This window comes from Lonchura striata, chromosome 2, assembly GCF_046129695.1.
Source record: "Lonchura striata isolate bLonStr1 chromosome 2, bLonStr1.mat, whole genome shotgun sequence".
Classification (NCBI taxonomy): Eukaryota; Metazoa; Chordata; class Aves; order Passeriformes; family Estrildidae; genus Lonchura; species Lonchura striata.
In genome coordinates, this window is record NC_134604.1 from 69,499,156 (window position 1) to 69,623,108 (window position 123,953).

General features: G+C 39.6%; 2 protein-coding genes across 8 annotated transcripts; one reads left to right on the plus strand and one right to left on the minus strand.

Annotated features, from left to right (window-relative positions):
- Nucleotides 1-21,227: 21,227 nt before the first annotated feature.
- Nucleotides 21,228-32,627, plus strand: GPR12 (G protein-coupled receptor 12). Of its 4 annotated transcripts, none has more exons than XM_021542007.2 (2): nucleotides 21,228-21,394; nucleotides 21,955-32,627. In XM_021542007.2, the coding sequence occupies exon 2, from the start codon at nucleotides 21,967-21,969 to the stop codon at nucleotides 22,969-22,971; it is 1,005 nt and encodes a 334-aa protein (XP_021397682.1). In that variant the 5' UTR covers nucleotides 21,228-21,394; nucleotides 21,955-21,966; the 3' UTR covers nucleotides 22,972-32,627. The 4 variants fall into 4 exon arrangements, with proteins under 4 accessions (XP_021397682.1, XP_021397681.1, XP_021397680.1 ...); XM_021542006.2 differs by having other exon boundaries at nucleotides 21,228-21,377; nucleotides 21,952-32,627; XM_021542005.2 differs by having other exon boundaries at nucleotides 21,228-21,377.
- Nucleotides 32,628-55,023: 22,396 nt separating this feature from the next.
- On the minus strand, nucleotides 55,024-119,277 carry WASF3 (WASP family member 3). Of its 4 annotated transcripts, XM_021542011.3 has the most exons (11): nucleotides 119,175-119,277; nucleotides 100,447-100,537; nucleotides 99,630-99,721; nucleotides 76,450-76,592; nucleotides 70,384-70,518; nucleotides 66,949-67,102; nucleotides 66,403-66,520; nucleotides 62,266-62,441; nucleotides 59,429-59,692; nucleotides 57,163-57,518; nucleotides 55,024-56,452 (listed from the first exon to the last, which is right to left on the minus strand). In XM_021542011.3, the coding sequence occupies exons 4-11, from the start codon at nucleotides 76,580-76,582 to the stop codon at nucleotides 56,295-56,297; spliced, it is 1,494 nt and encodes a 497-aa protein (XP_021397686.1). In that variant the 5' UTR covers nucleotides 76,583-76,592; nucleotides 99,630-99,721; nucleotides 100,447-100,537; nucleotides 119,175-119,277; the 3' UTR covers nucleotides 55,024-56,294. The 4 variants fall into 4 exon arrangements, with proteins under 4 accessions (XP_021397686.1, XP_021397688.1, XP_021397685.1 ...); XM_021542013.3 differs by lacking the exons at nucleotides 62,266-62,441; nucleotides 99,630-99,721 and adding an exon at nucleotides 60,364-60,530; XM_021542010.3 differs by lacking the exon at nucleotides 99,630-99,721.
- Nucleotides 119,278-123,953: the final 4,676 nt, after the last annotated feature.

The window sequence follows — 123,953 nt, forward strand, 5'->3', positions numbered from 1 at the left end:
CTGCTAATGCAAAATCTTACTTTGCACTAAGAGATCATTGGCATATTGCCTGCAGGCACCAGGCTGCTCTGCTGGGCTTAGAAGCTGAGCAGCAAGTTAATGCTTCTGGTAGGACTTGAAAACAAGTTTACTAAGGCTCTTTGGGATTTCTAATGTAAGTTCAATACTCAGAAGAAAAGATCAGGCCTTCAGGTGTTTTACTGTAGTAAGCTGCTGTTGAGTTCTGAGTGCCAAGGTAGTCACATAAGACTTCAGCAATATCTTTGAAATTAGAAAAAGAAATCAAGTTTTGTACAGAGACCGAAAGTCTCATAAATGATCTGAGGTGAAAAATTTCAAAACATTAGGATGGGGACAAGAGTGTGAGATTGAAGGACGTGGGCATCCAAAAAATTAGAAAAGCTGAGGAAACCACCGCAGGGGCTCACTTTCTCACTATAAAATTCAGCAGAACTTGGAGGACTGAAATTTTTAGCTGAAGGATAGAAACACAGTGAGGACCAGAGGTGCAAAAAACCATGAGTGACCTGCTTTGAACATTGAATCCCAAAAAGGAAATCAGCAATACAGAACAGAAACTTCTCCAGTAACAGTAGGTCCTACAATCTTCTTAGCCCACATCTGTTTCCTGCTGTAAGTTTCTGTTTTGTCACTGAAGCATGCCAACTGCCCAAACTATTGTTTTGTGCAGGTACAATCGAGACACAAACAGGGTGTAAACATTTTGGGGTTTTGTCATTTGGTTGCTTCTAAGAATGATTTTCCTGGCTTTGCAAAGAGTTGTCCATGTCCAAACAAGTGGCACACAGAGTAAAAAAGACAGAGCAAGTTTCACACAAAGCAGTATCACATCAGTCCCTCTTGTCTGTCTTGTCCTGTACAGTTTCCTGTACCACGACAGATACCTCACATGCTCCCCGTGCAGTACATTTATGCAGTGGGTTTCTAGCTGCAGTTCTCTGAGACACTGTGTTTTCAATACATGTTTTCAGATACAAACATCACCCTCCTACCGTGGTTAACTTGAATATACCTTAGCAACATGGCCAAAACTGAGAAGCCATACAGGCTTACAGACAAGTTGCCAGGCGGTGACGAGTCACTGTGTGTCAGTGCAGTGGCTATCTGCACTGATGCTGTTAAATGTCTGCAAGGAAAGACTTGTGGCTGTGATTTGCTTCTGCCACAGATTGCATGCACAGTTGCAGCACATCAGCTGATATAGGAGGTCATTTCTTTCCCACTTTCATCCTGCCTGTGCTGCCTGTAATATTTTGATGGCTGATTTGACAGGCCTGTGCAGACACAGGCTGTGGATGGCTGGAAGCTTGTTTCTATAATTTCCCACTTTGCTCCTGTTTGAAGGACAGCCTAGCAGTCTGTACCCACAGGCATGGGTCTGGCAGGCATTGGTTGGCAGAGGGCCCAGGGAAGCACCCATGGAGTGGGAAGAAAACATTGGCTATGATTTAGTGGTTGGGCAGAAGAAGAAGGAAAGAAGAGGGCATAGAGAGAAAAATAATGCAAATGTTTCTCAGTGGAGTGAGGACAACGAGGGTTCATAGAGGATGGAAGATAATAGCTGATAGTATGATTGTGGTTCTGAGGGCATTGACTCAAAACAAAGGAAAAAGGTGTCATGTCAAGCAGGACCCTCGCCTCACTCCCTATAAAAGCATAAAGATATTGGGAAAAGAGAGGGAAACAAAACCTGCTTATTCTCTTTTTAGTTTCTTCTTTTTATCTGAAATACAGAGGAAAAAGTACAATACAATAGGAAATTTTGAAGCACACTGAAAAGAGATTTCAGCAAAGTGCCTTCTCTGAGAACAACCTGTGAATTAACTTCAAGACTGAAGTTCAATAATATTTTACTGTTATACCTCTTTTTACACCAAAGGGTTCTTACAACTACTCAGCATTTCAAATCAGCTCATTTCAATGCTTATAGTATTACCTTGTTACAGTTCCCATTTGAGCCTAGTTAATGTTTGCAATAATAAGAAAATAAATTGTTTCAGTGAGAAAATAGCTACTGCAGATATTTGCTCACACTGTAAAAATGACTGGGTCAAAGAACAACTTCCCCAGAGGGGAAAGAAATTAAGAGATCCAAATAAAACCAGAGAAGTAAACAGAAACATGCATCACATCTCTATCCTGGCAACCAGTATGAGGGTTCAACAAATCTGCACCAAATGGCATCCAGCTCAAGGTCCAGCATTTTGCCTTTATTATTTAGCTTTTTTGATTAAAGCTTTGGAGTTTTTTCACTGTCATGTATTGAGTGATTAGGACATGCCTTCACAAATTAAAGTGTACTGTTTTCTTAAAACTTCTGGGGTTTGATGACTGGCAGGTCACATGTATTTCAACAGAAAAACTGGCACTCTCTTCTTACTCAAGTTGACTACATCAAACAGAATAGACCAAATCAAGCAAAGTCACGTGGGAACAATAAACAGGGAAACACATACACACCAGAATTTGCTGGATTATTTATAAAATATGATGACTTTAAATAGGTGGTTTCTGTAGCAGCTCATGGGTCCTCTGTGTACCTGAGATTCATGTTGTTTCCCTTTATTTTTTTTCATTTTATCTCCTGGGTTTCTTAAAATGTAAGTTGGATATTTCTGCTTGTTTGCATTCCCTCCCCAAACACCAACAAAATCTCTGGAATTGGCACTAGCACTCTGGATGCATAAAGAAGCAACTTTTCAAATTAAGCCATGCACAATTTAATTTCTCTTGGGGTCTTAGTAACCACATTATCTTTCAAACATAAGGTACAAAGTTTCATTTCAAAAAAAAGAAAAAAGGGCTTCAATTTGTACATGTCTGTCTTATTCCCCTACTAAAGACAAGATCTCAAAGCAATAAAGCAACAAAGGTAGAGGCAGCTATTTAGTCATCTGAATTTGTTTATCATCATTGTTTACTATTTATATCCCAGTGGCATTGCATTATACACAGTGCAGTATAGATTAAGACAGTCCTCTGCATCACACATCTTACAGAGAGCACAGTAGCTAAAAGAAAAAGGAAGAGCAGAATGGTCTCAATCTCTTAGCCTTTGGTGTTCATCAGCTTTAAAAGGATGGTATATGTGCTCAGAAATCTTGGTCATGTGTCTACCATGGAAAAAGTGATAGTAAAATATTTAAGTAGCTAGACACTTTTACAGACTTCAATGGAGACATAATTTCAGCACTTCTAGCTTCCCTGTTGTATATGGAAAACTCAGCACATTAGTTATAAATGTGGGCTGCATGTTCATGGGAAACCTAACAGCTGAAAGACAGAGGGAAAATAAGACAGCCACAATTTTTTACTGAATAAACTAGAAAGCACCCTGTATTATGAAGGCTGTTCTCACAAACTTTAGATATACAAGCCATGGTTTCAAATCTTTGAGGTTGCAGGCTTTGCCCCCTGCATTTTTTACTGCTGTCTGAGAGTATAGCAGCAGTCTCATCATTAGCACATCTTTACGTTGTTCTGCAGTATGTCAAGAGTTGCATCCTTAAAATCGCTAGATTTGAAAGTATGAATTGGCAAAATTCTCACCTTTTTCTTTAACTGTTAGAGAATGGCTAAACAAACTACAAGTGTAATCTGAAAAAAACAGACAATAAACACTCAGTTTAGCTGGTTGGTTTCTGGTTTACAGGCTCTTACATTCTCCTCCCACCATTGGGAGGATCAGATATGGTATAGTTAAAAAAGTTATTTGATAAAATAATTCATAGTTCATTTATGGTAGGAATCATTTGTTTCTTACCCTTCAGGAAGTTTCACTTGGTTGCTTAAATGAAAGTGGAACAATTCTTCTGAATATAGGAGACAATTCTTATATTTTTTCATAAACCTCTTTTCTCATCACTTTTCCCTTTTTACCTTTGCTATGTACCACTCTGTCTTGTGGCCTGCTATTTAGTTAAGAGAAGATACATATACTTTGCTCCAGAACACATCACTATGAGGAAAAGCCACATAAACACTAACTGTGCAGAAGAGAGGACTGAAAAAAAAAGCAACTCAGAGTCAAGCAGTGTAATGAATCTCCATAGGAAACATATGTAATTAATTAAACATTGAAAGAGAAGACTAAAAGCTACCAGATGGGTCATCAAGTAACAGTAAAAAACCAATAAAGCAAAAAAAGAGATCCAAGAGGCCAACTCACCAACTCAGTGAGTGAGGGCAGCTTCTCTGATCAGCTAGACCACAGATTACTTTCAATTCTACCCTAATATATCTCAAGAATTTGCAGGATAAAATCTGCTTAAATGTCAGAACCTTCTCAGATTCTGCCTTTCATATGTGAACTGGTTTCTCCCTCACCAACCCACTGTGGCCTTAAATGCCTCCAGACTGAGTTCTATTATGTATTCTAGCTGAGCATACCTAGTAAACAGATACATGAGCCAAACTAATGATCAGGTTTATAAAAACCTGCTGCACTGTCATCTCTTCCCTTCTCACACATACCACCTGTTCTCTAGCTCATCTGTTTTGGGGTGTTTTTTTCCCCATCCATCTGTTACACTTTCCACTATCTTCACTGGTAAGCCCTGTGCTTCATCGTTGTATAGTAAGCGGCACAAAATTATACCTGCCAGCACTGAGATATTAATTAAGTTAGCAGTAGTGGGATGATAACAGAACCCCAGTTCAGTACAATTTTCACCTGAACCAGCTGAACACATTTACCTAAAGGAAACAAAGGCTGCTATTCCAGCATTTTATGAATTCACTATTTTTATTCATGGCACAATTAACCATTTATACCACTACAGACAGTGCTGGACAGTTTTATTTTAACAGCAGTCTGAGCAGTAAAGCTCTGACCTCTTGGTAGGGAACAGCAGACAGGCTTGCTTTTGCTCTGTAGTGGCAACAGCTCCCTGCAATGCTGTAATAAGAATGCTGTGACAACCAGTAATGACACTAGCCAGAAGACATCTGACAAATGCTGCAGTATTGTTGAAGTGAACAAAATATTTAACTCTGCAATTTCTTTACAGAGAAGCCAGGTCAGCTGCTTGCTGAAAGCAGGACCTGGTACAGCTGCACAGGGCTGGAATGAGACAGTAATCTCTTTGGTGTGCAAATAATTGTGTGTAAAGATTGGAGGTTTTGGTTCCTTCTCTAGAAAGCAGAAGACTGTCCCTTGCATGCCCCACCTGATGTATGCTTGCACAGGTATGCATTAAAATATGTCTGCATAAAGTAACCTGCCTTTCTCCATCTCTCCCAGTCAAGAATGTGTGTTTATCACACAGCCAAGTAAGCAAGTGGAGTATTTGTAACCCTCCTCTTTTACCTAAAAGAGCTTTAGCTATGCATTTTTTCAAATTATTTTATACTTCCATGCTACACTTGCAGGGAGGAATTTCTCCTTCCCTGTGTCTGGACATATTTGGTTTATGGAGGAACTAACCATTTCTCTTAACTTTGACCTCAATTCTAAAGCAACCTGACTGTTTAAACAGGGGTTGAAAAAGGCTAATGAGGAAAACACAGCAGCTTTCTAGAACCTGTGTCCATCCAAGCATTTCACTCAGCACTGGCTGTTGTCACAGTCAAGTAAATCCCAGATACTCCCTTACCAGCTCAAGAATGTATCCTACAAAAGATGTATAATCAGGAAAATAACAAACTGCTACATTTAATCTCCCCATCCATGTATTTTGTACATACCCATCCAAGGTATGTACAAAATCCCAACAACCTTAAAGTTAAAAAATACTTACTGCTTTCTGGGTTTGATGTCTAAGACAGCACTTCATCAGGAACCTGCTCAAAATTATATAAACAGAGGGAATAAAACAAAGGGCCTCTAGACCCCAAGGACTGGCTGAATTCTCCCTTACAGCAATTTTGTGATTTATGTTTACATTTTTCATACAGAGCTACTGGCATTTTTGGAAGTTTAGTTTACATCCTGACAGCTCCAGCTGTCAGGTCAGTGCTGACAGACCAAGAGAATCTGAGAGGATCAGGGCCTTCTCTCCAAGTGTTAGTTGTTTCAAAAAGTCTGTAGCCAGTTACAGAGAAATAGAATGCTCCCTTCATGAAGTACTGCAGTACAGAAAATTTCCTCTTAATTAGTGAGGACATACAGATATTTGATTCTTTCTCTTTCCCGTTTGTATCAGAGATTTCTGTTACTTTTCGCATGGCTCTCACTCAAGATTTTCAGACTACTTTCATTCTCATTGTAAAGACAGAAGAGCAGATTGCTCCATAGGAAAATGCACATGAAATAAAATGTGCTTTCCCTGAAGCACACAGCCTGCTCCATGGGGTAAAAGCTAAATGCCTCTGCATTGCCAGTAGATGCCTAATACGAAAGAAAGTACACAAAACAAAAGTAACCTGCTCTACAAAATACTGGCACAGATGCAATATTACTCTGTGCAGGTATCCAAAGTGCAATACTAGAGTCAAATACATATCTGCCTGCTGCTTTGCCTGAGTTACAACAGCAATGCTTTTGTCTCCTCTGTTTTCTTTAATTAGTGTCATATCAATTACTGAGCTGCAGCAAAACTGACATTTCAGGAAACAATGTCTGGCTCTTGCTAATCGGAAGGAGAGCTGTAAATCTCACAAGGAGAGCGGTTTTAATTTGTGCCTATAGGATTCTGATATTGAAATACTGGCCTTAAATATCTGCTCCGTGGGGAGTTGCTGCTGCACATTAATTCTGAACTTACCAATTGCTGAGCTGCAATAAGACCTAAAAAAAGAGTGATGAGTGACATAACACTACATGACATAGCACCAGGAATGCTGCAGAAAACACAGGAGTGCACTTACCCATGAAGCACACCATCCCAATATTCACCCCCTACACACAGCCTGTATTATCCATTTGGAGGAGGAACCAGCTTCAGACAGCCCAGCTTCACCAGAGATCCACTCGTCTACATACACGGAGAGATAGTTACAGGGAACAGCAACACACCCATCAGAGAGATGGGAGGTCACCATCTAATGTGCCACTTCATGCCTTATTTTGTTTCTTTGGCTATAATGACTCATACTGGGACATTTCATTGAGTCATCTTCCATGTAGCCTGTTAAAAAAAAAAAAAAAAAAAAAAAGGTCATATTAACTTAGAAAAGTTTTTGGAAGTGCCTCTCTCCAGCTTAACACACTTTTTGATTATGCACTTTCCTATTGTTTTTGTGAGGTGACATGAGATCATCATGATTCATTCAAGTTGTCTATGTTTCACTACATTTATTGCTGGAAATGGAACTCCAGAATGCAAATAACCTTAAAATTCCACAATCAATGGAAAAACTTCCACACCATATTTAGAAAGTCTCAAATGTCTCTCTGCTGTGGCCCTTCATAGAGGAACTTTTCCCAGGGATGGATTACTGCTTATTTTTTAAGGTGCAGTAAGACCGTTTAAGGGTCTGTTCATTCTTTAGAAGTCTTGGTAATATACATACCATTACTTTTGTGCTTTTAAATAAGCTTGTAAAAATATGTAAAAATTCAGAATTCCCACATTTTACGCAAAATCTTTCTAATACCAAATGGCAGCAAAAATAGATTTGGTAAATGCAAAACTACAAGGAAGTGTCAATTGGATGGAGACAAGCTCTCCTTTTTGCATTAGATAAATATTTATATTCATATAAGCTTCAATTATGATTCATAAATATCTCAAAATTATAAGCATCCTTGTGGCAGCTTCCTGAGGTACAGTAATGCTGTCATGTCTGCTTCAGAGAGGAGGAGCTGAAACACTGAGGTTCACCTCAGAACTTTTAGTTTCTTAATCTGAATTATTAACCTGGGTTCCTCACATCATGAAGTGAAAGAGAAGCAATCACTTTCAGAGTGACTGGTCCTTCCTAAACTAAGCCAGCTGAAATTACACTCAGACATTAACTCACCCTAAACTAGATACATGGAGAAACTGGAGGGCTAGCGGACACAAGACACTAATTTTTTTCCTGTGCATAAGGACTTCATTAACAAAGGAAGTATGCAGTAAAACATGATTTTGACCTCATATTTCTCAAAAGTCAGGCCCACATCTTAACTATTGAGTAACATAAAATAGTGGGCAAGACAATAAAATAAGCATTTGCTAAAAATTTTCTTTGATGGATTTGATGCAATAAGGAAATTACAAGATTAGTATAATCTATTAATAATTCTATAACACAGCTATTACAGATGCAGACCAAAGTAGCTTGTTTGAAAATGCTTGATAGGTATAATGATGTATGAAAAAGTTATTGCATATGAGAATGGTAAATCTAGTGACACAGCTGAATACTACAAACAACTCAAAACTGATGCAGCAAGTCGTCAAACACATAGGTGGATCATGCATTTGTTTTTTTCTTTTGAATCCACTAGGACAGGAAATTAAGCAGTATAGTCAAAAGCCAGTCTGGATTTCTGGAGTAAAGTGTACCAACTAATCAACTAAAAATGCAGATTTAAGGAACCATGTTGTTCATTTACCAAACATAATTTTATTTGGTTTTCTTTACTTTGTTTCTATTCCCTTGAAATATTCCCCTGTCACAAATCTTTCCTGGAGCTTTGGCATGAAATATGTCAGTTTTCAAGTAATACAAGGGCAGGAGAATGCACTAGCATTCAAAGAGAAAGGAGAGAATGAAGCCACAAGAGCATAGTTGAGTTTTAAGTGTGTTACAGTCATCTTATAAAATTCTCATCAGTTTGGCTACTTACACTGCAGTTTTTCCCCAAGATTTCTTTTCCAGAAGAAATGAAGTGTGATACTGTGGGTTGTGTTCAAAGTCAACTGCTATTGCTGATTTCAGTAGAGCTGCTTGGTGTGTAAAGCTAAGTGCAGAATTATGGTCCATCTTGTACAGCTAAATGAAAACAGGTGTTTATAACAGACAGAAAAAGGGTGGCCAAACCATAGGTCTATTTGAACTAGAATTAAATGTATTCCACATTTTGGAAGCTGAGTCACAGCCAAAGTGTTTTGGGTTTTACATAGTGTGATTTTATTTATTTCACTTTTACAATGATTTGACAATAACCAAGGTAATCAATTATGAATTTGAGGCAAAGTTCTGGCTTCTGCTGGACTTGTTTTTGTATGCTGTGGTATAGCTGAGAAATACATGAGGAATATTCCTTCTTTTTCTTTACCAAACTTGGCTGGTTTTCAACATTTGTGTTTATTCTGAAATCAATTCTGATTAACTCACTTCTAATGAGCCTGCTCCTACATCTACAATTTTAAAAGGGAACCAAAGTATTTAAAATAAATGTGTTCTAAACCTTGCTTACTCTGGTAAACAGGGTTCACATAGTGCACAGACAAGGAAATGTCAAAACACTGAAATAAAAGACCAAAGAAGTCAGTCTGCAGAACTGATACAGTTCTACGCCACAGCAGCTACAGAATCAGGAAAAAAGAAAAACAAAGGCATAGCAGAATGTTCCTATGGTTCAGACAAGTGGTGCCAGGCAACTTGTCAATATACTGGCTGTAATATCTCTTGCACTCTTTTTATGTGATGGAAAGGCATACATGAATATTTAGGTCAAATAAATAATACATGTCTCATAAATAGTACAAACCAGTGGGCGTGTCCTTGGAGGTTTCAGTTTAGTAGACAACATTTGTATCTTGAAAACAGATGCAAGCGTGCTTTAACCTTTTATATCAAGATGTGCTGGTTTGGGCTGGGGTAGAGGTAATTTTCTTCACAGTAGCTGGTGCAGTGCTTTGGATTTGTGCTGGAAACAGCAATAACATGGGGATGTTTTGGTTACTGCTGAGCAGGGCTTACACAGGGTCAAGGCCTTTTCTGCCTCTCACCCCACCCCACCAGCGAGTGGGCTGGGGGTGCACATGGAGTTGGGAGGGGACACAGCGGGGACAGCTGACCCTAGCTGACCAACAGGATATTCCAGACCATGTGGTGTCATGCTCAGCATACAAACTAGAGGGGAAGTTGGCTGGAGGCCAACTCAGCTCAGGGACTGGTTGGGCACTGGTCATTGTTTTTTATTCGCATCACTTATCTATAAGGTTTTATTAGTATCTTTTTTTATTATCTTCTTTTTAATTACAAGTTATCAATGTTAATATTATTGTTTTATTTTATCTCAATTATTAAACCATTCTTATCTCAGTCCAGATGTTTTCTCACTTTTACCCTACCAATTGTCTTCTCCACCATCTTTCTGGCAGGGGATTGAGAGACCAAGTGCGGTGCTTAGTTGCCAGCTAGGGTTAAACAACAACACAAGAGCACTGGTGATTTAGTGATTTATATAATGTTCCTCTTTTTTTTTTCTTTTAATATCCATATCCAGAAGGATGCACTTAGCAAAACAAAACAAAAACAAAACAAACAAACAAACAACAAAAACCAACCAAAAATTAAAAAAAAAAGAAAGAAAAAAAAAAAAAGAAAAAAGAAGAAAGAAAAAAAAACAAACAGGAAAATAAAAATCAAGGAAACCTATTCCAGGAATAAATGAAAAGATACTGGGTCAGTTGCTAGATCATTTTCTCTCATAAATAGGTCTCTTACCTACTTTTGTATAGCTACTGAGTAGTCCAGAATTTTCCTCTTTCACTTGCCACAGGTTTGAATTCTGAAATAATGACTAAAATTAAGACTATAAGATTAATCACTTATAGAAGAGTACACAAAAGCATGGCAAATTAGGAATCAAAATGCAGACAGAGAGATGAAACCCTCCAGCAGTCTGAGACCAACAACTGTGTATTCCAGCTTCTCTTATATTATGTATTTATTTTTTCTTTACATCATACCGTACCTTTTCCTATTCATTATCAGCCAGCTACTATCAGGGATGAACATGTGCTCTCTAACTCACTGCTTTGCTTAATAATGCACTTGCTATATCTTCTTGTCTCACTTACTACACTTGTCACATTTCCAAGCACCCATTTCAAGCAGCTAATTACAGTCATAATTGGGGCACTTTCAGACCAGCATACATGCCTCGTGTTTGCCAGATGGTGGATCCAGATCTCCCTGTCTTGTGTGTACTCAGTAAACAGATATAACCACCGCCCAACATTTTGGAAACCTGTTTTAGATCAATGTTGCATCAGTATGTCACTGAGAACTGACTTGGCCTACATCACTAGAAGGTAGTTCTGCTTAACCTGTTTCATACTGAATTTCCCCAAGAGCTCTGACACTAAAAGACTTTTCACAAAATATTACAAAGATTCTAACCCCTAAAAGGTGTAATCTGCACCCCTAAAGGTGCAGCTTGCCTATCTGAATTTTAAGAGTGCTGTGACAGTTAAAGGCAATAACAACTTCAGGGTCCTGTCACTGGATGCACCACTCAGGATCTAACACGTCTGCAGCTCAGAGTTTCACAGTTTTTGTACTCACAGCTTGTCCTGCTCAGCACACAAGTAATAATGTAATGACAGACCAATCTCAAGCTGACAATGTATAGCCATAGAATTAATCAAAAACATCTAAGAAGAGGAAGAAATATTTAAGCTAGAATGCTTGGAGTGTTTCTGCCACAGGAACTTTACAGTTGCAAGGATATAAACTTGGGTATATTTATTTTTTCCATACAATAGCCACCACACAGGATTTCAGAAACTTCTCATGTTGGTCAGCATTTTACTCCTTCATCTGGCCACTTAGCTTCCTTCTGTCCTGTTCCATGTGCCATCCCTCTGCCACACAGCTTTAGGAAGAAAGATGGAAAGAAGAAATTACCAGTCACTGCATCCATAAATGAGGACAGAGTATTGTTATAGCTTCTGGTCAGGCCATTTCTGCAGTGGTTATTGGCACATACAGCAGCTATCCTGGAAACAGCTGAAACCTGAAGGATTACAGCAGCCTTTGTAGCAAGACTGTTAAAAACAGAGCTAATAACAATAAAGATACAAAAAGCAAGGTTAGATTCTTCCATGCTGGGAATGAGTTTGCTACAAAGTTAAGCTATGAGTATGGACAGGCAGTGGAACAAGCATTACTTTAGGTTCAGAAGTGGTGCTTTCCCCAGGGAAGGCTCCCAGGAGAAACGCTTCCAACAATTTTTGTCCCACCCCCCTTTCCTCTCAACCATGTGAAGAAGTGCTGAATTTCCACCCTTGCCAGAGAGAGAAAAATGAGAGAAAAATCATTCTACCAGGCTTGAAATCCCCAAATGCTTTTAGTGGTTGTAATTTCCCCAGTGAGTAATTTTTAGCAGAATGAGCACATAAAATTACACTGTAAACCATCTGACTGAAGGATAGAATCTTCATGATAATCAGGCATCATTCTGGCAACTGTTTCATCTCAGGAATTCCTTGCATATTCATCCCTCTTAAAGGCAAGGGGACAGAGGTCTCTGAATAGATCCTGTATTCAGGAGTTCCTCCTATATTTTATTGCAATAGAAACAGTGGCTGCATATACAGGGCCTGTATTTGCTGTTCCATTGGGGTAATCCAAGGCAGCCCAGTGTTCCCAGTGTACAGCAGCTGTACAGTTGCACTGCTTGCACGATTGCTGTACCAGCCTTGGGTTCCCTACCAGGACTGTGGGAATATTAAATACCAGTCAGGCACTGAACCCAAATATGTACAGGTGACATTGAGTGGTTATAGATTTACAATAATGTAAATGAAATCATGATGAACCACCAGCTCTGCTCATCACACTTTTCCTCCTGGTCCTCAATCTGTCTTTCAAGTACTATTTTTTATTTAATATGACTGCTGTGAAAAATGATGGCTCATATAAATCTTCAGATACTTAATCACATACCTCCTGCATCTATGATCAGGGTAGAAGCCCTATAGACCTGGATTTATAAGGCCACATTTCAATTATCAGCTCTATGGTCACGTATTTTACCATTCCTCTTTCCTTCACAGTTTCTAAATGTCAGATGCATAAAATATCTGACATTTAGGGAAATACCAGCATTATAACAAATATGACAATACACTAATTTTGAGACAATACATGCTAGTAAGCATGTAATATTCAAGATTTAATTTCAACCCTAGTATGCATATTTTAAAATCACCAATTTTAAAATTTAAATTGCTAGTATAAAAACATTAATTATCAGCATGATCACTAAACTAAAAATAGGAGTGACTTATAATTAGCATGCCAGCATATACATGCCATAATAGGAACTGATACTGGTTACAAATAATTGATTTGTGAATAGATATGTTCTCTGTGAACTTCAGAAATCTGTAACTCAGAATCATTGTCATTACAGAAACTGGTCATCTTAGGTGAAAATATGTCTATGGATGAATGATCCAAGAAAATTAATCACTTTTATGGCCACAGAAAGAGGTTGTTCTGGGTCACTGTCCAGATAGTAAAATATTAGAAGCCTGTGATCTAGTTTATAATTCATGATAGGCTATAGTTAGGTCTACAGATATTAAAAAACTCTTTCTTCTCCTGAAACAGAAATTGCTCTAGAGACCTCTACAGCTTTCAGAGTTTAAACACCCAGTCCAATGATTTTGTTAATATATGTCTGTAAATTACAAAATTTTTGAAGAAATTGTTTATTTGTATTTGAGATGGGCATGCCAAAAGAAAATAAACCTAGCTCCTAAAATTTCAGTATTGTTGTATTGTCCAAAAAGTACAATAGCAACTTTATTCTATCACTGTTTAACAGGGGAGTGGGAGTGAATGTAAGATGAGTCAATAGGAAACACAGGCTCTAACTTTTACCACAGCTTTGCCTTCAAAAGGGAATTCTGAAAGCAATCAAAAAGAAGCCCCTGTGTTGATGTTTCATTATCTGTCACTGGGATCATGGTCTGCTGTCTAATGCCCAGTACCAGCAATAATAGCAATAATAGGTTTTTTTCTGTCATAAATTTGGTCTGTATTAGCCAAATGCATAGATGCTGCCTAGACAGTTCAGTAGCAAAAGGTGTCAGAGGAGCAGGAGGATTCTGAAGAGGCTATTTCTTCAAATATCACATAAATTAATTGAAAAATGCAATTATATAAAATAGAATAATATATATATAATATTTTATATAATTATATAAAATATAAAAATACCTCTGTTTTATACAAAATAAGAACACTTTTAGAAACATGATACACAGAAGTAAAATGTAGCATGTATGCCCAGCTACATACATGACACTGAGCATGCACAGCAAAAAGATCAAATAAAACTCAGAAATCATTGAGATTCCTAACATTTAGGACCAAAGTGTATCTTTGAATCAACAAGTCTGACCTCTGTAAGAGCACATCTAATAATTCTTACGTTTGAATTAATCAGTAAAAGCTTAAACAGTCATTTGAAAGGGGATTATGAGGTGGTGACAAAGATGTTTTATAGGACACACATGCCAAGTGTCAAAGGAAGTGATCAATAGGTAGCAGAGGATGACTCCAGAAGCTCATTACAGGTGGTGAACACATCTCAATACTAAATTTAACATTTCTTGAAGAGTATTGAAGTATATATTTCATAGTTGAATATAACATCATATTTGAAATTTCAGAGGCCACAGTCAATGGAAGGTTGTTAAGAGGGGATTAAATTGTTAAAAGCACTGTTCTAAGTAAGTGACTTCTGCAAGCAGCACTTTGGATGGATATCAGCTGGAGAAGGCTCCATTTGTTGAGGTTGGTTAGAATTGTGCTTCAGTGATGGGGGACTGGGCAAGACTTATCACCATGCAGGGCATGAAGAAAGGCAGTGTTCTAGTCTAAAGGACATAACTTGAGTCTGAAAGCAAAGAGACAGGGCTGAGTTAGAGAATAAGAGAATAACCTATGAAAAATAAGTAGGGAGGTGACCACTGACCAAGGTAGGAAATGACTGGGAAAGTCAGATAAAGAGGTGAGACGAGCAATGCCACTCTAGGGAAGTTTCATAACACAACTAAATGTGTTCCCTTTTAATAAAGTAGGGTAAATAGCTTCTGCTCCTGTCCAGAATGCTTTCTTTCACTCATGCATTCCCTAAGGAATGCACACATATACACACACACACACAAGTGTATTTCCTTTTTCTGAAGATGACTGGCTGGGAAAAAAAGTTATTTTTAACTTGCCTTTCTTGTGATGTCTTGACAGAAAACTTAAAAGCAGTTCTGCTACTGCCGCTCTATAGATATGGTCATATGTGATACCCATTGTTAATATTTAAGATTCTGACTAAGAAGTTTATTGTAACTAAAAGAATATTTATATCAAGTAAAAATTAACAGTGATGTTTCCAGCTCCCCAGTTTTCCACATCATTAACTGTGATCACAGATAATTAAGCTTCTGTCTGACCTGTCCTAAATTGCACTTGCATTATTACACTCTTGGATTCCCCAGATGTCTGACACTATTTTTTACAAATAAACAATCAGAAAGGTGCTCTCATTCAGAGTGGAACTGCAAGCTTTTTCTTTCGGTGGATTTTTCCCAGGAAAATAAAACAACCTAACTTCCAATTGATTTCATGGATGGAATGAAGCATCACGCCTATGGATGTGATAATTCTGTGAAAGGCATGTGGGATTTACAAAGAATTTCTGACATTTTCTGCTTTGACACAGAAGAGGAAGTCAAACTCTTCCATTTAGTGGATTTTGCCACCAACCAAGCTCACAGCTAAACCTCTCTCACTGAACGTGCCATGTAAAACAAAACAATAATCAGACGATGAAGCTAATGTTTCTGCAGGAGGAGTGCATGTTGCTGGACAACCCCTGCATCCAACCTCCTCGCGCAGATAACATCTCCCACATCATGCACAGTAACACATCTGACTTCAAAATTCTTTTAATGACATTTGTGAGCTTGATAACATATCTTTAAGTGTTATTACCACAGTTTCCACCAAGGTGCAAGCATGAACATTTAAATAATTTATATGTCTCAATCAATCAATCAATCATCAATCTCAATCAATCATCAACTTTTATCTGTCTCAACAATATTGTCACCCTTCAGACAACTATCTATTATAACTGGACATGCTTTTCAGAATGCTCCCAGAAATACTCTCCATGCTTTTAAGAGCCATGATGCCCATTATCTCCTTATAAAATAGCAGAATAATCAACATGCCTCAAATAATTTTCCACTTTGGGATATTACTTTGCTGGCCAACAGAGCAATCAAATATAGCTGCAAGCCAGCCTTACTACTTAAGCATGGTCAATATAGGGGTTTGTAGCGCTAACTTTTTCCAGGACAACATACACCTTTTAATATCTTTAATATGCTGCTTTGTTTTCTCTTCCCTAATGTCCTCTGTGGTCTTTTGAAGAACTCCAAGTACTTTGTGGGGCTCTAAAGAAGCTCAGTGCTTCTCACTCATTCATCTCATGCTTTATGCCCAATGAGTAAATGAGGACTGTAATGAAAACCATTTTTGTTGAAGTAATAAAAAACTAGCAAAAAGCAGCTTATAAAAGCGTACTTTCTTCAGTTCCAGAGTAATCCACCCATGATAAATCCACCTCCCCCTACCCAAAACAAAACAAAACAAAAAAAAAGAAAAAAAGAGAGAGAGAAGGAAGTTATTTAAAGTACCTAAGAGAAGAAGAAGAACAGTCAGTTGTGTTAAAGGGAGCAGGAAAGAGACACTAGATACCAAGAAAACCATGAGATATATTTGCAGGGAAACATGCCCCCAAGACAGACAATTTTGAGGACTGTAAATACTCAGCCATTTATCAGACATAGGCAAAGAGCCCATCAGGATAGGACAACTCCTCAGAGCAGCCCAGACTACTGAGAACCCAAGGGAAAAGGGTTTGTTTTCAAACATCTCAGACCATCAGAGTACTATGTTCTTTCATCTGAAGAGAACAAACGGTTAGTTATAAGAAATTTCTCCTTGCTGTAATGGCCCACAAAAAGGAAAAAAATTAAATTACTACTAATTCACACTCATTTCTCAGTGCTTTTTAAAACACAGTGGCCTGGACTGTACAAAATTTTCAAATATTGAGTTCATCAGTTCCCTGTCCAGAAGAAATAATTATTTCCCTGCTTCTGATCATGATTCTCCTTTTATCACAGCAGCCCTCTGTCACAGCTCTGCATAAGAAACTTACATACAACCATCTACTTCCCATTCACAATCACTGCTGGCCCATACTTGGTACCCTATAATGTAGGAATGACTAAATAATATTTTTCTTAGAAATACAGTTATGTTTATAGCTGTATATACTAAAAACTAAATTGCCTGAGCAAGCTATGTGACAAAAGCTCCCCCCTCACCCTAAATCCTCTGCTGTCTTCTTTGTTTACCATGATGTCCACTTGTCTTAATAACGTGTCCATTCTTTGTCTGTTCTGTGGGTTATGGAGTAAGTGCAAATCTAGCACAGGCTCTGGAAGCTGGTGTTTTAAGAGGTTGTAAGAAAGCAGGTATTAATTCCCTCCACAAGAATTTTAATGAAAATTGGCACTTCTGTTATAACGGCATATGATAAGACAAGTGCCTTTCAAAAATCTAGTGCATCTATGGAGAAACAAAATATGTCTTCCCATTGTAATAATATCTGTGTGACAAGACTTAGTTTTTATTAAATTGATATAAATTGGCAAGTATTCTTTTATGCTCCATTCTCTTTCTTTCCTTTGGAAATGGGCAAAGACTGATTTGAATAAACCCAAAATATCCTCTATATAACCCCTGCTTTAGTTATGCTCCTAATTGTTTCCAACTTGCCTAGCAATTTGGAACACATAAGTGAAGACTTCAACAGTTAATTCACTTGGGAGGGAAAAAAAGAGAAAGTTAAAATAAAATAAAAAAAAGGTTAAATGGGCTGTGCAGTGCCCAGGGTATGCTGGTTCAAAGATTCTGAAAGATCAGTAATAACTGCACAGTTCTGTGCATGGGAAGAATTTGGTTCATTACATGGTCTGAGTGTCTAAATGACATTCATGTAACACTGAAGATTAAATCAATGTGAAGATGAAATCTCCTGAAAGGAAATTCTAACAAAAGCCATTTCTACAATGCACACAGGCTGCTGTCATATATTTAGGGTTTTCACAGCTTTTGTACAGCAAACCATCACTATCTGCAAGAATTGTTACCAGAATATAAACTTTCTTTTCTTAATTTTATTTAAATTACTGCAAGACTACATATGGGAAAAAGTAAAATCCAAACGAAAAATAATTCCAGGTAATGAGGACTCACACTTAATTAGGTGATCCTTTAAGGTGGTTTTGATTATATGGCTGAAAGACTAGGAGTCAAAACAGAGAGGGTGCTTAGGAAGGAATAAGAGAGGCAGGGGACCCTGTAGGATTTCCTGAAGGGAGGCTTGCTAGATGGTAGGGACCCAGATGAAAAATATGTCAATATGTTATTTCAGGATCATTTTCTATTTGAATGGTACTGTTTAGTTTCTGTGGATAGCTTTATAATTTACTGGCTGGTAACTCAGGATGTATCTCAAAGCCTGATGCTCCTACTGTTCAGACCAGGAAGGCAATGGAGCAGATGATATTTTTCATGCCTCGACTGTATGAAGAGGCTCCCCATCCATGGCACATGGGGTCCTGGAAGCACACTTGCCCCTCAGGACGTGGCTGGGGCATGACCCTGGAGAGGAGATTGAATTGCCAGTTGCAGATACCTGAAGGAAAGAAGGGCATGTCCCTGAATTCACCCAAACCTCCTGGACACAGCAGGTCACTGACTGCCTTAAGAGTGTGAAACTTCCAGACTATGACCAAGACAGATAAGAGCACTAGACTCCACAGGTATATTATTCCACATAGGCATATATATTCCTCAGGATATGCCATTATTATGCAAAGTCATGTTGTGTTACCTGAGCTGGGCCAGAGTATCTTTGTACATCACCATGGCAGTCACAGCGTCAGACACAGATCCTAAGATCCTGGGTCCAAAGCCAGCACAGCCCGACCTCTGCTTCCAGTTCCAGCACTAGGCTGTTCTGTGCTAGCTTGGGGGTCAGCAAACATCTCTATCAGCAGGTTCATGAGAGGCAGAAATAAATAGCAAGATAGTGGTACAAAAGCTCTTTAGCTATGACCTATCACTAATTTTTGCATCTGGTAATCTTCATATTGCCTAAACAGAGATTTTCCTCTAAGTAACAAGTGTTCTGTTTCACCGGGTGAAATCCATGCCAATGCCATTTGCCCTAATGACGACAGTCTACCATCTCAGGAAAAAGTGACAAACTGGCAATATCCTGCAATACAGGATACAAACATTAGCTTGTTTATAATGTGTTATAATTGGAATGGAAATCATTCACAAATTAAATAAGTGGATAAACACAGCTCTCCAAGTCCTAAATTAAAATATTCAATTGAAACGCTTGTCTTAACCATTTGTGAAACAAATGTTAAAACATTTGAAGAAAAGCTTTTGTATTTTTATTGCAACTGTTCTAAATGGAAAAGTGACAGATGATGAAACACACTAAACATATTCAGTCCAGATCACAGGAAAGTATTTGTCACACTGTCACATAAGAAATTACTGGATAAAACTAGAAGACAAAGATCAGCAGCAATTTTTAATACTTGCTATAAAGCAGGAGGGGCACCAGAAATATGAATGAATCATCTTGAGTCATCCAGCAAATTTTCACAAGTTTAGCACAGTGACTGAGGCTGATCTGAATGAAGGAGGGCACCATGCAGACCTGCTGAGTCCATAACTCAACAAGGGAGGAGGAAATCTTCCATCCAGATTCCAATCATTCCCCAGGGCCAGAGTTTCCAGAGGGTTTCAGGTGTATAGTGGTGTAAATGAGGACAAAGCGTGTTTTCCTAAAATTTCCCAGGTTCCTCTGTAGACCAACTTATCCCACTGTTTTGATATGCCCTGGAGGACACACTTCTCTCCACTGACTGTACAGAGGACCTCGGGAGACTATTTTCTGTGCAGAAACCATCAGTATCTGGCATTTAAAGCTGTTTGGTGTGGCTCCTCTGACCCAGCGGCCTATATCCGAGTCCCACTGGCCTGCCTGCACTACTCAATATCTAACACCTTTGTGTAAATATGCTCATGTGTCCCAAATGTCACCATCCAAAGATGGCAGGCACCCCCATGCCCATGCTACCCCAGCAGGCACTCTTTACAGGCAGAAGCTACCTGCTGTAGACCAGACCCTGGGCATCACTCTTTCAAATATTTTATGCCATATTTTCATTTTCATGTGGTTGTAGACCACAGAATCACAGAATGGTTGGGGCTCCAGAGCGCTTCTGGGCGTGGTCTGGTCCAGCCCCACTTCTCAAAGTAGGGTCAGTTAGAGGAGGCCATTCAGGACCTATTGGAACAGAGGTTGTAGCCATGTGGGATTCAGCCTCTTCTCCCAGGGAACAAGGATGAGAGGACATAGTCTTAAGCTGTGCCACAGGAAGCTTAGGCTAGACATGAGGAGGGATTTCTTCAGTGAAAGTGATTTAACATTGGATGGGCTGCTCAGGGAGGTGGTGGAGTCACTGTTCCTGGAGGTGCTTAAGGAAAGACTGGCTTGGGCACTCAGTGCCATGGTCTGGTTGACACGGTGGCGTTCGGTCATGGGTTGAACTCAATGATCTTAGAGGTTTGTCCAACCTAATTGATTCTAGCATTCTATGATTCATTTTCATGTGGTTGTAGACCACAGGATCACAGAAAGATTAGGCTCCAGGGTGCCTCTGGTGATGGTCTGCTTCGGCCCCACATCTCAAAACACTGCCAACTAGAACAGGTCATTCAGGACCACAGAATCACAGAACAGTGACGTAAACAGTAAAATGGTTTGGGTTGGAAGGCATTTTAAAGACTAGTATCAAATCTAGTTTCAAATGCCCTGCCATGGGAAGGGATGCCACCCACTAGATCAGGTCACTCAAGACCCCATGACATGTGGCCTCGAACACTACCAGGGACGGGGATGTCATCAGCTTTTGAGTTACCTCCAGAGGCGGGGACACCACAACCTCTGTGGGCAAACCCGAGCCGCCAGCACCTGACCAGCCCCACAGTACGAGGATAATTGTCATTTAACCATTTCCGGCCGGGCGGGCGTACCTCGGGGCGGAGGCGGAGCGGGCCGGGGGCGCGCCCCTTCCCCTCATCACCGCCTCCCCCGCGCGCACCTGCGCAGGCGCGCGGGCACGAGGCGCGCCCCCGCCTCCTCGCTCCCTCGCTCGCAGCCAGGCGCACGCTCACGCCCTGCGCGCGCGCGCGCGGGGGGCGCGCACCTGCGCTGCGCCCTCAGCTGCCCGCTCCCCCCCACCGCGCGCGCGGCGCCGGCCCCGCTGGCGCCTGGAAGGGAGCGCGGCGACCCCTCCGTGCCTCCTCCTCCTCCTCCATCCATCCTTCCTCCGAGCCGCCGGGGGACAGCACAGGTGATCCGCCGCCGGGGGTGCGTGGGGGATCCGTGCGTGTGTGCGTGTGTGGTGTCCGCGTCCAGTTTATAAGTTCTCAGAGGATATCGCCCTACTCTCCCCCAGCCCGGGCGGGGTTTCCTCTCTGGGGGTCGGTGAAAGATATTCCGCCTCCCCTCCTCCTTCCCCATGCTGTCCGCTCCTCCGTGACCAACGCAGCCCCGCGCTGGGGTCGCGGCTGCAGGGTAGCGGGGTTTGCGCTCCCCGCAGCCAGCCCCCACCCCGAATTGCGGCGCTTGGAGCGGCTTTAGCTGCTCTATGGGCTGCCGCCCGTGCCCGTGCCTCCCTCCCTGCGCAGGTTACCCTAAGCATCACTCAGCCTCCGTGCCTCGGTCCCTCGGAGGATAATCTCGGGCAGTTTTAAGTATCCTTCCCCCTCCCCCGTTTTTGTTTTTATTTTCTATTGTCACATTTATGTAACAAGTGCCTGCCTGCACATCGGGCTGGTGTTGCTGTCTAGGGCGTTGCATGCTCCGGGGGGGCGATGTATCCAGTGCTGTGGCTGAACATTAAAAACGGTGTCTTTCTGTTGAAGAAGACAGGGGTTAAAATGAATGAAGATCTGAAGGTTAATTTGAGCTGGCTGCCTCAGGATCATGTAGAAGCCAGCTCTACAGAGAATGCCTCAGCTGCAGGCTCCTCCCTGGTTCCTGCCGTAGACCCTGAGCCAGAGCTTTTGGTAAACCCCTGGGACATTGTCTTGTGTACTTCAGGGACTCTTATCTCCTGCGAAAATGCCATTGTGGTTCTGATCATTTTCCATAATCCCAGTCTTCGCGCCCCCATGTTCCTCCTGATAGGCAGCCTGGCGCTGGCAGATCTCTTAGCAGGCATTGGATTGATCGTCAATTTTGTTTTTGCCTACCTTCTGCAGTCAGAAGCTACGAAACTGGTTACGATTGGACTGATTGTTGCCTCTTTCTCAGCATCTGTTGGCAGTTTGCTGGCTATCACTGTTGATCGTTACCTCTCCCTGTATTACGCTCTGACTTACAATTCAGAGAGGACTGTCACTTTTACCTATGTCATGCTTATATTGCTCTGGGGAGCGTCTATCTGTATTGGACTGCTGCCTGTAATGGGCTGGAACTGCCTCAGAGATGAATCCACCTGCAGTGTTATCAGACCACTCACTAAAAATAATGCAGCTGTCCTTTCGGTCTCTTTCTTGCTTATGTTTGCCCTCATGCTGCAGCTCTACATTCAGATCTGTAAAATCGTGATGCGCCATGCCCATCAGATTGCCTTGCAACACCATTTCCTGGCCACTTCCCACTATGTGACCACCCGAAAAGGAGTGTCTACTTTGGCCATTATTTTGGGGACTTTTGCTGCTTGTTGGATGCCTTTTACACTCTATTCTTTAATAGCAGATTACACCTATCCTTCTATATACACCTATGCCACCCTCCTGCCAGCTACCTACAATTCCATCATCAATCCTGTAATATATGCTTTTAGAAACCAGGAGATACAGAAAGCACTTTGGCTCGTCTGTTGTGGCTGCATTCCTTCTAACCTGTCTCAGAGGGCAAGATCACCCAGTGATGTCTGATTGGCAGCCACCAGGACACTCCTTAACATGTTACTTTCCAGACATTCTGTCTTTGGTTTAGATGCATTCATTAAATGGTGTGTGATGGGTTCACCTAAAAACCACAGGATGGACTGACCTTTTTGTAAACAGAAAACTCCAGTGACCGAAATCAATCGAGTGGTTTAAGGAAGATTTCCAAAATCAAAATAATCAGTGTTCTTAACAGATTTATAATGTTGCTCAGGGTCTTTTTGTCATATTACCCAGACTTTGCCATGTTTGCCATGATTTTGCATTAAGTTTTCTAATTAAAATTAGATTGAAACACCATACTTCTTTAAAATCGTTTATGTGATTGAGTTTAGTCATACTGCATGTTACAATCTGTTGATTGGATATTTTTTTCCTCTTTAATTTTTTTTAAACAGAAAAAAACTCTCAAAACAAGTCCTGTTACCCCATCTGTATATCATCAGAATACTCTTCAAAATAATGGCCAATTGTACTGATTTATATGGAATTTATTGTAATCATGTCAGTGCAATGAATTTGCTCAAAGTGAGAAAGTACTTGTGCAGCTTTTTATTTTACATCTCAGCATGAACTAAGTTGACAATTGTTTTCAAGAGTTACCTGTTCTCTCATGTGTTCTGGCTGGATGTTAAAGCAAGAGATATGCGTTGCTTTCCTTTCAAAAATCAGACATATGTTTTCACTTGCATGTGGGACATTGGAGCTATGCTGTTGATTTTAAAACTGACAATCTTTGAAATTGATGAAACAATATGGCCTCTTTCAGCTATGCATTTGTAATAGATTGAAAGCTAGGTTTCTCAGACAAGTTTATCTTTTCAGGAGAGTATAAGAAATGTTTCATAAAACAATCTATAGATTGCTTACAGCACATATTTAGCACTACATGAAATGTTTCCCTTACATTTTTTACCAAGTCAATACTATTACCATTTGTTTTCACTGTTCTCCTATGTAATTTTAAATACTGACATTTATAAATTCTCAAAGCATATCTGGTTCATAATTATATGCAGCCAGGGCTGCAAGATGAAACAGTGTTTTCTCCTTTTCTGGCAGTTTCATTCTTTGCACTGTACGCACGTCAGTTCACTTCATTATAGTTCTGGTCTAGAAAGCAGAGCTTCCTCTCATGAATGGTTAAATTTCGAACTGCTTCTAACCTTCCACTGAAGCCACATTAAAATGCGCTAGAAATAAAGCATTGTTTTCTGATTTGAAGACTACTTGATTGTCGGAGAGAAAATCTTCCTGGCACTTGTCTTCATGAAACTTATGATGTACCCTCATGTCAGCGCATGGGAGTTTAGGGTTCTGCTTCCATTAGTGTTGATGGGAGCTCAGAGTGTTCATGCCCTGGCATCAGCAGGAGGTTATACTCCCTTGGATGTCGAAGTCAGCATATTGTATTGTTGCTTCAGTACCTTCCATTAAAAAAAAAAAACAAAACAAAACAAACAAAACATCCAAAACTCAAGTGTAAAACTAGCAATATTTACAGTTCAATGAAAAAATATACCTGTGTAGTATAGATAGTAGAGACAACTGTGCTACTGGTCTGGATTTTTCCAAATGGAATCTGTCCTTTCCATGTGGACGTTTGGATGACTGTAGCTTTTTGTGGCAAAGTTTCTGTGACGTTAAGAATCATATGCTGTACACAAAGCTGAATCTCAAATGTGAGTTGTCTGTAAACAAGGCTCTGTAGAGATTTTTATGAGCAATAATTAATTTTAGTTGCAATGCTGGGTTTAAATTCCATTATTTATTTGGTTCAACCTTCATGATACTTGGTTCTTACTTGATAATCTGATTAGTTTAATAATAATTGCATGGCATGACCCAGTAGAGCTGTGAATTTAAGCTCCCCTGGCTTCCCTGTGATTTACAGATGCTCAGCAAGTTAGACTATGACCTCTGTTCAATGTAAGGTATCGGTGTTCTTTATCTACTTACGAATGTTACTGAAACTAGTCATTGAATTTTCTTACCATTTTTTGCATAAGAAATACTCACTTCATGAATATCCATGATACATATGTGTGCAGTTTTGCAAGTATGCAAACTATTGGGAAACAATAGCAGTAAAAGTCATAGGATGAATAATGTAGAGAGGCTGAATAATGTAGGATGGCACTTTTAAAAGAAAAAAATAACTTAAAGTCATGCAAACTTTGCTTCCCCTGCTTTTTTCCTTGTTTGTTCTTCTTTATCAAATTGCTAAAAGTATGATGAAGATGAGCAGCTATGACTGTGACCAAAACTCAGTCCTGAGGGCAACTGTTGTTTTCCCTTATGCAGATGTGTTCTCATCCTCTTGGATAACCTCACAGGCATTAGTGCTTTTCTCTAGGCAACACCTGTGTGGTAGGGAAGCCAGAGAAAAACAGCACAGAGGGAGATAATGTCATTCCCTCTTCTCTTGTGGTTTCACCTCATGTCCTTGTCATCTTCCTCATTCCACAGACTGCTCAATTCTGCAGAGGCTCTCCAGTGTGCCGGGGGAGCCGACCTCTTCCTTGTGCCAGAGCAGAGAGATTTGTAATTGGAAGCTTCTCTCCTGAGGAGCAGAGCAAGTCAAACGGAGGAAAGAAGGATTAATTATAGCAATCCCACAAAGCTGGCTCACTGGGATGTGATTTGCCCTTGTTTGGGGAATTGTGCATGGTTACCTTCCACCACAAGCAGATGAGAAACATGATTCTGCCTCCAAAGATACTGCTGTGACCTCCAGTAAGGATTTTGCCTCTTCCAGAAATACGTTCCAAAACTGAGACTGTGCAGCATAGTCCAGAAAATCCTATTGAACATAGGTTTGCCTGCAGCTGTCAGGACAAACTTTATCATAGTCTGCAGCACCGGGATGGGTGCTATGTAACACACCTCTGAATGAGCTCTGGGAAATAGGGGCAGTGCTGTGGGTGCAAAGCTGCCTACCTCGCTCACCCACAATAATTGCTTGACAACAGCAACCTTTCAGACCCTGCAGAATTAAGCAACTCTCTGCTCTCCCCTCAGAATGACAGTGGAGGCCCCTGTTCTCTATGGTGGGTGCCAGCATACATCCAAAGACCTCCTGGAACTGGCAGAAATCCAGCCAACCTGTAGTTTCCCGTACTTTGTTGTCCCATCAAACAACAGCCATGCATAAGACCTGGGGGTTAGATTCACCATTCTGTGTGCAGTGGCTTTCATATCTCTATTGTAATGACAAAAGGTGTTTTTTTTCCTTAATATGTCATTTAGTTTAAGGAATTGAAGTTCATATTTATTTATTAACACACTTGACCCAAAGTTAGTAACAGGTTAATTTTTCCTGATGGGAAAAATTTATTGTGGCCAGTCTTTCTCATACATTCATCCTCAAAGCTTAGGAGAGACTTTTTAAATAGTCTTCTTCTTTTTTTTTTTTTCTTTTTTTTTTCTAACCATTTACCCCAATAGTAGTATTTCAGCAATAAGGAGAAATATGGTTTTAGCACAAGAGCAATAAAATCCTCCATGATGTGGATACTATAAACTGCTGAGTAAACTCATAGCAATAGAGAGGAAGCAATATATACTTTAGACAAAAAAAGTAACTTGCATAAGGACTTTTAGTAAGCATAAGTCTTCCTTTGTTAAGCAGATCCTATCAGACCAATGTAAGATATTATTTCTGGTTGATTTGTTTTATAATCATTGAATTCCTGAATAGAATTACACAGCAATAACATTTTACCTTAATTCTTGGATCCTGAATTTGTGCTATTTGCTGGAAGAATTATGTACTGCATTGGGGAGTTTTATTCTTTTCATTGTTTGGCATATAGTTGTACAGCATTCTGTGGATAAATTAATAGTGCTCAAGAGTTCCAGTTATAACTTGATCCTGAGAATACCTGAACTGGTCATGCTCATCAGGGAAACTGATAAATGGTGCTAGCCTGTTCTGAAGACATCTTGGTTATGCTACTAGTGAAGAAAACCCCTACCAATACTCAGGCTCAAAGGACTGATACTGCTTCTGTATCTTCCTACCATGGACACTCAGTGACATAAGCAGCTGCATCCATCCTTTAGTGTTCAGGGACCAGCCTTGAGGCATCTTGGAGTTGTTGAAACTCCTCCATGGACAGCAGTGAACTTTGGCATAGACCAGTGCTCATGCTGTCCCCAAAGAACTATTATTCTCTTGCCTCATTTTTGTAGGGATTTTTTAGCTTTTAAAAACAAAATACATGTGACTTTATTTCCTCAAGTTGATAAGCAACCTGCTATATGACTGGAAGCTGGGTGAAATAATATTGCTACAAATCAAACCCCTAAAGCTACACACTCGTTGCTTTAAAAAAAAAAAAAATAAAGTGATTCTGTAACATTCAGAGAAATGTTTTCAAAATGTTGGCCCTGACTTTTATTAAGAGAAAGTATATAGGGTCTTTTTTTTCTTTGTACAAGAAATAAATAAAAATAAGAATTGGACAGAGCAGTTGCTATTTAAAAACCCAGCAACAATCCTGTCACTTTATCTGAGATACTGAGTGGTTCTAGATTGGCTTAGTGGTAGTTCAGAGATGTTCCATGGAGAAAAATAAGATCTTTCAATCTCTGCATATAGAGAAATAAAAGGAAGGTACTATAAGGGAGTGGTATAATTTATATCTCATGAATAAGCAATAGGTCAGGAAAGATAAATTAGGCATCTGTATCTCCCTTCTCTCTCAGTAAAAGAATGATGGTACTCCCAATAAACTTGAAAGGTCTCCTGACTGGAAATATTTTTTTGGTACAAGAGGAAATTACCTCTTAAAACTGGGTGCTGCTGTCTTATTCAGATCAAGAAAATGCAGTTCTTTTTAATGGATCAGAAATCTGAATGAAGTGCAAGGATATCTACTTTCATATTAAGTGGATGATGAAAGATGAGAGCTGGAAGTCTTTATAGCTTGGTGAATCAGCCAGATTCAATCACTCAGTGCTTGGCGTTGGCTGGGAAGGATGCTTGAATAAATGCACCCCCTGTAAGGAGGGTGTTTAGAACTTACCCCAGGCACACAGAGCCCCCAGGCTGGGGCTGCCCCTCTTCCAGGAGGTGGTGCAGCAGCCCCTTCTCCTTGGGGCTGGCAGTATGGCTGCCCCTCGTGAGTGGCGTTCAGAGAGCAGAGAGGAGGAGATACTATCAGAAGTGAGGTATCCCTTCCTTGAAAATATTGCCCCATATTTTATTCAGATTATTACTTGTCTTGTTAGCACAGTCTTGTGTGGCCCCACTTGAAATCAGAAGAGGGGTTTTGTGGAAAGACTACCAGAAGATTATTTTACAGTAAGTCATTATGTATTTCTGTTCCTTTTGGGGAGCAGCTAAGCCTATAACTTTGTAGTAAATGTTTCTTTGAAAACAGCATGCCTTTTTTTGCTCTAAAAAAGTCCATGCTGTGGTTTATTCACGAAGTTGTTGTGATCTTGTAAGCCCCACAAGAAGAAAGAGTTGCACATTTCACTGTTATAGAAGAGAAAGGAAAAATCCAAACTTGAATGTAGGTTAGATGAAACCATATTGCAGTTAATTAGTGTGTCACTGCTGTGATGCAGACTAATTCAGTGTCCCGTAGAAAGCATGGGGGAGATTTTTTTTTTATTGCATTTTAACTGATGACCATAGGATTACAGTTTGGGTTATTCACCTCCCCACCAGCCCAGCCCCCTGAAGTAAGATGTCTGGTACAGTCCTTTTTGTTTCAAGGCAAACATTGGTTTGCAGTTGGACTCAATGATCCTAAAGTTTTTTTTCAACCTAAATGATTCTTTGATTCTAAGTACCTGCCTCTCATAAGTACAGTGGTGCATTCCTAGGTAAAAGCTGATTTACAAAGTATTTAATAGATTGTTATAACCCTTTCAAACATATCAGCAGCCCTTTTTCATTGAACCACTTCAGTGAGCATTTCTCTTACATAGGAAATGTCTGATTCACCTGTGGGGAGGGAAAGCAAGTGTATTGCTGCTGTTTTCTTTACACTGGTAATAATCTTTTTCCCCTAACCACTTGATCCCAACCATATGATCTACCGTGATGCCCAAGCACAGACCTAGTCCTGGCTTCTCAAGGAAAAAATAATCCAATACCAACTGCACATGCTGAAGACTGCATCCTGCAATGATTTACCTTAGAAAATGGATGGACCTTTCCCTTTTAAGAAATAGATGCCAACAAAATGATTTTTTTTTCTTTTAAGTGTAAACTTATTCTTAAAAGGAAATACATATGTCCAGGTTTAACATACTAGTTACATTACATGCTGAGTAGAGAAACAGTTTCTTAGAGTATTTTAGTATGCTGTTAACTTGATTAAGTATGATGAGCTATCACTTTTAAATAGCATAATTACATACTTAAATATTATATATATACATTTATAATTATTATTATTTTAGTTTCTATATGTATGACATGCCATATATCATGCTCTATACCTTCATTGTGGATGTGGTTAAAGTGTAACTTCTTTGCTCAGCAGTTTCTTATGATCAAAGAAAAATATTTTCCAACGTGTATGAGTCTTGCAAACACTGAAAGATTCAGCAGTAATTGATATTTCAGCAAAGACAGGCAAGAGGTTTTGGAAGTGAAGCATATTCTCATGTCTTTAATTTGGACAAATCCCACTGCCATCTTTGAGATTACAGGAATGTTTTCCATGACCACAAATGGTACAGAATGTAGGAAGGGTACTTGCATGGACCTATGGTACTGACAAGCAGGGGCCTATAAAGCAGTTATTACTTTCCCCACACACTGTTCCCTTTTCTCTCTTGATTTTTTCCATCTTCCATAGGTGCTTTGGTAACAGGACTGCACAGATCATGATTCCACAGTCGTGGGACACAGGCGGACACTTTGCTGGCTGATGCTAACCTGGGGTACCTAAAAAAATTTATGCATTCATTTTTAAAGGGCACACAAAATACATATATGCTTCAGGGGTTTTCTGGGAAAAAGGCATAGGACCTCTAAGATTTAGGGCCAAAGTATAGAGCTCTAATGCATTGATTACTTACGAATTTTACCATAGAAATTTTCCGCTTTCTGATACCAATGTTCACTTAAATTAAACCCATCAAAATTATGAGGAATTGGCTTCCCCTGCTTTCAGGGGAGAGATATTTTATAGTATGCAAATAAAACCAGCATGACCTGGCCCTTCAAAAATTGAAATACCGACATCCAGAAAAGGACAAAAGGGTTGTGTCCCCATGGAGTGTGGGCAGTTGTGCCCCATCCATGAGTTTTTGTGTTGCCATTCTTTGGTTGCCCTCTGAAAATGTAGTTTGTCAGTATATAATCAACACTCAGTCCACCTTGTGGTGCCTCTGTCCCAGAGGGCTCAGGAGAAAAGAGTGCAGAGGTGAGGCTTTTGTGCTGTGTTGGTCACAGGTCACAGCACAAAGGGAGCTCTGCTCTCAGCACAGAGCTTTCTGAAGATGTGATAGAAAACAGAGAGCCTTCTTCAATCACATTCCAGCCAAATCTTTTTTGTATTGCCTTCTCAGTGTAAGCAGAGCCTTTCCTTAGTTCAGGAGGAGGAGGGTGCATGGTTGCTGGGAGTTAGCACGCTCCAGCACACAGCCTATTACACAGCAGCTATCCCAGAGCCAAGCAGCTGAAGGTACAGTAATCTGGTGCTGAACTCAGGCTGGTCCCTCTAGGAAGAAAATGCACTTTTCCAGAATGCAGGAACAGTGTGTGTGATTTGTGCCAAAAGTGTGGAATGAGTATTGCAGCTGAATAGGCAGGTAAATTGCCTGGATTACACATACAGCAAAATAGTCAGGCAGTCTCTAGGGTTACTTGCATGTACTCAAATATATTTTTTGTTGGAGCTGATAGCAGTCCTATATATGTATGGAGAAGGAGAAGAATATGGACTTTCTTGTTGGGCCTCAGCCAGAGCCAACCAAAGGAAATGGACATTTTTGGTTTTGTCATTGTTTCTGGAGAAAGACACATTACACCTCTGTCTGTTTTCATGTCTATAGCTTTTTACTCCTTGGGGGCTAAAGCCCTCCTTTGTTTGGTCTGAGCTTTACTGTCATAGCCAAAATCTACAGAAGTTGATTGTAAATGTGTTTACAAGTGGAATTTCATAGGATAAGTGCTATAAGTGTGCCTCTGAAATAAAGCTGTAAACTCTGTCTTTAATTTCAGGCTGTGAAATTTGGAATACCTGGGCTAGTAGAACCACTTGTAATTTTCTAGACTTACTAACTAGACCACCACAATTTTTGTTGCCAAATGCAACTACAAATAACCTATAGTTTACCATGTTCATGTAATCAAATCTTCAGAGAGAACTTTTCCTAGGAAACATTGTACATTTCAGGTAGACACCTGATACTACTGACTGCAGTGTAGTTCCATGTTGAATTCTAAAAGCTTTAGCAAAAGCATCTGCATGAAGGATAGTTCTCATGCTCTACATCTCACTAGGAGCCAGGTGGATTGAAATCCTGCATGTTGTGCTTTTCATATGAGAATGAGTTACTGGTTTCGTACATAAAGGCCTGTGGCTATTTTTTATACTAATTTAGGTTTTTGGTCTGTTTTTTTTTTTTTTTAACCTTAACTGTGGTTGAAGTTTGAACCATAGCTTGCCAGTGTATGAAGTGATTTTAAAAGGATGTGAAACATCTTTGCCTCAGTTTCCCTTAAGCTTAAAGCTTTGAATTGCAACTACAGAGCTTCTTGTTGTATACAAGATAGTAATTTAATGCACTTTATTTTAAAAAGGCACAAATTATTTTCTTTATAAAATGTTACAATTGCACTATGCTGTAAGAATTGGTTATTAAATAGAAACTGTACAGTTTTGTAGTCAACATTGTGTTTAGTCATAAATGATTGAAACAATTACATGTTTCAGTTAAATGTTAATTTTTTATGTGGTGTGTGTAGCCATAAATAAATCTTCCTTTTTAAAAAAAGAATGGTTAGTTGTTTTATTTCATTAAAGTCCCCATTCTGTTTCAAATAACAAAATTATATCCTTCTACAAATATAAGATTTAAGTGTGTTCCAGTGCAAAGAGATGACAGATGACACTGACTAAACTTGGGGGATTAAATTCACATGCACAAACTTAAGTTGAATTTCTGTAGATCCCCTGCATCTGCAACGCTGCAGAAGGAAATACTAAGTACTACAGACAAAAACTCTGAAAGAAGAGCTAAGAGGAGATCTTGAACACAGAGTTTCAAGAAGCCTTCCATGTCTACCTTTCTTATTCAAGTTAATTTATCTATACTGCACTCCCTTCTGACACACTGCCTTTTATTATCATTGTATACACTCAGTTTTGGGGAATAAAATGCAATATGGATTATAAGAGGTTCTGCATTTGGTCATGCTAAATGGATCTAAATACTTAATACTTGTGTTAGCAGTCATTAACTGGGAGATGTAAAAGTTACTATGGAAGTAAGAAAATGTGTTAACCTAGATTTTTTTTTTAGCAGTTTCGTCCTAATCCTTGAATCAAGTAACTGAAAAGTCAGATGCATGATCACAGTTCTGTATTTCCAATTTGACTGTTTTAGACAGGCTAAAAGAAAACAGTGGACTGTTTCCTTTTCCAAATTAAATTTTTGTATAAAATGTGTAACTTAATTCCTCTGAATTATTTTCTTGCACACCCATCTTATTTTCCAGGCATTTAAATCGATGGAACAAGTTACATCTCTAACCATAGGACTGTCATGCACCATAGCCATTGAAATGTGGCTTCTGAAAGAAATGGGACAGCAACTAACAGAAATCCAGGTAAATGATCAAGAGTGAGGCTGCTTCCTTTATTCTATGTAGGACTACAGTCCTGCATGTCAGATGGGTCCTGGAGGAGATCTTAGGGATGTTTACTTCTACCAGATACAGCTGTCCTCTCCACCTCTCATATCAGCATTAGGCACCACCTGTTTTGTCTTGAGAAGAAGGAACTGGTATCATGGTGCAGGAGTAGAGATCCAGTTTGTTTCTCTGAGGTTAAACTATATCCAAAAGGACTACAGCCCAGTGGTGCCCAGGATGTATTTGCTAAAGGTAACAGAATTATGAATAATGGGTATAAAACTTATGTGGCCAATAATAAATGGCCACTGAATTTATAAGGATGAAACAGTTGAAACCTGTAAGGGTGTGAAATAATTTCCATGCTACAGTAAGCAAAACAAAGTATCGTTGTATGAGGCGCACAAGTGGAAATTAAAAAGTGTAGTTTCAGTGTTCTTTAGTTCACAGATGCTTGACTGCATCGTTCCAGGTGTGCCTGCCTAATCTTAGGTTCATTTAAGTGTCTGTAAGTCATGCCAGAAATGCAGAGTTGAACAGACTTTTGGACACATGCAGCATATCTTACCTTCTAACTAAATTCTTATATATTGTCTTAGTTACAGCAGGATGTCAGAGAGCATCTACTACCTCACCACTGTCCTATACCATGAATCTTTAATGTCCATGCAAAGTGTGAGGCCAGTGCAGTTAATGGAGATTTTACATTCATTGCTGAAAATTTTATAGGATAATTCATCAATCTGACATGTATGACAAAGACAACTCCATTAGCAGATATTTTTTAAATCCTCAATTTTAAAGTTAATTTGAAATTATCTATAATCATACGCATCCAAGTATATTTTTTCTCTAAAATTGCTTTTGAAATTAGCAGCTCAAATCTAATTTTTCTTTTTTTTTTTTTTTTTTTTTTTTAAATTTAAATGTCACCCTCAAAACAGAAATACTGCATGGGATTGGTGCTACTTTGCATTCTTCTAATGTGGATGTGAGCTGAGCAACCCCACTGCTGTACAGCACATTACAGGCAACACTGCATGCAGATCAGCTCTTACCTGAGCACATTCTGCTTGCAAATTTTATTGGGATTTTCTTTCATATCTGCAAAAGCCTTTCATCCCCATATTTTGCACTAATTGTGAAGCTGATGGCCTTTCAATGCAGACATTGCTTATCTGACAACAAAAGATATTTTCATGTAACCAGGACACTGCCTTCCCACCAGTGGCCTAGCAGAGTTGCTTTCACCTTCATTTTTATCATGATGTATGGCATTTAAGTGGCGCTTGACTGAAAGCCTATATAAACACATTTTCTAAGATACATTGAGTTTGCCATCATCATCATTTTGAGCTGTCAAGCTCAAAAACACACGATTTCCAGAACAAGATCAACACATTCCAAATCATTCAGCTTACAAGGGGAATACAGAGGATATGGCAAACTAAAGCGGGAGAGAGCTCTCACAACTCCAGTTTCAGGTATTAAACAGGTCTAAATGGCAGCAGAAGATTCCAAAATCTCAAACTAACCTCAAGATTTCCTTCACTCCCCTGGCTATTCCTACTCTTTCACCTTTCCGTAATGGGTGATAAAGCGGGGGCTGGTTCTTGTTCCCCCCACCTCCCTCTCACAGGGCATCATTTGCTGCAGCCTCCAGCTCCACTTTTGTTTTTTCCAAGAGCTGGAATACCTCAGTGGTACCACTGGTGATGCTGTGAAAGGACATACATGAAAATTACTGTTAATGTAGCAGATCATGTTGCTGCAAGGGCATCAGGCTGGAGAAGGAAGCATTTGCTATTTGCCAGTTTAGCCCAACCAAAAAAACTCCCTGACATCCAAGCAGGTCAGATAGCCCCACTGCTTTCAGTGCTTTTCCCACTGGCCCTGGCCTAGGGGCAGGGACTGTTTGGGTGGAGGGGCTGGTCCCTGCCCGGCCTGCAGACACTCACTTGGCTCTACTGCTCTGCAGACATGGTTGAGTTCCCTGCCTGGCAAGGGAACTGAGCCAGGGCCACACAGCAGCAGCTCATCTCTCCCTTGATACTTTGGATCTTTCTGCAGCCTTGTTTCTCGCTCAGATGGGCTCCAGGATTTATTGTCAATGCTGGATTCCCAATTCCTCCACAGCTTTCTATGGGAACTAATAAAAGATATATGGTTTTTGTTGTTAATTAACCAGCCTATATTAGTGTCCCTGGAGCTCTCTGCACTGAGGTTGGTTTTGATTTGGGTTTTTACCCTCTCCTAGGAAGACGTCACAGAAAAATTGTGTGCTTTCTTCATGTTTGGTCCATTCCATTCATCATGCTTTTTCTGGAAGGTGTTTGCTTGCCTTCCACCCAGCCACAGCTTGTGCACAGCCTTTGCAAAAACAGTCAGCCTTGCCAATAGATGTGTCTGGTGTTAGATTTGCAAACCCCTGTGTCTGCCATCACAGGGTTATTCAGGCTGGCTCCCATTCAGTAGCTGCATGTCAGCTGCGGAATCGCGCTCAGAAGCCGCCCCCTTCCCCAGGAGCAGAAGCAGCAGCGACCTGCCTTTGCTAAAATCAGGTGTTTCTCCTGGCAGAAGGGGCAGCCAAGAGAGTGTTCCTTGGTGTGCTATTTGCTGCTGCTGCTGTGGTCACCACATCCCTGGGGCCTGGGAAGGGTGGGTGTGAGGGTCAGGCAGCAACAGGCATCATTCAGGGAGGCTGATTTCCTTCCCTTGTGATCCCAGGTTGCAAGCAGGTGTAGGAACAGACATTAACCTGTCCAGGATATGTTTGCTGCTCAGCCATCCATGGTGCATCTTCCCTCTAAGATTCACCTGGCTAGCTGTGTGCTGAAGACACCAGTCCTGCCCTGTGGCCATGCAGTGATGCTGTGCTGTAGGAGTGTGTACACTGCAGACCCACAACAGCTTGTTGGCTTCCAGCTCATATCAATTCAATGTATTTCCTTGCCTTACCAAGGAATGTTGTATTCTTCTTCAGAGATGAGATAAAACGTTCCTCCGAGCTCAGTAGTTTCCCTTATTTTCTTCAGTGTTTTTTTGCTTCTCCTTGATTCTATTAGAGGCTGTTTTAGTGAGCAGTCGTTGATCACACACGTCTGTCTCCAGAGATCTAAACAGCAAAATCTCCATAATTTCCACTGCTTCACAAAATGATAGTGTTTCATTAAAGACAAGTTAAAAACAGAACAAAATGCTGCTCTATGTCCCTTTCAATCACCTCACCTTCAGCAGTCATTTGCAAAAAGACTGTTCCATTTTCCTCTGCTTAGAAGTTATTTTTTACACCAGTTAAATGACAGCTTAATCATACGATAAAAGGACTTCCCCAAGCACAGGTCTTCCCCTTGTGTCAAAACATCAGTGGATTCCATGTTTAACATCAGACGCAGCTGCATTGCAGCCGTAGGTAAAGTTTCCCCTGTTAATAGCTTGCATGGTATTCCATCGTTGTGGAGAGCACATCCTCTTGGAAAGCTGCTCAGAGAGCTGCTCCAGCCCCCACAGTGGAAATCAGCAGCAAAAATCCTGAGCAGCAACTAAGTACCTGTAAAAATGTCAGTGTTCCTGGAAAGGTGGGGCCTTGTATAAAATAATTCAGACCTTTTATGATAAAGTAGCATTATTGTTTTGAAAGATACAGAAGGTTTGACAAACACTAAGTGCTTCATAACAGATGGCAACTTGAGCACAAAGAGGTCATATCAAGCATGTGGCACACAAATAATTGCTGCTCTTCCTTCTTGTTTCCCTGTGTTTGCTGTGAGAATGTGGCAGATAAGACTAGTGTTCTCTGCCACTGTGCAATTGTGGGATTAATGTATAAAATAAATTATTACAGTGGATTTAACATTTACTTAAAAGTTCTGAACAATTTCCACTCCTCAACTAGGCTACATCACATTACATCACCTGTATGTCTCCCTCTCAGTAGCTTATATCATCTGGAAAAGTGCACCACCACACAGCAGTTGTAAAGCTTAACATAATATTGCCTTGTTTCAATCTTAGAGTGTAAAACAGGTTGGCATCAGCCTTCTGCTGATGCAGAAGCAAATAGCAGTGTAAAAAAAGAGATGGCAATTTGAAAGGCTTCCAGTAATGGGGCAGGGGAGAGATAGGGATGCTTCACAGATTCTGTAGAGCTTTGGGCACTGTGCCTCCCCTTGCATGCCACAGACATGTCTCCAGTCTGAGCCAGGGAAAACCCAAGGGGAGAGACAGCAACTGAGAGTTTCTGGGCAGTGCATCAGGTTAGAATCTATGAGGCCTAAGGTTTATTTGATCCATTAAAATTTACTAAAAGCCTCATTTCCAAGAGGGTTTTGCCAGATGCATTTCTTTCCTGGTGAAGCTGGAGCCCTAGAGATATTTTGCAACCAGCATCTACTGGTTCAACTGCAGCAGAGGTACAATTTCCTGCAGAAAGGTCACAGGCCATTTACAGCTTTCTGAGTCAAAAGCAGTCTTTAAAACTCCATCTAAAAACCACCTGGCAGCCATTGTCAAGCACTGTAATTGCCCCTGTGTTGTAGCAGCTGACTGTGAGAACCAGAACTCGGAACAAAATCCTGCCCAGGAGAGATTATGGGTTTGTTACTGATAGTAAAAGCAGAGAAAATGTGTAAGTGGAAGAGCAGGATGTTGCTTTTGAGTGCACAGAATCATGGCTGGGATACGGTGTTCCAGAAATAAGTGGGGTAATGAGCTGGTGTTATGTGAGAGCTCATCTTATTTACAGTGAGCATTGTAAAAGAATTCAGGAAACAATGCAGAAACTTTTTGATAGGTCTGCTTTCCTTCTGTTTCACCATGAGGAGAAAGAGAGGTCTGAGTAGCCGGTGAGGTATAGAGATGGTATTTCAGATTACTGTGAGACAAAAAGCTTGGAAACCATCAGGGCAGCTGAGAGGGACACAGCTTGGACCAGCCTGGATAAAAGGATTTTAATGTTGATGCCTGAGTTTTGATATGAAATCAAATTTAGTAGATGGAAGCACTAGGGAGGAACTGATGGGAAGCTCTGACATTTATGTAAAGCATACAGACATCTATCCTTTAACCTACAAAGGCTTTATAATACCTAAATTGTCATCAAGATAACAGAGGTCAGACTGCTCAACAAATTGACATGATCTTGTGCTGATTTGGGTGTTAAGAGGTTTGTTTTATAAACACATATCCCTACAGGTAAGTTAGAGGTTGCACAACAGCCTGTGAGGAGACACTGAGGGAGCTTGGCTGGTTCAGCCTGGAGAAGATCTGGCTTCACAAGAACCCAACAAAGCTTGTGGGGGTGTTATCAAGACAACAGATCCAGGATCTTCACATGGTGCATGCTGAGAGCCTGCAGGCCCAAGTGAAACAGTGAGCAGGAGACTGGATATAAGGCGAAACTACTTCCCCATCCCAACAGGAGGCAGTGGCACAGGTTGGCCAGAGAGGTGGTGCAATCTCTCTTGGAGGTTTTCAAGACTCCTCTGGATAAAACCTTGAGCACCCTGGTCTGACCCTGCTCTGAGACAGAGGTTGGATCAGAGACCTCCTGAGGTTCCTGCCAACCTGAGCTATCCTGTGATTCTTGTGGACAGTGAGACACACCTGTGGGTGTCCATACCATGATCTGGAAGGCGTAGACCTTGACAGAGCATTATCATCAAATCATAGAATGTTAAGGGCTGGAATGGGCCTTAAAGATGATCCAGCCCCAACTCCCTGCCATGGGCAGAGACACCTCCCACTCAGCCAGGTTGCTCAAGGCTTTATCCAACCTGGCCTTGAACACTACCAGGGTTGGGACATTCACAGCTTCTCTGGGCAACCAGTGTCCATCCACCACTCTAATAATGAAAATTTTCTCTCTAATATCTAACCTAAATTTCCCATCTTTCAATTTGTACCTGTTACTATTTGTCTTATTTTTAGGTCATAACAAGGAGGTAGATGGAGACCAAGCCTTGGAAGATACTCCCCAGGAAATGGGGGATCTCCATCTCCTGCCATGTAGATCAGCTACTGAAATGGCTTAAGCCAAGCACAAACTACTGGATTTAGTAGAATAATAAATGACACACAAATTAAAAGAGCCTATAAAATACTGGCCTAGCTCAAAGATCTAGTGGACATTTCTGGGCTTAAACAATGGGAATCAATGACCATGGTCACAGCAGAGGCATTGACACAGCCTCCACAAGTTATATATTGGATCTTCCTCCTATACCTCTTGGTATCTGCTGGCTTGAACAGCAACAAACAACTTCGGTGCTTTCCAAAGAGGAAGGGCAAAGAAAGAATGGGCCCCTGGCCATTTTTTTTTTCACTATGCCCTTCATAATTTTAAGGATTTCCCCTATTATTCATAACATTGGGTGCTTACTGAAGGTAACACATTTTAAAATTTCAGACATTACAAAAAGATCTGCCTTGGGGCATGAGCATTGGAAATAAAATTAATTAAAATTATACCAAGATCTTCATTGGCCCACAGTGGGTTTATGTCATATCAGAGGCAGTATTTAAAAAAAAAAAAGTTAACACCTATGTGTCAGTCTACTCGACAGATAAACCAGAACAACAGAAAGACCAACAGAACAACAGAAAGAGTTACAGCATGAGGCAGCATTAGTATTTGGATTCTGAGTGGGAAACATTTCCTAATACCATTAAAAGCATGTTCTTTGTCCAACCAGACAGCTCACAGTTACTCAATTCCAGCCCAAGTTGTAGACAGATTTCAAGTCTGCAGAGCCATATCATCTGGCAGTAAAAGCAGAACCTTGTGTCTGCAGGGCATCTGGCACAACATGCCTTGGTCCTTACCTTAGAATCACAGATAAACTGTGTTTAATGCAAATAAAAAAATACAACTATCAATCACAATTATGAGTTCACCGTGATTTATTTATCTACTTGAAATAATTTGAGGGTATCAATCTAGTTGGTGGTGACTGATCCATTATTCCTTTGATGTTTGACTCTTATTCACAGACTGGAAAAGGACCAAGAGCACAAAAGTAACTTAAAGACATCCTGTCCCCCGTAGGACTGAGGTACAAGGAAAAGCTTGCACCATTTCTGGATGGAGTGAACCTTCCAGCCACCAGGACTACCAATGCTGAAGGCACAAGGGGATAAAAAAGGGAGGAAAAAAATCCTGCCTCTGCCAGCATTATTAATCAAGTACTAATGGTTATGACATGAACATTTTCTATGGCAGCTGGTGCATTGCTAAACTAATATATATTCCTTAATACTATTTTCCTTATGATTATGTCTGGCATTATCTCTCTAGATATAATACCATTTTGCTGCTATAACAGAATAAAATACTACATATCCACAGTTTATAGAAATGCCTGTTCCCTGCGCTGTCTTTACAGTGGACCAAACCACCTGAGTAAGTGAAGTAAAAGCTCATTTGTCTGTGTCCCAGCCACCTGTAAACACCCCTTGCTAGGAATCCTGGTCAAGCTGCTTTTAGGCTTTTGTCCTGTTGAAAAGATTAATTGAAAGTCTTGAATCTGCAACATGAACTCTTTCCTGATTTATATTGCTTGAATAAAGCAATATAAATTCTTATTGCTTTAAGAAACGTTCACACTCAAAAAATATCTGATGGAAGTCTCCATATCAGCCATCTGGACCAATTACAATGGGCCCACCACCATCCTGCCCAGCCAAAACCTGCTCACCTGGCAGCTTCCATCTCCATCAGCCAGAGAGTGAAACACGTCCCTAGTTCATTTGCAGCTGGTCACTGAAAACCCCAAATACTAACTCCTGAGCGATATTCAGGGAGCCACCTGAAACAGAGCAGAAGGTGCCCTACAAATCCTCAGCAGCTCAGCCTTGGAGGGTGTGAGGCTGCCAGGATGAGCCTGGGGATGAGGGAGGATGGGGGAAGGCTTGTTTTTAGTAGAATGTGGGCTAAACTGTACCAGGTTTCACCTTAAAAGAAAAGCATTATTTCCTAACTTTTCATATAAGGGTAAAAAAACATACCCACACAGAACAGGGTGAAAAAAAATGTCCCTCCTTGCCATATAAACCTGGACTGTCTGACCTGGGTTACTCTACTGACCACCAAAGGCCACCCTTTGGGTAGGAGGGAAGTTCTCGGGAAGGTGTAGAAAGTGAGACCTGGGGGACACATGCTTGCATCATTCCCTGAACAGTTGTGAAAATGAAGCTGTGTGGAGAATCCCTTCCACGTGGAGTGTATTCCACAATGGAGACTAGCAACAGAGAGATCATGAAGCTCCAGACGTACCAAAAATAATAGTGTCACACATTTACACCCACCCATAAGGTAAAGCCTGTCCATCACCACTCTGCTCCCTGACAGGAGAAGGAGCAGCTGAGGAGAGTTCCTGGGGGAACCTGCTTGGCATTGGTGTTTTCCCAAGTGGGGTCTGAGCAACAAAATGAAGTGGAGTTTACACAGCCCAGCAGAGCTGCACACCAGCTGTGCAGGGTGCCTCCCACCTACCTCTGCTACAGCACAAAATTGTGTGTGAAGAAGAAATCTGCCAAGAAGCTGATCTGAGGTGCACCAGAGCACATTCTCACTTGAAAGGCAAAGAAACTGAAATAAATGAAAGGAGAAATTTTGTCTTTATGAGTGTAACTCCCAGGATAGCAGGGCTTTCCCTCAGGTCTATATAACCAATAAAATGGAATTACAGAAACCACTTTACTAAAATTTTCTTAGGCCCATGCATATTCCTGCAAGCATTAGGAACAGATTAAAACCAGAGCAGCTAGTAACAATGTTATGTCATCCAAAAGATTTGCCTACCAATGAGAGACTGCTTGTGTAATGCTGTCCCAAGGAGAAGCCAAGCACCAGGAGCTGAAGGATCCCAAAGCTGCTGCAAGGCAGCCCTGGTGTGAGCAGTGGGGCAGAGGTGCCCTGAATGAAGCCCAAGGGGATGTGCAGGACAAGCTGCAGCCACCTCCCTTTTTGTCCTGGTTTGGCTTTTTTGTTTGTTTGTGTGTTTTTCAATCTCTGCTCCATTCTAGCAGGTATTCTCTTCTCCCTTTCTGCTTCCTCTCTGCCTCCTGCCAAAGTAGTTCAGGAATTAGCAGGGGATGCTCTTTGGCCTCCTTGTCATTACATTTAATTAGAAGACACCCTCATCTGCTTTGTTTTTGCTCTCCTACCTGGCAGAGTAATTTGCATTTCATAGGCCATTCTTGAGTCTTGTTCTTCCTCTGCCTGAAGTGAGTAGCACAGAGTGTCACACTGAGTGGCTCAGCAGCAGCAGCTGTGGCACAGCCAGAGTTGACAGCTGAAAGAACACCTGGAAAGTCTACAGAACTGGTTAAAAATTAATGAAAAGGAAAATGCTGAACATGCAATAGGCCTGGGCTGTCTAAGGTCAGTGCAGACACAGAGCATCACAACTAGGTGGCACACGGAGAGCAAATTAAACCCTAAGCACCTCTCCAACACAGAGTGATAAAAAATTCATAGCAGTTGTATGATCTATGCCCTCTGCATGTACCTGGAATATCTGGACAGCAAATGTAGTTCTGGAATCCCCATCTCCTCTTCAAATGGCACCGCAGTGAGGCAGCAGTTCTGTTTCCAGGTCCCTTTGTTGTCCAGCTGTCCCAGTGCTGCTAACACATACCACATCCAGTGCTGAGTCACTCTTTTGGCTTCGTTGCATTATTTGCATCAGCAGTATCATAACAAACCATCTGCTTTCAGAGACCAGACATCTTTGCAACACCATGCCCCATACCATAAGTTAGTAATACAGCAACTCTCATGGGTACCCAGATGAAGATAATCACAAACACTTCCATAATGTAGGAAATAAATCTGATCTCTCAGGAACAGTCACCTTCTCAGTGGATGCTAAGAGCTTTTCAGATCCCTGCTATAATAGTACAGATTACATTGAACCATTGCTCTTGACTTTGCTTTTGTCCCAGCTGTGCTTCCATGGCAGAAGCTTCCAGCCTTCAATACTTACAAGTGAAATTTGAACCTTTGGATGTGTGTAAGCTTTTCCTCAGGTCCACTCTTAAACTGGCCCAGAATTACCAAAAATACTAGTGGGCCAGGAAAAATGTGCATGTTGCTACATCAAATCCTAAAAGAGATTCACTGCTGAGGAGGCAATCTAGGAACAGAATTATGAGAAGAATCCTGTCTGCTCTATTTCTTGCCACCTGTTCACATGAGGCTTTTTTAGCCTGGTTCACTTAAAGAAACAGCAGTCATCTGGCAGAGCTGAAATGCAAACACAAATCAAAATGCCAGCCCTGGAATTTGTTTTGGCTAGAGATTACAGAGATAGGAAAATATGATAACTGTACAACTCACAAACTCTAGGCATTTCAATAGAATTATCTATAAGCCACATTAATTACCTTAAAAGAAATAATTCAGAATCTGCTCTTTCCTAGAAAATATCAATATGTTTAATAAAATTTGCAGTATCTAAAGTTTTCTTCCATATTTTTTTGTCTAGATAGGGCACAAGCAAAGAAATCAAATTAATTCCTCATGACAGCATGGGAAATAAGGAATGCATAGTAGATACAGGCTTTAAATGCTGCAGTAGAGACACAGTTTTACAGAAAAAAAAATTGTCTGTCTGTACATGGTTTTGCTGTACACACAAAAGCAGCTGCATTACAGAAAGTTATTAATCAAATAGGCTCAGCACTTTAATTTCTAATCCATAAGAAATTCTGAGAAAACCTCATTCTAAAGAAGTCAGTTTTGAGTAAACTACTTGGAAGTCATTACATGTTCTCTGAAGAAGGTATTTTTTTCAAGCTATTAAAACAGCCCATCTGAAAAGCCATCTATTTTCCTCCCACTCCCACAATTTTGTCATCCTCCTCCCCTACTTCAGTCCTCATACACCTGCTGGTTCTTCTTGCACATTTGTAAGCACAGAACACAGACCTAACTTCTTTGTGCAAGCTGATTAAAACTGGAGGAGAAGAGGTGATGTAAAGAACCTGAATAAAGTTATCTTGGATTAATGGCTGTATTCATCATACAGAAGAATAGAGAGCATTTGGGAGGGGGGGAGGGTTAAAGAAAAATAGCACGACTTGGAGAAGGTGCAGGGAAACAGCCAGGGAGTGTCAATACTCAAGCACATCATGTTCACTGTGCCCTGCTACTGTGAATCACAGCACAAGGTTTTATGTACCAACTATGGCCATTCAGTCAATCTAAATTGTATTTCCTGTTGTGACATGCCTTTGAAAAGAGACATTGTTCTGACTGAAATGTTTTCTTTCACTCTCACTTCTCCCATCTATTCAGAGTCAAAGCACATTATAGCAAAATAGAGCCCTCAGAATGGCTGAAGCAGACTGTTATATGGCTCCAGTTAGCTCAAAGGAAAGAACAAAAAAAATATCAAGTGGCAGCAATGCCTTTCCAAGACACAGCAGAAATGGATGCTGGACTGGGAATCACACCATTGCTGTAAGAATGCACTGGCAACACATTTCTCATTCAGAAAGGAAAAAAAAAAACATCTGGAAACAGCTAATATATCAAATTTATTAAGAGAGGATAAAATGATAAAACCTTTTATGCTATTAGTACTATTGACTTGTAATCTCTTGATGCAGTTTAGATATTATGGAATTTCAGATTTAATATTTTACCCAGAGGATGATATAAAAGCCTTTATTGATTTCCACTCCCTATAAGCAGACTTCATCTCTATGTAAATTAAAGATTGTATAATATATTTCACAGTATTGATTAGTTGTCATTAAACATTGATCAATTCTCATACCAACAGGCAAGTTCCAGGCAATAACACACCCACACCCAGTGGCCTTTGCCCATTAACACTTGCATCTACAGGTACATCATCAAACACCATAAGGAAAATTTGGGATGTATTTCTTGTGAGAGGAGTGGTGTACACAGCAGTGCTGCAAAAAGCATCACTCACAATCATTGTCCCAGGGGAATAATTACACCCTTTCTACTCACCTGAGGAGGACAGGGGAAGACAGCAATGTCTTCCACCTACCAACTACTCAAATCCTTCAGATATTTGGAGAACTTCCAGAAGAGAGAAAGTAAAGCAGCAGCATCCACATGGTAAGGTCTCCCACACAGCACCCTAGCCAGCTTCTCCCCTAACCCACATGTGGGGAGCAGGGAACGCGGGCACTGCCAACAGCTCTCCCCATACCACAGCGAGGTGTTTCCTATGTGCTTGTCCCTTATGACCAGGAAGCATTTATTTTCTCCTCCTCAGAGTGACTGAGACTGTGGTCTCAATCATTTGGCAGGGGAAAGCTTAACCCCACCATGAACGTCCTTGTCACACACTGGGGGGAGAAAAAAACAAATGTTACTGTAGGCATTGGGGGCCACATCAAGCCTGGAGCAGCTTGGTTTGACCCTGTTCTGAGCAGGACACTGCGCAGGAGAGAACTCCTGAGGCATCCTCCTGCCTGAACTACCCTGTGATCCTATGAAAGAGCAATGGAAAGACTTTCTACCATGGAGTGGCTTCCACCACACAAAGGAGCAGCACTGGAACCTAAGGAAACAGCATTAGCTCTTGTTGCTGAACATACTTCCCTTCCTAACTAGGGCATGTGTTTCAAATCATCTCCCCATCCAAACCTGTGCTTGGACACGACAGAATATGGGGAAACTTAAGTCTGCCAAAACCCCGTTCTGACCCTTCAGTCCTTTTCTAAAAGGCAGCCACAAAACTCTTACCTCCTTGAAAAACAACCTTACCAAAACCAGCAAGGCCCTCAGATTATTTCTCATTAGGTTGCTGATAGGCTTTAGAAAACCTCACTGGGTGGTGAAATTCAAAGCACATCACCCAAGCAAAGCTGGAGAATAATCAAGGTTTTCTAGTTTTGTATTAGGCTCAGCTCCTGCCATTGAAGTCTGATGATGAAACTTGGTGTGCAACTAACTTTTTCTTTAGTAATTCCTATTACCATGTCACTCAAAAGCTGAACATCACATCCACTTCTAATCACACACCATTTTCCCTGTAAAAAATGATTTTTAACTCAAACATTGCATTTACAGTAACACAGTTATTAAGCATGCATGGGCAGCATCTGTAGAGCTCAAGCACACAACTGAAAGCAACGGGCACAAAATGACACACAAGAGGATTCTTCTGAACTTCAGGAAATGCTCTTTCACTGTGACCCTGACTGGGCACTAGCACAGGTTACCCAGAGATGCTGTGGAGTCTCACTCCTCGGAGATAATCAAAAACCATCTGGACATGGTCCTGGGCAAACAGCTCTAGGTCATCCTCCTTCAGCAGGGGCTGGAACACATGACCTCCAGAGATTTCTTCTCACCTCAAGCCCCCTGTGATTCTGGGAATGAGAAGTTTAAAACATCCAACATTAAGCAATTCATATCCCTGTCCCAACTTCCTTGGAGGCCTCCTCTTCATCATCTCATAACCAGGGCAGGCTCAGGGGACTTGTGAGGACATCTATAGGTGGGAGCTCAGCCAAGGTGCTGTCAGACCTTGTCGCTTCAGTGCTTTTAACTTCATGGCAGTTTTACATTTCAGAGCACTTTGTTCCAAGTTTATCAAGAACTGAGACTCTGAGTCTCCAGCAGTCAAGCACAACTGCACATGCAGAGATTTTTTCTGTACATCCACTTTTACCATACTAGCACTCGATAACTGGGAGAGGAACGTCTCTCTCTAACTCGAACTTCTTCATCTTCTGTCTTCATACAGCTAAATTTTAATTAAAACAAGCTCTTATGATTGCCCCGTTTGTCCACTGGAGGTCAGTCTCTTGCTACAGAAAGACTGTCCCTCTTACCTAGTGAGTCTGCAGGGCACAGAAATCTTACACCACCTCATTTTCCTGTCACAGGATTTTAAGTCTTTAAAAGGGTACAAGGTGAGGAAAGAAGCCTAGTGCAGTCCATAATGAAGGTTGCTCCTGGCATGTTATTTCCCAGTCAAAGTGACACAAAGAATTGCAGGAAGCTCAAATGTAGCGTTTTCCCATCTATTGAGTAGGTTCGATCCAAAAGCTGCAAGTGCCTTCCTGCAGCTCTCCTGCCACCACTGCAGCATTGCAGGACCCAAGTGCCAGACTCCTCTCTTGGGTAAAAAAGCATCTTGTTGGGCAGAGAATTTGTAACTGATGAACGAGCATTTTGAAACATTTTCCTGCTTTCTGCATTACCTGGCCTTGTAAATCAAACACTAAAGTGTAATTACCAGCCAACAGATTTTTACTATCTAGTAAATCCTACTTGGCTTGTGTGCCAGGATGCGCTCCAGGGAAGGCGGCTGTTTCGGCTGCTGCTCAGGCTGCGTAGGAGAGGTGCTGCACCACGCTGCTTTCAGCAACACCCGCTCATTAGCAAGGCTTCCTCAGCTGCTGCCAACACTTCGCCAGACATTCAGCACAAAGATACGGGTGTTTGCCTCTCCCAGGCTGAGCAACAGATGATGTTGAAGGATGGCAACAGCAGCGACCAGAGCCAGGGAGTGTGGCAAGGAAAGGTGAGCAGCCATGAGAACAGGGCTGTTCGGCAGGCACACACAGAGCACAGGCACTGGAGTCCATACCACTACTTTAGTTTGGATCAGAAGCACTTTGGAAGCAAATCTGCTCGCTCCATCTCTCCATGCTGTAATTCCCATCATGGAACAAGCATGTGAATTCAGTTCCTGCCAGATGCAGGTAAGCACAAGACCTGCTCTCACTACAGCTCCAGGCATTTAGTTTGCATGAAGCAGAACTGAAGCCCAGCGCCTGCCATGCCCTGGTCTAGGGACTTGGCTCCCTTTGAGCCCCATTTCTGAGTCACCTGGACGTGATCTCACTGGCCAGCTGACATCAGGGCTGTCTAGGCTGCAGTTTCAGCCATTAAGACTGATGAGATGAGACAGTCCCCATGCTGTGGATCAAGAGACCTGGAACTTTCAAGTTCTACTTTATTTTCTTTAACTGCCATGCTAATAAATAAGTGGTGTCTGCTGTATCTTCAGTTCCTTCCTGCCAAGATCACTGATGTTCTCAGAGGGAAATTTTGTTCTTTCCATCCCACTAGCTCTCCATATAATTTCATATATGTTTCCTAAGGAACAACATTTTTCTGCATCCTTTCTAAAGCACTAATACCCCTGTTAGCATTCAAGCAGTTAGGTGAGAATAAATGGTTGCAGCCCAAACCCAGAAAGAAGCAATACCCACAGCAGGCTAGTAATTGCAGCAATTGTGCAAAGCCCACATCTGGAATCCTTAAAACAGAGCAGCACTTTACAGGTATGCTTTATCCACACATTCTTTTTATATATTCTACCACACTGAGTATAGTATGTTTTGCTTTCAGAGCAGAACACATTACCAGTTCACTAGATTACTTAAGCAATTTTTGTATTCATGAATTTTAAAAAAGACCTATTTACTATTTAAAATGTCAGCTTAAGTCTATTCATCCTAATCGGGTATCGAGGCTAGCAGCGCCACCAGTGCCATTTGTACCCTCATGTCTCATCTGATCAGTGAAGGAAATAAAAGCTGAGGCAGGCAGATGGCTGAATTGAAGGTAAAGGTCATTGCATACTGCAGCTGATAGGGTGAAGAGAATAAAATGGGGAAGGTGATCTTCAGGGAAAAGGTTAAAACATAGCCTCACCATTTGGAGGCTTCTGTATGGAGATAAAACAAAGAGAAGTATCATCAATTTCACCAAAGCACATTCTCCTATTGTTTAGAACAGAAAAAAAATTCCAGACCTTTCTCTTCTTCCCCATCTCTGTTGTAAAAATCTTTGTTTTCTACCTCCCATTTAAGAGACAGAAGAATGCCACAGATCTGTGCTGTTATTCTCCCCATGTAAATGATGCATCCATGCTTAAATGCTTTTACTTGGCTAAAACAGTAAATAAGCAGCAACGTTATAGACAACTGCCACATCTCCTCTCAAATTATTTTAGCTGTTTCAACTGCTTCACCATTTGGTGTATTTTAACTAGGTTTGAAAATCCCTAAAGTAAGGATTTATTATCTCTTTCAGTAAAGTATGAAGTAAATCTATAAAGCCATATAAATTATTCACATAAATTCTAGAAACATAGCAAATAGTATAGGACAGGAGGGGCATCTCAGGAGAGGGATGGAGCATCCTTTACTTAAAAGCCTTTGGTAGATCTAAATTCAGTTTTTTAAGCAGACCATGCCAATTTAAAAAGATGGCTCTTAAAATTTTTAAAAGCATGGTTGTCATGCTTTTAAAGAGAATATAGGATATGATAAAAAATGGGATACTCTTTCAGGTAAGCATTTGACTGATGCCAGTCAGTTGAGTACTGATGTCTTAAGTTTTAGCTTTCATACTTTTCAGATTCTGTGCTGCCTTAGTGTGTGACTCTGAACTTCATATAAAGTGTTAGCAAGTTTTCCTCACAGTTTAGTTAGACAAAACAATCCTTTTCCAGCCCAAGAACCAAGGACACTATTGCAACTTCAGGCCCAAAAGGTATAAACAGCAAACTGAGGAGAGCAATCTGGGAGGACGAGACTTCATAAACTGAAGCTCTAACTGAACAATGAACCCCAATATGTAAACGGACCAAAACTTATAAAAGTGTGAAGACTCATGACTTGGGGTCCATCTTGGGTGGAGCCACAGCCAGGCTCTTGTACTGCCCAAGGTGTATCCTTTGAAAGCCTTTCAAAAAATACCTACTTTATTCCTTTAACTCTGTCTAGCCTCTGCTCCAGGTCAGCCTCTCAAGGCAGCAGTCTGGCTTATCTTTCTGTAAACATTTGTGAAATGTCACAGTGGTGCTTAGCATCACTTATGCCAAATCATTGACTGGTACTGAGAGGAGCAGTGAGCCAGCAGGATCCAGGTGTTTTAAGGTAAACCCCAAATGCCCCAAGGAACTGCAGACATTTATAACTAATCAAGCTCACAGCACAACATTGCACACATTATACATCTTGAAAGTCTCAACACAGTCAGATTAAATATTCTGATGAACCTATATAAAAGTTCTTCACAGCAATACAAAAACTTTACCATCTGCTGTAAGGAAAACTTCTAAGCCTTTGTTACAGCAAAATGTGCTATAAATACAAGTTATATAGAAATAAATGTATGGGAAAACTTTAACAGCCATCCTTGAAAGTGTTACTTTGGTTGTCATTCTGAGCATATGAAACAAACAAAAATCTTTCTTCCTCAAATACAGAAATAATGATTACAACATAATGGTAAGCGTAAGCACTGTACCCAGCTGTGTGAAGGCAACCTAAGAATTTTAGGAAGCATACTAAATTTCACAGGTGATACCTTGTGAAAGCTGACCTAGAACTGAGGCTATACAGAGTTAAATAAAGTAGGCATTTATTAAAAGGCCTCAATGGATACACCTTGGCCAGTACAACCGCCTGGTCAAGGCTACACCCAAGGAGAACCCAAAATGGTCACAAACTGGACAACCAGTCATGAGGTCTCACAGTTTTATAAGCTCTAGTCCATTAGCAAATTGTCCAATTATAGCTTTAGGTTATGAAGTCCCATCCTTCTTTCAATCTACATTGTTTATGCTCTTGGGCCTGAGATTTGGATCATTTGTCCTTGGTCCAAAGCTAGAGAAGGAATTGTTTTGTCTATCTACTCTGTGAACAGAGCTTATCATCCCTTAATAGGAAGCTCAGAACTATACACTAAAGTAGTACAGAATCTGAGAAACACAAAAACTAAAAACTAAGGCATCACAGGTAGAGCTGAAAACACCCCAAAACCAGACCAGAGAAAATGAATAGAAACAACCATGAAAGAGTGTCTCAAGTGAGGCTAAGCTGAGGCCTCACATAGTTGGAATAAGCAGCAACTTTAGAAAGTCTTTGTTTAGTGATAAAGTGTGACTCTGTGGTAAACAATCCTACTACCATCATCCTCCTCTATGGAGAGGAAAAGCCCTGTGCCTTGAAGCAGCACCCCTCTTAACATCCAGCGGTACCAGCATACTCACAGAACAAGGATCTACCCAAGGGAAAGACACCATGGCCAGCCAACCAAACCACAGGTCCTGCTGAAACGGGGAAGTGGAATACTTTTGGCTGGTAATGTGCAAACCACCTACTGAAAACCAGGACGAGACTCACAAGGAGAGGAGGCAGAGGGACAGGCTGCAGGTGACAGCCCATGCAGGGCTGTGGAGTTCAGGAGAGCAAGGGCACTGCCACCATGGCTGGTGACTGCATCCAGTTTGTGAAGGGTGACAGGCAGTGGGCATGGGCTATTCAGAAAGTAGAAAAGGTGACTGGTAAGGGACTAGAGAGTTAAACTCACTAGTGAAATCAAACATTAAGAGCAGGATGACTCAGGAAAACTTGACTAAAAATTGATTAAAAACTTAACTAAAAATTTCATCAGCACTGTCAGATACCAAGAGAACACCTGATTTCCAGGAACAGAGGAAAGAGATGAGTTCTGCCACCCCTTTGAGTGTAGTTGGCAGGACTTCTGTTTAGCATTGTTACCCCAGACAAAGAGGACAGGCTGTCCAGTATTAACTGGCATTAGGGTAACTAAGGTAGATTCCCAGGCCTCTTTTCCCTCCTTTACCCTACACTTGACTGGCAACAAGTGACAGCTGAACAGAGCAGTTTTCACTTGGTACCACAGCACAGAGTGATTGAAATGCAGAGTGATTCAGAAAGACAACATGCTTAAGACAAGCTGCTGAGATTTCTCAAAACAGTGGCCCTCAGCTCTAATCTCCCAATCACCCTGCACATAACCCCCGACAAGAGCAAAGCACAGAACTCCACCCAACCCTGGCTAATCAGATAAGAAGTTCTCTATTTATCTGCAGCAGTTACAATGATCTCCAAGAGACTATATTTAGCTAAGAATCTTAGAGGCAAGTTGTCTTCTTATGTAGCTGAAAAGCCCAGTCCAGCACAAACCTGAGAACACTTCCCACTTGTAGGAGTGTACATCTATGTCACCCACAGATGAGAACACATTTCTCCAGAGAAACCTACAGAGACTTGACAGCACATGAAGAGATTCTTTGCCTGTTAGTAGAGAAATATATGAAATTCCTTCTCCCTATTTATACCTAAAGGACATTTTTTTCTCAGTATTCTTGTTCTTCCTCTTCTTTTTTTAACAAAAGATGGGCAATTGAGAGCCCACAGTCCTTCTGGAGTAGCCACACTTCCTTTAAAGTCCAAAGAAACTGGGAAGGTTGTTCCATGGTGAGCTCAAGTCTCTCATGACTGTTCTGCAGCTTACACCAGGGATTCTAGCTGGGATCATAATTTATTGTTATTCCCTATATATCACCTCCAGTGTTTTAGCACCTGAATACATATCTGTCTCAATATCCTAAAAATCCTTGGACTTAAGTTCATGTATGTATGGACTCACTTTTACCAGGAATGCTTGACTCAGAATTAAAAATCCACACCCCCACAAGGCAAGCACTTTTCCCCAAAGCAGACAACAGCAGGCTGAATTTCTGTGTGGTTTTTCAGAAGGAAAAAAAGGTGTAATGTCACCTTAAAGAAAATTCACTGCAAAAAACCATCTCTGGATAAGCTGTTCTAATATTTATCTTACTTCTTGGCTAGGAACTAATACCTCAGCTCAAAATTTAATTTGTACAACTCCAGCTTCCAGTCATAGGATTCTAATGAAGTCTTCATTATTATCAGGTTTACACTCAGTTCAGTTCACAGTGAGATTTTAAACATTTTTAGAAATTACATCTTTCCTGTACGGTATGTTGTTTCAAGGGGAAAAGAACACTTCTTCATTATTGAAACATTGCCCAGCACAAGAGAGAGAACATAGCTGAAAAATACATCAAACACCAATTTCTCAATGAGATGTTTCCTTCCCTCACAACTCCATCTGCATACTGCAAATTAGTTCAATTTTGAGCTTGTGCTCAACACCATGCACCCCCTTCTTACAACAAAGGCATTTTTCTTCTCCATTCATCTTGGTAAAGAGAAATCTCAAATACCCAAAAATCCAGTTCAGTTTAATTCCATGAAAATTATTTAAAATTCAAAGGACAATAACAAAAGCTGTAGAAGCAGCATCTGAGTGACCATCAGTCCTAACTCCAACCAACCTACAACAAGCAGTTATAAATGCTTTACTAAGAGAACCTTTGAACCAAAACATTTCAAGCTTGCATATTCAGTTTCTATGTAGAACTGGTGCTAAGAATTATGGTCTAAATTATTTGAATTAAGTTCAAATCAGAAAGTGGGAAATTTGAGAGAAGTAAGAACTGGGAGCCAGAGGACTGGGGTTTTCAGTTAAATAGAATAAAGATTAATTTATTTTCTCAATAAACAATTGAGTCTAAGATGCACAAACAAATCTGTTTAATTTACAATTAACCTACTATATTACACAATTGGTTTATATAAGTTCTTCCCAGTAGGATGAAAAGCCTCTCCTGGCTTTAATCTGATTACAATTAAAAGATTAAATTTAAAGTATTTTGCTAATAGGCCTACATGAGTTTGTATTTATAGTATTGTGTTGGGTGTCACTAACATACAAAGATGACTTCTTATTAAAAAAGTGGGCAAGATTTGCTGATATAACTTGTATTTTCTGCCCATTTCTGTTCTTTAAGGAAGCAAAGCTGCCATTTAATGCATTACACTGGGAAAAAAAATCCCTAAAGTTACCTGTAGGGAAATTCATATCTGCTTAGGCCAACCACAAACTTGGAGCTTGAATCAAGGCTGCAAAAGAACCAAGTATGGATGCTAGCAGGAGCAGCAGTACCTCAGAGGAATCTGGTACTGTAGACTGCATCCTTCATCCCAGCAACATCATGCCTTGGGATCAGAGATAGCATTTGCAAGTCTTACATTTTCACTTCTGTTATTGGTAAGTTAAAATAAAGATTAACAGTAAAAATCTTACTCATCTAAGGAAAGAAACACAGGCTCAAAAGTGAGATTTTATTAATATTTGTTACTTACATACAACTCGAAGTATGATAAAACTGATAGAAACAGCCTAGAATAGTTTTTACATCACTAAATTCAATTCACATTTCGTCCATAAAATACCAAAAGGAAAATTACAACATTGCAAATTCAGAAAAACAGGTTGGCTACTATGACTGAAAAATCTACACTATCCTCACTGGTCACAACTGATTGCTTGTTTAATGCTTATTATTTAAAATAAGCACAAATTACAAAATTTCAGACACATCCAACTTCTGTGCTCATAAAATATATCTTCTGTCATATCAAATTGGAAAGACTGGAAAGAATTTTCTGTTGAGACATTTCATTTCAGCATGTATCAAAATAACATCAAGAGTGCTCTCACCACATATGCAGTGACATAACACTGAGGTCTCAGTTGCACCTTCAGCTACCTCTCCAAAGAATCATTTTGCAGGCCACTGTGCAAGCACACCACGATGGTAAGGTCAACATGGTGTTCATCTGCAACATGGTGATGAAAGCCACCATCAGGCTACAGCCTAAATTCTGTCCTCCCTGGTGGACACACAGACCTCAGACTCCGGGACACAAAGCACACTTCAGCTCTGCATTTTAAGGCAAGAACAAAACCAGCTCCAACTGGGACGGTGATCAGCAAGTACTTTCAGCTGCCCCTGGTTACCAAGAGCATGGTTGCTCACCACTATGCAGAGATTGGTCACATTTTGTGTCATAAATTTTAACACCAGCCCTGAGGCAGCATGTTATCCCTCTACCATAAAGGCAGCCACCAAGGATTGAAAAATCATATGCAGATTAAACAGCAATGCAGTAGCCAACAGTTTGCATGCAAACATTGTGTTAGACTGTTACATTCTCAGGATTAAAACTGTTAATGGTGTAAACACAGGTTAGATAATCACCTTCCACTTCTCTTTTTATTTTACATACTTCTTTTAAGAACAGATTGGGGGGGCCCTCACAAAACAAAGGAGGTTTACCAAATGTTAGACCTGGAATTACACAGACTTCTGTTACAAAGATTAAAACTGTAATCTGGTAAGGAAAGAAATCTTCCCCTGCTACGAATAAAATTTAAAAGCCTCATTAGGCAGAGCAGCAGCCTGACTCTTGGTCCAAAAAAAAAAAACCAACCAAACAAACAAAAAAACAACCCAAAAAAGAACGCAAAAAACCCAAAAACAAAACAAACAAAAAAAAAAAAAAAAAAAAAAAACCCACCAAAAAAACCCCAAAACAAGCCATTTTAATACTGTATGGCTGATTTAAAAAGTGGAAAATAAGGAAAACAGACAGTCAAAGCAGACTTTATGGGAACAACTATGCCTAGGAAAGGATTAAGAAAGTGAATGTGTGTGTGTATATATAAGGCATAATACTTCAACAACCATCAAAACTGCTTTAACTGCCCATGTTTTGTCTATGGGATGTACTGGGAAAGAAATACATTCAAAATAAGAGCTCTGAATCAATGTGCCACACATCTACACATGTACAAATCAACCACAATAGAACTTATTTACACACACTTATACCTACAGGCATAAAGACCAAGTTTAATACTTGTGAAATGTATCTGATTGCTAGATCTGGACTGTTCCAATCTTCAGCAATAGCAGTAGCCTTTTTGCACTGTAACAGCCACAGGGTTTCCATCAGGTCTATCCTGCATCCAGTTGATCTTATTGTAAGACTAAAAAGCTCTACAGGTATTTTCATTTCCATTTATAACACGGACATGCATCTGCTACCCAGCAGAGACTCCCCCAACACTCTTCCCAACAAGCAACCAGCAACTTAAGAGCTGGTACTGTTACAGACAGATCTGACTGCTCACCAAATGTTCTTCCTGGATCATGTGGGTTCATTTTTCAAAGTATACATTTCATCAACTGCTACATTTTTAAGATAAAAAGGAAGATAGTATAAAATCAATTCTGTATGCATAAAAACTTAAGCCCAGAAGTGGTTAAAAATAGACTAAGGTGGGCATAATTAGTACCTAATAAAAAAGCTAATCACATTTATGGAACTCAACACTTCACTCAGCCATACAATTAGCTGCCCTCAAAGACTAACAACCAGACCAATTCACAAGTATCTAAGTTGCTTACATAATTAAAAGAATAAGATGTAAAGTCAAAAAAATATATTTTATTCCTTCAAGAACAGGAAAGTAAAATAAAATGCTGGTTCTGTAACAGTGCAACAACTGCATCATATTTTGCACGCAGCACAAGAGTTGCTACATTTAGTGGCACTTAAGTATTATGCAGTAAATACTGAAAGTAAGACAAGTTTCTGATCTGCATAAGCATAATCACATCATTATTACCAGAGTTGCTAAGCTACAGCATTCTGAATAATACCAATTCAATTTTAGCACTTCCCTCACTAGCCTTAATACATGTCAACGTCTTGCTTTACATCTTTCTAACAAAGCAGTCACTGAAGCCAAGTATTTAATATAGTTTCTAGCAGGCTTGGACGACGTTCAATCTGACCAGTCGTTCTCGTCAAACTCGGAGTCGTCGTCGGAATCGCTGTACTCCACGGCAATGCGCCTCGACAGGATGGTGGCCACGTCATTGCCAACGGGCTCACGCTTCGCCTCCTGCTCACGCTGCTCCTGCACCTTTTTCAGCTGAATTCCTGCAGAGACAATCACTCTCAAAGTTTTCTAGCCAAGAAATTTCATATTTGACACTGTTATCGGTGAGTTTGTTGTATTCTTACAAAATACTCAGGAAGAAGGAGGGAAAAAGAAAGCAAGTATTGAGAGAGAGAGCCTCCTTGAGCAAGGAAGAGGGAAAGACAAAAAAGGCGGATGGGAAATAATTCTCAGACTGAATACTTCTGGACTTCTAAAACTGTCAACAATACGTTGAACTTAAATATTCAAGACTGTACAGGTCATCTTGATCTGAAGATGAAAGTTTTTAAAACTATATTTGGAAACAGTGTTAGACCTACAGCTCCATATTATAACTGAGGTCAGGAAGAGCTGTAAGCCACTGGTTAAAAAAAATCAGTGGGCTACAGGCTGGCATTGGGTAATTCAGTTCTTCAACAGGAGGAAAAATCTGTGTACATGTATCGGCACTTTACAAAATGAACACAAGTGCTGTGTTCATTAGATTATGCCCACACAAACACTAGAACATGCTTGACAAAGCTGTGTAGCTTTAGTGCTAGAAAATAATCCAACCTCATGGCTGACAAATGTCAGAATGGGTGTGTAGTACCTGTAGTTAGTGAAATCTTCCCAGCTGGGAAAAGAAACCACAAACCCATTTCAGTGGAAAACACTGTGCTCTCACTGGAAAAAAGGAATACCTTGAACTCGCTGAAAGTGCACTTACCCATCCTGATGGCAGCCAGCAGATCACTCCGTGCATCGCTCATTGGTGCCTGCTTCACCTCCGACGCCGGAGGAGCGTGCATGGGGGAGGAAGAGAGGGATGCACCTGCAGCAGGAGGGCCTGGAGGGGGAGGAGGTGGGCCGGGAGGAGGAGGAGCAGTGACAACAAGCCCACCAGAAGGAGGAGGATGAGTAGCTGCATATGTAGAGCCAGTCACCAGTCCGGAATGGGAAGGTGGCACAGGAAGCTGAAGGGGACTAACAAATGCAGTTTGTGCTGAAGGAATCATAGGAGGGGGAGGAGGAGGGGGAGGACCTGTAGGATTGTAATAATCCACCATCTGAGCTGGGAGCATCCTGTATAAAACAGAACAAAAACATTTAATGCATAAAAAGTTAGAACTTCCAAGATTATCGTCCCTTAAACTGTACTCATCCAACCTCAGGTAAAACAAAAATCAAAAGCAATTTACTGATGTCTTAAATATGCAAGTGATTATACATGTAAGAATTGTCAAACTGTCAAATATTGCTGATTTATTGAGATTTAAGACAAATGTTGAAGTTAAAGGCAGCGTCCTTTCAGCATGCTACAAAGTGAGCTTCTTTATCCTAACTCTCCTGCCCAGTTAAATATGAAGCTACATTTCTTATTAAACATCTACTCTGTGGGACTGTAAAGTGCAAAGTCTTTGAAGAAGAAGGGACCAAGAAAACTGCAGACTACACCCTTCAATTCCATAGGTCAAGAGGTAATAGAGGACACAAACATGGAGAACAATGGAAAGTATGAAAGAAAATATTTACCCAAAGGTAAATGTATCTCATGTGCTTCTGTTGTCTTGTTTTTTTAAGTTTTTTATGCTTTTTGATGTTAACATATTTTTACTGGAGTTCTCACACACTGTTTATGTAAATAATGATTGTTTTGTAGTTCTTTTTATGGGAGGAGAAAATAGATAGACTGTTAGTTTGACTTGTGTAGTTAGAAAAGTAGTAATTTCATCCTCCAATTCACTGTCACTTTTAGAAGTGATATGTTGCAAGGTCAGAAATAAAAGTTACTTCCTTTTACTTTTTTGACCTTAGTGTGAGTGCATGAGTTATTTCATGTCATAGTGCAACATTCTTCAGTTAAATGTATCAGTTTAAATATCATTTAATTAAATTGATACATTTGATCAGTTCTTTAAATAGGATGCACAGGGAAGAGCTCATTTCTGTGTTAAAATGTCATTGAAAGAAATCTTAGACAAAGAGAATTGTTAAGAGTTATGAAGTAGGTAAAGAACTAGATACAGGAGACAAGAGTTGAAGCAAAGTGATTGATGACACTGAGTGACACATGCCAGTGTATAACAAGAGCAACACCCCGACAATGATCATGGACCTGAGGATTAAGCCCAGTAATGTCTTATACACTGGAAACAACAGAGAAAGGGCAGGCTGGAGCAGTCACTCCTAACTCAGTCATCTGCAGTATGACAGCCATGAATCAGGCAAATGCTATCCCAGGATGTATCAAGAAAGGATGACAAATCTTGGCTTGCATAGTAAAAACCACAGGCAAGAATGACTATAACTTTCCTGGGGTTACAACTTAAAAGTTTAAGCTATTTACACAAAAGAACAGAGACAGGCTCATTATAAAAAAGATGTTTTCTTGCTACAGGAGAACTACAACTCTGGAGCAAGCCTTCCTTTGAATTCATTCAGGCAAAGTATCTACACAGGCATTTGATATATCTCCGTCTTGAATTAAGAAAGTGGCATTCTTCCTGTGGCAGTCCAGAATTTGTGTCTGAGGAGACTCCTTCCAATTCTGTCACAAGCTTCTCTAAAAAGGTCTTCTAGGGATTTCAGGGATGCAATAAAGACTGCCAGATTAATCATAATCAACAATACTCTTTCTGCACATTTCCTGAAGTTTAAAATATTACCCAAATTATCCTGCAACTACTTTCCACTTTAAAGGAAAATTATCCCTTCTTCAATATTGTATTAGGCACCCTTAATATTTTACAATTATACTGACTTCACCAATACACACTTCATTCAATACAGACTTGGTTATCTCTGCTTTCACTATTTCTTCACTTAAATTCAGTTCATACATAGAAATTATACCAATTTTCTTCTGTCCTCCCCAAGGAGGTAACTAATGTACTTGGGGTCTTTTTCTTTGATGCATTACACATTACGATGGTTACAAAAAACATGCATTCCTCTGGTTTTGCCAAGAATCCCCTAGAATAAATCAGACTTACCCATAATCTGCTGGTACCACAGGTACTGAGCTGTGCTGGCCATCTGAAGGCTGGGGTGGAGGTGGAGGTGGTTGCTGAGGTCTGTTTAAAGTGGCATGTCGTACAGTGGTGGAGGGTGGTCTGTATTCATGCTCATGGCTTTGGGATGCTGCCATGTACTGTGGACCATCTCCTGCTCCGTAGGAAGGCATTGCTATCTGCTGATGGAGGGAATGATTCGGAGTAGCAGGATAAGAATAATCTGTAACATCGGATGCATGGGACCTAAAATTAAGGTAAATTGATGCAGAAGGGCAGATTATGTGAGTATAACAAGGCATTAGCTAAATAATTGACAAAACAAGCTAAAAATAATACAATCAGCATTATTTTTCTTGCAAGAGGATTTCCCAATTTATCAAGTAGCACTCCCTTTTAAATCCACAGAAAGCACAAGAATTTTAGTAGCCATAATGAAGCTTAAGGTTTTTGTCAATGATTTTGACAGTCCATTGTTTGAAATGGCAATACTTACCAGTCTGCCTCAAGTTAACAATGGCAGCGGAAAAAGAAAAGCAATACTACAAGCACTTGCAATTATGCAGAAGAACACATTTTACCACTGCAGAGAAAACCAATTTTGAAAGTTAGGAAATGCTTTTTATTTTGTTTGCACAATTAATTTTATTGGAAAGGCTTAAAGAAACTGGGAAATGTAAGTATTAGTTGAGCAGAGAGTTCATAAAGATACAAAGCCTAGGATGTTCTGTCAAATAAGCCCAAGAGAGGGAGCAAAAAGATCTTTTCATCCCATTACTGTGAAGACTTGTTTTAGTAATGAACAATGGTGCAGCCTGGCTTTTAGTGAACACAGTGAAGGGATGCACTTATCTGTGAGACTGGAAGCAAGGTAAGCAACAAAAAGCCAGGGCTTTGAGCAAAACAAAATAACAAACCCTTTGGGCATTTTGTCCTCTTTCATGCTTCCTGCCTGCTCCATTTTCTTTGCGTCACTCATGAACTCAATGCCCATTTTCCTTCTCTCCCACTCTTCTTTTCTTGTTCTTACTTTTCTCACATTAATTTGCAGGTTTCTGTTTGGATTCAGCTTGTGTTTCTCTCTCTAAAGTACAATAAGTATAACAAATACATTGTAAATTGCCACAGTCCAAACACCGGGATGTCAACATTTAATGCTTAAGTCTTATAAGTAGCAAACAAGAAGAAATACGACTTTTTTTTTTTAACTTTAGCAGTAGAGAAAAAAGACCTGACTTACAAAACACTGCTCATGCAGTAGCTGGCAGCATGAAAATGTCTCTCAAACCAGTACATATTTCTGTATGTATGGGTTTTTTTAAAACTTAAGACTACTCCAAGGTGATAAAACAGAAAGCCCTCTCTCCACACCTCACTACTATTCTCAGGATTAACCCATTATAGATGTAAAACAGATTTCAGGATTCAGTCTCAGATATTTGATTCACTGAAACGTAAAATACTCCATGATTTATAAAATATAAAAGGCGTATGTAAGTACAAGGTATCTGTCACAGAAAAAAATCAAAATCCAACACAGATGCAGCCCTACGATTTCTGCTTGAAAAAATCAGATTGCAAATACCACATATCTGCAAACAGCCAAATACATGTTGACATTGCTGGGAGATAAAAACGAATCACTTCAATACAATAATTTAAACTCAGGAATCCTGGAAGCAAGGTGTTAAATCTGAAAAAAAAAATACTCAAAAAGTGTGAAACAGAACTCCTGATGAAAAAATCCACAGCTTTTACTAGATCAACCCATGTAAAGCTTTGTCAGTCTGCAGTGTTTCATTAAGACTAACAGAAGACAAAGATTTGCATTAGAAACTGTAAAATAAAACCAATCAAACAACATTTTTTAGACAGAGAGGTAATCTAAACACCTATAAAGAAAGACCTATAGCAATATCAAGTACTATGTTTCAATTACAAGTTTATTACTTTTCATGAAGACCACAACATTGCAAAGTTCTGAGCCAATTTTTTTCTTTTAAATTAATCTCCTACTGGACAGTGGACTAAAGGTATCAGTCCACACTCTTGCAGTGGTAGCTGCCTACTCAACCTAGTCATCCAATAATTTAAGCACTTTTTCCAGTGGACCCTATTTATTTCTATTCTTATTGGTAGTACTTAATCACAACAGACATAGGAAATAAAATAAGTGGGAAAATCCACTGGTGAAACCAGCTTAGTGTAAAAACTGATACTTCAATGCACATCAGGTAACTCTCACTGAGCTGAAAGACAATCTCAGTCAATGAAGATGAATTCCGCTGCATATCTCTAAGCAGAGATTTTTCTTATTTCAAGCAGTAACATCTCATCTGGTTTGCTAGCTTGTTTTTTAGACTAATCTAACATGAAAAAGCTGAACTCTTCTTCCACCGAAGCATTCCTTGCAGGCAAAAGTATTCTTGACTGAGTAGATCACAGAAAAATATTTATTAAGGTACCAGCAGAGCAAACAAACTAGACACTAAGGAAGAGCTACTGACATTATCTAGTAGAGGCTTAAATGCTTTGTAACTACAGCTACTGAAGATGAAATACAAAGCATGCAGCAAACACTTCCTTCTCTGCAATATATAACATTAAGATGACAAAATGCTCATGTGAAGCTGAGGAAGAAAAAAAACATTATGGAATCTGTTATGTCATTTACACTTTAAAATAAATTTGAAAAGAATGTTTTAAACATGCATTGTATGTTTTGTCTAACTATTCCCATCCTGCAAAAACACCTAATTCTACTCAGTATTGCTGAACATACAACTGTGGTATAACAAACAGCTTTGCTGTAAACAGACCTAGTATCTGGGGATAGTGATCCCTCGGAAGATGCTCCATGGTACACACTCTGAGACAACCTGTTGTCAGGTCTAAGCTCTTTGTCATATGCCATCATATTCCACTCCTGGCGTCTGTTCCTGGCTTTTCTAACCTTTTTCACCTCACGGGTGGTGCCATCTATACGCTTTTGCTCCTAATGTCCAAACAAGAGAAATAAAGCATGCAAAGAGAGAAAAAAAGGAAAGGGAAAAAAGCTGGTTAATATGTAGTTAGAGTGCATGAAAATAAGACCAGATTTACAGGTGAAGCCAACTCTTCATAAAATTTCTCTACACTAAAATAAGAATATCTCCCTACACTATGAACCTCATTAGTAGCAGGAGTTTTGATTTGCCTTTATTCTGTAAGGATTCATGTGCGACTGTGATGCCAATCTCCTGGTTTTCCTAATACAAAAATGTGACCAATTTTAAAAGCCAGAAAGTTGAGTTTCTTCTGATGTCATGTCTTTTATTTAGACCACCCTGATGCACTTGTAATTTTCATCTCCTGAAAATCAAATTTCTGAGAATGCTAAATAAGCTCAGGGCTATTCTGGTTATTCATTATGGTCACAATCAACAGGGCCAGGGAAGTCGGCCAGGGAGAAATTGGACACACTTCCCTAGTCTATTTGAAATTATTTTTGTTTAACTTCCTCTCCCTTCTTAGCTCTAATTAACTACCAAAATTCCTCCTAGTTTCTCCTCATCATTGATATAAAAATGAATTACACTAATCCTCTCTGCAGTGAGTCAGTAATACTCAGGCCAGCAGTATGGGCAAGACAGCTTGACTGGTTCATTACAAATTTGGCTGCTTTTATCTTTCAATATAACATCAGGCTCAACCATTGTCAGTGTTTATCATACCTAATTGTCTTTACCTCACTAGATAGCAAGATCTCCTAATATTGGGACCCAATGCTTTCACACCTTGGAAATGTTGTACTCAGTATCAATATAAAACTCATACTGGTGCTTCAGCGCAAAGAATGAACAAGATTGCTCAATTCAGGCTGAGAAGGGTCTATGACTCCTTTTCTCAGTATTCATGAAAACACCGGGGGTTTTTTTCAGTCAGCTCTAGATCCCACACCTTAGAATACATGTCTGATCCATTAGTAGGTTGGTATTAGGCTTTTGGCTGCTAGAAAAATAGTTTCTCAGGAAAGAATTATACTACTATTCTGAGAATGCAGTCAATGAACTGCATGGAGAAAAGAGCTTGGTCAAATTCTGGTAGGCAAGCCTTTTACTGGGGAATCTAGACCCACAAAGTAAGGGATAATAGTTGGAAAGCTAGAAAACAAGAAGTTGTTCACCACAGATGAACACAGGTTCTTTTACTCCAACTGTTGAACAGCACTGAGCAAGTAATTCTGAAATAATGTGTTTGGCATTACATAATTAATAAAAAACTAACAAATTGTTTCCTTGTCTTTATTTTGGATCTCCTGCTCCTTCATGCATGTTTGCATGAGGGACCTGCTGACCCTGCTAACATTTAGAATGACAGAAAAGATTTCTTGAAGTTCAACACCAAATGTTTTGACAACTCTTGCTCATTTCTACAGTAAACAGATTTTTGGTCTGATTTATGTTAAATAACAATGATCATCTTGGCTCTTAATCAGTTCTCCTAAAATATTTTTCCTTCACAAAATTTTTAGAATCACACCCTTTTTATGTCCGATAACCACTTTTTCATCAATATTTTATGGAAAGGTAAATAGATATGGATGTATAAATAATAAAAAATAAGCACAAAGCTTAACTGGTTTTAATTGGATCAGATTTCAGCTGGGCAGGTTGTTCCAGATCAGCATCTGTAACGATGCTAATGAATAAATACACATGAATTCTTTTCACTAAAGCAGTACTAAACCCTACCGGTAATGCTATTTTGATTAAATATTATATCAACACATCTCTAAAACATTAAATGTCTTCCAAAACAGTGGGGCACCCCTATTACTAGCAGCTAACAAAGCTACATGTACCTCTAAGAATAGTTTTAAGTTGTTCCAGTAGCAGTTTCATTCCCTTGACAATGGTGACAACTCTAGCTTTACTACCCAGGACAAAGATGACAGAGTTGTAGGGGAGCTGAAGCCTTTCTACTTAATTACAGCTGGAAATATTTCTCAGAAAATCAAAGTAATATTAAGAGGAGTTACTTTTTTTTAAACTAACTGTAATAGAAGCTGTGGCAGGCAAGTGGGTGCTGTAGATTAAGCCAGAAAAAAAGTCATTCATGTTGGCAGGAAATTATTTCAGCAAACACAAAACATATTAGAGCCTTCAAACAGGGTTGAATTAATTGTAAGTTTGATATGTGCATCAAGAATTAGCAAACAATAATTTAAGCATCTTAATAAAGAATTAAGAGCTAGTAATAAAAAGCAGCTTCAGCAAGTATTTGCAATACCTTAAAAAACTGGAAGCACAAATCTAGAGTATTTTCCTGACCACAAATTTATAAAATACTATCAAAACATCAAAAATTATTTCTGAAGTACAAGCTTTCCAAATTTAAACATTTTACTTGCTTGAATAGCTAATTATTCTCAGACAAAAAGTCAGCACAATGAAGAGCAAATTAGAACAGCTTATCCTTTGTTTCATCACAACTGCCCTACCTAGAGCCATTCAATTTAGAATACTATTGATACATACCAAGTCAAAACTACATGGAACTCACAGACACTGATCTATGAAAAGTAAAAAAAAACAGACTACACAAATTTTAAACTTAAAGAATTAAAATTGCATTTTTCTTCAGAAAAAAGTTTGCCTGAAAGAGGCAAATTAGAGGAAGCCTGTCAGATATTTTCAATTAAACTGTATACAAAAACAAAAAGCATATTTGAGGCAAGAAAATGAAACCACTCATAAACCACCTGCTGCAACAGCTCAAGCACTTAGGGGAAATTATCAAAATAATACTGGAAAACTAATTCTCTGGTGCAGGAACTACTCTCAGATTTCACCAAGCACCTAAAAAATTTAGGCTAAAAACTTGCTGTATTTGGTCAGCTGAGTAGGATGGCATTTGGATATCTAGCTTATATTTTGTTAAACAATACACATTTATTTCACCTGCACAGTTTCCCAACATTTTGTGTTTCTGTAGAGCACAAATTGAGTAAAGAATTCTCATATAATAGATTGAAAACGTAAGTTCAGCTATCAAATTGTTAATAAATGCTCTGGATTCATTCCTGGTTACTGCTACCATATGGACAAGAACAAAAGAAAAAGGACATTTGGTTCAGCAAGCTGTAGAACAAAGTGTGCCTGAGAGACATCTCAACCAAACCATCCTGCTCTCCCAAAGGATGCAGATCATGAAATGCTTGAAAACCATTTTCTGGAAAGCTAAACCTCAGATTTCTTCCCATCACAAAATTAACTTACTCAAGTCTATCCTCCTTTCTTCTCAGTTGGACTTGGCATATATTTAATCAAATCAAATAGCACTTCTGCTAGAATTTATCAAGGGGTATTTCTGTGAGGTATGGCTATAATCAGACATGATTGGAATTGAGCGTATTTGTAGACTGCAATAAGACAATTAAAATCTACAAAAAATATACCATGGATGGAAATAAGCAGGATGTATTGCCTAAGTTAAAGTCTAAAAGTAATTTTTATATATAGTTTTGTAGAAATCATTCTATAGGAATAGAGAAATCCTCAAGCAATATTATTAATCCTTAGAAAACCATCTGTATTTTTTCCTTTAAAATCAGAATGGAAAAAATGGGACACTGGAATGGAAAACACTCTAATTCCAATTCCTTTCCTCTCCCATTACAGTGTCTTTTTCTGGAGCATAAGAGGGCCATCTTTCTGGGTACCAATAAACAGATACTGGCAAAAGATTCAAGACAGCATCTTGGAAGATAACCACAGCACTCCTAAAATCTAATTTGCTGCCATCTTAAAATAGACAGGATAAGCTATAAAACTGGAATGCACTAAATCTACAGCCACACAAGAGGAACAATCTTTCCATGCACACATACTAAGTATGACCTGGAAATTTTTATGTTCGGACAGCTGCCCATAAAGTTGTAATGCACAAATGTGCTATAATGTTTCTGCTTTTACCTTTTGTCTCCTCTTTTCTTTTCGCTTATCTTCAGTATCTTGTAACATTTTTTCTTTCCAAAGATCAAAAAAATAGGAAGGATCAGTATAGAATTTCAATCCATCTTTCTTATCATCCCTGGAAAAACAGAAGAAGAAAAGCTAAAAATACATTAATTACTATGCTTTAAATCCAGAAAACTTACATTTGATGATCACCCAAGCTTCAAGCTGATAAATAACAACCATTACTAACTGGAAGTCCATGAACAAATACCACCACTGTCTGTAGCAGCAGAAAAAACACATCCCTTGGTCCTAAATCCTACACATTTACCTTCCAATTAAAAATTCTTAACAATTAAATACACTGTAAATACTGTGCTATACCATTCTTAAAAAATAAATTTATTACTTATTGCAGATTGACGATTATGTTTTATCAATCTTGAAAAATCAAATCTCTATAATCAGTATAGCTTTTCCCTTCTGCTATAATTATTCTCTGCATACAATTAGGAAATAAAGGGCAAAGTACAAGAAGTTAAACAATAAATATTTCCTTACCTATAAGGTGAAAGAATATTCAGAGGTGGTGGTTTGTCACTTTGATTATAAATATCAGCCACCGGGTTTGGAATGCTGTTCTTTGAAACTACCTGCTGGTCTTGAACTGTTGAGCTCTTGAATGCTTTTTTCATGTTGATGTCCTGTAAGGATACTGTTAGAAACAGAAATGCTTTTACCATAGGTCTGAAACTAATGAAAGTGGATACACAACATGCATTTTTCACTAATTTTATTAAATATTTTCAGCAAGTTAACAGACAGGTTTTCCCTTAGTGGGTAATTCTAACATCTAAGGGCAAAGGCATGTAAGAATGCCCATAATAAAAAAGATTTAAGTCTCACTTGATCTAGAACCTCACTTAAAATAATGGGACCATGGACTGTATCTTGGAAGATGATGCAAGAATGCTGTCACATGCAGATGTCCAACCATTTCCCCTTTTTATAAGGTTTATCCTGGAGTTCTAACAGCAGAAACAAATCTTCAAGACTGAAACACAAGGTCTAGTATTCCTCTGAAATGGTGTTTTATAATTGTACATACCATCTATACAAATTCCAGCCCATTCTAAATGTAATTTAATTACAGCTGCAGCAATCTCTTGTGAGAGACAGAGTTCCACTTATTTTACCCTCTTTCAACTCCTATGTCTTCCCATATAACTAAACCTTCCTTGCTCTTAAAGTTTTGCTCTTGTCTCTACAGAGAGAAATACTTGTACTCTCGTACTTCCATTTTATCTTTCCACATACACAGCTTTGGGGGAAACAACATCGGGGTTTTCCTGCTTTTCAAATGAAAGGTTTAAGTTGGTTTTAATTGTTCCTGTCACTTTTATCAAGACTTTCACTCTTAATACATGAAATGCAGCAATCATTGTTAGAGAAACTCCAGTTAAAGGCCAATCACAATTCAGAAGTGGCAGTAACTCTTGATATCATCTTCCTTCCACTGCTAAGCACCTGAAATACAGGTTTTAGACTGCAGTTAAAGATGATGTTGAAGTCTTCACTGGGTTGTCTACAATGACAATGCCCACTCCTGGATTCAATCCAAGTGTTTTATAAGAGTGTAAGCTGTAGGACTTGTGCAAACAAAATGCACCGGCTTATTCTCCTTTTATTCCCATTCACATTTCATCTAATACTTCTTGCCCATTCATCCAAGTTACTGAGTCTCAAGAACAAACTGTGAGAAATTTCACAAGGTAAATTAACAGTAATGGCCAAAAAATGTAGTATACTGATGACCTGAAGAAAGAAAAAGGGACAAAATTTTACACTGTTATTGTCTGTCATGATGGACACCAAATCCCACTCAGACTTCTTTGCCCAACTATTTTTGTTATCTGTGCTGAGGACTTGCTTCTCACTCCAAGAATTACTTCATTTCTTATATAACTTCTACAATAGCACAAAATTAAAAATAGAATATTTAATGTCTAATACTTGTTCCCCCACTCACATCACCTCAAGTATCAAAACATTATTTCTGAAAGTACTTTCTATTTAAATCTGCCTGTAAGTAAAAGGTCTTTCAGACGGATTTTTTGGATGTATATATCTGAATTGTTTCATTCTTGTTTGATGGAAGACATTCAAAAGAACAAAAAAATTCTGGAGATTTTTAGAATAGGTTATTTATATCTTTTATATACACTGTAATAGTTATAGCTAAGAATATAGGAAATCACTGATGTAACCAAATCTGAAAGGCTTTTTAAAACAACCTTGCAACTGACATTTTGCTTAAATGCCGAAGCTATCCAGAAACATTCTATTTCTGACAGTATAATGAATTACTATAAAGACTTCAACTTCTACAGTGAAAGAGCTAATAAAATTTACTGACACTAAGGTGACAGCAGTTTGTATATATAGCTTATTAATATGAAGCATGATTAGCAATGCAAGAGTAACAACTGCTGTCAATTTAAAATAAACACTGATTAAATTCTCAGTCCATACACGAGTTTCCCCTTCCAAAAGATTGCTTTTAATTATTCTCCAACCTCTGAAAAATAGCTGGGTGGTACTGTATAACACTAATGAGACATTAATGAGGCATTAAACCAAAAAGGAGGGAAGAAAAAAAAAACATGAACCAACAAAACCAAGATGAAAACTGCCCTTTCCAAAAGTACAGGATATTGATATCATCTAGTTTGTTCATAGTACCAATACAATATGGCTCAAAAACTAAGCTGAATAATGATCTCATAGGAGCTTATTTACATTCCCATATAACTTAACCCCTTAAGCAGCAAGATGCAAGTGCTTGTACCAAAAAATCTCAGTGGTTTGGCTTGGAGGGGATCTTAGCGATTATCTCATTCCAAAACCCCTGCCATGGGCAAGGACACCTTTCACTTAACCAGGTTTCTCTGGAGATAGGGCATCTACAAATTCTGTGGGCAGCTAAGAGTCTAACAGTTAATATATTCCAAAACCATAAAATGATGACATGTAATAATTTCCAGACAGTAACCAGCTAAAAAAGGAAGGCTAAATATCACACCATTACACTATTAAATATCAACAGTAAAATTTAATATTAGCACTAATAATTGGCACTATAAAATATATAAACCACAAAAATCTGAATGGCATGTGAAATATATAAGCCATATAAACAGCACTGTTAAATAGTTCACAAGTAGCATTAACTACTAGTGAGCCAATATTACACTACTGTACTGATATAAAAAGCTTTTATATTTTAGTAAATGTCAGGAATCATCTAAACAGGAAGTACAGGCATTGGCTGGCTCAGACATGTAGCATGGAGGCCAAGATGCATGTTAACAGCTTTTAAAGCTAGACAGAGAAATGCTTTATCTACCCAAATAAGTGCTTTCAAACAACATAATGATGTTATTTAAAATTCTTTGTTTTTACTGTGTATTTATTAAGGGAATGACCAAGCTCATAAGTCGGAAATATTTTTAAAGGAAATACAGTTTCTAGCAAGTAGAACCCCCTAAAGAATTTCACCTAGTTGATCCAAACACAGCACCTTGTTTAGATACAGAATATTATGTGATCTTTGATAACCTCAGAACAGACTAATATAGTTTTTGATTACTCTACTCTGAAATTGATATGGACACCCAGTGTCTCAAACTTTTTCCAATATTCTGACTTACTCCCAGTAAGGTCTGTGTTCATTCATTTATGATTTACTGCACTTACAAACTCAAAGTTTTCCTCATGAAAATGGCAGCTTAATAGCTCCATTACTACAGGGGCTTCTTGACTCAAGAATACTTTCACTTGCTCTGCTAAAGTGATTATTCCCAGCTTGCCTTACTGAGACAACAAGATGAAATATCATTACAGGATTACTTTGAAAAGACAGAGGTTATTGTGCAATTAAATACTGTGCTCTTGTCAACATCACTTCTGGTTCGATGCTTTCATGCAATTACCTACCCTCTTCCACAGTTGAATCCAGCTGGGTGACTTTGACAGCAAGGCGATCAATTCTGTCTTGGAGGGAATTTGCTCTGATGTAGAAGCTGTTGGCCTCATTAAACAATTCACCAAATATGTCTTCAGCATGTTTGCCTGTGTAAGAAAACAGACAAGGAAATCCCTTTGCTAGTGGCTTACAAAACACAAGACAAATGGCTTCAGTATAATGAAGTATAATAAAACACAGTAGCTGTAGGATTAGAACAGCACAGTTTGTCATTCGGCAAAATTTGAGGCAGCAGGTTTGTAGAAAAAAAAGTGAAAATATACCATAAATTCTGCCTGAAGTCTATTCTTCTGGACATCCTGGTTAGCAGTCTTCTTAAAAACATGAGAAAACTTACAAATTCTAATCCTTCTGTAGCTGAGCTAGTGCCAACTGACAGACAACTGAGTATTAAAAACTGGCTCTGTGATGAAAAGGCCTGAAGTTACTGCAGTCAATAAAAACTTCTGAAGTAGATTTTGAAATTAAAATCTTGAAATCCATAGGCCAATATCAAAATTAAAACAGCATTATAAAAACAGCAGTCCACTTACCTCTACAAATGCTGACTGCAAACGCTGCTGTTCCTGGAGTAATTTGAGAGGGGGTCAGAGGCCACGGACCACATTTACCCATGGCCACAACTGGACTTATTGCACAACCTTTTCAGCCTCTCCTTCACCTGCTGTATGTTCTCAATCACTGTGACAGTGGACAACGCAGTCCAGATCACCAAATCATGGAATCAATTAGGTTGGAATAGACCTCTGAGATCATCAAGTCCAACCTATGTTCAAACACTATCACATAACTAGACCATGACACCAAGTACAACATCCACTCTTTCCTTAAATATCTCCACGGCATGGTGATTCCACAATCTGCTGGGCAGCCCATTCTAATTCCTAATCACATTTTCTGTGAAGAAATTCCTCCTGACATCCAACCTAAACCTCTCCTGAAGCAGCTTAAGACTTTGTCCTCTCATCCTGTCACCTGGCAGAAGAGAACAACCCCCACCTGCCTACACCCTCCTTTCAGGCACTTGTAGTAAGGTCCCCCTGAGCCTCTTTTTCTCCAGGCAAAACACCCCCATCTCCCTCAGCCGCTCCTCAGACTTATGCTCCAGACCCTTAACTGGCTTTGCTGTCTTTCTCTGAATCCACTCCAGCACCTCAATGTCCTTCCTGAACTGAGGGGCCCAAAAGAGGACACCGTACTCGAAGTGTGGCCTCACTAGTGCCAAGTACAGATTTGCAGCCTTGCCCTTCCTTGAAAGCACCACAGTTGACAGAAGGTGCCACAAGATAACCCAAATCCCTCCCTGATGCACAGATCATTGTGTATGGCCATTCCTCTCCCAGTCCTTCCACAGGACTAGGCACTCATCCACAGTTTGACTCTCTTCATACCCAAGTCCACAACTCTCATCCACCCCAGATCAGTGGTTCCAGATACCCAGTTTAATAGTTTGCCTGCCCAGAACTTCCCCTACAAATTTCAGTTTCCACCCAAACTCATTGTTCTCGCTCACTGAACTGATGGTCCCTCCTACCCAAATACTGGTATTTCATTTAAGATGTCTCCCTCTACAATTTCTGCAGCCCAACCCCCTCAAGAAATCCTTGTAGAAAGAAAAGTCCTGCCTTCTGCACTTAGTCATGCTTTATAATCAAAAACAAATTTTAAAATCCTACCTGAATTAAGCTCATCTTGTTATGACCTGTATCAAGAAGAGTCTAAAAATGGAAGAAAAGTTCCAGAAGTGGAAGGGGGAGGGGAAGTAAAACTATCCAATTTGTTTAAAGAATATGGAATATGCATTAACCACCTAAATGACAGGGACTTCCAAAGCAGCCATTATTGACATTTTACATTGGTCCCATAACCAACCTTAATATTTTACAAAGAAAAGTAAAAAGATAATGAAAATTTCCATTTAAGATCCCATTCTGTGGACATCTGGAGACAATAACTCAGTGTAAAAAAATGGCCCCACTTAGGAAGTCAGCAGGACTATCTGGCCTTTTCTAGGTCACTTGCCTGGGTGGCAGGAGGAAACAACAACTAGATTAAAATATTATCTGAAAACACTGTGAATCACAAAAAAAAAAGTAATGGCCATTGAATGAAGGACTTGACCAGTAACACCAGTAACAGTTTTCATTACTACATGTAAGATCAGCCAATAACTAACCCAAAATGTTAGGATATGTCAGTGTATGCAAGCTCTGCTTAATATATACATGCAGAAGATGGATAAGAAAGGTATGCTATCTTCCTGCTCCTAATCTCCTCCCCCTCCAAAACAGAAGTCACACACAAGCACAGAATAGCTGAAATTGAGTATCATCTGGTCCAACTCCCAGCTCAAAGCACAATGAGACAGGACTCTGACCAGCTGAGTTTTGAACACTTGCAGGGATGTAGACTCCACAACTCCTCTGGGCTACCCGTGTCAGTGTTCAACTGCCTTCATACTCAAAGTGTTCTCTAAGGGTTCCCAGCAGCTAGTTGAAATTTACTTAAAATCCCCACTTGATTTAGTTGCTCCAAATGAAGATGTTATTCCAAGCTATGGAAAAAATAAGCTTTTTAACTCTTCAGCTACATAAAGTAGTTATTACATTCTTCAGCCACCAATATTCAGAGCTCAATCAATTTTAACAGATGTTAGTTTATGTTAATATACTGAAATCAGCCTGCTGAGAGAGGACTGCCACATTTTAGGATTAAACAGATCACCCCTAGAGAAGTCAAGGGGATGGATATTTGTTAGTTATCTTTCAGAAGGCAAAGTGGAAGAAGCATGCTTCTTTTAATACTTGATTTTTTTTCAACACTTGCTAGCCCAGAACATGTGAAAGACAGATTGTCAATCTCCTCTGTGTGAAAACAGTGACAAGGTGAAGTAGTATTGGACATGCTGTTGTGATTAACATGATGCAGTAAGTTTCAGAAATAAAATACTTGAAGTGTTTTCTATGTTACCCTTGTTTAAATTTGATCTTTAACAAAACAGAAATAAGCAGGAAAAAAACATGTATCTTTCAATTTAAGAACTGATTTTGGTACTGTAAGACAACAATTTAAAAACAATAGGTGTTGTCCAACATGTGGCCAACCTATGCATTAGTTTAAAATACCATCTAAGACATTATGCAGTCTTTTCTTCTAAGGTTCCCTCCAACCACATAAGACAGTGATTCCATGGATTGGTGGAATCACTGTAGCTGAATTAACTAGAAACGTAAGAATCATGCTTTACCCCTCCTCTTTTTTTAAAGATGCAAAAGTGGTAGGCTGTTACTGACTAGGTCTCGATTCCCATCTCCTTTCTCACAGTACCTCTAGCATGATATTTAATGGCAAAAATGCAACCTTTCCAACCCAGCCTGGTTCAGTACTACAGAGAGATGCAGTGTGCTCATGCCTGCACAAAAGCGAGTGAAACTGAGCCAATGGCCAATCTACCCAAGAAAATACTAGGAGGCAAGTTCTCTGCATGAAGAAAATTGTCTTTCAAGTCTCCAGATTATACTTCCTCCATGCTGCTTAGAGGTACGAGCTGCAAATGCTCCCTGTCTTTCCTCTCCAGGAGATTCTTTCCTCCCAAGTGGAGGTGAATCCCTTAGACAAGGTCCTGCCTTACATAAGATTGAACAGTTTCATACAGAATTCTGCTCACTCTGCCTGTGCTCTGAGCCTGCTGGCTGGAAATAAACCCAAATCTGAAAAAATAATACAGAAAAAGCTCTCCTGAGAGCACATTCCCTTTGGATAGGAACTTGTTCACATCTCCCAAAAAGAGCAGAGGCAGAAGCAAGCCAAGTCTGTATGCAACAGTGCACACCTATCAGTTTTTAAAATCCACATTGAACTCACAATGCAACACTAAAAAAACAGTGTGATTGCAAGATAGACTTGAACTTGCTTGTGCTATGCCTGAAGCTGTGGGAACACCAACCAGCCCTGATGCAGTCAGCAGGACATACTACTTCAGCTCCAGCACAGCACTTTCTTGTGATCATTTCCTTGCAAATGCTGTCTGCAGAAAAAGCCCTCTGCAAACATGACATATTTCAGACTGTGGATAAGAATGGTGGTACATTTCACTTGTTAAATACCACACATTCATCTGTTAAGACTAAGGACACATCATTTATTTGCATAGATCTTTACCTTGACACTAACAGAATTTTAGGGGCTGTCTACAAAGACTTCAGATGACCGTAGAAATCTGCTAAGGGAAAACTGCTGGATATGAATATAAGTAGTCAGTTCCTTAGCAACAATCTTAAGAGGATCTAAAAACACTGTATAACAGATTAGCCCCAATTCCAGATCTGGATAAATGAAAGCTGTACACATTCCTAGCCAAGTCAGACAAGTAAAAAGTGTATTTTCCACACTTGGACAATCCTAGCACACCACGTCTTATAATGTCTCCTTCAGTGTAATTAGAACATTAACCATTCTTACTTTCCTGAAATTTAAGGATGGTGCTACTAAGCAATTGTCTGAGAAAACAGTAAACGAAACTCAATGACAATGCAAACACAAAGTAACTCCAATAACATCAGAAACCAAGTCGTCAGCTGCTGCTCAAGAAAAGCTTGCAAGTGATCCTCTGATCTATCTGAAAATAATAATTCAAGGCTTAGCAACAATCCAAATTCTACAAATTCCTAGGGGAATGATGATAAAACAGAAGTCTGTTTTGAATATGATCTTAAGTCCTCAACACTCCACCTTAAAAAGCCCACAACATACTCTAACTTACATATCCAAAGCAGAAATAACAATGTTCTGAAATACAAAATAGTTTCTATACAAAAAGATCACTTACAGAGCAGGATGCTTCAACCTGGAAAAGACATCATCAAGAGAACAGGATAAAGACTTAATAAAATCACAAATTATTACCGAAATGCACAAGATGAAAGCACCTTTCATTATTTTTCATCACACCAGAATGAGAAGGTATCAGGAGGAAGTACAGGTCAACTTCCATTGTGGGACATTCTGCCACAGGTCACTGGTCAAGAAGAAGGTTTAATCCCTATTTCAATGGATCTAAGCAATACCACAGATGATATTTTACAAATGCTTATTACATAGGATGATTCAGATGGACCTCCAGCTCAAAAATCCCTAAATCCCTGACTATTGCGAAGAGGAAATGCTGTGTTTCTTGTTCTCTTTCCCTGAGCAAAGGCTTTTTCCTATCATCATGAACTGAACACCAGTGGGCCCCATAGTCAGAGCTCCATACAGACTCTCAGTTTTAAAACCACGTCCATTTACAAAGAGAAGCAACTGATGAAGCAGTAATTTCTTTTCTAGGAGTAGCGTTATCAGCACAAACAACAGCTGCTGATTGTTAAAGACTGTCTGAAAAACATCTCTTATCCCTTTCATCAAAAATATTGTTCATCGTGCAAACACTTCAGTCATGCTTCTAGAATTGCTAGTGGTGGTGTCACCTGACAGGTGTGGTGTGTAGGCTACTCTGTACAGAGCTGATGTTAGCCTGCCTCAACTGTAGCCTGCAGGCTTGTTCAGCAAATGGCATCCTTTCAATGCGCTTAATTTCATTCATATGAATTGAGCACACATATATATAAAAGAGAAGGCTTCAGAAATACTAGCACACTACGAAAATCTAAAATTTCAGTCAAATGTGTCATTTGATGCCAAGAGGCAGAAGACTTTGCTGGCTCAATCCTGTAGAACTCAAGTGCTGGTCTTGTTTCTTGAACTAATTTCTCTCACCTTAGAAAAATTTCTGGTCTTCTATGCTCCGGTCTTTTGATTGGTAGTGGTTTTTTTTCTACTTGCTTTTTGTTAATTTGTTTTTTGGAGTGGGGGAGGGTTGGGTTTTTAAATAAACTTCAAAATATAGAAGAGCATAAAGGCAATTATTATTATAATACATACGTGGTAATGTCCCATACCATACTTTTGCTATTGAAAACAATCCATCTCAAAGCTTTGCATCATGAATCGAATACTTGCAGGAAGTTACAGGTACTTACTTAAGCTGCTTAGCTGGCGTATGATAGCAGCAAGGGTGCTATTTGTTACACATTCCAGTTCACTTGTAATTCCCTCTGGCAGAGCTCCTCGGCAGAGATGCCTTGGTTCAATGTTCCTTTTCACCAAAGGCATGGCTCACAATCTGGAATTTACAAACAAATATGTATGACATTTACAAAAATGAAATTAAGAGCTCTGAATCAGTGTAGCACACATTCAGGTTTTTTTTCTCCAAAAAGTACTTCACCTTGCTTCAGCCTAAGATACTGTACAATTCCTACTGGGGCACTGGAGCTGTGCACTCATGCCAGAATATGACAAGAGCACTGCAGAGCAGCAGAGAGTAAAGGCAATAAAGGTAATGTAGGCTTTTTGCCTTCGATTTGGTGTAAGATTTACTGTATGCACAGACTTGTGCTGCAGTTCCAGAATCACTGGACTTCAGTGCACATTTGCATTTAGAAAAAACTGGCAGTCCCCACACAAGTGGCAGGAAAGGTCACTGTCTGGAGCATGCTGGCATTCTGCCTTGGCAAGCTGGCCACCAACAGACCAACCAAGCACTACAGCCCCCAATTATATCAGACACCAACCTACCCCAGCTCTGGCAGTTTTCAGTAAAAATGATAAATTCATCTGACATATAAGGGCAAGTGCCTCTCAGAATTAGGCTGCATGAGGAAGAAGATGGTTTACCACAGGTGGAGCTGTATGACATTCTGAATGGGATAAAAGCATTTACTGAACAACTTTTGGGAACATGCCAGATGCAGGAAGACATTTATCTGAGAAAACTAAGGTTGTCAGAACTGGTTTTCTTGGAAAAAATGAAATAAATAAGGATGGTGTCCTGGTTCCAGCCCAGACCAAGGGGAGAAGCCAAGACATTGTGTTATTTGATACCATCTCACATCAGGGCCAAGGGCAGGGAAAAGGGATTCCTCTCTCATTTCTAAGAAGCAGTGCATTCCTCTACAGTCAGGAACAACCTGGCTTCTGTCAAGTCAGGCTCTGCATTTTTTGAGCATTTTTGCACATGAATAATTCTCTCTTTTTATATATTTTTCTTATTAATATTGTTGCTGCTACTGTTTGTTTTCTTATCTCATTGCTCTTTCCAATAAATTGTTCTTATTTCGAGCTGTGATCTGTGCCTTTTACACATCCAGTTCTCCCTGGCTACCTGGAGGGGGTGGGGGGCAGAAGCAGGGAAGGAAGGGGAGCGAGCAAGTGACAGTGTGGTTTGGAAAGTCTCGGGAGAAGAACTAAATTGTGGAGTACCATTCCTAAACCACAACAGATGGGGAAAATAAATGAAAAAAAAGAGCTCTCAAAGCATCACAAAAGGACACAATGGCATAGAAAACACTGTCCTGCAGAGAGCAGCTTTCAGAGCAAGGATGCCCAAGCGAGACAGAATTCTCCCAAAAGGGAAGCAATATAAAACAAAATCAGTTTTCTTGAAAACTACATTAACTCAATAGTCAAGTTGATTACATTTTTAACAGCAACAATTCAATGCCCATGTACTACTCATTAATTATATTCTGTTTAAAACTTCATGGCATGCAAATTTTCCGGAACAAGAAGTTACATTATTACCAAGGACAAAGTTCATTTGGGAAAGGCTTAGCCAAAAATTTCTTTTTTACCATACTAAAGCAATTAAATTAGCCTTTCAATTTCTCTAATTAAAATCACATTAGTAAATTAAAAAATCCTTTTGTCTTTCAAATGTTGCACAGTAATTTTTGTAATGACTTCCACCTGAAAATTTAAATATTTTATTCTCAAGAACATTTCTAAAAGCTTAACAGCCTTAATGAACAAAAGAAACTAACTGCAAGACTCTTTCATAACAGGTCAGGAAGGAACAAGCTCATGACTTCTAAGCAGTAGTCTTGAATTATATTGTATGTCTTTCTTAATATGAGACAATTTGAGTAAGTCAGAATTTAAGGTTAGCTGAATTTGCTAAATTTTACACAACAACACATCAGAGGTAACAGAGGAACAACTTCTGCATTTGATTAAAAAACCTTCCTGTTTCTGTTCTATGTTTTTGTATTCCTCTACAAACACAAATATTTCAAAATACTACTTCACATCCACTCCAGATGCTTTTCTGAACTTGATAAAAAAATAAGTCAAAACTGGAAATTCACAATTACTGAAGAGCAACATCTAGCACCAACACTGCCAACAAGCTAGTGCATTGAAGCTACAAAATAGAAATCATTATGAGGAATTCTTCCACTGTAATGTAAATGTTACCATGAAAAAGCATTTCATATAAACATAACTTGTAAGACAAATTAAAAGGAGCAGAAATTAGTGCTAAATTAACAGTTTATATGACAAGGCCTGTTTTTCCCATGGCACTTTCTGTCTAGCACTCTCAGAGCTGCCCCCTGCCCTTACCCTCTGGAGTTCACCCAACTCCCTCACCTGCCCACACAGCACTCTGGCCCCAGCTGGAAGCTGGCTGCGCACTGCCCAGCTAGCCTCTTGAAACACCTACCTTATTGAGTACAGTCAGAATGCCTTCCAACACGAACTCTTATTTAAGTCCCTTCTCCACATAATGTTCTTTCTTGCCTGCAAAAGCTAATTTGAAGAAAACTACAACTGCAATTCAAGGTTTTTGTTTTCTTATCACTTACTGACGAGATGGTCCAATGTGTTCAAGAGCTACCAGGGGACTGACAGACCAATGCAAGAAATCCCACTTCTTTAAAGAGCATGCTAAAGCACACACCAGGGCTGAGGGTAAGGGAAAATAAACAACTTTCATATTTGAATGCATGATTTAAATTATTATGTAGCAATCTCATTTCAGTTTGAAGTTTAATTACAACAGGTAAACTGAACACCAATGAGTAAATATATGCAACAAATTAAGCAATCCACTACCTGCTCCTGATCAGATGAAAAGAAACTCTGCAACTGCAATAAGTTTCTTCTAATTTAAAACCTTTATCTAACTGAATTAAACACCTACAGACCTATTCAGATATTAACCCATTACTAAGTAAAAAGCTTGTGTCCTTACTACTAAAACACAGCCACCTTTTTCTTCACCACACACAACTCAGATGAACTTAATCCTTTTTAACGAAAATGCATGAGAAGTGAAGCTAACTTCATTTCAAAATCTATGTAGCAAGAAGTTAGATGAGAAATCAAGACAAAACACACCTCAATTACAGAGTCTTCATGAGACACAACCACACTGAAGGGAGTGCGTTACCAGGAGCAGAAAACAAGAATTTGCAATGGCAATTCCACTGCCTTTCACATTCATCTTCCGCCTCTTTTGAGTCACACTCAGTCCCAGTTTCTTCCTAGACAAGATAGTCACTGTGATGTCACTATGTTAAATATACTGGCATTTAGAAATCATATTCGATTTTGCAATACAGAGGTTTAATAACTTCCCTTCTGTCATGGTTTAACCCCAGCCAACAGCCAAGCCCCCCAGAGAGCTGCTCTCTCTGTCCCCCACCAGCTGGATTAGGGAGAGAATGAAGAGACTAAAAGATAGAAAACTCATAGGCTGAGATAAAGACATCTTAATAGGGAAAGCAAAAGCTGCCCACGCAAGAAAAGCACACCAATAAATTAATTCACTGCTTCCCACAGGCAAGGGTTTAGCCACCTCCAGGAGAGAAGGGTTCCCTCACACATAATGGTGACTTGGGAAGTCAAAATACTGCACCATCACTTCAAACATCCCCCCTTCTTCTCCTCACTTCATACACTGAGCACAATGTCACATAATCTGGAATATTCCCATGGACATTTTGGGTTGCCTGTCCCAGCTGTGTCTCTTCCCAAATCTCCTAAGCACCCCCAGTATTATCCTTGACAATGTCAAAATCCAATAAGCAGAAAAGGCCATGGCTCTGTGTAAGCCCTGCTCAGCAATAGCACCTCTAATTTATCAACCCTGGGTTAAGCATAAATCTGAAACACAACTTCCTGTGAAAAAAATAACTCTACCCCAGCCCAAAACAGAACACCTTCCATCCACAAATAATTGAAAAATCTAATGCAAATAAATTACTATTTTCAAAAATTATGTCAGTGTAGTAGATTGGTCCCAATCATAAAGTTGTAAATTTTTTTTATTCATTTTAGCCCAGTAAGAACACAATGGAACCAGGGACTTATAATTTGGATAAAAGGGTTCATCTCCACTGTGAGGCCACCCACCTGACAGCTGCCTTTAAACCATCAGCTGCATTAAGCACAAGAGAGGAAGACTCTAGAAAGATGCTATACTGCACATATACAACTGGCTGAAGTGGAAATGTATGACACATTAGTGTCAGAACAGAAAAATCAGAAAAGTCAGAAGGGGAGAGAAGAAAAACTAAGAGGGTGAGATGTCACTTAGCATCTCACTAAACCCATGAGTGCCTCACTGGACATGGATCAGATTCAACATCTGGCTGGACTGAACTCTGACTGGAGGACAAACGGACACTGCTCCCCAAACCCTCCAGGCATCAGCAACTCGATTTCCACACACATTCTGAAAGGACAGGACATCAAAAGCTTGAATTAGCTTAGATCAAGCCATTAAAATTCAGATTTTGCACGCTTCCTCAGTATTCTCACCCCCCTTTCTCTTCTGTCTCTCTCCCCCTCCCATAAAAACTTGCATAACAACTCCATAAAAACTTGTCTTTTGTCTTAAAATTAGAAGGCACTTATCCCAGTAGTCATTGCTGTAGAGGCAAGTGTGCTACAGAAAGACTTAATCAAAGCATTTTTGCTTTTCTTTGCATGCTTCCTCTGCAGCCACAGAAGTACCACTCCAGGTCATCTCAGACCACCTTCCCTTGGCCACCAGCTGTTAAACTGCATGCAAGAAGTCTGACACTGCCTTGGCAAGTAAGTCGGATTCTTAAAAAGTCATGAAGAGAGCAGATGTACAGTAACAAACTTGAAAGATGACAAACACCATGTGAAATCTTTCCAAACAACAGCAGAACACAGCTATTACAAGAGACAAGATGAATTTTTCAAGTATTTGAGCTACTGGCAAAAACTCTAAGTACCAGCTGTTCCGCAAACCTGCTGTTTGCCCTTTCACATCCCCAAAACAGCACTGCAATTTACACGAGTGCTAGAAATAATGTACCTGAATTCCATGGTTCTTTAAGTTCTTTACATATTCACTAATGCCACAAAACAAATTCCAACTCATTAAGCAGCCTCCCTTCTTGTGAATGTTTACGTATTACATTTTCTCAAAGACACTGTTCAATCCCTTTCTTAAACTCTTCAGAAATTTCTTCTTATATCCTCTAGTAAAATATGACAAAGCTGAACATTTTACCATGAAAAAGAGTTTACTATACATCAATTCTAAATTCTCCCTGAATATAGTCTATTCTTTTCAGAGCGCATTGGAGCTTTCCATTGATGACTCTCCCAGCTCTCTATAAAAAGAGAACATACCATAATTCTTTCTATGGAGAAGAAAAACGAGACAGACTGAACACACAGCTTGCCATGAGTAATGTACCAGATGGGATTCCATTCAGGATTAAGCACCTAAATTTGTATGGCTACATATATATGAGCTCAGCAGAAACCCAGAGAGCAACCAAATCCCTGCATCTCTTGACAGATACAAGAGGGACATGGTGTGCTCAAATACCTCATGTGTAAGCTCTGATAAGTACTCACCTAAATTTCAGTGTCTGAATGTACAACTGCATTTCACCTCATCAAAACCAGAGAAATACTGTTGGCTTGCTCACATCAAGCCACACAAGTTACACTACCTCCTAATCACAGTCTCCATGTCAAGGGCATTTCAGCATTTAAAACCTTTACAGACAGTTAAGTTTTCCCATATGTGATGTCCTAACAGTCAATTCAACACACAGCTTCCATCTCTGAATGGTACCAGATTTGGAAATACTGCCCCTATTTTCCTGTACAAGTTTGTAATTCTAGAAAGCCTGCCATCACCCACTTTCAAGATTCATGTATATGCTAAAATGGAATAGAAGAGAAAGCAGAAAGGTGAAAGATCCCAAGCACCAGCTTTAGAGATGCTCTCCCATCCCCATTCTTTTTCCTCCATGGAGGTGCCATTATCAAAGATCTCCATACCCTCCAAAGGCTCTTCATCCTTCACAAATGAAAGAAATGGGCTACATGGAGAATAAACACTGCTATCCCTACTATTCTAATGGAAGGAAAGGAATAAATATGCCTTTAATGCATGCTCCTTTCTGGTTTTTCGAAATCCTAAATGACTGAGAACCTGATGTTTTTGAACCTTTCCTACTTGCAATCTCTGAATGTCATTTACTATCTAATCAGTAATGACAAGTTAAAAACAAACCATAACTAGCATATATTCTGAAAATTATTGAATTCAAGATTAATGTAATGTCATTCTTCTGTACTTTTAAAAGTTTTGTGCTTTTTTTTCTTTTTTTTTAAGCTGGCTTCATTCTAACAAGAATCTGAATCCACACTTTGTATACTGCAAAACAACACAGAATATTTAGCCATCAGTTATTGTCTCACAGTGCTCTCTAATACCACAGAATTATTTTTTATCAAAAGGCATCCAAACAAGACTATTTAGCTATTTGAATTCTATCAAGTATGCAATTTCTCTCTCAGCCACCTTACTATGTAATTAGTATCAAAACAAAATAGTTTTACTAAACCACAATTATGCTTTAAGTACCAAGTACTTTACTTTTATTAGAGCTAACCTTATCTAAGGGACATTGTATTTTTTAGTCAATATACGCATTTTTTTACATTTGCCATAATTTTTAATGCAACTCTCTTGATTTTGAAAGGAGTTTGGTGATGCAAGGACAGACTTTTGATACAAATATGCACAAAATTTAATAGAATTCTATTTCCTAAGGATAATTAAAAATCAAGAATATTTCTTATCCACAACAATCCATATCTTTCAACAATACATGTAAAGTAAAATGCCTAGAATATGTCCTCCTCACTACAATTTAATATATAGCCAATTCTATCACCATCCTTTTCACAGCTCTTCCTCCTGATTGCCAGGTCTGAGTGCAAGGAATGAGTCAAGGCTGGAATGAAAGCAGGTTTTTTTCCTCTCAGTATCAGACCACCACTTCTCATCTTCCTCTCGCATCATACCAATCTAAATACTAGCGATGATGAAAAGGGCACAGAAATTCCTAAAGCTATTTTGTTTCTTTAATAGAGCTCTTCAGTGTCTGTTGCAATGAGCTGCTTCTGAAGGTTCACCAACTTGGACAGTTGCTTTGTTTTCTTTTCTTTATTTGGCAGAGTTTTTGTCTGTGCTGAGATCTTCAGGGCAGATTTTATGGTCCAGTGATATTATGAAGGAAATCAAGACATTAAGTAATGACAAGAGAAAGGACAACAGGAGAACGGATGGTAATTAGTTCTGCTTATCTGCAATCTAAAATTTTATGGATGCACATTTTCCTAGTCAGCCCTTCATATCTCAAAAAAAACATGTAAGAAGCAGAACAATAGCTACCTCTATTAATAGAGTGGGCCTGCAATACAAAGGCTTGCAGAACCATTAAAAGGTGAATGCATTAATTCAGGAATTTCCACTAATTAAAAAGCTGGGAGAGAAAAAAGTGAACAGATCTTCACAATAGTGAACATTTACAGGTACTTTAAATTTAGTTCTCAATATTTCAGATTAACTATAAACCTGCATAGGAAAGATAACATTCACAATGTCATCCTGAGGATGATTCAACCTAAAATAAAGTAGCTATTCTTTCCTTGACACTACAGACTGTAATATAAAAGGCTTTGCAAACAACAACTATGATGCCAGATACTGACTTATTTTCTCTACAGCTTCCAGGATGAGTATTTTGTGGTCTTTTCCCCTTTGTTCTACAACCCTAAGTTTGCATTATCTGTCCACTGTAGCTCAAGATGCTCTTTGGGCACCTGCCATTCTTTGATAGAGTCAAACGTCTCCTCAACTTCTGCTTAAATACTTGTGTCTACAGTTTACTGCCAGGTAAGTCTCCCAGTGACAAAAAGACAACTGAGGGACCACTTCAAACTTATTGCATTAACTCTTCCCTTTCAATAGAACTGTAACATTTCAAAGCCACAATCCTAAGAATAATTCACAATACTTTTCACAGCTTCTAAGAAAATAAAAAGCTTATCATCAGGAAGTACAGACAGATTATGATGAAGTTTCATCTCCTGCTACAAAATAAGGGATCACATACATCTCACCCAATTAAATGGCTTCATCATTGATCAAGGAAGAAATAAAGGTATTTCTCACTCACTGCTAATGAAGCCACTTAACTAAAGATTAACACTGGTATATCTCAATTTCCAAGTAGGCAACTTTTCAGGGCCAACTGCAACATACTTATGGAATACAGAATGTATTTCCTGTATTAAGTTCTCACTGTTCAAATTAATGGACTTTGCCATTTGACTTTGCTGCCACTCGCAGCATTTTTAACACTGCCCAATATGCAAATATCTTTGCCAGTAAACTGCACTGAATTTTTTAACTCCTTTCACCTAAATCTTTGTACTTTTTAAATAATTTATTATTTAAATTATATAATTATCATTGATCATTATATACTTATCATCTTCATAAAAATACAGGAAAAGCATACACACAGTATATTTGTCATCCTGAATATGAATATTTACTTAAACATGAATATTCACTTAATTCCACCATCCCATTTCTTCACATAAGTTTTCCCCAGAACATCTATGCGTATCCCTTAACTAGTTTTACCCTCTCCGATTTTTCTCATGCTTACGTTTACTCTGAAAATAGTGATCTGAAAGCTGATATCTTGGATTGTGTCACTTTCTTCTGATTATCTTCCTCCTTAGAACAACTACAGTAGTAGGTAGTTTCAGACTGTAAGCATCTCAATTTCAAATAACCCTCCTGAATCTAATTTCAGAATTCCATTATTTAAAATTCTCTTACTTGAAAGAAACACAAAACAATGCAAGAAATACACTGTGGTACCACTGAACCTGTGTGTTAAGCTTTGAAAAGCAATTTCTCCTTCACTAACACATTTTAGTCTTCCTTGACACCCAGTGTTACTCAGGTATCTATTCAGAAACAAATTTCTTACCTGAAATCTAACAGAAGTTCAGAGTGCACAACACAATAGCTTGCTGTACTGAATCCAATCAATCTGCCAGCATCAGATCCACCCACCCTTTTATTCTCATTCTGTTTCAGAATAGAGATGATCCAGGGCACCTTCACACATGACTGAAGTCCCTCGTTTCTAAACCACAAGCTGTCCTTTCTGCAACCAAAATTTTGTTCATTAAGCCAGAACACTTACACTTTATCTCAAAAGATGTAAGACTAAAGGGTACTAAAGAATCCAACTCAGTAAACTAAAAGACATCCACACATGGTATACTTGTTTCTGTAAAAAAGAAAAATTCAAGGTAAAAAAAAAGTTCATTAAGAGCATGAACTGAAAAACATGTACAGAACTTTCTTCCCAAATAAGTAAATTTAAATCTGTTTTAACAGAATGCTATTACCTTAGAGTGTGCTTAATGGTAAGAGGTGCACAGTCACATCAATACAGCTGAATGGGGAAAAAGTTGGTTTGCATGTGTCTAAGTCCAGCCTGACTACCATTAAATTTATTAATTGTTCTATATAAATCAAATTTTCCCTTCTGCCTTCTTTCCATAGCCACGTGAATGATCTTAGCACACAGGGAGTCATGAGACGCCCCATTGTTTCTTTCTGCTGAACAAACAGTGACCAGTTTAAAGTATCAACAAAAGATGCCGACACGTTAATCTTGTTCTTAGCGTGATGGCTGCTCATCCTGCTCCTAGTCCCTTCCAGATGGCTCAGTGTGAAAGAGATGGTGGGATGGGGAACAAGGAATATTCCATGCTGTTCTGAACATCTGTTCCACTGCATTCATACATTAAAAAAAACAATAAATACCTTACCGCCACCATCAATTTTACATTTCAACCTAACACTACTAGACTAACACCAAATACAGTGTAAATGTTATGCATGCACTTGAGAAAGGAAAAAAATCTCCTTTCAAATCATGTAAGAGCATGGGTTTCATTTCTGCTATCTTAAGAACAAACTTGTTTGAATCACTAAGTACTTATGCTGCACTGAAAACACAGTTTTCTTTCATATGACCTTTCTGTATTATACCCCAAGCATTTATTATCATCCCTTCTCCTATTCAAGCAAACAGAATTGAACTGAGTCACCATTTGTTTCCCTTTGGTTTTTTGTCTTTTTTTTTTTTGGTTATTTGCCTTTACTGCAAAGATGCACACTACACATTTGTTGGAGCTTGTTTAAATTTTATTTGGGCAGTTCGGTACAGCAGCTAAAAAATAATTTGCTTGTGCCTATAAAGAAATAGTGGTAGCCTTTTGTTTTTTAAGCAGGGTTGAAATAAATGAAAATATAAATATATTACTACACTATACTGCCTACCTCTCAAGTGACATTTACCCTTTAAAAATACCACCTCTTTCTTGAAAAGAAGCACCCAGCCAGAGTTAGGAGAAACTCAGAACAGAAAGGAAGAAGCAGTGCTTTGTCCTACAGCACGGGAAAGAAGATTTAGATTGATCATCCCCTCCCTTTTGTATCATCTTGACATGTGCAAGCCATACGGCTGCTGAATTATTCAGCTCTTTGTACTTGGAATACCTAATGATTACATGAAAATTTAGAAGTACTGAAACACTGACTGGAAGAGGAGCAGATTGTAAAATCTAATTTTGTTTTGGCCTTTAGTACCCTACATGGTAACATTCAGTGAGAAGTATAAACGAGATGAAGTCAAAAGGAACAAAATCACAAAGCAGCAGAGAGTTAGTTATAACACCAAGCTAATTAGGTCAGGAACAGCCCTCCACTAGCAGGTCGAAATGTTTCCAGATGTCATCTGGATCTTAATCAGATCTTAATCAGATGTGAGCAGAGTTTATGCAGACAGAGCCACACAGTTCTCACTTTCTAAAGCAAAACTCAGCAGCCCAAACAGCTGAGAAAATGTCTACAGGCATCTCAAAACCCAGAAGTATTCCCATAAACTGGCTAAGATAAATTAAGCCTTAAAAGTAAATGGTTCAAGTAACTTGCTGTGTACTGCAACACTAGTCATTCCCACCTGTTTAGTACCTGTTCATTTTTCTAGCATAGTAATATCACAAAGCAACAAACAATAATAAAAAAAGTTTTAAAAACATGACATAACCAAGAGAACTGCTATTGAATAAACATTGGTACTTAATTAACAATTAACCATACCACCACCTGAAGGAAATTTCTTTGTTCCCTACCCACCTACTGCAGTCCAAAAAGTGTCATTACAAACAAACTCCTTCAGCTGACAATTAAAATAATAAGACAAAGCACAGCTTTTCATGTCCCAATTTAGGATACACCACTGAGAAACTACTCTTAAGTATGACTCATTCAACAGTCTCTTGAATGACAGCATTAAACACCTTGCAGTGCTTACTTTAAACCTGTTTTGATTATCTGATGCACATTCTTTTAAGAGTTTAGAGTTATATACAGTCACATTCTATCTGCACTACAGAAGTGGAAAAATTCTGTGACAAGAACCATTATCCTATAATTTCTTGACACTGCTTCAGACAATTTGACACTAGAAGAACTCGTAATAGAATATTGAAAGTCTGCAACTGCAAACAAGCCTTTTCTTAGTGTACAAATAACTCCTGCAGACCATTTAAAGTACATTTGTCCCAGCTGTCCTCCTTCACAAACAGTAAGGGTTAGCAGAAGCAAATGCCTTGATTATATAAAGAAAACCTAAGATGCAGCTAGGCTTGCTGACTCGCATTGATCCCATTTAACAGAGCCTTACTGGATTTAAAGTGCTCGAAATAACTGTCTGGGTCACAGTCCATGCAATAAAGGCCACCTGGTGAGGCCCCAGGAGACCTCCTGCAGGGACAACATGCCATTCAGATCCTCCAATGACCTCAAGCTAAGCCAGAAGCAAATTCAGTAATTTGTTTCTCAGAACTCCAATTAACCTTAAATTGGAAGGGAAAGTAAAAAGGGGATCAAGGATTCCATGTTTTGTCAAATAATATCCATTTTATGGCTATATACAATGTTCCTCATTTCCCATATCTAATATTCACAATAAAAAACCTTTTAAAACAGGATTTTTCTGGGGAAAAAAAAAAAATCTGTTCTTAAACTCTTTTACTCCCAGCAGTTATCTAAAATGTCACATGGACGTGTTACATTTTCAGATAATTCAATTAATCCAAAATTTAAAATGTCACAGCAAAGTGTCAAATTTTTTTATGGCTCTCTTCTGCACAGGAAAGCCTCTGTATGTCAAATATGCATATGCAGACAAGTACACTCCATGTATGTTTATGTTCTATATATACACACAAGCAATTTATACACATTTATTATACATATGACACACAGAGATGATGGAAGACAGTAATAATGTAGGTCAAACAGCAAAAGAAAAAATTTGCACTTAAGATTAATGCTGAATTGCCATGACACCTTCCCCGCCTCCATTCCCAACAAACCTCCTCCACTCCCATTTCTCACAAGTCAGGAAAGACTTTACCACCGGGAAACACCTGCAATTATGCTTTTTCAGGCTACTACACTATGTATCACAATCCTGAAAATACTTTGCAGTCAAAGCAACTTTATTATCCATCTGAACAGCCACACAACAGCAGCAGAACTTTCTTGGTATGTGTCAGGAAACACATGGACAGCCCATGAAGATTATAATTATTACAAAATAAAGCAAGATCCCTGGAGTTCCTCAAGGTGAAGCTTTACACCCACGCTACATATTTTCCTGATTTTGACACTCCTACCAACACTTGACTTTACCTATATACCAGAAACCTGGAAATGGCAACTAGTCTGTGTAGAGGAAAACCAGATTTATTTTGGGTGCTTTCATGGAAAAACTGAACTAAATATTTTGTGTCTGGATTCAACAGCTGAGTCTAAATGAATTGAAAATTCCCAACTATTTTTATCCTGAGCCAAGTGTGCCATCTGTTCCCATGAAGTCCATGTTCTGGTTAACTACTATACTGCAGCATTATCACAAAGTGCCATGTGATTGAGGACTGGAATTCAAATCAAGAAAGATACTATAAGTGACAGAAAGCAACACTCAAGACATTCGTAAACATAAAAATTTAAAAAAAAAAAAAAAAAAAAAAAAACAAAAAAACCCAAAGAAAAATAACACAAAACCACCAAACCATCATCCCCCCAAAAATCACCACAAAGCTCAAGCAGCCTTATCAAGATCCCCTGTTAATACAGCTTTTTATGTTGTGGTTATTTCGCTCTGTTGCCTAAGGAAGGCAGAGCTCTGGTAAGAGACCTTCCTGCACTGGGGACACATTTTATGTTTTTCTTGCACATTATCTGCCTGTGCACAGTAACCAAACACTAAGGATGCTACTCCCCTCTTCCAGCTAATCTTCCTCACTCTCTTCCACACAGTTAACATCTTCAAGTTAATCACAGAAACTACTCCTACTTGACCCATGAGAAATAATCAATATGTAATTTCTCAGTTCATAAAATGAAATAGTAACAGTTACAGATGACAGCAGAATATTCAGTTATCAGAAGTACAGGAGCTCCCTGCACCCCAACAACTGAATCACAAGTGAGTAACATGGGTCTGGCAGAAATCAAGACAGATTGTACTCATTTTTTCTTCCCTTATCAATACCAAAGACATTTCTTCAAAACTAATTTACATAGGCAGAGTACCTTTCACCATAAACAGAATACTAAGAAAAATTAAGCTGCAGTAAAAAACTTAAATCTAAACACACTTGATATATTTGTTATTGATATGTAAGGCACACTAAGACTGTAAGCAGATACAAAACATCACATCCGCTCTTGGTGTTTCGGGTTCTTGTTTTGTATCTGCTTACAGTCTTAGTGTGCCTTACATATCAATAACAAATATATCAAAGTGTGTTCTCCAGCCCACCTTCTAAGTTTTTTACTGCTGCTTATTTTTCTTTATTCTGTTTATGGTGAAAGGTACTCTGCTATGTAAATTAGTTCTGTAGGGTCTTTGGTATTTTTTGGGGTTTTTGTTTGTTTTCTGGGTATGTTTGTTGGAGTTTTCTTAAGAGGGGTGTTAAAGCTAAAATCAGTGTCAGGCAGTACTACAAGTAACATGCTTTGATACAGTAACACTGGCATACAAAACCTCATTTTCAGCATTAAAGAGATCTCCTCGTTACACATACAGCAACTCCCATTGTGAGACAAATAAGCTACTGTAAAACCATAGTGAGTTTCAGACAGAATTCAGCAGTTAGTCTTCTGTAAAAATCCCCTTTCAACACTGAAGGCTGGAAAGAAAGTTGTGTTCCATGAAATTTGGCATTGTATCAACAAATCTCCATGGAGCTGGCAGGATAGAAGTGCTCCAGAAACCAGCTTCAATGAAAAAAAGTTTGTACATTCCTACCATGTACAAATAATCACTAAGAAGAGGCTTAAGCAACTTTTTCTCCTAGCTAAAAATCATCAAATCACAGCTAAGATTACTGAGGATGCAGAGGTTATCAATGATAACATGAAATTCTTTAAACCTGCTTTATTCATATATTTCAAATCAGTGCATTAAAATATCCCTTGTGGAAAATTTTGTCTTTCTTCAAGACACATATATTTAAATATGACTTGAAAATGTAAACTTAGCTTCATAAAGAACTATGAAATTTCAGAACCTAACACTGCGTACTTGAAAGCATCACACTGATTTATAGCTATGTCTGTAATTCTCTTCTTTTAGTCAATGCCAAGAGTGGGTGAATGATAAGTGTGAGCTTGGAGGAAAACACTCTTACATAGAATAATAAAAGCACAAACCATCAAAATACATGGAGTCCCTAACAAAGAACAGCATGAGCCATCAAGTTTTCCACCTGTGAGCCTCTGGGGATATTCAAAGACTTTAGCGACTGCATTAGCAAGTTGTGTGGTACAACAGGAGCATAAGCACCCGTGGTGTTACGTTTTAGTTAAACGGTATGCTCTGTCTCACCCCTCGAAACTGTATGGTTTATTCCAAGCCTGTACTCCTCCCCTGAGGTATCCTGTCTCTGTAATCCCATTGGCCCAAATTTCACCCGGCGCCCACTTTGAATCTCCCAGTAAAGTGTGCCAGTGGGACCAGGCTCTCTCTCTGAGCCAGCTCTTGTGGCCAGTGCTCTCTCGGCTCCTCTCTCCCCCTTCCCTCCCTCAGAAACCCTGATGCTTCCTGGGGGTAGGACCCCCAATAAACCCTCATCTAATGAGCACCCTCTGAAGCCGTGTCGAGTCTCCTTGCCTGTTGCTACCAGCAAATTTACAGCTTAGGGGGTCCCCCAAATGCACCACAACAAGCACCTTCAGAGCAGAATAGCTGCTGGTGATGAACCTGAGTCCATCTCGTATACACTCTTTTTTGTAGGGAAACAGGAATATTTGTTCCAACCTAGTGCTCTCCCAGTCCTTGGACCATCAGATCCTGATACTGTCACATATGCCCCTACAGACAACATTTTGGTTTTGCACTCACATGAAAGTGTTCATATACTTCACATCTGGGAAATTTGCATCATAAATATAATCCTGGATCCAAACCAAACCTACAGCATAATACATCCTACAATGTTGCTTCAGCATGCTTTAATTTGCTATATAAAGGCTGAAAAAAAGTTTTCTTTTGTTTTAATTTTGTCAGGACACAATGTAAGAAGAGAGGCAAATACAGGTTAGAAAGAAGAAGAATCATCTTAGGGTTGAAAATATGTCACAGTATTTTTTAGTTTTGCTTCCCTCCAATACTTACAAATGAAGGTTACAGGAGTCACTTACCTTGATCCTCTCACTCCCTATAATGCACTCAGCCTTCCAATGCTTTGGGAAGGATCTCATCTTCTTTACTAACTGTCAGTCAAACACACAGCAAAATCCTGGCAATAGAGCCAAATAAAACCCATTGAAAGAGGAACAGACTGCCTAAATCTAGCAAGGCTGCAACTGCCAAAGAGGATCACCAAGTCTATTACAGTAAGGTTACCCAATACCTTCACTCCTACAGTATCTGTACACTCTGACATTAAATTTACTCTCCAAGCATAAGAAAGGCAAGAAGTAGCATCTCATTTATACTGATGAGCAGCACAAGAGCCACTTGTGTGCTGCTCAGCATCATCAAGGCCTGTAGAAGGATCAGAAATTGGACATAGATCACATCAATACTTTGCAACAAATGTTTCAACCACAAGATGAGTTATGCTTCCTTCTCAGAAGCAAAATCCAGTCACTGCCTTAAAATCTGCTCCACTTAAAGTTGTGCTTTTTAAGACAGCTGCAAGCCAACCGCTCCTTGATTTAATTAAATGGATTCCTTTTCCCATTCCTGTTTCAACATTTGTGCTATTATAGCTGCTGTTCCTGGCTGAGCTGCTTCTCATGCTGGAATCAGATTGGAAGTCAGCAAAAATCTAATCCAGGGGAAAGAAGTCAAAGCAGTTTACGGAATTACTATCCTTATATCTGAGAGCATGGAAGTGATAGTGAAAGCACTAAATCTGCTTCAAGACAAAAGAAAAAAAAAAAAAACAAAAAAACAAAGCAATTCAAGATGAACTCCCATTTCATAGCCAGTTAAGAGTGGTTGGTTGTGTAGGTGAACAGCAAGCTAAGCACAAGTGACTAGATAACAAGGCTGAAAGACTAGCAACTGTTTCCTACAAGAAATGGCACCAATATTGTCACATTAAAAGAATTTTACTTGAGTCGTAGAATATGCCGAGTTGGAAAGGACCCATGACAACAGTCCAGTTCATCTCCTGACCACACATGGAAAGCCCAGAGTTAATCGAGGTACTTAACAGTGTTGCCCAAATGCTTCTTGAACTCTGACAGGTTTGGGGTGATGAGCACATTGCTGCAGAGCTGGTTCCAGTGCTTGACCACAACTCTCAGTGAGCAACTTTTCCCTAACATCCAATCTAATCTTCCCTAATGCAGCTTTGTCATTCCCTTGTATCTTGTCACTGGACATCTGACACAGCCTGGATCAGCACCTCCCTTTCCACTCCCTCACAAGGAAGTTGTAGAAAGAATAAGGTACCCTCTTCCTGAAGATTACACATAGTACCTTCAGCTGCTGCTCAGAAGTCATTCTCTCTAGTCCTAGTCCATCTTATTAGTAGCAACACAAACCAATGACACTAAAGACCTCACAACTCTTGCAATTTTCAGGAACTTTCTGGTGACATTTCCCAAAATCACGTAGGCATCCCAACAAACTCTGAGTAGGTCAACAAAAAATTTACTGAACAGAAGAAAACAGATATCCCCCTGTGTGCATTACAAATTCTGCTTATCATGTTAGCCACATAAGTAATTTATGGCTGTATCCTTTCCATCTCTTTCTGAAAAACATGCTTTTAGTGAATACTAACCTAGTATACATTGATTTCTCTGGTTTATTTATAAAAAGAAACAAGCAGCATATACTCATAAATATTTAAGACCAATTTATTTCTAAGGAATGAAATATTAAGTATGTACTTTTTTAATAAATACACAATACACTGAAACAGCAGCATGGATAGCAGCTCAAGACAAAAATTAGTGTCCTCTTCTCAGGAACAAAAAGTCACTTATCTGATGAAAGATACTGTCACATCTCAAGAAAAGTAGTTGCCCTTAGCTCCTGGTAAATTGTGAAGGTCCCTTTTTTCTTTTCCAAGAGACTACAAGATAGAATCAAGGACAAACCATTGAAAAAATTAAGGAACCATTCTCTCTATGTTTTCAGTCTACAATCCAAATTGATCTTTTAAATCATAGAGAACAGAATATTTCTTTACCTGTTTACCATTAATCATTAGTCATAAAATACAGTTAGATTGCATGTTGAACTGATCGCATTCGTATTTCCCAATTGATGTATCTATCAGCATTCCACAGCCAAACACCTGAAGCCACTCAGTTTTATATTGATAAGATGCTCTGCCCATATTTTAGAGCCACAGTTCAACCTTCTCCTTTATAGGAGTCCTGCTGCTAGTGCTTTATCTCCTCCTTCACATCCAGCACCACTGCTTTGTGCGTATTTGCCATCCCAGCTGCCAACACAGCAACCAAGATTCATGTCCATCATGTGCCCTACAGCCACTTTCCTCTACTAACCTGGACTCTGTTCTCCACACTTCACTTCTGCAATGCCATGTCTCACTATTTCTTTGGAAGCTGACAGCTGGTCTAACAAGAGTTGGAGGCATTGGTAGCTAAGAGAAGAGAGCTAAACTAATCCTTTCAACTACCCTTTCACCCCCGCAGTTTTACAATCCAGTGTTTGCCAACAAGCCCTATTTGGTACAAAACATTGATTTTTATTTTTTTTAAATCATTTAAACTGTTTACTATTCAGAAACAGATTTAAAAGACTCTTACTTTTAGAAGAGTCCACTAACTAAAAGAATGGAAGAGTGTAACTGCTCTTCCCCCTTTCCTATCCACTCCCGAGCCATTCCAAACTCCCCTCCCACTATCAGCGTAAAACATCCTATTCAAAGTCTGTGTTCTTCTTTGAATATGAAAACTCTTCCAACACACTCCATAGCATGTCAACTCTTTCCACAATCCCTCAGAAGTAAATGCTGCTTCTCCCCAAGTAATAAGGAAAATGCCCCTAGCTTACTAAATGCTGAGAGATTTTAGACCAGGCAGCCACCTGCAAAGACTATTTTTTTAGTATAAGGAGACATTAATGCCTCATTTTAAGCTGTTTTAATGCATAGCTGAGGCTACCTTGTAGTTGCAACCAGATAATTTCAGGGCAGTCTGTTTTATCTTGAAGGCTCTTCTCAGTGGTGCCAAACAACAAGACAAGAGGCAATGGGCAGAAATAGATGCACAGGAAGTTTACCTGAACATGAGGAAGAACTTCTTTAGTGTGCTGTGACTGCACACCAGAACAGACTGCCCAGAGAGGGTGAGGAGTCTCCCTCGCTAGAGATATTCAGGAACCATCTGGACACAATCCTGTGCCACATGCTCTGGGATGGCCCTACTTGAGCTGGGAGGTTGGACCAGATGCCCCACTGTGGTCTCATCCAACCTGACCCATTCTCTGAAATACACAAAGCAAACAATAAATGAGGAAGCTTTACACATTAATGATTTATTTACAAGTAAAAGTATAACACTGCAACGAGTATTAATGAAGTACGCTTTAATTTTATTCCTGAATTTAAAAAAGAAAGGGCAGCCATCTAGATACTGATGGTCACAGTAGTCTCTTGTAAACCTAAAGAGAGCAGTTGGAAATCAATTAGGACACCTGTTTCCAAAGAAAGAAAGACCCAGCTGATGTTTTTCACCCCTCCAGTTCCACAATGGTTAGCAGTGAACTTTGCCATAAGTTTGCCTCAAAATATTTTGCATACTGGATCAAAACACTTTCAATATTTCCTATCATTAAATTGCTTTGAACAAAAAATTTCCTAGATGTTCATTCTTAACATTAGGAAGTAGACTTTGAACCTAAACATGTTTAAGTGAAAACAATGGGGGGAGGGGGAATTAAATCCTGGCATGTTAATATTCAGGATGCCTTTGTTTTTCTTTAAATATAGAACAGAAACAAAGAAAGATGCTGAATTCTGAACTGAACCTACTCTAAACTTGCCTCCCTCACAGCAGAGCTGTTGCTGTTACACTGGTGATAAAATCTTCTCCTGTGAAATGCAATTATTAGTTTAAAACCCATTGAGCGAATGAGATCCCCCAATCCAAGAGGAATAGATTTCTTAACTACAGCTGTGACCAGCTGGCTGCTGAACAGAAAAAGGGTTGCTATTGCCATCTCTGTGATGAGGCTCCAGGGGCAATGCTGCGGTTGTTGGCACCCTTCCTGAGGTTCAAAATCACATCAAACCAAACAAAACCCATTGTGACTGGAGACCAGTTTGTTTTTATGGACTGACAGGGTGACTCTAGGCACAAACACATTGACTCAAAGTCTCAAAGACTGTAATTTAAAGTTATCTGTGATTACATGGATCTTCCATACACCCCACCAAATTATGTAACAAACCTATCAATACTTAGATTGCTCTTAACTACACTTTAAAATAATCAATGTAATCTACACAGCCTCCAAGCACATATGGAAAAAAATCAACCCATTAGAGACTAATCTATGCACAGTTCAAGATGTAATTTAACTACATCAGTTAAATTTAGAAGCTGATTTATTTAATCATTGCACAGGCAACCAAGATTTAAACCTCATCTTCAAGCAGACCCCTGTGCACAAGCTGCATAATTCAGAGGGAAGTTATTATGATGCCAATCACAGAAAAGTTCAGAGAAGAGGCCAATGATTTCATTTATTTGCAGAAGTGAAAATTTCCCAGTCTCAGACTGTGATAACAAAGACTATTTCTATATGTGATGAGCATGCTAAGACTCACAGTGCAGATACCAGTTTTAATACAGAAAGAGAAGAAATTTGCTAACAAACCCATTTTGCCAGGCTGCAATGTAATCCAACTCCATGCAGTCAAGTCCAAAATGTAAATAAGTGCATACTGAAAAGAGTTTAACCCCAGACAGGCAACAGCTAAACCCAAATATGCAGCCTCTCCTAACACCAAAATTGGACAGAAAACAAGAAAAAGCTCATCAAAAATGCATGTAGCTGAAGATTGAAATCTGTGATGTCTCTATCCTGTTTTAAGTTAGTCTCTCCCAAAACCAGTTCCACCTCCTTTTGGCATTACCATTTGTAATATAAGAATTCTGCAATACTTCTGCCTTTCTTATAGGTCTTTTTCCACCCCTGGGAGACCATTGGAGAAACACTGTCCTGTTACTCCCCCCATCCACTGCTATGCAATTAGTGATCTGCAGCTTTTCACTGGTCAAGTATTCCAAAAACCTTCCACCATTCTCCAGAGACTATTTCTCTCCTGCCCAAACTACTTTCCACACTCCGTCTGCCCCATTCTGACAAGCTTATTTCTTTCAGGGGACTATTCTTAATGGTTTGTTTTAAATCAAACACTTAATTTACTAAGTAATTCTATAATTTAGCAGCCATTAAGGTTAAAGGATGAGTGAAGAGTCAGATAGTACAGGCAAAAGTCTTGGCACATAAATTTGGTTTAACCCTGACTGAAAATATCTAAGTTGCTTTCTCAATAAAAGTATTTTTGAAGACTGAAGTATTATCCACACAGCAATCACAAACATAATTTTAACATCTTTTTTCAAAACGTGTAAGTGAATACACAGTATTTTTTTCTGCCAAGCTAAGTGTAAAGGTGCATTTCTTAGAATTGTTTGTATGTAATGACAAAAGAATTCTTCTGGTAGTCTACTAAATTGACAATCGGAGATAGTAAGCACCAGAGGCTGCTTTCAAGCCCTGCATGTGGTATTTTATTCCTTGCTCCGTGCTCTCTAACTTTCTTTGTGGAAGACACTTTTGTACCACTGCGTTGTACGTTTATAACAGACATTTAGAAAAGCCAGTGTACACTACTCACACAGTATGGCATTTTAAGCAATCAGCAACTTTTATAAACATTTAATATATAGTTTTTATCAACCTGACAACTATTGGGGGCATTTATACAAGCAAAATACAGTAGGAAATCCAGAGAGAAGCGAGATAAGGCACAATGATAAACCAAATGACAAAATGAGTGACTTGATTCCAAATTCAAATACCTTACCCTGCATGCAGAACAGGTAAATTAAGCTGTTTAAATTTTTATTATGACTTGAAAGTGAAATTCTTTGAATAGAAATTTAATAATTTCTGTAAAAATCGACCATTATTTCAAGTACAAGTTTCTCATTTTATTGATCAGGTAGTTTCCAAATTTTATGTCCAGTCTGAATGTTTGTGATACATGAATGATCAATGCTCAACCAAAAAATTAGAATCTGTTTACTAGAGTTAGATTTTAATTTTTTTTTTTTTAATTTAAAGGTTGATATTTTTAAGTATGTTCAGCATTGTCTTTATACACCATCAGTTACATTAAACTCCAGACTAGTTAAACACTTGGCACTTCAATTAAACTCTACATGAAATTTGGACTTAAACTGCACAAAGAAACAGAAAATACTTGATAAAACTACACTGAGAATGAACAGCAAATGTCTCAAAATAATTTTTGAAGTTTTATCAATAAATATAGCCTAGGTAAAATATTCCAAAACCAAGGTTCTTATTCCTGTAGTAATTAATTTCTCTAGCTCCCTGTGAATAAAAGCAATGATGTTCCCATGCAGCAAGAAAGGCAACTGAACTGTAATAGTGCTGTAACATTCACTAGTTTGTTAATTAATAAGCAATACGCTGATCTGCTAATCTAGTGAAGCATATTTTCAATCCTGGATATGTCCACTTGGTTTACCTTTTTTTCTTTGCAGACTACTTTTCCTGACACATTTCCTCCACTTTTGACATTTACGGCAAGAGATCTTTTTTCCAAATTATTTCAGTACATAACCATTGATTTACCTTTCCACTGAATGGGTAATGCAAGAGAGGTAAAGGGGGAAAGAGTGGGTTTTCTTTCACCCTTCTCCTTCAAAAGTTGCTACCATAACCCTCCCACTCCTGTGTGCACCATATTGCTTCCTTATTCCTTCATTCCTTTAAACAGTTTCCTACTTGAAATTGTGAATGCATACATTTTCCAGAATTCTTCCTTTTCTTAACTTAAAATGCAATCTCTTTCAGAACATATATGCTGAAAAGCATCTTGAGTATCATCAAGAATCTCCTCAAAACTTAAAACTGAAATAAGCATAAGTGAATTTCAGCTGAGGGGAAAAGTGTGCCAAAGGATCACAGCCAGGGTTCTAGACAGTCAGCTCCAGAACACAAGAGAACAGTATCCTAAACAACAATCTCCTAAAGCACTGCTGCATACTTTACTGTTGGCTCAGAGACCTTGAAGCAAGGCTGGCCACGGTTTCTGGCAAAGGCAGCACTGTGGTGTGCAATGCAGGAAGAAAACAGTATCTTCTACAGGTAGCTAATACTACTTTTAACCTCACCCTCTCTGAAGGAAGAGCAACAAATCTGCTCTTCAGCTTCTTCCCAGGCTCAAAAGCTTTCGCTCTCCCAGACACCAACAAGCTGCAGCTCCCTGCAAATACACACATGCACACACTTAGCAGCTTTACTTACTGTAACAAAATTGTCTGCACTTTGCCAGCAGTCCTTCATTAGCACCCCAGGTGTGTCCCACCTCTTATGTCACAAGGTGAGGAAAGTGCTACTCTTCCAGCAGAGCAACAGATAATCCTTATCTAAAAGTCCCTGGTGTTCAGTGGGGGCAGCTGAGACAGATTGGGGGTAGGGAAATACTTCCCCACACAGCTAGTTTAATAACAATAAGTACAAATCTTTTATTATCCAATGCACTTTGATGCCAACAAACATTCAACTTCAGCAGATTTAGATTAAATCACTTAGACAATACACCAACAAAGTACAGATTATACAGGGTAAAAGTAATTAACAGATGCAAATTTATAAATCTAGTATCTCATGAACAACTATGAATAAAGTAAATTTATTCTAGTTTCTACACAATAAGATTAGTATTCAAATGTTACCAGCCTCCTGGGTGAGCAACACTTTTGACGTTTGTTTCAGGGCCTAGTCAACATTACAAAATATAAACCACCTACGTATCAAAGATATAAACTTCCTTCCAAAGGCTAACTCAAAACCTCCTGGACAAGTTTCTAAAACTCATCACTGGTCTTCAGTTGAGGGACTTATCACAGTCAAAGCTATTTGTAATACATTCACACAAATGCAAAGTTGACAAGGAACATTCAGCAAGAGCTCTCTTGAACAACTTACCATTTAAAAAGGAGCGTGGAATATCAATACTATTTACTTGTTTGAGAAGACAGCTGTTCTCTAACTTCCTGGCATACTCAGGTGGCTTCTTCTGCAAACAAAGACAAATCTTAGTCTTTCAGTATCAGAGTAATTAAAAATATGCATTAAAAGTGGGGTTCAGTTCAGTGATCAGCTAAAAAAAAACTTAGTAAAATATGCATGAGTAGATTCCAGACAGTTTTAACCATTTTGTACTAAATATTTCATGATACAGCTTAATTTTTTTTCAATGTAACAAAATAGCTTGTATTATTTTATAATCCATTTTTAAACAGAAATAGCAGAGAAAATAACATTTACCCACTTGAAGACTGTGGGGATGGAAAAGTGACGTAACAACCTACAGTAATGCACAATAAAGCAGCAGTCTTAAATCCCTCTGAGATTCTTCACAGCAAATAAAATATTACTGAACAGTAACCCATTAAAACAGACTAAAAAAAAGCTATGGGAATCTTTTGCAAAAATTATGTAGTGAGATGTTTCCATGAAAATATTACAGTTCCTAGCATCAAGAGAACATTGTGACTTATAGATCAGCATTTAGTCATATACTGACTTTTTATAAATTAAGGTTTTTTGTAGTTAAGATATTAATGTCCTTTCTGCAATAAATATATAAAAATTCTCTAACACAGATCACTTGCTTAGAGGAGGCTGATACTATTACCAGAATTTTAAAGAGGTGCTACTATGCATTTTTTTTGCCTAATATTTCACACAATTAAAGTTTACAAGAGGAAAAAACTTCTCTATCTCAAGAAGGCAATTATAAACCATGATGTATAAGAAAGACAAAGCATCTAGAAGAGCAAGACACTTGAAGTCACCATACAGATGTCTCAAAGGCAAGACAGCAGTGTCCTGCTTGCTCTCTGTCACCACCTGCCTTACTCACATTGCTTCATCCTCCCTCAGAATACCAGAGCTTTGAGGTGCCTAGATCTTGATTCCACTAAGCACTGGTGCAGTAACCACCTATTCCAAATAAAATATTGTCCTCTAGTTAACCTGCTCAGCAATCTACCAGTTTGCCAAGGTCTTGGTCCTCGCTTAAGTGTTTATGTGCTTAGAGAAAAATTAAAAAGACACCTTATAAAGGCTCACATACATACAACTCATTCATGTTCCCATTACCAGGACAGATGTACTATATGGGGAAAGCTATTTGCCTAAGGCAACATAAGATGGACATGGACCTGCTGAAGGGATTCCAGGAAGGCCACAATGACTATTAGAGGGGCTAGACCACCATGTCCTATGAAGACAAAATCCTGGACAAGAGAAGGCTCCAGGAAGATCTTACAGCAACTTCCAGTACCAAGAGGAGACCAACAAGAGCACTAGAGATGGACTTTTCACAAGGACATGTAATGAAAAGACAAGAGGGAATGGCTTTAAACTGAAAGAGGGTATATTTAGGTTATATAGTGGAAAGAAATTCTTCACTGTGAGAGTGGCAAGACACTAGAATGCGCTGCCCAGAGAAGTTTTGGAAGTGCTCAAGGCCAGCTTGGATGGGGCTTTGAGCAACCTGGCTTAGGGGGAAGTGCTCTGCCCATGGCAATGGCATTGGAACTAGATGCTCTTTACGATTCCTTCCAACCCAGGCCTTTCTGTGATTCTGTGACTTCAACCAGCAGTGATTTAAGTATGCCTGTGGCTCAAGAAACAATAAATCTACTTTGCAGCAAACAGCACTACATTAAAAACACTACAGAACAGACATCGTAGAGCACTTCTAGTACAAGGCAACTTGAACTTCTTATAGATTTTAAACCCTCTAGTACTATCACGGTGTCTGAGAATATATTTACACATTATGCTATCCTCAGCAGCAAAGGCACTTTAGGAAGTTCTCAGTTCCCCACAGGAGTGACAAGCTTTTGTCCACATGCTGCAGTTTGTTTCCATCATTTACATTTACAGGTTGTCTGCAGTGTTGCACTACATAAATAGGATCCCTGAATCCATTTTCTGATGAACTCCTCACTCAGATCAATACAGAACCTATACAGGGATGGAAAGAAAGCTGAGAACTTCCACCTCTGAAAATAAAACTCAGTTTTCACAGTGAAAATCAAATCGACTATCTGGACATGTATTTCAGTCTAAATCCTTATCTGGCTAAATGAAAACATCAAGATGTGGTCAATGTCAAGAAGTTTTATCTTTTTTTTTTTGTTTTGTTTTGCAATCAGATTTTTGATTTTTTTTTTTTTTTAAGTAGAACATTGAAAAAGGCCCGGGATAAGCCAGAGACAAAATGTTGGATTCTCTATGTGTTCCACATTTAAGACACGTAGCTATGATAAAAACATCAGATACAGGAAGGAAAATATGTTTTGGTACATCACTAACAGTCCAGCAATACCTATCTACTACCCAACTGTGAAAACACACACAGTCCGTTTTGAATGGATTCTTTCTTTCCCATGAAATCTCTAAGAGGGAAAAAAAAAAAAAAACAAACAAAACAAAAACAACAAAAGCCATTATAAAAGGATTCTTACTCATTATCAAGAACAACGCTGACTCCTCTGCCAAGTGCCTCATTTGACGCATTCACGGACTAAATTACAGGAAGTACTAAACAGTTTCAACAGGATAAAAATTTAGACAAGCAGAATGTGTAACACAATGTATAAGAAATTTATATCCAGCTGAATTTTGTTTAAAATCAATGGTTTAAAGCTCTTTAAACAAAACTCCTAGAAATGAGGATATTATAGACAAGCAATTTGAAGAACAAGCTATATGGCACACAGAGGATTACCTCAGAAATCCACAGAAAAAAAACAAAGGATTTAATGCAAGACATAACTTTTACATAGATTGAGGATTAAAAGTACCCAAATGGCAGGTCATCATGAAAATGGTGAAAAAAGGATTTTATTTTGAAGTCTGCTTTCTGGGGTCAGGGAGAAGGTTTTTAATACATGTTTTCATATATGGAGACCCAAAGCTTACCACTATAGTTTCAATTCAAGTGCATATACACAAAAAAGGAAGTGGTTTAAAACTTCAGTACTGGTTTGCCTTGTTAAATTTGTGTATGTATTCTATCTTAAAAGCATGAAATTCAATCTTGGAAGCTACTGTAACTCTGCAACACACATTTGGAAAATCCAGACAGGTTCTGAAATCTTCAAAGAGTAGAACCATACATCAATTCGTGGTTAGGTCCCCCCTGATCTTAAGTACTTCCACAGTGGGACAGAAGCTTTTTCTGTAAAAGAGCCATACAATCAACTACTCTAAACTGAGGGGCCTCTAAGTAGCAACTTTCATAAGATTGATCAAGACAACTCAAAAGTTTCTTATCTTTAAACTAGACTATCTTTAAATCTCTAAACTAGATTGTTCCATATGCCAGTCTTAAATTTGAGTACAGAACAGGAGCAGCATAAAGACATGGCAACTCCTGTTTTCCAGGTGGTCTTTAATTAAAGATTCACTTGTTGTCCAATCCATGAGCCACTGCAGCATCCAGAAAATTACTTGGGATAAATACTGTCCTTGGAGTGCAGAGAGCAATCTGCCCTTTGACAAGCCCTCAAGGGATAATTTCCTACTCTGCATCTTCTTGAGAACCACTCCGACAGTCAGACTTAAGTCACCACACCCAGTGTGTCCTTTGCCACCAATTCCTTCCAAAGAACAAACAAGTTCAAGTTCTTGAAATTTTTCTTCAGTACACAGGCAGATAAAGTAAAAAAAAAAAAAATCCAACCTGTGTGGAGTACCTGGTGTCTCTTTTATTCCATTTCACTTGCTGGATTATGGTACAAATACTCACTGCTTGAGTATAGCAGTCCTTCAGTACTGGACAGAGGAAACCCACCTCAACAGCAGGTTTGCAAAATCCTGAACATCCTGTGGAATTTATCTGAGGTTAAACATTTGATCTTCATAGATTTTGCAAGCCCAAAAAGCCTAAAGCCAGCCAGTAACAGGAGTTTTTTCTGGTAAGAAGCATGACGAGCCCTACATCTATCACCTCTTTGGTGTCTCCACAAGAGGCTTGCCCAGCACTACGCTCTCTTCTTATGGTCAGCACTGACTCTTTACTGCAAATGAAGTCAAACAAAGATTATACCAAAAATTACTAGTACCAACCACAAGAGACAGGAAGTAGCTCTCTTGTCTTTCATCAAAAAAGAGAGGGTTCTTCCACCACCAGGAAAGACAAAAGGCCAATATCTCCGAAAAGGAACAGATTTCAGATGGGATATCAATATCAAAATGTTTTCAAACACTTGAAAAGGTTTGCTGGCAGCATTCACCATCCTTAAATTCTTCACAGATAACAACTTAATATCACAGTACAAGTCTTCTGTACTATCAGCCTGCTCCTTCTCCCAACACAGCCCTGCACTCTTCTCCAGAAGGTCAGAGTACACATCTTTGCAGAACAGCAAAGAGCTCCCTTCTAGCTCCACTCCTAGCCTCTAGAGACATCTCCCTAGTGCTTCACAAAAGGAATGCTGATGACTTTACTCAAGTGGATCCCCACTCTCATATAACACTAAAAATGGGTCATCCTCTGCAGACAGCATCTCTAATTTCAGTTGTTACCTACCCAGCACTACACAGCACAGCCTTTAATTAGTAATATTTAAGAATATTTTTCTTGAAATAGAAATGTCCCTTAAATTGTACTTTCTGGAGCAATCAACCTCACTTCTTGTTGCTAGCAGGCACTGCTAAAAAGCATGAGCATCTAGACAGATGCTTTGTATAAGTACTCCAGACAGAAAACCTGTGGGGTTATTAAGGGGATTAGTTCAAGGCTAGGTAACGTGATTTTCAAGTTAAATGCTCCATTAAAGTACCTGAATTTGGTGACAAAATCAATCCAAGAAATATTGTCAGGTCATTAACAGACAACATTCAAATCAAGTATCAGATTTCATCTTGTGCTGAACAAAACTTAATATTTCCTTTACTCATATGTCTCCAGAAGTAATAAAGGGTAATGCAGGTTGTACTCTACAGTTTCATAATGTTAGAGAGAAGTGGCAGAGTAAGGGAAGCATGAATCAGCACAGGCCACAGAACCCTGCTGAAAAGCATTAGCCAAAAATACCTTATATACACACACAAACCACAAATGAGACACCTCAAGATTGAGAAATGAAATCTAGTAGGTTTCAGAATGTCCAGGAAAAAAAGAAATTAAACTGAACTGATGTGGTTTTTAAAAAGGGGAAAAAACACCACACCAGTAAGGAAGTGCAACAGGGAAGGAGGCAGCATCAAGGTCCTACTAAAACGACTCAGCACTGCTGGAACTGACAGCCAACTTCAATGCCATGGAATCAAAATTATGCAGATGGTCACAGCCTGGATCAAGCAAGCAGCTGCCCTCTCTAGCACAACCCATTCACGCCCAAGATATAATTTTACATCTGGATCTAGCTGAAAGCAACAACTCACATCACTCCATGGCTAATTCCCCCACATCTTGGTGGTGAAAGAGAAATGAAAAAAACATAAGAGCACTCAGGTTTAATGTTCAGAGAATCCTTCACCCTAGCAGACAGAATAATGCTTTGGGAACTAGAGCTGGGTAGATACATGGAAAAATTTCACCTTCCCTGTTATTATGTCCTCCTAAGAGGCCACATCCTTTGTCAAAAAAACACAACTGAGATATGAAGCTTGTTTCTATTGGAAACTGCTTTATGATCCCTTAAAATTGCCTTTTAAAGTACATAAATAGCAAGAGGTCTAAAGCAAACCAGTGGCTTGTGGGAGATAATTAAGTGACTGCTAGGGATAAATTAAAAAGAATGGCATTCAGTGGTTTTTTTTGTTTTTTTTTTTTTTTTTTTACAGAATGGCTTAGGTTGGAAGTGACTTCAATGATCATCTTGTTCCAAACCTCCTGCCATGGGCGGAGACACCTTCCACTATCCCAGGCTCCTCAGAGCCATCTGGCCTTGAACACTTCCAGGGATGCGGAATCCACAACACCTCTGGGCAACTTGTTCCAGTGCTTCATCATCCTCTGAGTAAAGAACATCTTCCTATCTACTCTCAGCATAAAGCCATTACTTCTTGTCCTGTCACAAAAAGCCTTCTCTTTCCCAGGCTGAACAGCCCCAGCTCTCTGAGCCTGTGTTCAACGGAGATGTGGTACAGCCCTCTGATTATTTTCATGGTCTTCCTTGGGATTTGCTCCAACACGTCCACATCCTTCTTAGGCTGGGGGCCTCAGAACTGGATGCAGCACTGCAGGTGGGATCTCACAAGAGCAAAGCAAAAGTCGAAAATCGCCTCCCTCAACCTGCTGGTCAGGTTGCGTCAGTCACAATACTCATGGACTTGGGGCTGCCCAGTCCCAAGTTGGAAGACCATGAGTGTGGGAAGAGTGAGCTTCCACTTGTTGACACTGAAATTCTAAGGGACCAGCTGTATCAGCTGAATATTTCCAGTTCCGTGGGGAATTATGGGATTCATCCCAGAGTTCTGAAGGAGCCAGTGGATGCTTCAGCAGCACCCCTGTCCATCATCTACCAAAAGTCTTCAGAGTTGAGAGAGGTCTCTGTGGATCAAGATCTAGTTTTACTCCAATTTACAAGAAGGATATGAAGGAAGAGCCAAGAAACTACAGACTTATTAATGTAGCCTCAGCTCTTGGAAAAATTATGGAAGATTATACTGGGTAATACTGAAAGGCATTTAAAGAATAATGCAATTATCAGGCACAGTCAATATGGTTTCACAAAAGGAAAGCCATAACTAATAAACTTATTTGGTAACCTTTTCCAATAAGGTCACACATGTAGTAGATGAAGGGAAGGCAGCAGATGCCTTTTTCTGGATTTTTAGGAAAGCTTTTGCTACTCTCACAGCATCCTTCTGGACAAGATGTCCAGCTGCAGGACAAGTGGGTTCGTGGTTTGCTGGGTAAAAGACTGGCTGAAGGGCAGAGCTCAAAAGGCTGTAAAGTGAAGGGGGCCACATCGAGCTGGTGACTGCTCCCCAGCAGTGCTCGTCAACTCCAGGGCCAGTCCTGTTCCTGCCCTTCCCAACAATCTGGATGCAGGAGTGCAGTGCACCATTACTGAGTTTGCCAGTGATACCAAACTGGGAGGTGCTTCTGGCTTTCGTGAGGAACAGGGGGCTCTGCATAGATTGGAACACTGGGCTATGATTTATACCATGAAATTTGACAAGTCCAAATGTCACACTGTGCACCTGGGACAAAGTAATGCCAGACACAAGTATAAACTGGGAGAGAGAGGGATCTGGATTACACAGTAGAAGCTCAGACTGAGTCAGCAGTGAGCCCAGGCACACAAGAGGTCAAACCCCATCCCAACATGCATCAACTAGCATCACCAGCCAGGCAAAAGAGGAGATTTTCCTGCTGCATTCAGTGTTGCAGTGGCCACACCTCAAGGACTGTCTACTATTCTCAGCTGCACAATTTATGAAGGTTGTGAAAGTGCTTGAATGTATCCAGAGAGGCTCAACAAAGCTGGAGAGGGGCCTGTGAGGAAAAGCCCTGTAATGAGTGGCTGAGGACTTGGGGTTTCTCTAGTTTGGAGAAAAGAGAGGCTGAGTGTGACCTTATTGCTCTTCACAGCTTCCCAAGGAAGGGATGTGAAAAAGAGAAGTACTGAGCTCTGCTCCTTGGGACCCAGTGATAGGATACATGGGAATGGCTCAAAGCTGCAGCAGGGCAGGTTCAGGCTGGACAGTAGGAAGTGTTTCATCACCAAGGGAGGGGTCACACACTCAAACAGGCTTTCTAGAGAGCTGGTTGATGCCTCAAACCCTGACAGCATTTAAGAGGCATTTGAACAATGTCCCTAATGACATGCTTTAACTTTTGGTCAGCCCTGAAGCAGTCAGGCAGTTGGACTGGACAATGGCTGTAGGTGCCTTCCAATTGAAATACTCTGTTCTCATAAACAGCTCTCTCATATGCACACAGTTAGGTATGCATGTGGCCAATGCTATAGTTATTTCCTTTATAAAGCCTTGTGTACCTACAAGTATACATAAAACCAGTATGTTTTATCTCTAGGAAGGTATTTGTAAAAAGTGTGGGGTTTTCCCTCAATTTTGAAGTTTCAAAAACCATATAATTTGTTTTCAAACAGACAGAGGTATCACAGATTAATCATTAAAGAGTCACAACTTATAAAATTAAAACTCAATGCAATTCAACAGTTAATGACTCCTTACAGCTGACCTATGGGGTTCAATCAAGGACATTATGTAAAGAAATAAGGTGAGTGAGAAGGGAAGGACAGAAATTAAAGCATTTTAACAGGTGAAACTTATGTATTGAATTATTCCTTATTTCATCCCAGCTAAAAAGCTGCTCTTGAAAGAAACTGGCATACTTTAGCATTAGCTACATGGTTCAGGTCTATCCCAATTTCTCTAGGGTTTTTTCCCTCCCTCCTCCTGTTTTTAAAGGGCCGGATGCAACAGACAGTTTTGTTTGTTTCTTTTGGGTCTTTTTTGTTATAAACATTTTTATTTACAAGCCAGTTAAACTAAAGCAGTTTTGCATGGATCTGTGACCTCAAATCTCACTCAATGTAGAGGAGCTTAGAAGTTTAGGAAGATCAAACAAATCACCAGAAATCCAAAAGTATGTGAAATAAAGTCCACTTTTTCTTTTGAAAAGATGGCTGAAGTGGCTCAAAACAAGTATGCCTGCTGATACCATGGGATTTTTATGGTTTTAATTAAGACCTGTTTTCATAAAAAGGAATTTTAAAATACTTTTTTAATATGGGTAATGAAAAATATCGACTTCATTATCCTAATCACATAACCCATCCAGGTCATCTACCATCCGATTCAACACCACACAGTTGATACTAACTAAAGAGACTAATTTTACCTGTTCCCACTACATATTCCCATAAATTCAATAAATCTTATCCTTCAGATTACTTCACTATGATGTTCACAGCCACATGTAGTATTTTCTGCTGGGGGTGAGGAAGAAGAGGCAGTCAGCTGCCACAAACATAGAATCTTACAAAGTAATTTACATTAACAGATTTAGAAACAATAACTAAGATATGATGTGACCATAAAGAAAACCTAAATTACTTAATACATACAATATATACATCTCAGATATCTCCATAATAATGTGATGCAGATAAATTATCCTGTTCTGGATTGGTTTCTTGTATGCATCCCTTCCTCAGTCTTCCAACAACCAGAAAATATCAATTTCAATTTTGCCTTCCTCTATTAACATTTTGAAATCTATAAATAATTTAGATTTTCAATAATTAAATGCAGATTTGCATCATGTAGGACCCAAAATATCTTGACTTTTGGGAAAAAAAATAAACATTTAATGTGGCAACTGGTTGCTGAAATACATAGGCTGCCAATAAACATGCAAGAACATTTTTTTAATTTGAAAAGCAGCTATTTTGTTTAACCCTATGTAGGCAGGAGTGGAGACAGAGGAAAGAAGGCCTGCCATATCCCAGGGCAATGCCATGGCTGCCCAGGCAGCAGCTGACAGCTCCAGAGAAATGTGTGGCTTACATTCAGAATGTAAGCAACAATATTCTGGATATTATTGACCACTTCATTCTGGGATGGGGAGAGAACACCCAGCACAGCTTCAAATCCACCTTTTTCCAGCTCCATATAAAAAAAGCAGAAACCACACAATGCTTTGAAGAGTAACAACTCTACTTGCCAGAGGGCAGGGCCAGAGCTGTGACACGTGGCTTCCTCTTTCCCTCTTTACTTAACAACCGCTTGGTGCTGGCAAAAGAGCAGTAGAGGAATAAAATACAACCAAACGGGGAGGCTCAATTAAAACTACTGATACGCAGTGGATTAAGCTTTTGTTCAAAGAGCACCAGCACATGCACTGCAGATGGGTAGAAGGTTGCGAGTAAAGCCACACCAGATGCAGAATTTGATGCCTTTACTCTTCTACCACACCTGACCTCAGTTTGAAATGCTCATGTAGCTCTTCAGACGTGACTTCTATGACCAACAAATGCTCAGGAGGTGTAAGCACCACAATCATTTGAGCTGACCATTTATATTATTACAGGTTGTGAAACCTCTGGCAAATTCTGCATCAAGTACAATGAACTAAGATCAGCCAAGACGACAAGGAACCTTGTTTGTTTGGGGGTTTTGGTTGATGTTTGGGGTTTGTTGTTTTGTTTCAGAGCCTCCTTCATGAAGTACCACTTAAAACTATCATCTGATCACAAATAATATTCCTTCTGCACAGTGCAGATGAATACAGGCTTTGTTATTTTAGAAAACCTTGCTGCAGATTACCATGGGAATCACACTATTTTTAAAAGAGGTAAGTGCCCCCAACACTTTCAAGATCCTGTGTTTTCACAACTACCTCATTTTCAAATATAACAACAGTATAGAGATATTTTGCCCTTGAAGAGTAGCCTATTACCAAGTTAACATGTAAATAAGTCTGTTCTGCAACAAAACTGCTTCTTATGAGCCAGCTGTTCCACAGGTCATGTTCTCTTATATGCAGAATCACCAAAAGTTGTTTCAAGTCTACAATAAAACATACTGCTTAAGGTTCCCACTTTGGCCAAGTTTGTTATTCTTTTAACACCCAATAAGAATCTGATTTAAATCAAGTCCTACGTGCTTTGAACAAGAAAAGAGGATGAATACTTCATCATACACCTGCAGAAATGAGCAAAAAAAGTTACGGAAGGCATATTTCAGAGAACACTACTAATACAATGCAAATTAACTAATCCACAGTGGAATTCAATTATTTCTACAGTCTTATCTTCCTACAGTTACATTTATTTTAGTACTTTGTTCAAAGTGGATTTAGAAGCCTCAAAAATACACTTCTGACAAAAGAACACTTGTCCTTCAAGCTTCATATTTCAGACAAGCTTTTGTTTGAAGGTTTCCTCCATATTTTAGCTCTAAAATACCAGGTTAAACATCTTAAAGAGATTATAACAACTCTCAGTAACCCTCAATTAAATTCACTAGTTTTATTCCTCTAGATTCAACACCCATACTTCTCGCCCTCACAGTTCAATCTCCCTGATGTTTCCCACCCAGTGCTAAAGCAAGTAGTTTTGCTTCTTTCTCAGCCTATCCCTATAACTGAATGAACCTAGACAAACTTCTTTGAGTAACCCGGACTGCTCTATGCTGCGTTTATTGTTCTGTGATGAGGCATGAAGGCAGTTATCTTTGACCAACAAATCAAAGCTGTTCACTATTTAGACTGTCATCTTAGGTTCACAAAACCGAATTCAGTATACTTTATAATGCTTTGTATTCAAAACCATTAACAGCAGTAATTCCACCAAGATGAATAGTAGCGGGGATACATGAACTACAGATTTAGTCACAGGTCTTTCAGTTAACATCACCATTACCAAAGTATAAAATAAGGCTACATTTTTTATCTTAACATTTAAGTTTGCTTTAAAAAACTTGATTATTACAGGCTGCCTATGTGCTTCTCTAACTTCCTCAGCACACTTGGCTGAGAAAAACACTTGCCAAGCTTGGATTAGCATTTAGCAGCTTTGAGGCTAGCTGTGCTTGTTGTTTCAACCTTGACAATCAACTGTATGGACACACTATTATATTTAAGCTTCCAGAAGCATTTAACATTTGATTCTGGTGAAAATACAGTTCTACTATATGTTTTGAAAATAAAATCACTTTTTCCTCTTTTGGAAGCCTATGATGATGCCAAACATATGCTTGTTTTCCAAACAACAACTGTTTAAAAGAAAGAAAACTCTTTCTGATGTTCCTGCCAAAACCAATATTCTGTGGCTTAAAGAAATCTGATAGTAAGCAGTTCACTCAGCTAAGGGAAGAAGGCTTTATATTTGGCAAGGATTTACACTTCATGTCTTCCATCTACTTCCCTCTATTTTAAATTTTTTCAGGGATGCACGTGGCAACTGGGAAGGGTTTTCATGGTTTTTGTTGGGGTTTGGTTTTTTTTACATCTCCAAGTATTTCATTCTCTAAAAATAAGGCATCTAGAAATCACACAAAACAGAAGTTCATCATAATGTTTGTCTTTTTTACAGGGAATACTAGGATATATAAGTGAGTTTCAAAGGGAAGTAAAAGATTTCAGAAAAAATGCATGAGCGAGAGTTTGCAGCAAGAGGAACAGAAAATGCAGATGAGGAAGTGGCACAAAAAACATTTAACAGCTTCATTTTAAAGCATGGAACAGGGGGAGAAGGCAATGAATTTGGGGTTTCAGCAGTCATTGTCACAGGCAGCAGTAATACATACTACATACCCACTAAAGGTAGTTATTTCACTGCTGCCTCAATAGTTTCAGATTAAGAGAAAAAATGGCTAACATACAGATTGGAGTACATATTATATAAGATTTATTTCTGTACATCTCAGAAAGCCAGAGGTTTAAGATGAGGGTTCAGTCTGCTACAATATTTGACTCTGTCCTTCATTAGTAATGCACAGAAATAGTAACTGGACCAATTTACTAAATAACATAAAATATTTAATCCATTCCAAGCAGCTAAGACAATAGAAATTCTGAAATTCTCCCCAGCTGTGGAGTATTACCTGTCTCTCCCCAATTTTTGCAAGCAGAGTTCTAAATCACATTGAACAGAACCTTGCCATCACCATCCAAGATACAGGAATTACTGAAGACTGCTAAACCTGCTCCAGCATCAAGCCAACTTAGTCAGACAGTGCTTCAGCCAGCTGTGTGACCAAGCATGACAGCAAGCTGCAGGTCCACACCAGCTTCAAAGCCCTCAGAATTGTCAGTACAGCAACCAGAACAACACCTCACAAAGCACACAACTTCTCTGGTGAGATGGCAACTACTCTAGAAAAAATATCAGAATCCCAATGGTGCTACATTAGTATTTCAGATGCAGCTATTTTGGGATGATTAAGAATCCTTAACATTAAGACCTTAACCACTTCTTAGTACATCAACATGGAAGCTTCACTTGTCCTTACCAGTGCAAATCCAGTACAGAAATTCAGCAACTAGACATGAAGGTCTGTCTTTACAGCATGAATAGCTTGAGCTATAACTAGGTGTAGCTCCTAATGTTCACTATGTGCTTGTGTAAACCCACCCTGAATCAAAGGATACCTGAAATTTCATCATAGTCTGCAAGAGCATGAGCAGTGCTTGATGACAGAGGCAAATGTTATAATAACTACACTTCATGTGAGGGCTGAAAGATTATACCTCAGTGTGTTCTCAGGCACTCCTCTGGAAGGCATTTGCACCTCCTCCCTTCAACCTTCAGGTATATCCCGCTTACCATGCCCAAGCTTCACAACTCTTTATTAGTTATAAACATACAAGTGAGTGCTACAGTGAACACGTACAAGACATGTAGGATTTGAAGGGAAAGCATCAAGAAAAGCAAGCTGGCTGAGCAGGAGGAGACAAGATCTCCTCCATCTAGGGAAAAGAAAAAAAGAAGCTGCTGAAATGCTAGTTCCTGGTTCCTTCTGCCAAAAGAATGGATAGAAAGCACATGGCTTGCACATCTGCTTGTCTAGCAATGCAAATACCCTTCTCCTACTATTCAGTTAAATAACCTGACACTAACCAAAGCACTTGTATATCTGTACCAAGATGTCCTCTTTAAATATGACTTCAGATTTACCTGCAGCTCCATTCCAGCTCAAATTGGCATGCAGAGATGAGAAAAAACTTCAATATTCTGTGTGCAAAAAACATTGATACAAGAGTGTCTTCAAATTCAGCATGAAATCAAAAGCTTCATTTCAAGTGATGTATTCTTGTCCATGCTTGCAGCTGTTTAAGCATTCAAAGCAGCAGCCAAGCTTCATAAAGAAAAACACTACTTTCCCAGGAAATAACTCTGCAGTAAATCTGTGCTGATATAAGTTCCAGAGATTTCAACATTCTATAGAAAACTCATCAGCAAGACCTAACTGCTACAGAGAAACAAACTAAAAAGCCACATTGCCACTAAAGCCCCCCTTCTAATTCACAAGTTCAAACTTCATTTATCCATTCGCATGTAATGAGGCAGAAGAACTTCTCAAAGAAGTGTTTCCAAAGGCTGTTTGAAGTTCCAAAATAAAACAAGCTCTGCAGGCCTTGTCTTCTAGCACATTAGTCCCCACAGCTGCCTGTTGATATGTTAGGACAGCACCAAGACCATAGCAGATAAATGGTTTTCTTCGGCATCACTCGATACTGACCTTTTCAACTGTGGGATTTCAAAACCAACCTCAAGAAATCAATTCCAACGTTCAGTGGATACTGTTAACATGTTTTGATGTATCATGCATCATCCATTACATACACAAGCAAAGTAGTTTGCCACTGTGAATTATGCCCAAGAAACCTGGGACCCATCAGCTGAAGTACTGAATAACAGTAATTTTTTCTGCTTCTAAAACATATACTTGAAAACATAAATCAGTTGAAGCATACAAGTGGCACGAGGATAATGAATACTCAAAACCAATATATTTAATAAATGAAGCACATTATGCTTTACACTCAGTAAAAGCACACTGTTGCCTATCACTGAATTTGGCTATCAAAACTCTGTTAGAATAAAGAGATTATATTTCTTAGATAGGAAGGGGCTCCAAGAATCTTGAAGGAGTAACTAAAATTCTACTGAATTGAGAGGTCCACAAAAAAAAAAAAATCCCCATACATTCTGGCTCATCTCTAGAGGCAGAAAACGCCACCAGTTCAATAGCAGAACATTTCAGTATGTGAAAGGAAAAACTAATTTACAACATGTTGAAATTCCAGACACCTATAAATCCTTAACAATCCTTAGCAAACCAACAAATATTTACCATACTTAGAAGGCTTCAAAATAATTCTCCAGCTACCTCACCTGCCAAAAATGAAGAAATCAAAGATAAGCTCCAAGTTTGCAGATTAAATCAGCACAAAGGCTGCCATTTTGATCTCCAGCTGTTTGTACAAATTTCTTAATTTCTTCCAAAGCATTTTGATTCTTCTTGTGGCAGAACAAATTCCATCCATCAATAGCTAAAAATATTTCAGTTATTTGAATTTTCAAAACAGAGGTGAAAAACACCTGTGCTTTACTAGTTAAGAAAACAACCCAATGCAACATTTCAACAGCTTTTATCAAAGGTTTGCTTAGATCTAAATAATAGTTAAATGTGAAGGAAAACATTTGGTTAAAATATAACAAATAATTCTGGTGTAACTTGAGGTTATTATCATTATTACCCCTAAAGGCAGACTAAGTTCTAAGGAGAGAACATAAGTGCTATGGCAGTTCTGCAACAGAGCTAAGGGTCAAGATGCTTCAATTTAATTCTCGGTCAATACACTAATTTTTCTTAGATTACAGGTATTCTGTACATGAGCCTTCCATACAGAGAAGTTAACAGTCACCCTCTACCTTTCAAGAGAATAAACAGTGACAGCCTGCAACTCATCACATTGCTTGTACAGGGAAGCTTCCAAAGGCAAAGTACAGTTATATCCTGCACTGGAAGACATTTGTAATCTGATCCTATCAATGATCTCCATATACTACATGCCATTAAGATTAGAGAACTAAGAAATTAGCCTGACAAAACCAATTGCTCCTCATCAGGACTGTATACTAATGTATTCTGCTATTGAGGTAATTAACAAAACCTAGCATCATAACCCACTGGGCATGCACTGCCTGGTGAGTAACTTATACCAGTAATGCAATTCATGTGATATACTGCTTGTGGCTCAGGATCCTATGCAAGCAAAAATAAAAAACAAGTTAAAGGTAATGACCACAACTTGTCTAATAATTTTAACTGGAGGCACACATGAACCAGGAAGTAATAACACATCTCATTTGAACTGAAAAGTCCAAGAAGAGTTGTGTTATACAACCTGTATTAGACTTCAGTGCAGTTACAAGACAACAATAAGTACACATCAGCTAAAGACAGGCCTGCAAGAACAGAATCAAATTACCTGCAGCAGTATTTTTTGCTCCTTCCTCACACAAAGCAGTCAAGAGAACTCCAGAAGACAGAGCTCTGAGACTGCTCAAAAGAACGAAGAGTACTTTGTTATGTGACTGTTCATGCAGGAAGTTTAATAAGAAAACAAAGACCTGCAAATTCATGAAAGCTAATTCACATCCAAGTGACACTGATACAGTGATGGAAACATTGAACCACCATCAGCTCTTCTGGAGTGCTTCACCAAAGTATCTGCTCTGGTTTGGTTAGCTCTTCAGAAACCCAGTTCTTCTCATCACTGTATAAGGCACTTCAAAACACTATAATCTGTCAGATGATGGCTTTTCTTTCTCTTTCCTCCATACAGCAATACTGCCCACAGACAGTGTTATTCTTGTTTCAGGAAAGTAAATGGCATGTACCTTCTACGAAGTAAATAAACCTGAGCTAAAGTAGGGACACTAAAGAGTAGCTGATGTACAAGTAGTTTATATTGCTACTCTTAAAATCATGATCCCTTGAAGCATGTTTTACAGATAAGCATATACTGGAAAACAAAACAGGTTTATGCTGTTTTAACTATGAAATGTCACATGTTTTATACCATATAAATCAAAAGTGAAGCCACAGTAATTTATTCCTGCTATGAAAATAATTTTTTAAAGCACAAGCAATTCTATTTCTGTAAAGTAATTTTAATACTTCCATGGACAAATAGGAAGATTAACAAAGACTATTCAATTTCTGTAACCATTGAGTATAATCAAGACTATTGTTTCAGTATCTGATAATAATAATGTTTTCTATTTTCTCTTTATTTGAGGAAAATAGCCATGGAAAACGAAAAGAGGGCTGGCTCAATTATACATTATTTCATGTACAACAAAATCTCTGTGTTCACTGCCTAATAACTCCATTCATACTGCCGCTAGCTATATAAACACAAAACTAATCTTCCAGCAAGGGATAGAAAAAGTTTGCTTTGCACAACTCATCCCCAGAATTCAGCTGGAAACAAATCAAGTTTCCACATCACTTAAGGGAAACATAATATGGTCCTAGTCTCAAATGAATAGCTACAGATAAAACATCCTAATTCTTACTAAGAATGACTTGGGGCCCGTGGGCAGTTAACTGTCCTATCTTAGCATTTTTTTTTCTGATGAGAAATTAAAAGGCAAAAAGCTGTAGCATAAAAACTGACAAAGCTCAGTTCCACGGCTTAAACACAGGGTTTAATCTTTAATCACTGAAGTTTGCAAGCAGTGTAACCAGAACTTTCACAGATTTCCAGCTTGAGCACTAGTGGAGCATAATTATTTTGTAACATGTCAACCTCCATGTATTAGAGACCACATAACTTTGCATCTGAACTACAGAGCACTGTAGTGTGGGACAGCCTACAGGAGGATAAGAACTGCAACCTTATTCCATTACTTCATTCCTCTCCAAGTACATTCACTATTAGTTTATGGAAAAAACTGTATCAGCCAAAGTCAAAACAACAGTCTGTCTTCTCTAAATGTTTCTTGATTCCCTATTTGAAGTTTTAAAAAGAAGGCCAGTCTTGCAACCTCCTTATCCCCAGATTTAAAGCTACTTGAAGTTCCTGGCTGCTTTCATAATATGCCCCCGTCTTTTTCTGATTGGAATACCATCCCCTTATTAGCTGCAGTTTACAAAAGAGGCACAAAGAATTACAGCTTTTTCTTAGTCCTGCACAAACAGCACACACACTACACCATTTATCCTTTGAAGCGTTTTCTATCAAGGAATCTCACAACTGTATCCAATAACCCATCACTGAAGTACTGGCCCCACGTCACAGATTACTGCTCAGCCTAAAACTATCAGCCCTTCTCCTGTTATCTGCAGCGATTACTGAACTGTATCAGAAAGAGAATAAACAAAGCATTTCTTAACTGCTTTTAGGTCAGTGTTAGACATTGAGCAGTTGAGATAAATCCCTGTCTTCACACGCCTGCACTCACTCAGACGCCAGGCTTCCTCTCAGGGATACATTTACTTAAGAGACAAGTAGAGAAAAAAAAACATTTAAAAAAACCCAAAACGTGGCGGGGCGGGGAAGGGTTTAAAAGTTCCCGAGCTGTCAAGGACTCCCAGCGCCCTTCGAAGCCAAAGACGATTATTTCTTAAGTACTTTAAGAGCGCTGGACAGCAGAAAGCCTCGGCGGTGCCCCGGCGCGGGGGCCGCTCTCGGGGGGCGAACACGAGCGGGCAACGAGTCCGCGGGCGGGCGGCTCCGGGAACGGGCGCCGTGCTCCCGCCGCCCGAACGGAGCGCTGCGCACAGCACCGGGAACAGTGCGGGGCCCGTCCCGACCCCACGCTCCGAAGCCTCCCCCCGAGAGCGCGGGGGGAAAGGGACCGCTCCGAGGACCGGCGAAGGGCCGAGCCCGGCGGGAGGACTCGGAACAAAGCTGAGGCGGGAGGGCCCGAGGACGGGCAGCTCAGCCCGGGCCGGCGGAGCACAGCCAGCGGCTTCGGAGCCACCCACCGGCGCCCCCGCCGCGGCCGGGAGGAGAAAGGGGCTCCCGCAGGGCAGCGCCGGGATTATCCCCGCCGGCTGAAGCCCGCTGAAAACAGCTGCTCCCCCTCCGCGCTCCTCGCAGGCGGGGAAAGGACCCTCTAAGCGCCGCCGCCCGCCCTCCTGCCCTCCCTGCACGGTAGTTGCGGGGGGCTGGAGCGGAGCCCCGCACCCACCTGGCGCCGCGTTCCGTCCCATCCCGCTCCAGCCGCGGCCGCTCCGGCCGCCGCCGCCTTCGCGGGCTAAGCCGCCGCCGCCCCGCCCCCTCGGCAGCGGGCCCCGCCCCTCACCGCTCTTATGGCTCCTGCCGAGGGGCGGGGCGGAGCCCGCCAATGGGAAGCCGGCCGCGGCGGCGCCGAGCGCTGATCGGCGTGGGCAGCGACCAATGAGAGCGCCGGGGGGGCGGTGTCAGCTGTCAATCAGCGGCCCCTACCTGGGGCTGCCGAGCGGCCGGCCGCGGGGGATGGCGATCCCGTCCCTCCTCCCTCCGTCCTTCATTCCTTCATCCATCCCTCCCTTCAGCCTTTCATTTCTCCCCCGGCCGGCGGGCCCATATCCGCCGCTTCGACCCCTGCCCGCCCCTGCCTGGGTCCCGCCTGGCCCCGTGAGGTCGGCAAGCGCCCAGGGTGCGGCGGCTGCCCCGGGCTCCCTGACGGCCGCCCAGGCCCACGTGCCTCTCGGGAGCAGCCGCCCCTTCCCCCGGTGCCCGAGCCGCCCCTTCCCCGCCCGGCGGCGGGACGGCGGTGCCCGGTCCCTAGCAGTCCCCGAGGCCATCTGGCGCCTCCCCCACGATGCCCGCGGGGTCGCTGCAGTCACCCACCCGCCGCCCCGGTCCCCTTTCTGCCCGCAAGAGACCTCTGCGGCGCTTCTGCCCCCATTCCCGACTGCCACAAACACACCCACCCCCGCTGCCCTTTTCTAGCCCTTGCGACCCAGTCCTGCTGAATCCAGCTCCCGGGCATCCGGGCCCCCAAGAGCCCCATGTTTATCCCGGCGGGCTCGCTCGCCGCTGGGCAGGTGCATTGCGAGGGCTGCAGCTGCTGGGCGAGCCCCAGCGATGTGCCCCTCCAGCTTCGCCTGAGCCGCCGGCCTTTGTGGTTATCCCTGCAGCGGGGGCTGGTGATGCGCGCCGTAAAGCCTTCAGGAAAAGAGGACGTGGGAGTGTATCATGTGAATCAGATTTTGGAGGGGCAGGTGGCTAGAACAACTGCTAAATTTATTTTAATGGCCCGGGGGGCTTCAATAACTGATGACTACTAACACAGGACACCCAAAAACAGCGAGCTCGTGAAGGTGACGACCAGCTGCTCTGTCCCGTTCAGCAGGCTGTCCAGATCGATAGAGTGTCTGCTTGGCCTTTATATGGGACAAAGAGGTCAGGGACACCCCCGTGATCATGGAATCATGCTCTACAGAAGAGGAGCAGGCAGGACCCACCGCGATGATGGGCAGCAGTCGATCTAACCAGCTCAGCAGCTTGCCCTCATCCATGGGGGCTCGGGCTGCTCTGCTGCGGACACTTGGACCCCGAGGAGTGGTGGGGCAGTGGTGTCTCAGGCTGTGGAAAGCTGAAGGGGCAGCCACTCTCTCTGGAGTCATCTTGAATAAATACTATTTAGTCAATAAAAATAATCACAGCAGAAAGTAGAGTTTTTAAAACACCATCTCCAGTCAATTGGCAACCAAAAGTTTACTGAACTCAACCCAGTTGAACCACTTCAGTTACGCACATCTTGCTTTACAGCAAAGTTGCAGGCTCCCAAGCACCTCCTTTTCACAAAAAAAAAAAAAAAACAAAAACAAACAAACAAAAAAACAACCAAAAAAACCCAAAAAAACCCCCAAAAAACCGCCCTGTATTCCTATGATTATCAGTAAAAATTATTTGTATTTGAGGTACTTGTGTCAGTCATGGTAAGAAGCAACAGCTGAGAACCAGTGCTGTAATCACTCCAGGTTACACAGCAAAAAGTAGCAAGACAGCTTTGAACTGCTGATGGTGACAGTTTTATGATCGCTAGCAAAGTAAACAGAAAAGAAGTCTTTAAGTAACGTAACCCTAAAAGAAGGAAGCAGCAGGCTTTTTACTCAGCATAAGGGCTTAGTGGGACAAAAATCCTAAGAGCAAAATAGTCTCAAGGTTTTCAGAAAAATTAATTCTCTATACAAAAAAAAAAAAAGAGTATTTTTCCTGAAACACATATGCAGCAAGTGGAAACTCTTCAAAGACTGTAAAACAAAACAGAAGGAAAATTATTTGCTATTGTTAAAATACAGCTGCATTCGTGCTCACTCTGTGGTCCTTTTTTCTTGTTGAAAATGGGATCTTGAGGTTTTAAAAATATTAATTGCAAACAGACCTGTCTTTACCAGTACTTTTTTTCTGCTCCATCAATACAAGTAAGTAGCCTGTGTGATGCAAGGCATTAATTAACATTTATTTCGTTCCGGCTGCTTCCCAGTCTCCTGGATTATTTCTTAGCTTTCATTTTTCTCCTCTGTATTCATGACATTTTTAATGCCATTTCTAATAACATCTAGATCTTGTAAGAAAGGAACTCAGGCACAGCTTTATTACTGCTGCTTTGACCTTGCTTTTGAATTTGCATATAAGGCAAATCTACCAAACAATTTGTATTAAATTGGTATTGAGTTTTCATTAAGAGAAAAAGAAAGGTTAAATTAAATGTGAGGAATAATTGAATCAGCATTTGTATGAACCAATATTATTTTTAAGTTAAATCAGGCTTCAGAAAAGCCCTCTGAATGCAGTAAATAGAGGTTTAGATTGAGGCACACCAAGAGATATCCAGGATTGATCTATTAATTTCACTTGAAGGAAGAACCAGACTTCAGAGGGTAATGAAAAAGGAGGGTTATTGGGGACTCAAACCAAGATGAGTTAGTGGAAGTGAGCATGACATTTTCTTAATATCTACTTATAATATCACTGGTTTTAGATCAAATTTATAAGGACCTCATCTTCTTTAATACTTCACACACACAAAAAAAAGATACCATGTAAGAAGAAACAATATTTTGAAAGCCTGTTATACAGCTTGTTGCTTACTGCTGGAGAGTATATTTCATCATATGTGAAAACCTTTTTGTCTTTCAGGAAACACAAAATTGATGAATAATGTTGAAATAAATAGTGTTGTGCAAATGATTTACAATGCCACTGCTAATCATTACAGCATCTCTGATTATTAATGGTACATTGATGGGCCCCTGCAGAGTTTGTTGCTGAATCAGCTTTTGAAATAAATTGCTTTCCCTCCATCCACAGCCGCACCCCAGAGAAAGGGGAACCACGTCTTGACTGAAGTAATTGATTTAGGATAGCCAGCAGATATAGACACTGCACAACAGAGGTGCTCTATGAATTACTACATCTCTGTTAATGGAGTTTATTTTCCTTTATCACAAAACTGTTTAGCCTTGATAAGGCTGCATATGTATTTCTCATACTATTCACAGTTTCAGTGTTATTGATACTACCGTATGACTCACATTTTTTGGGAATACTTTCCTGACACTATTAATTATTTTGCTTTTTCTTTATTGTTTTCCTTCTGCTATCCCTGGATTGCTGGAATACTGAAAGACTAACAAAGAATATGAAACCAAGATGCAAGTAGATCCTCAAAGGAAACATTCAACGTAAGTTCAAAGAGTCACTGTGTAATCAATCTTGAGAAAAAAAAATGCAGGGAAGCAAGAACAAAAGGAAGCCTAATAACTTTTCAAGACAGCTACTTTCATCAACTAAACAGGAGTTGTAATTCTGCCAATTAATAGTAAGGTCCATTAACTGTAAGTCATAAAAACTATTTGCTATGCAGAGCACTCGTTTTTCTTTGCTGGCCCTGACATTTTGGGAGGGCAGTGTATCAGGATATCCTATGAAGCAAGGACTGGTGATCTATAGCAGGAGTGGACAGCCTCTCCTAATGGTTTTACAGCGGCTGCCAGTTGAACAAGCTCCCATTATAAAAATAAACACAGGAAAGGCATGATGCCAAGTTCCCTGAGAGATTAAAAAATTATATTCAGAAAACTGTAGTTAGTAGTGCACTGCTGATCTATTGTGGCACAGCTAGGACTAATTGGATAAAACGAAAAATTGGGAACCAGGGTGAATATGGGGAAGGGAAGGGAAGGGAAGGGAAGGGAAGGGAAGGGAAGGGAAGGGAAGGGAAGGGAAGGGAAGGGAAGGGAAGGGAAGGGAAGGGAAGGGAAGGGAAGGGAAGGGAAGGGAAGGGAAGGGAAGGGAAGGGAAGGGAAGGGAAGGGAAGGGAAGGGAAGGGAAGGGAAGGGAAGGTCACAAGGATAGTTGTGTTTCTGCAAACAGGACAGTCTGAAATGTTTCAAAGACTACTGTAGCAAACACTTTCCCATCCTCTAAAGATGAGCTCATTTTTTTTTCTCCTGGCTGGATTCACTATAGATTTTTGCAAACCCAGCAGTCCTTTCCTAAACTTCTGTGCCTCCTTGTGTTATGGCCACCAAACATAACAGGGGTATAATGTCAAAAGAAATCTCTTATATAGGTAAAAATGGATTTTCTTGGAGAAAAATAAAAGGGTAAGGAATAACAACATATTGTTCAGTTGGATTTATGCAATGCTCTGGGAAGTCCCTAGCTGTTTTCTCACTCTACCAAGCCCATAAACAGACATGGATATTGAAAGATTCATGATAACTATGTTGGATTGCTTCCAGCCTGATATCCAATAGTTACTGGTAGCCTCACTCCATTTGATTTCTTTGTCCATCTTGTCTCTCTCAAGGGTAAAGTTTACCAACAGAGATTGCATCCGTCCATTTCCCACTGACTTTCAGCAAGAGGTTATCATCTAGGTCCCTTAGGGCCCCTTAGAAATCTCTCTTCTCATCCATAGAAAAGAGTGAGTGCCTCAGTGTTGTACTCCATTACCATCTCTGACTTTGGG

Bases quoted from the DNA above. Each gene is read 5' to 3' on its own strand.
- GPR12 (XM_021542007.2), top strand. From the start codon at position 21,967: ATGAATGAAGATCTGAAGGTTAATTTGAGCTGGCTGCCTCAGGATCAT.
- WASF3 (XM_021542010.3), bottom strand. From the start codon at position 76,582: ATGCCTTTGGTGAAAAGGAACATTGAACCAAGGCATCTCTGCCGAGGA. The intron at 62,442-66,402 runs GTAAAAGCAGAA...TTTGGACATTAG, and splicing joins AAGAAAAGAGGAGACAAAAG to GAGCAAAAGCGTATAGATGG. The intron at 59,693-62,265 runs GTCTGTTTACAG...CCTTAATTTTAG, and splicing joins TCACTATCCCCAGATACTAG to GTCCCATGCATCCGATGTTA.